Source organism: Lagopus muta, chromosome 2 (genome assembly GCF_023343835.1).
Source record: "Lagopus muta isolate bLagMut1 chromosome 2, bLagMut1 primary, whole genome shotgun sequence".
Lineage (NCBI taxonomy): Eukaryota > Metazoa > Chordata > Aves > Galliformes > Phasianidae > Lagopus > Lagopus muta.
The window spans coordinates 48205455-48349633 of NC_064434.1; the positions used below are offsets into that span (position 1 = coordinate 48205455).

Here is a 144179-nt window from a genome sequence, read left to right on the forward strand (position 1 = left end):
ACAGTAAAATGTTAGGTCTTATATGCAGTTTCCAGTCACTGAATTAATGAGAAGTAGCTGAATTGATCTCTGACAAGTTCCCTCACAGATCTGGTTCAAAAGCTCTGGTTGGATGTGCTAAGCTGATATTCATTACCAGTTTTTTACAGTAATGCTTATAGTTGACCCATCTTCCCCCTAAGAGTATATACCTACTCCTTACTGAGGATGAACCCAATAGTCCTGATCGTCCCTTGCTTTCACCTTTGCAAGGACATTTTCTTCTGTGAAGAGGCAATAGAAAATCCATCGCCTGATCTGGTAGTGCCCATGCACTCTGAAACATGCATACTAGGTACTGGAGGCCTGTACAGTTAAGGCTTTAAAAATTGATGTAGGAAAGAATAGAGTCTGCTCCCCGCTACCTTTGATTTTTCCTTTCCCCTCAAGCCACTGCTTGTTATATTACCCTGACAAAATAATTCCCCTCTTGTAAAAGCCATCTCCATGAAAGCCACATCTGTGCGATGACTCAGTCACTCAGGAGCCCTGTACCTGGGCAAGCTCCCTCCATATGGATCATTGCAAAGAACCAGCTTCCTCATATGCAGTATTGTTGCAGCTTTTCCATTAGTGTGGGGAAAAATATTGATGCATCGAGGCTGATGTTAACAAGTATCTTTTATTTCAAATTACTGGATTTGCAATCAAAGGACTCCCTCTGTTCTTGGGCTTTCTGTCAGGCTACCCTTAAACACACTCTTTTTCTTGTTCTGGAAGCTGTCATTAAGCAGCAGAAACCTTTTATTACTGAATTTAGCTGGTTTTGAATGGGTGACCTACAGATTAAAATTTCAGACTCTGTTACCAATTAACAGAGTCATTTGAATCCCTGATGGATTTATTATTTAGTACCTGGACTTAGATATTTTCTTCTTTCATTGTACAAAAGTGAATTTCATATATTTTGTGATTTGAAAGCTAACTTTTATAGCAGAGTACATTTAGTATGCTTATTCATCACTTCACAGTGATGAGCACTTATCTGCTTGGCCCTGATTTGTGAACACTTTAAGTCATGATCTTCTTTGTAAGCACAGTGTCAAGCACGATTCTAAAGACTTTGCTGAGGCAAGAGAAGCCTTTTTCCTTCGAGAATTGCTATACATTCTATTGGCATTGGGTATGAAAATACAGAATATGTATTAGTAAAATTTATTTTTTCTTATTTGCAATTATAACTGTTTTATGTAAACCATGAAGCATAGTTCAGCGGAAGAAAATGTTTTTCAGTACACAGAATATTCAAACCAATCACAGGAAACAGTTAATTGTTAGAATTTGTGACATTTTTTCACTGAAAAACAATGAACAACTAAGAAGTTTTGCATAGAAAATTGGGATTAAAAGCAAGTAACCGCACCTGTAGTATAACCAAGAAGTTCAGTCATCTAAAAACCGGTGGCCTAATGTGTTAGAGTTATTATTTGGAGGTTGAAACTTTATTATTAGAGCTATGCAATTCCTTCTTCTCTATATCAACAGTAACTGAAAGAACCAGACAGCTAGGTCTCTGAGGACTGGATTGTGATCACACATAAACATTTCGTTGACAAAGTTCAGCACAATTGAACTCTACACTACAATACTTTTTATCTTAGCCAAGAGGCCAAAAAGCTAACTCCTTAAAACTATCTTTATTTTACCATGTAATATTTTAGGCTTGTTTTTTTCAAAATACATATTACAATGCGTGCAATAGTTATGATGCAATGTATATAGAAATAGATTTTATAATAAAGAAATAGTTTAGAAATAAATACTGGGCCTTGTGTGATATTCCTAGTCATTGTATTAATGAAAAACAGCTTCATTTCATCCTGACAGGAACTTTATAGCTTTGTAGAGCCAATTCTGAATGTACTGATTCTGCAGCAATGTAATGTATTTGGAACAAAACCTACCAGCAGTATCAGCAGTTAATCCATTCTTCTCTTGCATTACAGGTTTGTGGGAAGAAAATATACATTTTTGAGAAGGTTTTTTTGTGCTTTTGTTTAAGAGTCCAACCGTTTGGTCTTCAATTTGTTTTAATTTGCAGTTCACTAAATTATCATTGTGAATGAGTTCTAGGGAACCTTCTTGTTATCAAAGTATTCTACTAAGGCTTAGGTCACAGCTTTCAGTTAAAGGAAGCAGTTTAATTTAGATCTTCTACAGTTATTACATCTGCAATTACAGGGAGTGGATTTTTCACTGTCAGGCTTAATGTAGCCTGAAAAACATCACCATCTCACACAGGTTAAACACCTTCTTTGCGTAAGAAATTGTTGTTTATTTTTCCTTGGTATCCTAAATAACTGTGAAACAAGCAAAAAGAGCGAGCCGGTGTACTGCTCGGGAGCCCTTCCCAGTTCACTGGCCCGGGTGCATGCTGCAGGGACAGGAGATGTGTATTCATGCAGCACCCCTCTTCAGTGTACTTCAATTTCCAAGGAAATCACAGCACTACACATATGCATTGTTAGGGAAAAGGGACACATAGCAAAGACCTCCATCATGGTCTAGCCAGGACAAACCGTGGTATCGTTCTTAATGTATGTGACTTAAGTATCCGAATAAAGATCAGGGAGAAAATAAACTGACACAAACAGAGGCTGAAAATCTGAATGCCTTTTGTAGCACTGGGGTTTATAGGGCTCGAACGAATAGGATATGGGTCTGAAGTGGTTGGGAAGGACAAGGCTTATGTTGCAAGAGGAATCAACAGTATTGTGTTCTGATGTTTCTGCTTTTCAGGAAGGAGTACACAGATGCAAATGCATCTTTGATGCAACGCCTGACAAGAAGTAGCACCATTGGCAGAGCTGTTACTGTGTCTTTAGCAACAAATTAAGAGATTTTAAATACAACCTTGCAGAAAACAGAACTCCTTTCTGAGACAAGTCATTAAAAAATTTTTTTTGAGGTGGGCTCTGGAGCTCAGTTGTTCTGCGACAATGTTATTAAAAGTGGACCGTTGATACCATTGTTTAGGGCAAATGAAACTATCTTCATGAATAACTTCTGATCTATGAAAGTCGACTTTGTGTCAACATTCATAGAACAGCCAGAAAACAAAGTGATGGATCCCCCATTAGCATGGTTTAAAATCAGTGGGCATTCATCTTTTTCACATGGGTTCTTTAACTGGATAAAAGATGTTTGGCCAAGTGGCTAAAAGAAGCAGAGTACCAGAGAAATGAGATGGCGTCAGGAGAGATGGAAGGAGAAAGCACTTGCTGATCTACAAGCAGGAGCATGGAATTGTCTTCTGCATTTTATACATGTGAAATATAGATCTGCATGAACGTATTTCTTGGAATAAGGAATAAACCAAAGCAGTTTCTCGAATATCTTATGAGTGCTCATCTTTTTATTAGCTAACATTTTTTATCTGAGACCACAATTCAAGTCTCTGTAATAGAATTTTTGCTGTACTTCATAGAGTTTTGTAGTGCTTTGATACTGTATTAAAAAAATTAAAAATCTAAAAAATGAACAGTAGTAGCACAACTTGTCCAATTCAGAAAATAATGATTTATTAAATATATATATATATGGTCCTATTTTCCTAATTTGTTTTGAATGCTTTTTTTGTTTGTTTGTTTTTTGTTTTGTTTTGTTTATTTATTCATTTTCTTTTTAAGAAAGAAGAACCTACTGCCAGATTAATATCTCAGCCTTTCCAATCTGCTGTAAAAGAATCCTAGGGAACAATGGGAGATGGCAGATTTTACAGTTTTTATGAAAAAAGACAAACTGGAACATATAACATTAATTAAACAAATTTCAATAAGATTGCATAATGCCCTCTGGATTTTCTATCTACCTTTTAACTGAAACCTTGGAACAACTTAAGAGAGATTTTCATTCAAAGCAGCTTTACTTCATGTTGCATGGACAGCAGTTCATGATTGGGCACAATTTGGAGGGTGCTGCAGGTGCTACATGCATATCCAATATTGAATGTTCTGTAAAGAGTGCAATCAAGTTCCTTATTCCTGAGTCTCAAGGTATTGATATTAGAAGATCTTAATAATTGAGACTACAATTGATTGTGTATTTGTTGTTGTTTTTTCCAGGTTGAAAAGACATATTTTTTCTGCATTGAAAACTTAACTATTTTTTTTTTCTATCTATATGCCATAACTATTTTCCAATACATGTTTTACTTCCATCAGCAGGGGCAGCACCAGAATACTTTTTAATTTAGAACATTGCTTTCTTCCTGCTACAGACCAGCTAATATGGCAGAGAGCCATAATTTCCACAAGTCAGCAGCAGCCCATAAAGCAAATTCATTTGCGTCTTATAGCATAACTGCCCCATGGTTATCCTTTGTGCTCGCAGTCTATGGGAGGACAAGGGGAGGTGTAATAGGAGCAGGTCCCCTTCACCTGAAGATTCAGAGCACCCAAAATGCTGGCACGGCTTACTGTCTGTTGCTGCTCCTGCACTCCTCACCTCCACTACTTGAAAGGCCAGTGTGAAGTGTGGTAAAAGACCACCCCATGCCCACTGCCAGGATGGCATTCCTGCTCCTCTCACTCTAGCAGTTAAACATGATCCAGGCTATGAGAAAAAGCTCTTTCCCATCTGTGTAAAGGACAACTTTCTGCACCTTTAGCAGATAACTGGGTTAGTGACAAGGTAAAAGTGACAAATTATATGGATAATACAGGGAGACCAGTTTTAACAAGAAATTTCAGAGATTACCTATAATTTTTTTTCTGAGCAAAACACACTATTTTATAACTTTCCAGTAATTGCTCAAACTAATCTCAGTTTCTCTCTGGGAGAGGGAGATTCAGATGAAATAGTATTTGGTTGCCAGTGCATTTAATAATGCTTAATGGCATATTCTTTCTTACAACAAGCACAGAACTTGTTATTTTTACTTCAGTATCATAAGAAAAATGATACACTTTTTGAACACTGGGAGACTACAATTGTTGCACAGCATTTTTACCTCTATTTGCCTGCATCTTCGAATCAGGAGTGAGGTGAGAGAAGCAGCCAATGTGAAGCAAAATGACTGCACAGTTTGACCACAGAGGATGTCACAGCTAAGATTAGAGAGTAAAGCCTCACCCAAATCTTTGACTATGCCCTGCTTATATACTTTGTAGTCCTGTTTTTCTCCAGTTTACATCATCTTCACCTTGCTGAAATTTGAGTCAGTCCCAGGAGAAGTGATGGTAATTTAGGTCTCTCTGAGGTGAGTGTTGTCCCTTTCCCCTACTGGGAACCTGTTTTGTCAGAGGAATTGGACTTAATGATTTCCAGAGATCCATTCCAACCCCTGTGATTCTTTGATTCTGTGACTCTGTGAAAACAAGATGATTTTGTTCTTGGAGTTTGCACACATGTTCTTGACCCCAGTGGTAACCTCGTGCACATGTATCTTGGCATTGCTCAGAATCTGGATATGTTTACTGGTTCTTGTCGTTGACTTCCTGTACCTCAGCATGCATGCTTAATGTTTCCTGATCTGCATGGCCCTGGCTGTGTCTGGTGAGGTTCATTGCTGTGCTCTGAGGAGGCCATCAGGACTTTCTCTGCACTTCCAGTAAAACTAGAGTGAAAACAGGGTATGAACCTCAGTTGAGGTGTCCATAGGAAGGGCTGCTGGGAGCTACGATCCTTAGGAGTGAAGAGGGAACTCTCCAAGTGGGATCAGAGAGGCAGAGAGATGTGTGAAGGCAGTTGATCTGCAGTGCTGTATGAGGGCTGGTGGTAGCGGACAGGAGGGTGGAGGAGACTGGACAGTGGCTGGGAATGCTCTCAACATACTTTTGTTGTAATAGGCTTTGCTTCACTCTAGTCATCTTGACTTGCAGTGCTCAGCATAAGTCAGCTCAAATCAAATGGTGCTGGGTCACTGTTTGGTACAGATCTAGAAATGAAAGCAGAACAGAATGTGGGAAAAACCTGCAGTTGAAGGGAGGTAAGCATGTGGAGAGGATAAAGCCAAAATATCTCTGTGTTCCCATTGATCTTTGGAGTTGTCCCCAGACATTTTTAGGTTAAAGTACTGACAATTACTTGGCAGATAACCCATGGAGACACCTAACTTGACAGAATTAGGAATTGTGCATTCCAAGGGTGACATGTCCTTGAACAAGTTTTAGGAAACAGTTCATACACAAGTGCCATCCCTAAGCATCATTCATGCATGCGTGCTTGTTCGATTGTCAGAGCACTATGACAAATATGTTGTTGTGGTCAATGCAAGAGAACACTGACACTCAATTTACAGCTGAGTTCCTCTATACCATTTTTAAAACTGAGTACACTGTTGATTGAGTTTAGTGGTGTATTGCAAAGTGTATTTTTTTTTTTTTTTCAGATTTCTCCCTTGAGAGTCCAGCAAGAGGAACAACAAGAAGTTTACTGAATTACTCACAAATCTTTCCAGCTTTTAAGCTCTGGAAACTTGTTTCAGACAGTATTGTTTAAATAAAGCTAGGGTTCTATGGTTTAATTGAACCAATTCTTGTGTCTCTGTGATTCCTATTTTATTCTTGTTAGCAAAAAGTTCATAGTAACTCTAAAGAAGCCACTTGCCAGAAATGAAATTTTTAAGTTATTCAGGAAGAATGTATAAACTTTCTTAAATTACAGGCTTAACCATACAAGGAAATACATTTGGAACAATTTAGACTGCACCTATTACATTGTAATAGCTATTTTGCATAGATACTCTGTATAGATTCATAGGACATCTTGTCAATGTGTATAAATACCTTGAGAGAGTGCAAAGAGAATGGAGCCAGGCTTTTTTCAGTGGTGTTCAGTGAAAGGACAAGGGCCTATGGGCACAAACTGGACACAGATGGCTCTGTACAAACACCAGGAAGCACTTACGTGCAGTGCAGGTAACGGAGCACTGGCAAAGGTTGCTCAGCAAAGCTTTGGAGTATTCTCCTTGGAGATCTTCAAAGTCTGCCAGGATGTGGGCATAGGCAATGTGAGCAAGGGTTGGACCAGATGGACCCAGAGGTCCGTGTCAACCTCAGCTGGTCTGTTATTCTATGACAGTCAGCACTATTTGTAAAAAGGGCAAAAGAAGGTTGGAGCAGCCATCAAGTGTCTGTTGCAGGGTATTTTCATTCTCCAAATTTGTGAAAAAATCTTAGCAATATATGGCAAAGTTGTAGGTAGATGTTTTGATGGGTCATGGTAGGATGCATGTGAGAAAGAACGTGTTGGAAATCTCAGAGGGAATTACTATATAAGGTCTACATAATTTCATATTGGTTTATACAAATGTTTTATGAGCAACTTTATTAAAGAAATATTAACAGGAATGTCACAGGATGACAGTTTTTTTGTTGGTGGTGGATAGTTTTGGTTTTGATATATGTTTGATATAATTGTCCTTTCGTTTTATTCATTCTGGAAAATTCTAAGGGCTCAGTTTACAAAATGCCCACACCAGCATCCAGACATGGGAGAATGCTGGTAGCAGTTCACTCATTGTTGGGTGAATCACAGAGAGGCCCAAGTACTCTACATGCCACAGTAAAGCCACAAGGTAGGCCAGCAGAGCCTAAACACTGGGAGGTGCTGAGTCAAAGCTTCCATACAGTGACCTAATGTGTCTCTCATCAGCAGGTTTCAGTCCACATACTGTAAAAAAATCACTGACAAGAGCATTAATGCCAAATTGTTTATGCTTTCTGATCTCCCTTGAACACAACAGCCTTTAGTAGCATTACGATTTTTCAGTTGTTTCTCTCATGTCAGCAGGTGTGAATTACAGCACTGTAACTTAAAATAACAGACACATAGTGTGAAGTCTAAAAAAATGAGAAATCTAGAACAACTATACAAGCAGATGGTTTTATAGGCTAGCATTCAAAAGAAGATATAATGCTATTCAGTCTTGAATTAAAAAAGACAAGGATCCTTTGAACTCATCCAGCTACTGGGCAGCGTTCATTACAAACAATGAGTTTGGGATCTTTGCCAAAGCGTTAATATCCTTCTTCAGAAATGTTCAGAACAAACACGAAGATCTTAAACATCTTGAACAAAGCTATTTCCACACAACCATACAGCAAAAATTGACACTAAGAGAGTGACTATATCTCATTTTGTGACAACTGAAAATGTTTTTGGCTGCATTATCTAGAGATGCTAGGTAGCTTTAGCAAGACCTTTCTTCAACAGAATAATTATAGTACAGTGTATAGCATCTATTCAGTTGGAAGCAACAAGTAGTCAGAGAATTCATTTTCTCTTTACAGTTTCAGAGCATTGATCAGCCAGCAGTGCTTCCCCTGTCAGTAACAGCATTCCAGGATGTGGAGAAAAACAAGCAGTTAGAAATGAGAAATGATCCCTCGAATTCCCAATAAGCCTTGGCCTTTCCAGTGGTGCAGAGGACAATTACTATAATTTTTACTCTCCATGAAGTGCAGGTGAGTCATGGTAGTAAAGAGCTTGTATCTTTTCCTGTATCTTATTCTGCCAAACCTGAGCTCTTGAGTCTCGACCCCACAGCTATCATACATTTAGCTGATGACTGAATGAAACTGGTGGTTAAACATAACTTTCCCAGCAAAGATTGCCTTTCTTGAGTAAGTGATTATTTTGTCAGAATTTAGTTCCTGTAATGCTTTTGTGATAATACTGAGGTAGTGAGAAAATTGTGGTTTCTGTGCTACAGTGCTGAATGCTGGCTGAGGATAAATGGGTTTGTTTCTCAGTCCTGCTCCAGATTTCCCTATGACCATGAACAAGACAGTTAAGCAGTCTGTGCTTTACTTCTTTGTCTGGGAAACCTAAAGGGTAAGCAGCCCTGATTGCTTAACTGTTGGCCAGAAAATATTCTGGCAATTTCTGGAAATTCTGGATCCTCTAAAGGTTGTGGTCAAGAAGAAAATGGTGGAATGAGAGGGATGCACCAAGCTCTTTTAATTCTAGTAAATTGGAAAGCAGGAAAAGTTGAATGACAGAGGAAATATTTATAAAAGACTAGCAGAAATATTTTTACAGCCATTGTACACTTTCTTTCATTGTCTGTATTTACATATAATCCAGCTTTTCTCACATGACTCTGTCTTGCTTTTTAATTGGTCGTTAAAAAACCGTTCAGTTCTTTCAGGCATTGATCTAAGAAAACCTCACAGAAAAATACAGTCTTTTCTGTCTTCATATTTACAGTACTATCTATTCCTTCTAGTGTATTTCTCAGATTATTTTTTTTCTTTTATCTTGAAACTAAATTTAAAAATCCTCATCGATAGGAAATATGTGTATATTTGCTAGTATACACAGCCATCAAGGATTACAGCTTCTCTTCCAGTAATGCTTTGCTCTATTGCCCAAACGTAGTCCATTCCTACCAGCCTTGGCAGTGTCTGGACCCTTGGTGAGGTTGGTCATTACATCCCCATTAGAAGCATTGTGAAAATGAACTGAAGTAATTTCATAGCTTTTAATCATACTAAGAGATGTAGTAACATTTTATCCTGAACATTTTTTCTCTGAAGATTTCCCTCCCTCTGGATATATTCCTACTGCCTTAAAGTATCATCTGTAGTCCACTGACAGTTCAACGCAATGGGAGTTCTCCCATTGATTCCATTATTTACTTTGTTTCACTTGGTGTTATTGATTCATATTCACTTTAGCTCAAGCCCTTAGGCTAAACACTTCTGAAAGGAGAAACTCCTTCTGTCAGGAGCACCTCATTTTCAGCAAGAGATAAGATTTCCAAGACTGGAATTATTAATGTGGACCTGAATAAAGGAAAACAAAAATCTATACCTTCCTGCTTATTCAGCACATTTTATACCTCCCAGAAATACACATGCACCCAGATTTACATTTTTATTTAGACATCTCTTCATTTAATCCTTCAATGGGTGAAACACTGAATCTTTTTTCTTGTGGTTTTGGTTTTTTTTTTTCCTTCTTGAGCCTTCAGTCTCCTGTTTCTCCTCAATCACTGTATCAAGCTAAACACAGGCATCTGCTGCTCAGGAAATATTTTGTGGCTTTTCTACTATCTACAGGTGGCTGCATTTGGCTGCATTTTCCAGCCCTACTTCTCCCATATTTCTCTGATGGAAAGATACAGAAGCAGTAGTACTTAGCATGGTTTTGAGAAATATATACTTGTCAGAAAATTCATACTTCCTCTGAATATAGTTCCCTGGATATTTTCCCTCCACAAAATATTTTGTATTTCCTCTTCTCTTCTCTTCTCTTCTCTTCTCTTCTCTTCTCTTCTCTTCTCTTCTCTTCTCTTCTCTTCTCTTCTCTTCTCTTCTCTTCTCTTCTCTTCTCTTCTCTTCTCTTCTCTTCTCTTCTCTTCTCTTCTCTTCTCTTCTCTTCTTTTTTTTTTCCCATCCCTTGTTTGCATGGAGAGGAAAATGGAAGTTTTTAAATATTTGTTTTATTTATGCATTTATTTGGATTGAAGGGCAGCAGAGTGAGTAGTAGGTATCTGCGACATTCACACTGCATACAGAGATCCCTAGCAATATACTTTAGCCCACAGCCAAGAACCTGTTCTGTTCACACCTGATCCAAATACAGAACTAATTGGTCGCTTTGGAGCAGAGCTCTCTTCTAGCTCTCACAAAAAAAAAAAATCAGTGTTACCCTGCTCCATGCCTATACATTTTCCAGTGTGTTTCTACAACAATTATGTTGTTATAATTAATAAAGATCTGATGCTTTATTCTCCCCCCCCCCCCCCCCCCATTTAGTTTCTGCCTAAATTTGATTTCTGTGTCTAGTACTGGTTTGTCCTGTGCCTGTTATTTGACACACATCTCTGCTGCCTAGTTGCCTACAAAACAGGGATAACACATCCTTTTTTTTTTTTTTTTTTTTTTTCCCTGGGATGCCTTCCTATTATAATAATAACTGAATTTTAATATAAACATGTGAATAGATAGAAGAATGCTAAATATTGCTCAAATGAAAAGCAATATTCATACAGATACACCATGTTCATGTTCTGAGCTGAACGGAATTCTTTCTTAAATAAGCATGTAGTTATTACTATTCATTACTTTGCTTTCTACAGCTCAAAAAAGGTGGTTTTGCACCTCTGATGACAATTAATATAAAGTGAGAAATATATATCTGTATGACATATGTTAAACTACTTAATATAATGTACGAGTAGCATTAGATTAATTTTTTAATGCATTTCTATGTATTTTAAACTTCTGATGGTTCCTTTTGGGTTTTGTTTCAGCCATTACTTTTGCACACAGAAGAAAATACAATGGTTTGTTTTAGACAAAAAAATAATCACCATCATTTGAGTTCCCAGACAGCATACTATGAAGCTGTTACCAGACACAATCTTAATATTTCTGCAGTTTATAACTGTAGGTACTAAATTTCGGTTGGTCTTTCCCATTCTGTTTGCGATGAACCTTACAGATATTCATGTAATACACATAGTTATGAATCTGCATGTGATTCTAGGGTGTGATTTTAATGTAGGTTTGTATAAAAGGCAAAATATAATAAATTTTGTAAATTAAAGTGCATCTGTTGAGAAGTATTTGAACATGAGGTATTTTTCTGCTCACGGGGTGTGTTGTGTTTGGAGGCTTTATGCTCTACATTTCACTACAGGCAGAGAAACATACTGTGAAGCAGATGAACCATTAATACTTTCTTTTTACAATTCTATTTCCTGAGAGATAAAACGTTTTTGTTTTAGGAGTCTGTACATTATCTGCTGTACTATGCCTAATAGGGTTGGCCAGATCTCCAGATGATATCATGAACACCTTCCTTCTGATAGAGCACCATTAGGGTTGGCAGGAGATTTCCTGGTGATGAAACATAGGCTAAGAGGTAGCAGTAAGGACTGAGTGCTGTGCTGATCTGCTGGATGTCCCTTCTGGGGGACATTCAGCAAAGTTTGACCCATGTTCCCTCTCCAAAGAGCTGTGCAATGAGATCTCTCCCTTGCTAAATGAGGCAGATTTGTCCATACACTTGGCCTCGTACATGTTGTTTTGAAGACATGTTTGTCTTTAACAAGTTGCTACTGTGCTATTGGGTCCCATAATTAACAAGAATTAGTGTTTGATTCTGTCTGGCAACATTAACGTGGCCTACAGTTTGTATTACAAAAAGTTCCTGAATCAAATAGGCTAAACTTTTAGTTTCCTTCCAATAATCTGATGATCCACATGCCCTTTTCCTACTGTAATTTTTTGCTGACACACTCCTAACCTTCTTTCAATATCCCCTTTGGCCTCACAAATGAGTGGAGCACAAGAAGGTAATAAATACGAAAGGCTCTTTATAATTGGAAAGATGTGAGACTCTTTTCATATTCTCATGGGATGTCATACCCTACAATTCACAAAGTTTTCCCGTGGCTAGTTCAGGTAGTTAGGAGTTTGCATTGTTCCTATTAAAAGCCAAATGCATGTCTTTGCTCCTCCAACGATTTTAATGAAGGCAGCTTCAAAACTTACTAAATACTGTATCATTTAAAAATTTCAGTATCTGGTTATGATTCTGAAAGGTTAATAACATTTTAAATTGGAACTACAAAATACTAATCGTGCTTCCTTCTTAAGTCAAATGCACTTTATGTCCGTTACTATGGTGATGATAATTAATATACATAGAATTGTAACAAGCTGAAATAGACTGGATAATGCAGTGCGGAGCAGTTCTTGGAAGAGTTGACTGTCCTCAGTTCCCAGTGCTGATGGAGAAATGCATCTCAAAGGAAAACCACTGCATTATGCAGAGTCAGATCATGTATCTTTGGTCAGTTAGGAGTGGAACTTTTCAAACTGTACTGCATAATCCTATTGAAGACAACCAGATGTGACTCCAGAGCAAGAGACAGCACCAAAGTGAAAAATCATTCTTGTGAGGTTCAACAGAATCTCAGTTCCTACTGAAGTTTACACAGGCAGTTCAAGACAGCTTAGATGCTTACCTGTAAGGCACTCAAGTGCTATTCAATTCTTAATGATTCAAGCACTGCTAAACAACTCCTACAAAATAATTCCTGCCTGTGGCAGAGAAGTGAAAATGAACAGGACAGAAAATATAGTTAATGTGCTGTTTAGAAAGCCAGGGAAGAGACTTTGATTTTACTTCTATTTTCAAACAATTTCTATGTGAAGTGAAGACACTTTGTGAATCTCCCCCCTTCCCTTCCTTTTTCTCCCCATGCGTTCAACTATGTCTAGATTTAATTTTAATTGTGAATAAACAATCCAGTTTATAAGATCAAGATATAAGATATTTCCTGTGTTTCCTCTTAAAGGCAAGGAAATACTATGCAGGAGGTATGTGAGGGCATGCATATAAACTCACTCCAAGTGTTTTTATCTGTGTATTACACATATACATCCTAAGAATACATTTCTCCTTCCTCAGAAAACAGGAAAACTAGATGACCTTTAAGTGTCCTTTCCAACTCCAGTGATTCTATGTTTCTATGAAACTACAGGCTAGTTAGGAGGTTTTCTGAGGTCTTCATCCCAGAAATATTTTTGTTTTAGTTTTCTGTTAAATGGAACTGGGAGTTTTTTAAAAATATGTCATCTGTTAATGTGTATATACAATTAAAATTAATTTTATTTTTATCCTATTTTGGAGAAATCACTTTGTTATACATGTCTTTCAGCCACAAATGCATCAAAGGTCCAATTTAATTAAAATGTGTATTAAACTTATTTAAGAAAATGCTGCCATAGAAAATCATTCATCCTAGATTTTAATCCTTCTGTAGTTGGAGGGTTCCTCTGATTCCCTGTGAGATGCGCCTTGCATCTGAGGTCTACCCTCCAAAAAAGTATGAACTGGTTTTTTTTGTTTGTTTTTTTTTTTTTTAGGTAAAAGATAAGGCTTCTTACATGAGTCCATTAATGAGATGGAGTAAAACATGTAGTTGGAGGTGCAGTTTTAGAAAATCACATTTCTCTCCTGTACTTCTGCTACAGAGTGAGTGTAGTGGAAAGCATCTCTGTTATTTAAAAAGATTTGTTAAACTTCAGTCACCAAAAGAACTTGAGAGAATCACCAAGCTAGTATGTTACTATTAAGGAATCTCATCTTTTATGTGCTGCTTTAAAAGTTAGCTTAAAAACATACACGTAAATAAGTGTGAAGATTGGACAGGGCTTATTTTTCTTAAGCAGGCATTTGCTGTTTTAGAAAAAAGCAGGTTTGGCATTTAAAAGCCTTAAAGCAGAGTGTTTATCACAGGTGCTGAAACAAAAGCTTCTTGAATTCTAAATTACAAACCTGATCAGGAATTGACTAACTGACCATGCCTTTTAACTCTCCTTAAAGACATACAGTATGTTTTTGTAACTCTCAGCATCTTAGAAGCAGCTCTGCAAGGTTCTCACAGAGGAATAACAAATACAGAGCTAAACCATTTTAAACGTGGAAACGTCTTTATTAGCTGGGAACCTGTGCTGCTGTGGTACCTAGTTACACAAAACAACTCAGCATTGTTTTTGTAGTAGCTTTAAACCTATTGTTTTCCAATGGAAAGATTCAGAAAGAGAGCCTGTGCTTCCACATTTTGTTTGGAGCCAAGGCTCGTGCACCGGTGGAGCTCACAGTAACTGAGCATTATTCTGCCCAGTGACAGGTAGGGAAGACAACAGCATACCAATTTGCCTGCTTTTCACAAGCCTCTAAACTCTACATGTAATCAGAGGGACTTTTCATATTTAATAGTATTTATTTTGTGTGTCAGATAACACTTGTTAAAAGTCATCAGCTTTTCATTACCAAGATCATTAATACTATTGGTGATACCGTGACTTGAATAACTCTTCACTTGTTTGTCACAGCTGCAAATTGACTTTCTAATGATCCAGCCATAAATTTTCCTTTTCAGGAACAAATTCAGAAATATCAGACCTGTTTCTTACCTCTTTTTTTTTTTTTTTTTTTTTTTCTTCAATCTGACATTTACTTTTAATGTGAAGTGATGTTAAACCAGTGATCTTAGAAGGAGGCTGGAAGGTCATATTTTCAAATAGGTAACATGTTGCTGATGGAGTGTTTTTGTGCATTCAAATTTTGCTTATTTTTCCATCTGTTCCCCCTGCTGTGGTAGGACACCTGGCAAAAAGACCAGATCTTTTTTTTTCCTACATGTGCACACTTTGGCCTGTTAACCTTTAAATTGCTACTGCTGTGCATGATGGAAAGGACAAAATTGTGCTGGGCTGGCAGGCAGGAAACCTGTCTGCTCTGTATCTTCACTTTTACTTGCAAACTGAGCCAGTGAGTTACTGGGAGGAATCAAAGTGCACTTGTGATGATTTTTCAGAGCGTAAAGGCAGCCGAAGGTTCTTGCCCTTAACATGAATTTGCTCTCACACGATACTGCAGATGGACATGTAGCCTTAGATCTCAACAGTAAGTCAGAAGGTCATTTAGTCTTGCCTCTTATGAAAATCAGGGTGTGAGTTTCCTTCTGTTCTTTAGCCAGGCAGAGAACATTGATTAATATGTAACTTCTAGGAGACATCATGGAGTGTAGAATACAGAGCTCCCCTTTTCAGTTTCTTGCAATTATTTATTGCCCTAGTGCTATATATATTTTTGCTGGTGTGTGTATATATATATGTGGCTGTATAATTCCTTGACTAGAGAAGCCATGTGTGCCTCTACTTTCTTATACTGCAAATTTCTTGTGATTGGCCTGTCAAGGCTTTGTTTAACAAATCCAAATAAGCAGGAAATTAAGAAATTAAGAACTCTTGTTACTATACAAGATGTTAAATACGTGTCTACAGTGAATGCCCAGACTAGATAGTGAAGGCAAAAGAGTTGCCACTTGAGTTCTACCATAGAAAATGAAATGTAACGAGGAGTCACTGGATGGTACAGTTAGGCCAACATAGTGTAGCTGCAAAGAGTACATCATCAGATTTGGCTATGCTAGATGGCAGTTTAATGACAGTACCCAGCCAGCTCCGATTGTTTGTTGTGTTATTAGCAGGCACTAGTTTATATACCAACAGAAGACTTCATTTGAGTTTGATTGTCAAAACAGAAAAAACAGAGCACCACCCAAGCAGCACTATAGTCAGATGGCAATTGTTAGAGGCAAAATAATTCAGCTCGGTTGCTCAGTTTATTTCCTTGGTGAGAATGTGAACTGGAGCTGAAACTTCCCAAAGGCGTCCTTGCTGAAGGTGAGAGCCAATCCATAGAGATCAGCCAGGCTTGCAGCTGAATACAGCACAGTACTAACCATGGCAAGTAATGTCCCAATAAAACTGTCACGGCCAGACTTAATTTTACAGACTTTAGTAATCCTCTACCCTTAGCGGTGAATACTGCAAAGTTTGACTATCTCAATGTTTGTTCTGCTTTTTTCTGTGCTCCTGTCACTTTCATCTTGAACAAAGTCTCTGGGAATGGAGGAGACCAAGGGAACCTTGCCCCTAGCACTTGAAGGGCAAGCCAGTCTGTTGGAAAGCCCTTAAGGAATAAAATCTTTAGTTTGCTTGCCAAGAGGGCTGTAGATTTGGATTATGTCGTTTTGATTTTGGTACTGAAGAAGAAATTTCCATCTCCATTTGTTGCCAAGATATAGTTTACCTTATTCACCAAGACCTAATTCAAAAGACTTCGCAAAGTCAGACAAACATCATTAGAATGTCAGTTGAAGTGGATGATCTGATAAATTACAACCTCACACTGTTGCTGAATTTATTTTTTGTTGTTGTTCAAATCAATCTCTATAGAGTACTCTGGTAGACATCATACATCTCTGCATGCACTACTTGATGATAAGGTAAGATATTAAGAGAATTCCACGAAGATCTATATGTAGGAAAGGCTTTATCTGTAGAGGGAGGTGGAACTGCAGGAACCCCTTAAGGATATAAAACCTTGAGAATAACCTGTCAGTAGGGAAGAAGACTGTGCAATCCAGACTGATTTGATAAACATCTGCTTTGGGAGGACTGAGTGTTTAGTGTAGGGAAACATACTAAGACATGTTTTCGGTCAAGGTGCATCTGGAGAGGAAGGGTTACCTGCTTTGTTGGGTCACATTAAAACAATCATAGGAGTTACTAGTTACTAATGCCCCACAGAAAATAATAAATCAATATGAAAACCACAGCCTATGCAGTGGAAGCAGCAGTGTTCCCTTTTACATGCAGAAATTACTCTATTTTGGGAAAGAGTTTGCAATGTTTCCCCTTAACAATACAAAATAAATGTGAAAAAGCAACATGACCATGCTAATCTTTTCTCACAAAATCACATGTGACGTCTTTAGTATCAAATAGTGAATAAGTAATTAGTTCTGTAATCAGAAGAGCTTGAATACTTCATTTTGGATGGAATGAAATAAAATACCTCTGACAGTAATCAATCAACCTGTTACAACCTTGTTTCTGGTGGTCCCTATCGTTTTTTTGCAAGAGAGATGTCAGCAGTCACCCATGACAAGGATAAAGCAGCACAGACAATGTGGCAACTGAAGAGAAAAAGCACTAATGACATAGCAAATGTATCTACTGCTATTATTTGCTCTCATGAATGGAAATTAAAATAAAAAAAGCACTAGTACAAGCTGTTATCATTACAAGTAACAGAACTGACACTCTTTAGGGTAAATAAGTGCTTTTTCACAACCAAAGTTTCCCCTATATGAACCTGTGTACAATTTCCTTCTCCTAGAAAAAAAAAAAATTGCTGAAATTTACCATACATAGAGTTGAAATATTGACTTGTCATACGTAGTGCCACTAATGAAAATTCAGAGCAGTGTTTAGCCCTAACCAAAGAAGTTACATGCAAGTTTGGTCAGTAAATACCTACATTTTAGCTCCTTAAGTCAGAGGCATGCCCTATCCCTACTGCTCTGAAACTCCAAAGCTAAATTCTCAATGTTACAGAGACACTCAAAGAAAGTAGCTAAACTTGCATGGTTCTTTGCTGCTAAAGTGAAGGAAATAGAGAAGGATGATGATGGTGTAGCTTAAAACATGGCAGCTAGTAAAAAAAAATAACAATAATGAAATGGAGCTTTTGTTACTAAGTCATTTCAATAGCGTGAAAAAAGTGTTATGTTGATGATGAGGAGAATTTGCTACATATGATAGTCTTAACTAATAAAATGCTACTATAATGCTGGGAAATTGAAGATTTTAGCTCCTGTTTTATGAGTCATCTGAGCTTTCAAAGTAAAAAGTGTGTATTAACATTTACATTGCTTAAGGCTGGATGTAGGTTTAGACACCATCTGTAAGAAGATGTAGAGACATTTTTGTCCATATCCCTGCCTTTGGTTGGTGTTGAAGAAACTCATTTTCCCCTTTAACTTGTTATCTTTGTGCTCTTCATGGACAAGGTAGGTCTTCTGGCTTCTTTCTGTGCTTCATATTCTTGTTTTCATTAAGTTATCCTCGATGCCAGTGTCTTCCCTTATAAATCACATACAACTGCCTCATTCCCCTCTATCTAACACCTTGCATACTAATTCACCCTTGCGTGACCAGAGTAAGCAAATCAGCAGGAAAAAGAAAAGGATAAGATGGAAGAGCATTTCCATTGGGATTGCTCACTGGGATGAAAACAAGACATCCTACCTCTTGCTGGAGTTAAAAAAAAAAAAAAAAAAAAAAAAAAAATCAGTAAATCCTTTGATTTTCATAGGATGGCATTATTTCCACTTTTGGAAGGAAGGAAATTCTCCCTTACCTGCCTTTAGAAGCTCTCTGGGGTCAATATATCCTCTCTGCTCCATTATCTTAGAGAGATGGAGACTTGACTTGGGGAAGAAACCCACAAGGGTTCCACTGCTTGTGCCTGTGTGTGTGTGCATGGTCCCTAGCCTCAGCTACACTTGGATCTTGGGGGCTGCCCACTCACTTCTCCTGGAAGCAAGGCATTATCCCTGTGAATCACAATGTCTTGCTGCACCTGATGGGTTTCTGAGACAAGGTTTTTTATTTTTAATTGTAAAAATGTAATCAAGATGTTGCTGAGCTGGTGCTATGCTCCATTCCCTTACCGCTTTCCTCTGTTTCAGGGGATAGCTTCACCCAGGGTGCAGTAAGCATGCTAGTATTAGTGATGGTGCTAAGAGCAATGCATTAACTCATTAATTCTACACATCTCTGCCAAGTTTTCTGAACGCCATTTGATCATGCTGTGCTATCTGGAGGAGCAGTCTACAGTTCCCCCTCTTCCCTAATTTTCCATATTGCAGCATACATAAAATGGCATATCCCATTGCATACGTGCACAGACGGTCCTGACTTCTCCTACATGATCAGACAGGTGATTTTGCTCACTTTTTAAGTGTCAAATTTACTCTTCTTCCTTCAGAAAGTCTCAGTTTCACATATTCATGTCTCTCCTCCCATTGTGCTCTTTTCTTCTTTCCCCCCACTCTTTTTCCTATTGGCAGGGAACCGTCAACATGCACAAACTGACCAGCATGCATGACTAGTAAAAAAAATATATTCTGGAATAATTCCTGCATGAAAAACCTTCCAGAATACTACAGAGTAATTGTCCATTTTTTCCAAAGCTACACAATGTGTCCTCAAATCTTGAAAATTCTGAGGCTGGTTTCTTCTCTACATGCCTCCAGTGTAATGACAGAGAAACCCAGACTGTCTGTGCTGGATAACAAACACGGCTTATCCTGATGTAAAGCTTGTGTCACATTATAGAGAATTCATTTCCTGTTTCTCTCTGTAAAAAGAATCACCCTAGTTATTCCAGATTTTATCTACTTTAGGTCTGAATGTATTGATTTCTCTCTCTTCTTGCTATCATTTAATTTTGCCATTAAAAACATAACAGCCTTCATAAATTTGGAAGTGTTTAATCTCTCATAAAAATAGCTATATCGTAAATGCTACAATTCAGTGAAAACAATAACACTTTTTATACTATCATAACTGCATCCTTAAATGATCATAAATTGACTTGAAATTAGCATAATAATTCTATAAAACAAATAAGTATTTATGAATTGAATGTGAAAAAGGATTAAGTTTGGCATAAAGAAGGAAATAGATACTAGGGCAGAACTGGAAAGTATATGGTGGCATGTTAAACAGTAGAAGATTGAGTAATTACCAGAAAATTTAGGATGTTAATATAGTGAATGACTGCTGACTGAAATGTTAATACTATGTGAAAGACTGATGGAAGCTGTCCTAGCACATCAAGAACATATTAAACACACAAATTATCCATTAGGATGATTTCAGTCCTTAGATACAAGCATTCAGTTAAGGAATACTTCTCTGTAAGCAGAAGGCACACGGAGTTCCTATTACAAACCAGAACTATTTCCATTCTTGGTGTTAAATGTAGCTTTATTTTTAAAATTTAAAATCTATGATTTTCCTTATTATCTCTGGTATTATCAGCTTCTTTTGATTTAGCTGGCATTTAATGGCCACATGCATATTGAGGTCTTGTGTGGGAAAAGATGTCCTCCGATACCAGGCAGAAAGGCAGATGGGGTAAGGGGAAGTAGTGAGAGCAATAAGAGGAGAGTGAGTGGAGGAGAGAGAGGACTGGCATAGTATGAAGCAATTAAAACACCAGGTGTCTTTTTTTGTCAGCTAACTCAAGTCTCCAAGTCTCTTATCCTTTGAGAGCTCTCTGTGAATGCCATGCATACCAGGAAAAGTGGCCAGGTAGGTCTTCACAAACAACACCCATGCAGAGACAAGTTGTGGATGCTTCTTCAAACAACCCCCCCAGTTTGTTTAGGCACCAGACCTATTGGAAAAAAAGGCCCCTCCTGGGGAAGCGGGGAAAGTTCTCCTTCCAGAGCTGTTTATTTTCTGATTTGGCTACAGAGCTTGCTGGCAAAGACATTGATTGTGAAGAAAAGAATTGGGTTTTCTTTTCATAAAGAAATAAAAATAAGAGAATAAACTAAGAGTATCAGTTTTCAGAACAGTTTCTAATGCTCATCTCCATTACACTGCACTGAAGCAAACAGCAGGTGCACTGCTTGCTATAAGCACATCTAGAAACTAAAAAGAGGACTTGTATGCTTTTCCCCAGAAATTCCCTAAAGAAAACTGAAAGATTAAATTTCTTTTCTTAACTTTTATTTTACTTTTGTATTACTTTGTTTATAACAGCTGTTGTTTTAAGACAAATAGTTTTATAGCTCAGATTTGGGAGCACACTATGCTAAAGTTTGTTGCCACTTGTTTATTCTAAACATCAGCTGGAATTTTCTGATGGTACTAATTTTACGATATAGTTAATATCCTTTGTTTCAGGAATTGTGAATATATTCAAATACAGGAATGTTTTATAAATAATTATAGTGTAGGGGAACTTTTAGGCCATGGCCTGAACTGATGATTGAGTAGCTGATAAAGGGGTGTGGCTGGCCTAGGCTAGGAAACACAGATGCAAGCAATTCACCTGTGTTTCACAGATGATGTAAAGGCATAGTCTTTGAGTCCACCCTCCCTGGGCTCATTTAAGGGCTAGCCTCTGAAGGGGGAATGTCTCCTGGATGAAGGATGTTCTCTGGGAAGGAATGCTGTGCAAGTAGAAGGTCTCATCATCAGCTGGGTGAGTCAAGTTTTTTCCTGTGTGACTTTTGGTATTTCTAATAGTACTTTGACTGGTATTGCATATAATTTGTCAGAAGCAGTTGTGTTGCTTTACATGCAGATATGCATGCAGGTGGAAAAGTATGTGGTTACTACACTTTTTGTTTTGTAATTAAAATTGAAACAGAAATTAGAGTATTTCTAGAATGGTTTCAAGGGTCTATTCTTCATCTGATAAGCAAACTTCAGTGTATGTGTGTGTATATAAATATACTCTAATTATGTATATATATATATAAAATATATATATTTTCCTCTATGGAAGTACCTACGTTTGTAGGTGACTCTGAAAGTGGCCACCTTTGATTTCTATAGAAATGACAATAGATTCAAAAAGTGCAATAATACTATGTGATGGAGTAGGTTCTGAGCTATAAAACACTCTTTCTCAACATAGTTGCTACTATTAGCTGTATATTTTTGTTAGTGATGAACAAGAGTCTATATGGTGTGATCATAAAAATTGATGGCCAGGCCATCCAGAATACGGCTTGTCACTCATGTTGCTGTCATTGCTTTAAAATAAATCACTCTATTCCTCATTGAGTTCACATGTGCTATAATGATTATGTATGTGTATAACCAAGATGTTATAATCACAATATAATTGTGTATAATCAATAGATATCAAGATGTTATAATCACAATATAATCAAGAAAGTAAGGCAAAGCAGACAACGATAACAAAAAGAGAATAAGTGGAAGAGCTTACCCTTCGGTTGAGCTCACCAGAAGACATCAAAAGAGGGGATCTCCAGAAGAGATCCTTCCCTTGTGGTAGCCAGCTCTTAAATAGGTCTAGGAGGGGTGCAGCCAGGCTCCACCCCTTCTGGCAGCACAGGTGAATTGCCTTCACCTGTGCTCCTCCGGCTGACTCATGGCTCACCTCAGGTGATTAATCAGAGGTTCAGGCCATGACTCAGCAGTTCCCATACAGTATGTCAATCTGTGTCACTTTTTTTGCATGGAGGAATTTAGTTCCACACCTTTTGCTCCATATTCACATTCATGTTAGATGCTATTCTGTTAGACTGCCCCTCCATCATATAGCAAAAAAAATGTAGTAGGGGGTTACACTTCACAGTTGGTGGGAAGGTTTGATCTTTACTGTCATACCACCAATACCCACAGCTATTGTGGGCCAATGTAATGAAATAGGAGGCATTACTTTTGGAGAAGTCCTTGTATGTCAGTCACAGCCCATTGAAATGAAGACAAAGTCTGTATTTGGGATCAGCAACATAAATTTGTTAGTTGGCCATATTTTTTTTAACACTGGGCAATGCTAACTTTGCTTTCCATAATTAGGAAGTACTTGTTTTTCAAAATTGTCTCAGTTTTAGCAAATCCAATCTTAAACTTTGTAGCAAAAATAGTCAGATACAGCAGACTTGATTTTTTTTTTTTTTTTTTTAATTATTTTTTTCCTGACACTGGCTTGCTGCCTATAGAATTGATGCAGGTTTAGCAGAGGGGAAACCCACAGTAACTCCTGGCTTCACTTGCTCAGCCCAATTTTGGAGCTTCTGACCTCTCCTGTTGGATGGCTCAGTTGCATGCTTAGTTCCTATCACTAGCAGCCTGTAGCATAAATGTCTCTTCTCACCATGCAGGAGAGAATGGCAGTGGTGCAGATTGCTGAAGGTAGGACAGCTCTCTTTGGGTGATAACTGAACCACAGATAGCTGGCACAGCAATGGATCTGCCTCAAGCAGCTCAGATCCAGATGAAAAATGATATCTGGGGACTTTTTCGTAGAAATTTAATCAGTGCTAGATTATAAAGATATATTGATTGTTATCATGATGAGGACAGATCAGCTAGATGTATGTGAAATGAAAGTGTGATGGTGCTTGAGGAGGAAGAATCACGGTGACAGAAAGTCAGGTGTGCTTCCCTCACCTAGAGTCCATATGGCATCCAGAAGCCACTTGAGAAAAGAACAAGTTGGAAAGAGGTGTTTGGTCCTTGGGGCTGTGTGCTCTTCTCATCAACCCCGGGGTTATTTCTCCCGAGTATTTCCTTATGTTCTCAGTATGGGTTTGCACGGTTTACTGTGGGTACGGAATTGAATCAGATTTAATTTGAGAGTTTACTGCCAGACTGGAGCCAATTTTTAAGCCAGCTGTACAGCATTGATTTAACAAGAGATGGAGACAATTCAAAGCTCTGTGAATTTGGCATAAATTAACAATCTTGGCTGAGTATTATTGAGTCCAAACTGTGGAGTTTGGACTAATTCAAACCTAAAGCTCACAGTGAAATTCGGGAGATGTGAATCCATGCCAAAGAAAAGGTTTGCATGTATCTCTGTAAATTGGAAGTGTCAAGTTTTCAACAGCTCAGCTTGATAAGCTAGTAAGGAGAGATTTCCCTTGAAGTTTGCAGCCCTTCTGGAATCCGGAATGAGCGTGTCAAGGCCACATATCACACCTGATAACGTGTCTTTGTTAAACAGCTCCATGTGAATGAGTTGTTAATGACATAAACAGTAGCAATTATCAGTATTGATATTATATTGACAAGCTGTGAAATTGTTTGGTGATTCATTCTCCTAAATTAGCTATTCTATGCAGTGTGAATACTGCAATTACTGATAGCAAAACAAAAATAGCTTAAGGGAAAAAAACAAGGGAAAACCCAACTATATTGGGAAAATATATTTGGGGCAAAAAATATATGGTTTGGAGATACATATTGTACTCCTTGTGAATATGCTACAGTTAAAACTGGCCTTCTCTGTGCATGATTTGTGCATAATTTCCATGAAAGTATTCATTGCTTATAATTAGTTACTAAATTGGTTGAGTAGTTTTTTAGGTGGAAGTTCTGTATGCAACTTCTCATAATGAATATTTATGATGTGCAAAATTTTCTATCATATGGTATTGTATCTTGCCTTTAATTGGGTAACTGAAATAATGTAAATGGAGAGGGAAATAATCAGCAAAGAACAGATCACAAATGAAACAAATATTATTCACTGATAATCATGCATGCAGACAGCTGTGAGTATTTGTATGTGTAGCAGCTGCTTCTCAAATTCTACCAAAAATTATTTTCAGTATTATTAATATGTTTTAAAGAGTACCATAGGTAGTATATGCGACTTATAAAACCTCTTAAAAATAAAATATTTAAAATAAGAGAAGATTAAGGCAAATATAAAGTCTGAGTTAACCAGGCTTTGCTTAGATTAAAGAATTGGAGTTTGGGTCTTTCACAGTATAACAAAAGTGTCAACATTTTAAAAACAAAACACAATTTTTCAGAGCTGAACAATAGACTCCCTTTTTAATAAATAAAAAAAATTAAGATTTACACTTCAGCTGCAGAGAACTCTATTCAGTAGCTATAAATGCCTACCACTGAAACAATAGTACATGGAGAATAAAATATGGGAAGAAGAATTTGTTGTCAATGTGATTAATGGTATGTAACTCAATTCCTTTTTAGTATTCTGTAATCCCATGTTTTAACACCTGCTCTGGTGTTCAAACAGTCACAAATGGCTGATTGTCTTATATCAGGATAACTTCTGATATTGTCTTAAATATTTAACTCAGTCACATAACCTGCATTACTAGTGTCCCATCTCTCAGTTACTATTACCTGTGGAACTTAAGAGTAGCTGGTAAGCACCCTGTGAGTTTGTGGACACTGTTTCAGTGGACCAGGCAGTGCTGCGTTCTCTCGTTCTGACCTAGACCTCTCATGAGCAGATTAGTCTTCGTTACACCCCATAGACATTAATAATCACAACTGAAATAGCTTAAAACAGAATAATGAACTCACCTGAGCATCTCAGTAAGAATATTTATCAATCATTAGAAAAACAGTCAAAAACATGAAAAATTAGCATGCCAGAAGCTATGTAATAAACCCTATAAAACAAGATATTAGAAAGATTAAGCTTCTCTTTCTCTTCGGCAATATATATCTATAATGAGATGCAGTTGCTTTTTACAAATGTGCCGCAGATTAATTAGCTTCAGAATATTGCAGCTTGGTCACAGAACCTTAAAGGCTCTTGAAACAAATCATCTGTGGTAAAGGAAGCGAAGTGAGTGCAGGAGGGACGCTGTGGAAGGCAAATAATCATGGCTTTTTGTGTTGCCATATTCTGGGACACAATTTCTCTTTAACACCTTTTCACTCAAAAATCTGGATAGGGTGTTACAGGTGTGACCTTAACCTGCAAACTTTAAATTTGAAGGAGTAAGTGAAAAGGAGAAACTAGTTGGCAGAATTGATTGCTGTTTCTCAAAAAAAAAAAAACCCAAACCAAAAAATATCGTTTAAAGACCCTATAGTAAATAATTCTTTCATTTCTTCCACTTCCTACTTTATGTATAACTTTTAAAATGGTTCCTGTGTTTTAAAGCAGATGTGCTCAGCCAGAATTATTCAACTGTAGCATAACTTAAGTTAAAGAGAATATGTGCCAGTGTGTTTGCATAATTAAAGTCTTTGCTGTGTCAACACTTACTCTTTTCTGCTCATGTATTTTCTTCAGTCCATCAGGGAAAGAGAAGTGCCTAGGAATGTGTTTAAGGCACATGACTTTTAAAAAAAAAAAAAAAAAAGTCATCACAATGCATTATGTATAAGGAAATATGACGGTGTACTATAAAGAATTCATCAGTGTGAGTATGAGATGCCTACATTACTTAAGGGAAGCAGTAGACAAAACTAAATCTTCCCAATAAATACCACAAAAGCCTTATGCAGAGACTGTCACTTGTTATGTGCTGTGTAGAAATAGTTTATATTCATTATTAAACTTTTTGTTTCTACTTCTATCTGAAGGCTGATATTTTATTTATAGTAAGGTATATCTCTAGATCAAACCTGACGTATTTTGTAGATGCACCGAAGCAATAATTTAGATCCAGACAAACCATATGCCATGAAATGGGAGAACCAGTGCTTTGTAATTCAAAGACAAAGCAGTCAGAAGAATTCACCAGGAGTTGGGTGGAAAGATGATGCCTAGCAAAACTTCTAGAGTTTTGGAATATTAGATACCTGTGTATCTCAGAATTTTGCAACTGATCTAGAACTGAGCAATTTTATCCTGGGAGACAAATGTTCCTCAGAAAAAGAGGACAGGTTTATTTTCTTTGTCAGATCTTTTATTTTATTCTGATTATTTTTATTTTCAATATAGCAATTTTAGCATTCTTACTACTTTTGTTTTGAAATGACTAATAGAGAAGTTGTAGATGATATCACAGATGTAAAGTGAAATTGTAACCCTGGCTACCACTTCTATGCAAACTTATATTATTGTTCAAATTCTTGTCTCTTATAGACAATCCTGAATAACTACAAGATCATTTTCCTTTCCTTTCATCCATGAAATTTATTGACCTATAAATTACTCCAATAGCTTTCTTTCCCTGTTTGTGCTGTTGTGACTTGGCAGCTTGTTTTGGTTGCAATATCACTAACACCTGAATGAAACATGCACCATAGAAGTGGTGACTTACTGAATCCTGGTAAAAATCAGTGGGGGTAATTCCATATGCCTTTCCTCATAAGGCTTTGTAAATAAATCTTCAGGGTGGATTAAGATGAGGATTACTTGCTCTATCCTTGCCAAGGAGCTGCAGTAAGAGACATGCCAATGGCTGTGGGGGTCCAGTGGCTGCTGCAGATTTTATATAGGAAGATATCCCTTTACCTCTGTGAAGGTACTCAAGATTCTTCTGCTTGTTTCCCAGGCTTTGTGAACCATGTGCTCTCACAGAACTGCAATGCTGGAATACCACTGCTTTGGTAGAACAATTGCCTTAACTAGAAGGTAGTTGTTAATGGACTATCTGAAAACTCAAGTTCACTCTTGGGTGTTCTTCTATTGATATTTCTGAATTATAGTAAATGCTCTTCTCACAAACTGAGAGCTCAGTAAAATATAATACTCCATCAGAATGCAGGTTATAAGAAGGACAACTTCATTCTGTGATCCCAAAGGGATAATTTCCTTTTCATCTTTTCTCTCTATGTCAGAATACAGAGCCACCAATAAATTGTACATAAAAGAGAACAGAGCAAAAATAAGAGTAAAAGTTTGCAATCTTATTAACTCAAGAATAAAAGCACAGAAAAGAGGCAGGGGCTCAAGTTGGGGAAGTCTGAACCTATTGCGCTGAAGCATGGTTTGCACTAGTCTAATGAGTTTTCTATGAAATGAGGCATGAAACATACTGCCAGAATATAAAGTCAGTGAAATATCCAAATTACTGTATAATGCCATTATATGTTTTATCGTATTAGGGAGCTGATGCGGAATACATTACCTTTAAATTTATGCAATCTGCAAGTCGGAAGAAAAATGCTTTTTTTAATGAATGAGCCATTCAGATAAGTTGCAATAAAAAGAGATCAGATAAGTTGCATTAAATGGAGATTAAAAATGACTGAAATCATAAGAAAAATATACATCTGTAAGACTTGCAGAAATGTATATAAAAAAAAAATTGTTTAGTAAAGATGTTAATTCAGTGTCCTACTTACAATTCTTGCTTGTCCAGACCTCTAGAAACACACACAATTGGGAAGAATAGCATTGCACAGAAAATGTTCGGAATGATTTTAGAATAACAATTAATAGCTGCATAGTTAGCACATATATTCAAGATTTGAAGTAAATTTAACTCTATTTTAGGGCACTAAGTTTTGTAAATATTTAATCAGCAAGGACTGCTTTACTTAGGAAGGAATTCTGCAAGTTGTAAGTGGTATTTTTGCTTAACTAAAGGAGTTGGTGATTAAAGTTTAAAAAATAGAAAGGAAAAGCAAAAGTGATCTCAAGTTGCTTGTTCAGAGTCATGTTACTATTTCTATCCCAAAGGTACATTTTTGCAACTGTAAGACAATTGGATGCTTTCGAAGTTAACAGAATTTCTATTGCATCTCATGAGGCTGCAAACTGTCTACTCCAATCTCCTCAAATATAAGACTAGATTGTCTTCCCAAATGTTCTCCTTCTGACTACTCATGAATTCCATTTCTAGTGGTTTTATTTCTATCTACATCTGGAATCATCCTGGAATTGATGACAAGTCAGTGTATTGCAACAATAACTGCAATCTGATAAGTAAATCATCTTTCATCCTAAATGCCACTGTGCAGTTCTGAATCTTCTCCAAGGTGAAACCTTGTTCTAATCACAGCAGTGCTTTGCCTGCATAGCCTATGCTGGTTCACCCTTCTTTTTGCATCATTTTTTTAATCTGCTACTGAAAGTTGTTTCCTCACAGCTTGCTGTTTAACAGACAACTGCCCATCAACCTCCTTAACATCCCTTTATCTGCTCAATGTTATACTGACACTGATAGACTATGCTTCCATTTTTAACGTGTCCCAGGTGTTTTCTTTCTAGATAGATACCCTTAGCAATAGAGTGCTGTTGAACTCTGTGGCCAGATGTAACTTTCATTAAAAATTTATTTCCTGCTTGCCTGGTATTATCCTGGTTTACATGTTTCTGAAGTCATTTTGATGCTTTCTTGTACATGAGTATATTTCCAGGCTTCACATCAGTGTATTAAATTAGAACTAGGACTAGCAATTCAGTCTTACTGGTTAGTAGGTTTTTTTTTTTCCTTCTGGGCTAGAAAATTCCTGTACTTTTTAAAGCATGTAACCTGATTTTTTTTTTTTTTTTTTTTTTTTCCTAATGTTGCATGTGTTTGTCTTAATGCAGCACTGTATTCTGGGAGATGTCAGAGTGGAAGAGCTGGGCAATGATGAGGCCTCTCATTGATGTTGCAGGCATATGTATTTATATATTAATGAAATTTGGTAGGCTTTGATTTCTTTTTATTAGCAACTTGTCAGGAGGAGGCCTTTCTCTTCCATGTGAGTGGACCTCAGAAATCGTGGAAGCTGTTCTCTGCTGGGCTAGGAGGGAGGAGGAGGCTTAAATTAAATCAGGGCTTCAACCATGTCCATTCAAAAAGAGAAGGGGGAAATGTTCAAAATTTATTGTAGCTTTAACCCTATCTTTTATGGCTGTAGTTTACAAATCAGTTTTTCTGTTGCTGGGAAGAGCTATGTCTCTATTTAAAAGCAGGTAGTTATAATGAGCACTTCAGAGGTAGCACTGGCATGGCCTATGTGCCCACAGCAAATCTAGACAGGTAGTGTCACCAGCCAACAGGAACACACCTCATTTTATGCTATTTCTAAAAACTATTGCCTGCATTTCATTTGACTACACAAATTGAGTCTCGATGCAAAAACCTGGTGGTGGTAAATGTTTTTATTGGCATGCTCTTTAATAGCAAGATGGTACAGAATCAATTGCTGCGTAAGTTGACAAATTTTTCTTAAAATTTTTAATGCTTTTGGCATGTGGATTTTGCTTTTGGATACTCTCCCATATTTTTAGAGCAAAAATGTAGTTGACACAGTCTTTTGGGTCTAAATGCAATCTGCTCTTCCCTTAGGTCTGCCTCAGTTACTTCCCTGTACTGTTAATGAACTAATTGTAGGCCTTTTTCTTTCTCACAGTGAAAAGAGAGTAAGCGTCCTGACTGGACTTGTGTATCTCTAAACTCATATTTCTTTAGTATTCTTTGGTATCTTAGTGCAGGAGAAGCATCTGCAGAATTAAGCCGGTGCTCTCAGAGCACAATGGTTACTATGCCCCATTGGTTTTGATCTCAGATTTTCTGTAAGACCCTCATTATTGAGCATATGCTGAAGAATATTGTCAGTACTATGATTTACTGCAGTCTTCCTTTTTTTTTTTTTTCTGTTGTCATAACTGACTAATGATACTAACATTGTAGATTCATAATTTTCTTTTTGTGTGTGTTTGAAATGTAGCTAAGAGCAACCAATTGTTTCCCAGTGTAACATCTCTCTGTTTTGGAAGTCCTAAAGAAGCGCTATGTCACAGTGTCTCAGTCCCTTGAATGTGGGCTATTTTTGTCTGCTAACTGCTGCTGCTCACAGAATCTGAAGAATACTGGAATTTGAGCAATCTTGTTCTTCCATCACTGGCACTGCAGCCATTGCTTCAATAAAGTGAAAAGCTTTTCTTATACATATTTCTTTTTTTTTTTTTTTTTTTTTTTTTTTTTTTTTTTTTTTTTTTTTTTTTTTTTTTTTTTTGGTGGAACATCTTGAGATCCTTCATTTCCTGAGAGCCACCTTCAGCTTTTATTATTCTTATTGGATCAAATTTTTTTTTTTTTTTTTTTTTTTTTTCCATGCAATATGCAAGAGTGGTGACTTTGCTCTGTTGATTTAGTAGAAGTCTTATGATGCTTAGCTCTCAACTCACAACTCTGCCTATGCAAGTGCAGACTCTTTCGAACAAGAATGTGCTGAAGGAGAGGCCTGACAACAAATGCTGGGCTCAGCAGGCCGTGTGTGTTGGGGAAATAGCTCAGAAGTCTGCTCATTTTGGGTAATCAGAATTAAATCTCCTGTTTTATATCTCCTCCCACTTGTGCTGTCCCCAGATAGCTACAAAAGGAGATGGGCTGCTGTTTACCACAAGTAAATTTCCTCAAGCACGTGAAATTGGACTGGTGAAAGAAGTGGAAGGTAATCTATCTCAGTGGTTTAAAGAATGTTATCCTGCTTGAAGCTTCCTTACTTCTACCTACTAGAGCAAAACTTCCTTGTCTGCTAGACAAAAGGTGAGGGGCTAATCCCAAAAGCCCTTCTATGGTTTTTTTTATTCCTTCAGAAGGATCTCAAGAACAACTTAAGGGAGACTTAATTCATTTGTCTTTTGAATCCTGACAGCTATTGAAATGTGGCTATCAAAATGGAAGCTCTGTTAGTGTCCTTTTTCCATACATACACACACACACACACAAAAAAAAAAATCAGGTAAAGGAAGATTATTTTTGGAAGTTAGCCCCTCTAGTTGAGAAATTCCTTTTATTTTTTTTGTCTTAAATGATAGATAAAGCTGGTGAACTTATCCTTCAAAAATGTTTAAAATTAGTTAAGCTGGATCTTGTGAAAAAAGTTTCAAATACAAAGTTACAAACCTAAAAACCCTCCAGGCTTTTTCTGTACTTTATTTCAGAATCAAATTTAATTCCCACAATCTTTTTTTTTTTTTTTTTTTTTTTTTTTTTTTTTTTTAAAGAAAACATTACCTAGTGCAATTTTGCTGAATAGAAAAACAATATTTGTCTGTGGGGAGGAAAAAATGCTGCTTCATTTGGCATTAAACTATTCTAATGAATTATGGTAATAATGGCATCTTTCTCTAGGTAATATTATAGGAAACTAATGCCTTGAAGAAGCAATTCAGAATTACAGAGCTGGTTGCAAGTAGCATCTTCCATAAACATTTTTAAGGTAATCATGTGGAAGACTGTAACAAATACCAATCAGAAGAGCAAATATCTGACATGACTTGGACATGTTTACTTTTTAAATAACCATAAGTATTTCAAAAGAAATATTTTTTTACTGGTAGCAAATTAAAGCTGAGCGACTGATGGTATCCTCTAGAGAATTAAAATTAATCATAAGTCAAGTTTTGTAGTTAATGATTAATGGGAAAGCAGGACAGAAAACAAATACATTGATTGTTTTATATATAGTTATATATATTTACACATATATATTTTTCTGCTCCTCTTGATACATATTGAAGTGGGAAATAGTAATTGGAAGGGAGCAGCACACGTGACCTGGAAATCAATGTTTTTCTCTGCGGAGTAGAAAAGCTGGAGAAACATAATTTGAGAGAAGAAAATGGATGGGGGGGCAGGATCTCTCTCTATACTATTATTTTACTGGTAGACAGTATTCCATAGGGTACTGTAATGTATCTAGAGACAAAATCGTGGGAGTATGCAAGTTATTTGTTTATAAACTTCTTTGTATTGTGCAATTTAACAAGTTACGACAAGTATTCTGAGTATTTTGAAGATATTTACAGTGATTTTTTAACAGTGTAAAGCCGCCTCAGTTTACAACTTCAGAGCATGCTCAATGGATATGTGTTCCTATGACACTGTCGATAGGATATTGCTCAGTGAACAAAATAGAATGTCATATTCTTCTAAATGAAATAAAAAGAAACATATGGGAATTGTTTTAGGGGATCAGATCATCAGTCCAGTGTTTTGTCTAAGAATTGTCAGTGCTTGCTGACAAAATTCCTAATCTAATACCTAAATCTAATTCCACGTCAACAGATAATGAAACAATCTCAAACCAAAACTTCACTATGCATGTATTTATATGTAACAACCACTACACTGGAATTGCCTTAAAGTTCATGTAAAAATGTGAAATAGGTATTATACTCATGGTCGCGTCACGAAAACCCATAGAGATGTTAAGAGGTTCTTCTAGAAGCTGATTAAAATTCGGCAATGAAACAGAAGCAAGGAGATGAACAGCTGTGAATTATGTAGCTGCCAGCATCTGTGGGATGGGATATGTGGCTTGCCTTCAGAAGAAGAAGTAGGAGTAAGGAGCATGAGGCAAGCAGTCAGTGTCAGTCCTAAGTTACTCCCGTATTATGCTTTTGATTTGTTTTGAAGACATGTATCAGGAGGCTATTCAGAGGAATAATGACTACTGCAGGTTCCTTATACTTTGCTTCAAACCAATGAAGACCTTCCAAAATGCAAGGTGTTTGGAACTGGTGTGAAATCTGCACTCTGTAACTCTATGAAATCTGTACAGGGACATTACTCATCTTTACGGAAGTTCTTGGCAACACTGAAGTTAGTCATATGAAGTAATAAACTAGCAAAGTAGTAGAATTAAATGAACATTACATGTTCCTGAGTTTGAACATCTAATATTTTTATTTTCTCAAGATCATTTCCGTTGTTGACATTTGAGTTCAATGCATAATTGACTGCTTACCAGAAAAATTCTATATCTTATAATTAAATAACCAGCAGGCACTGTGGTGGTTGGGTATATTTGGCAAGTAATACTGATGAGAATTTCTTACTGTGACAACATGCATGTGTATAAAGTTCAGCAACATGAGTTCTTTGTCTCTGAACATTATACAATCAATATTCTATTACTGCAGTGTGAACTCTGCTGCATCGTAGCTAGATTAAATGTGAAAGATTCAAGAATGCAACAGTGGAATTCTATATTCTATTCTGATTCTATTCTATTTCGATTTCTATATCTAAGGTACGTGTAAGCTGTTTCTTTCAGTAATAAGTCTATTCTGATACCTGTTGCTTCAATTACTACTGATGTAATTTCATTAAACAGCAGTGCTGTTTTATTTTAATTGGGATTTTCTTCAGTAATAATTTCAAAGCATTTTCATTTTCTCCTTGATGGCTTTGTACTCTTTCTGCTTGTTTCATTTTGTATAACGAAGATCTCCGTACTATCAGGAGATCCACTAAACAGATAGCTTGTTTTTTTTTTTGTTTTTTTTTTTTTTTTAAACCAGAAATTTATATTTGACTCAAACCAGACTAGCCATTTTGTGAAACGAGGTCTTTCTGAAAGTGGTATGAAATGCTTCTTCAGAGCAAAAGGAAGGGTGTAAAGCTATTATGGTACAAGTTGATGTAACATTTTGGATATCAGTAAAGTTTATTATAAGGTTTCTCACAGTACCTTTCTGGATAAAATGTCCAGTACACAGCTAGAGAAAACCATAATGTGTTGGGAAACAGTTGGCTGACAGGTTGCCTTCAAAGAGTTGTAGTAATTGGAACTGCATCAGGTTTGTGGCTTGTCAGTAGTGGGATTCCACAGAGCCCTGTTTTAGTGCCAGTTCTCTTCAATATTTTTATCAGTGATTGGGGTCTAGGACTTAAATGCATACTAAGCAAGATTGCAGAGCTGTTGCCTCCCTCAGAGGTACAGAGGCCCCATGGAGAAATCTTAGCAAATTAGAGGATGGGGCAATCACAAATAAAGAAAAGCCTTCATGTGCTGTTCCCTGAAATAACTACTGTGACGTATTTTGTCCAGGGTTCAAAAAAAAATCTCTTATTTACTCTGCCACTTTTGCTGAATTGAATTTTGAGTTTATTTGGTCATTTTCTTTGGGGGATGGAAGTAAAGTTTGTCCACTTGACTTTACAAGTCTGATTTGACTCTTGCTTTAACTACTTTGTACATCAATTTCATTGATGTTACTGAGTGGATGTCATACTGATCTTTGTTCCCTCTTCTTTCCTAAATCCTGTGAGGAAAGTATGGGAAAACAATGTTTTCAGAGAAATCAGGATATATAGTTCTCTCTCATTTTTAAAGTGTCAAAGCACCATACCACATATTCAGTATTTGAATGGATTTTCTTTTTAGAACCAGTGTCCGAAGAGAGAGGTCAGAAAAAATCACTCCTCTATGAGCGCTGATTGGAAGATACCGCTCAGCCCTCACTGCTATCTTCAGAACAGCAGGAAACCACTGGTGAGGGAAGAGCTGTGCTGCAATGTTATGCTATACTAGAGGTTTCATTTGTCATAGAAGTGTCATAGGTGGGGAGACTGAGGTGACCTTAAAAGGTCCCGACTGTTGTGCTGTTTTTTTTTTTTTTTTTTTGACCATTTGTCATATTTTGTAAGAGGCTTTAGAATCCTAATCCTGTCCTCTGGTACGTGTTCTCTGCTGCACATCTGGTTTGAGCTCTTTCATCCAAACCACCAGTGCAAGCATTAAGTTGTTGAAGGCAGGCCTCTAGGGAATCCATTGGCTGTACCATCTAATTCATGCTTTCTTAAAAGAATCAGGTAAGGCAATGTCATAAACCACACTGAAATCTAGTTATTTCAAAACTATTGCTTCTCCTCTATGAAAACCATAATTTGCGTCATAGGAAGAGAGCAGATCACCTTATCTTGTTCTTGACTGCTATTTATCGTGTTGTTATTTTCTAGGGTTTACACACTGATTATTCCCTTCATCTTTTTTTTTTTTTTTTTTTCCTGAAGAAAAGCTTTTTCTCTTCTTCCTTCTTGCCCTTTCAATTTGATTTTTTTTTTAGCACCACATTTGCCTTACTTTATGGACTATCTCTCCATTTTTCTGTGATATCACAATGACAACAGCTAATGCTTCTGAGATTGCTCAGATACTATTTCACACAACAGAGATTCATTAGGCACAACTGATGTGAAAAAGTTAATTTATCAAAGTATCTTCTGCATCTGATGTCTTACTCCTTTTTCACTTGTGCTAATTATATTAATTGCTTGACATAAGGTGGCATTTTTTCTTTCTAGGTAACACTGAATCACAGGTTGCTATTTTCAGCAGGACAGGAAATATTCACCTATCCATCTCAATCTGCTTGTTTTCTTTTGCTAGTGATATCTCATTTTGGACCTTGATCTTTGCATGTTTTTTTTTTAATCTGTAAAGGCTCTTGTTTCAAACACACTTATATCAATTCCACCTGACTCACAGTTTCTATGTAATTTGATGCAAAGATCACAGGAGGATCAATCATTTTAGCCACCTACCTTCACTGAGTTTATTCTGTCCCTCATGATGAATTGTTTCCTCTTTAAAGAACATTTGACTTACTACATCTTAGCTATTAGTTCTCTGAATTTCTTAAACTTTGCTTCATTTAAGTCTGTTGTCCTTAATTGGCTGGACAGTTCTGCTTATCTATCATTTTGTATATGCTTCCACCCAACCTCAATTTCAGAAGCAAGGTAATATCCAAAGCTATTTTTTCCTTATGCATCTCTCTTCTAGAAGCTGTACTTATCCATGGTCAAGTGAATTAGTTCACCATGTCTTTTGCAGTGATTAACCAGGAGAAGAACATCTTAAAATGATATATTCACTGTATTTATTCTGTTAGCTTTTGGACATAAAAACTCACTTCTCATAGCTTCATCATGAATATATATATTAGGAAGGGATCTATTTAGGGAGTATTAACCTTACGAGGTATTTGTTCTTTGTTGCAGATATGAAGCCTTTTTGCCTACTTTTGAGAGGAGCATGCATTGGTATTTCTATGCTCTTTACAGACATTAATATTAAAACATTTTTAAAAGAATCATTTGAGTTGGAAGGAACCTTTAAAGGTCATCTAGTCCAACTCCTCTGCAATGAAAAGGGACACCTACAGCTAGATCAGGTTGCTCAGAGCCTGGTCCAGCCTGACCTTGAGTGTCTCCAAGGACAGATATCCACCACATCTCTGGGCAACCTTTTCCAGTGCTTCCCTTTTTTTTTTTTCTACAATGAAAATTTTTTTCTTACACCCAATTCAAATTGCCCCTTTTTTTTTTTAAATTTGAAACCACGTTCCCTTGTCCTGTTACAACAGATTCTGATAGAAAATGTGTCCCTTAAATGCAAGGTGAAGTTTTCATGAAGAAACTCAACCAAGTCTATGAGAAACCTAATTACCCTTGTGAGAACTGCCTTGAATTTGTGAAACACAGGGATTCAGTGGCCTTCTAAAATACCTAGGTTTACAAGTATAGAAAACTGAAACACAGATTTTTTTAAAAAAATAATCAGAATCATGACTGTGTTTCTATAATGTTAGTCTTATTTTGTATAACAGGTATGAGACTGTATAGCTAGTCTTATTTTGTTACTGTAGGAATGGAATGTTGTTTCTGCACTAGGTATTGAAAAAGGGGGAATTGATCTGAAGAAATAGAGCACAGTGTATTGGTATTTTTGTAACTTGTCCTTAGAAATAGCTGATATGAAAAAAGCAGAAATACCATGATGTTAGTAACACACTTTAAAAATTTAGTTGGTGAATTGTGATTAATTCTTTCTTGCAAAACTGCAATAGTTTTTAAATATTGCAAGTAGTCTAGGTATAGTATTATGGACTGAAAAGCATATTGTATAGCTATTCTGTTTGGATAACAGACCCTCAGCAAAAGGAAAACAGACTTTGCAAACATCGGAACAGGCAGGGCCTCCACACAGGGCTGGAATGCCTTGCTCTTTGGTTAGGTTGGTATGTAACAGGCAGGCATGAAGATACTCCCCTCTACCCTCCTTCCAAGCTTATCTCTATGCAAGGATGAGCAAATGTCCAGAAACAATGATTGAGTGTTGAATGAGCAAATGTGAGAAGTTAACTAATTAGCAAAATAAGCTTAGCTTGCAAAAATTCATGTTTATCCAGTACCCGTATGTTTAGTTGAGTATCAGGAAGATTGTGAACCTGAAGTACTCAGCCAATAAGGAACTGGGCAGAAAGAGATAAGAGTTGAGTAACAGAGCATGAAAGATGTAATGCTGTTTTTGTTCGCCTTTGCAATTGCAAATAAAATCTGCTTTATCAGAGATACTGTCCTGATAAATTATTTGGGTATTGCCAGCATTACTCCTTGAGCGTTCATGATGCAGATAATGCTTTTTGAACGTACCATCATTTATTTTTTCTGTTTACTTAATAAAAGGCCAAGGAATACTTTTGTGTTCCTCATAGTGTGGCTCTTCATATCTAACCTTGTTTCCTCCTGAAACTAAGTTAGTTGTGTTTAGTGTACATACGTGGTCTACTTTCACGCATGTACCATCCTCTATACTATGCCTGTCTGCTACCTGTAAGAGTATTAACTAGCACTGGGCAAAATGATGCTGGGGCATTGAAGTAGTTAAATAAAACAAATACTTGTGGGCTGGGAAACTACTTCCTTCCTCAGGACTCTTTTTGCGAATGCAGTTCCAAGAAAACCTCCCATTAAGTTGCTGTTAGATCTGCAGTGACATTCTCAGGAAATCTGCTTTACTTGTTACTACTGAAATTTTTTAAGTTCAGATTTTCCAAACATTTTACCCAATGCGTAATTGGAACATGATGATTATTCCACCAGACTGAAAAATTTAATAAGTTATTTTAAAAAATATATATATTCAACAGTATCACCGTGCATTTCATCACAACACAAATAAAAATATTTGAAGAACAATGTGTGTTTAGAGCAACAGTTGAATACCAATAGAAAACTGAATTCTAACAACTTTTTCCTTAGCCTTGTTTTAAACTAAAATGGATAGTGCTCTAAAAGTTATTTATGCAGGGCAATTAAACAAAAATGACCTTTTAGATTTTGCATTTCTATCTCTCACATAAGTGATTCAGCTCTGAGAATTTGGCTTTTAGAAGTTTGTGTAGAATTAAATGAACAGGTGCTACTTTTAACAGTCTTATTTAGTATTTCATGTTATATATTACTTAGTATTTTATTTTTTTAGCTTCAACAAGTTTGTTTTTGATGTGTTATGACTGAGAATATTTTTAACTGCAATGGAGCCTGGGATGTACAGAACAGTACTATGAACTGCCTGGCGCAGCATGCTGTTCTCAGCAGTTGTGTTGATTCTGTGGAACTATGTCCAAAGGTTAACAAGGAGTGTAAGTCCTGAGTGAAGAACATATCTCTGAGCATCTGTATATATTGTGCTGTGCTATCCCTGTGCTTGAAGAAGAGAGCTCTCACTGACACATTCTCTCTTGTCCATGACACAATCTCAATTTCTCACCTGTTTATGCCTGAGAGTTTTATGAATTATGATTGCTTATTGATAAGTGTTAAAGCTATGTGACAGATGTGAGCCACTCTATAGGTTTGGTTATACCTCCAAGGCAGTTCCACTTTCCCATTCTGCCTCATTTTCCTCTCTTTCACTCTTCGTTTTGCAGTCTTGACCTCTCTGTTGAGCTGGCTTTGAGCTTCCTCTGATCTTGCTCCAAGCCAATGCAAACTTGCTCAAATAGTAGAAAATCAATCTAGTTGAACAGGGGAAAAAAAAAAGTTCCTTCTGTGTTTAGACATTAGTTACTGCTTGTGCTGTAGAGGTAGAATTGTGGATGTAAGAAAGATGACATTCAGAATGTATGTTTGCATACATACATGAATTTCTTTTTTGATCACAGCAAATATTAAATGGGCTCATTTGCATCGTGTAACCTCCGCAACTTGAACTGATTCAGATGTATAGAAAATTTACTTAAGGGTAAGTGCATCTGCTGAGTGGCAGTAAGATGCAACAAACATGGACATGGATAAGACTTTTGTCTAGCTCCATTTATTTGAATAATAACTCTCTGGTAAGTGCAACGCTTGAACTTTGGTCAGATTACCTCCATTGAAAAGTGTATTCGGATTTGTAGACTTTGGTCAGCAGAAAAGTCAATGGATACATTCCAGTCTAATTCAGCTAACAGCCTTGTGCTTCAACTTAGATGCCCCTACTGCTTAGACAGATAAAAATTTGTCACTGAAGACATTAGCCTCTTTCTATTGATTAGAGAGGGAACTTTGACCTTTAAATCTGGAGAACGAAAGGAAGTGCAAATAAGGTGCCTAAGGCTGGGTGATTGGATCCTGCTCATTGAGCATTCGAATAAAGATAGAAGGAAAAAAAAAAGTTCTTTTTTTTTTTTTAAAAAAAAGGCCAAGTTTGGAAGGCTCCTCTGGAGATCACTTAGTTCAAATTACTGCTCAAGGCAGGGTCTCCTAAAGCAGGTTAGATTTTGAATTTTTCTAAGAATGGTAACTCTAAAACTTTTCTGCTTAACCTGCTCCACTGTGTTTAGCATTGATTTTCACTTTTCTTGTGTTCAAATGTACTTTCTTGTACTTTGGTGTGTGCTCATTGTCTCTTGTCCTTGGCAACACAGAGTCTGGCTGTGTTTTCTTTACTCTCTGCCATCAGGTATTTATACACCTATGTTGTGGTTTTATCTCTAGATCTGTGTCTGTGGCAGGAAGACAGCCAGCCCACAAGTTCATCAGCCCAAAAAGGGGGGAAAGGGAGCAAAAGGGGAAGGAAAAGAAAACCCACAAAAAAATCGTAGCAATGCTCTAAGGAGGAAAACAAATGCAGTTCACTAATTATAATAGTGAAAATGCAAGTTAATTGGGTGTCATGGTTTTGTGATTTTCCCCACGGAACTGGGCCGGACCAGCCCATAAACCGTTGACATTGGGATTGATGCTAATATGTCAAATAAATTTGAGAGTTTCTGAAAACTGAAGTTCTTACTCTGATCTGCCAGGGAGCAAAGAGATAGTCCAGTGACTTCCAGTTAGTTTTATCTTTCTCTCCAGAAGACGGAAATGAGAAAGCAGTCTTCTCTTTTGAGTCTGTAGCTGCAGCATTAACTCTTTATTTCCTGGTTCACTGCATATTGTTATGATGTGGAATACCAATAACAAACAGCAAAACCTAATTCATAAGTTCCTCAGTGCCTTCTCTTCTCCAGGCTGGACAACACCAGCTCCGCTCTTCTGTGTTGGAAAGTTGTCACCGAAGCACTCCAGAAAACTTCTGTATTGCTTGTGCTGTAAAGTCCCTCCAGCTGATACTGGGGTTGTTCTAGTATCCCATGAGGACAAAGGCTTATGACTTTGTCCGGTTTTCTGAAGAAGTCTTAACTTCCTACTTTCTCCAGGTAATCTGTACCACAACATCAATAACTTTGTTTAGATAACAATATTAATGCAGATAATTCTATTGTAGTATGGAAACATTTTACGCATTTCTAGAAAAACAATCATTCTAATCATCTAGATATTAATAAAGAAAAATTGAATTATGGTATAAGGGGTAGTACAAGCAGGTAAGAGGCCCTGAATAACCTGTCTAATTTGAGTGTAATTTTTTTTTTTACTGTATGTTATTATAATATAATCTTAGCATATCCTAGCTACATTGTTGATATTAATATTTTAAAAGAAAACTTTCCAGGACAAGGAACATGCCTTCCTTTGTGTTTTGTATGATAAGTAGATTGTTGCTGTGAAGTATGAATAACTGCTTAGTGGCCTCGGCAAAAATGACTGAATTTGTAGAATAACTTTGTGTAAACTCTACGTGTCCTTCAATTTTTTTTCTCACTTAAATATTCTATGTATGCAAGATACTCTACAGAGGTCAATGCAAATGCATATGCAGTGCTTAAATAGTGACACAATGGAAGATAAAGGCAAGGAACTAGGGTAAGAACAGTAAATTTAATGGAAAAAGGTAAGCTATATGACACAGGACACTAGAACTAGGACGATCAAATACTATACTAGGAACATAAGATGATTTGATAGGTGGGATGTGGTTAATGAGGCTAGACTTTATAATTGCAAAACTAAAATACTAGGACAGCACAATGGGTAAGGAAGTAGGGCAACACTGATTGAGATGTCTTAGTGGAAAGGCTTGTAATTCTTCACTGTGGCACTAATAATCCTTGATAGATATTGCATCAGGATTCATTGCAATTCAAAAACTTTCTCTTTAGTTACTTGGTTTGTGTGGCTTTTATTTCACTCTCCGAAACAGTGGTACTCTGTCAAACCAGGAGCACAAGCGAAGATGAGTTGGTGCAGGCAGGGCAGCTCAGCTGCAGCCAGCAAGGCAGGCTTGGGGCTCCCTGGCAGTGTAGTGGAGTGCCCCAAAGCTTTTCAGTGCTGTTGGCTTCCTCAGAGCATGTGATTCAGAGCCACCCAGCAGAAATGAGCTGGGTTAGCACAATGACGGTATGTGCTGGTGAATTTTTTTCTTTTTCAATACTCAAAACAAGCCTCTCCGAGGACAGATCATGAAGGTGGATACTATTGCAAATGAAATTGTATGAGTGACATCCTATTGCTGCAAAAGACAATGCTAAATAACCATCTTCTTATCTCTAACAACAATGAAGAGCATTTGTTACTGTGCGATTAACAACTTGGTTCTGAAAAACCACAGGTGAGTTTCTAAGGGAGATTCCTGAGGTTTTTCATACAACTCAAGGAAACCAATTTTCTTAGATTTATAAAATTTTGTGGGATTAAGCCCAACAGTTTATTGTGTGTTAAATTGGTAGAACAGAACATTCAGTTTTATACTTATGCATTAATCTCCATTGCAGAAGTATAGGAGAACTGTGTGCCTGGAAAAGCAAAAGCTTTGTAAATACTGCGGTACCATGCAGTGATGTGAAAAGCCTCATGTGAGTTGATTAGGGATCTAGTTAAACACAGAGGGATCTATTTTGGTATACGTGAATATCAAAAATATTGAAAGTATAGCTTGGAAAAAAAACCCTGAAGTTAAGACAGCATTTTCCAACCACCTAAGCCGGCTGCAAAAATGAATTCTTAAGACTTTGTTTCCAAAAACACTGAGCATACTATTACGATGGACTCTTGCTTTATCTTGGCTCTCTGATCTTTTGTGTTTTTCCAACATCAGAACATGACAGAAATAAAATGGAAATTTAAAGCTGAAGTTAGAAGAATAGAATAGAACTTCAAACCAAATCTCTTAGTTTTGGGTAATGACATAAATCTGGTGTTTTTCATGCTGTCGGTCTTCAATTCCCTTTCCTATGCTGTATCATTCTAATTATAAAATTACAGAAGATTTTTAAAGAAATTGTGAGTTCTGGGGCTGGGACACATTTTGTTACACAGTGATGAAAATGGAGAACTGAAGAAGTGGATCACGAAAGGAAGCGCTGCTTCTGGTAGAAATTAAAAAGAGATATTATTAGACATGAGGAATTTCAGTAGGAAATGACAAAAACCAACATAATGATTCATGTTATTCTATGCTTATTTGGAAATAAATGGTAGTGATTATGCAAGTCCTTTATTTCTGTTTTGATAATATTTTTTGGTGAAAATATAGGGAATTATGTAATTTAGAAAAAGCGCTCGGTTGTGATTTAGATATGGTGTCACATCCCTCCATGCTGCCTGGTCTGGGAATTGTCAGTCAATTTAGGTCTTGGTGAGCATGAAGCACAAGAACATTCCAGTATGTAATTTTGTAATACAGACAGTGTTTCACAGCAGTCTCTCAAACTTAGTCTCATGCCCAGAGCAGATGGACATGAATGTGGCCAGCTTGTTTGTCTTGGCACTGCTGACCAGTTAACAAGTTTTAGCCACACGTTTGTCCATCACCAATTAGGGATACTCATAAAGTCATCAGATTCTAGTTCACTAGGAGCATGTATTGTAGAAGGTTAAAGTCTGAGCAGCACAGTTTGCCTCTGGTTGTTTGAGCACTGTACCATTCTTGAATTTTTGAGAGACTGTGGCTGTGTGTAGAAAGGCAGAGGGTGCATGTTAATATAGTTATAAATAATATAGATATCTCTCAGATACCTCATGTACATGGAGTAAGGGCTGAACGTTTCTTAAATGCAGGAAATGGATGTGTTTTTTCTGTGCTTTCTCTGGCAAATAATAATTTCTCTGTCTGATTTCTAATCTAGGCTTCACACAATGATGGGAAAGGTTTGTTGTGGTAACTCTACAGGCCAAAATGTTCTAATGTAGGTTCAGCTTTATCAGCGAAGAGAGGTTGCTTGTACCAATTCCCCAAAGAAAACAACAGTTGGAACTTACCTCCTATCTGTGCTTTTGTTTCTAGAATTAAACTTGAATTTTTATGAATCTATTTATTTATTTTGCATAGAAATGAGCACAGAATAACACAGCTTTAATTAATAATCTATACTGACATTTTAGTTTTGCCTTAGAGGGAAGTACCTCTTTACCCTCTCACCTTCATTTCAGCTGAATTTTGTACAATGGTAAAGACAGCTTCCACTGTGTTCTTGATTTATTTATTTATTCATTCATTTATTTTGTGATATGTGTTGACTTTTCTCATTTTAGCTTTCAGCACATGGGAAGAGAAAAGACGTTAGGTCTATATAGGAACAAGAACAGGAAGAAGTCACCATACTGCCTTATTCTATTCTACCAGTTCTAACATTTTCTTTTTTTTTTTTTTTCTGGTACTTTTGTTAGCTACGGTCAGGAGGAGGAACAAGATTATTTCAGAGCCTGTGGAGCAGACAGAGAGCTGAGAGCTGACATACTTAGGGACAGAAATATTTCAGAACAACAACAAAAAATCTTAAAGGTACTTACTTTAGCCTCGCTAACTTTTCAATAAGTAACTGTTCGGCCTTTTGTTATGAAATATCTATTACCCTAGCATATAGCTATTGCCTTCAAATGAATTGTTTGTTTATCTTTCAAATAATGTTTACTATATCACTTCTAGGATCTTACAGTAAGGGCATAGTTAGAGAAAGTAGGACTCCATCTAGAAAAATCAGGACAGTGTGTTTGCATGTCCTTTAAGATCAAGCAGATTAATCTCTTGAATTTGCTCTTACCCTCTATGTAAATATGTAAAAACAGGCTGGATTATTAGGTTTACCTTGTGCAGTCATTCTGGTGACACTGACCTACGCATCAGCCTCCTAGAGTACTATAAAAGATAAGATTAGTAAGGAAATAAAGTTTGAAGGTCAGAGCTTTGGTAAACAGCTGAAGTTGAAGAAAGTTAATACAGACACATCAAATAGCTATTTAAGTTTCAGACCTTGGATTTGTAACACAAGTAGACGCAGAGGAAGAAACAAGTAAGGCAACGTGCCCCTAATTCGGAAATCGCAGTGAATGAGAGGTTTCATGAGACTTCTCCCAAACTTTCTAACTACTGCTATATTGAGAACATGGCACGTCCTTAAGACAGAATTCTGCCTGTGGGCTTTTTGTCACATTGATGCTACTTTTACCTCATGTTTTACTTTTACCTGGCTTGGGCAGGGTGCTTGCTCACATTTACAGCCTTTTCTGAGAGATTACACTAAACTCACTGCACGCTTCCTCACTCCCTAGGGGAGAAAGCAGGTGGGCTTGCAGGCCTTTGCCCATGCAGAACCTTTTGCAGTAACAGGTGACGCAGGGCTAATGCGTGTGATTGCCCATTCTGCAACAGCAAGAAGAGATGTAGTTGCAGCTCTTGAAGTGAGAGGAGATATAGGATTTAGGAGAGATGAAATGCAGTTTGGTATCCTCTCCGGGCTCTGCTTAGCAGTTGCTACGCTTCATTGTTCACTCTAGGATTCCTACCTTCTGTGAATTGGTTTTCTCTTGAGCATCTGAAGATTGCACTTTACCTGTTTTGTAGGTTTAACTTTAAGACTATAGTGAATATACAGATTTCTAAGGACTGCATGGATTTTGAACTTTGAGCTTCTTTTTGAAGCTCAGAAGCACATGTAGAATGAAGTCTTACTGCTGGCAACTGTCTTCAGCAATTCCTACAGATATAAAAGGACTTGAGGATCACAGGGGGAAAAGAGGAGAGAAATTCAGTCTTTCTTTCAGAGCTGTGCATCTTTAATTCCCTTTGATCTTTTTGCTCAGTATTTGATTAAATGTTTGGATGTAGGCTGAACTACCTAATCAGAGCCAGTTCATAATAACTCTGTATTGCTGCTATGTGGTTCAATTTTCCTCTGTAATCTTGCAGACCAGGATCTAAGGACTTGGAGTTGGTTTCATTCATAAATGAGAGGACATATAAGGTCAGTTTCATGCTGCTTTTAAGATTTTCAGAGGCAATTCTCTAAGCACAACATATTCTGTATCTGTTTGCTGAAGCAAATTGACAGTGTAAAAATAATGTCTTGTTAATATTCACAGTGGTGGCTACAGAGGGAGAGTACTTCATACTTGTTAGCCAAGACTAATGTCAACGGAGCATTTCAGATACGTAAGTACTTTAACCACAGCCTCAGACCCAGGTAACCTTGATCTGAACAGCTCTCTAATGTCAGGATTTTTTTAATCCTGCTGTGACTTTCACAATGATTTTCTTTCTCATAATGAGTCAGACACTCATTCTAAAGATAGTTCCAGATGTAACTTCCTACCTTGCAGCTACTTCTCTAGATTTAAAATCTATTTCTGATAACTGAGACTTAGGCTACACTTGTGCTGCTGAATTAAACAATGGTAAAACATTCACAGACAGAAAGTTCCCTGGCACTGTTTTTTGCCCATGATAGCATTTTCTGAATCATTGTCCAGGTACAGTGAGGGGCTTAGAACAAGCCAGGGACTATGCTTGTTGTGGCAGTTTGGATGACCTTTGTTTTGGAGGCTAAGCGAACTTAATTGCAGAGACATGGCTGTGTTGTGCCAGCTGTTCTTAAGGATAGAAAATGTGTCCTGGTGTGTTTCCTTTACTAGTATGGATATAGCCTTCAGGTTTTTGTCTTTGGTCTTGTTAGGAAATGTTTTCCTTCAGATGAGGCAAAAAGATAAATCAGTTATCTATTCATTTATGACTTGGAACTAAGTAGAAGCCAGTGATCTCATGGAATTTTCAACATAAAAACAGGAAGAGCTGATGTATCTAACATTATCCTTTGTCTGGGTAGTATTTGAAAGGTGAACTACTTTTCTCAAATCACAGTAATGTTGCTGTTTGGCTTTCTGCATTTAAGGGTGATTTGTCATATTAGAAGCATGACATGCCAACGAAAAAATTTACTTCATTCTCTTTTGGTCAGTTTTGTGCTAATTATTTGTTGTCTTCTTTGAAAATTTAATTCCAAAATGAAGATAATTTTTCTGATTGCTCTCCTGAGAAAACTTTCTTAATGCCCAATACCTACTGATGTTAAGCTAGAGTTGAAGGTCATTTATTCTTCTCATAAAAAAGAAAATACTGATGAGATATTTGTATTTGCACCTCTAAGGTATCACAGGGACAAGCAGAAAATCATACCATATGAAGTGCTAAATTGAAATGATCAAATTTAAATTCACCTTTCCTTTTTAACTAAAAATTGTGGTTATTTTTATACTTTGTAGAGCTATATTGGTCTCACTGGTGTGAGGGAAGCACAGGCCCATGTCCTGAGAGGCACTGGAGGAGTTTGTCCTTACTTGAAAATGGTGAAGGACACTCCAGGGATGGTGCTTTGGCCTCATGGTGCTCATTCCATGGTGGAAGGAGAGCTGTGGCAAGCTGATGTGTATCCAAGGTGCAGTTCCTATCTAGAGGAATCTCTTATGATCAGATTACAGGGTGTCTTTATCTTCATCTGCAACACTCAGTCTGAAACCTCAGGGCATATATACTAGTGAGTGGAAGGGAAAAATGGCATGTAATTACCAGAAAAGCTTTGGGTCACATAGCCCATTGCTTTATCAGTGTGATTATAGCTCTTGAACATCAGTGTTGATCAGACTGACTGGCTCAAATAATAAGGCTTCTACCCTTTCTATCTGGGGTGTTTTCCATTGTCAGAAGAATTTTCTTGGTAACTTCCATTTGATGTGTATTTATACTTTTTTTTAATATTAGCCTAATTTTTTAAAACTCTTTTTATCCCACACCCTTCAAAGGAGAGGCATCAGTCTCATCTTATAACCAGTCACATCTTAAATGTGGACTCAGTAGAAGATCTGAATTTCACATCCTGTTTCATCACATAGCTTGATATATCATACATAGTTATTCATCATCTTGTAATCTTTTCCAGTTCCCTATTATGTACCGTTAAAAGGTAGATCACATGGGCTGTTGGACCAGTTGAAACAAGCCTAGTGATATTTTAATTCAGCTTTATTTATGGGGGAACTAAACACATCGGTTTAAATCATGAAGTTAATGGGAGTAGTTACAGTTTTCAAATTGGGATTGCACACACTGACATTTTCTTTCTTTTTCAAAGCACCCATTTCTGAATGGCAAAGATAGTAATAGGTTAATCCCTTTTCAACTGGCAAGATAAGCAGGATATTATCAGAGAAATGATCAATTTAATCAAATATGTGAGTTTGTAGTGGAAATACAGAGATATACACTACAGTTTAACCGACAGCCCGCATTGGTATCAAGGCATCATTGTATTGAACAGCACCAATCCCATTGCAGAGCTTAGAGCTTCAGTTTGATCAGTGATCTTGTGACTGAGAATGGGGCAGGAACAATTAAAGCTCTTGACACTTATTATAATATTATATAACACTCTTCATTGTATTTGAGAAGTTGTGGTTGTCAGGTGAGGTCCTGGGTAACTGGAAAAAGGGTCACGTCACTCCCATTTATAAGAAAGGGAGAAAGGGGGACCTGGGGAACTACAGGCCACTGAGTCTCACCTATGTGCCTGGGAAGATCCTGGAGCAGATCCTCCTAGATGACATGCTTGATCACATGAGGAATGAGCGTGTGATCTGAGACAGCCAGCTTCACCAGGGGAAGATCATGCTTAACTAATCTGATGGCCTTCTATGATGGAGTGATAGCATTGGTGGACAAAGGGAAGGTGACTGATGCCATTTATCTGGACTTGTGCAAGGCCTTTTACATTATACCCCGCCACATCCCTATCTCCAAATTGGAGAGATGTGGATTTGATGGGTGGATCACCTGATAAATAAGGAATTGATTGAAAGGCTGCAGAAAAAGGGTGGTTCCATGGTTCTGTGCCCAGGTGGAGGCAGTTAATGAGCAGTGTCCCCAGGGGACTGTCTTGGAACTGGTGATCTTGAGCATCTTTATCAATGACATCAGTAATGGAATTGAGTGCACCCTCAGCAAGTTTGGTGATGACACCAAGCTGAAAGGTGCATTTGACACAATGGAAGGAAGCGATGCTATTCAGAGGGATCTCAACAGACTTAAAAGGTGGGTCTGGGTGAATCTAAAGAGGTTCAACACAGCTAAGTACAAAGTTTTGCACTTGCGCCAGAGAAATCCCAGGTGTATATACAGACTGGAAGGAGAAATCCTTGAGAGTTGCCCTGCAGAGAAGGACCTGGGGGGTCCTGGTGGATGAAAAACTTAACATGAGTCGGCAATGTGCTTTTGCAGCTCAGAAAGCAAATGGTATCCTGGGCTCTGTCAGAAGAGGGGTGGCTAGCAGGGACAGGGAGGTGATTGTACCTCTCTACTCTGCCCTTGTGACGCCCCATCTGGAGCACTGCATCCAGGTCTGGGGCCCCCAGTACAAGAAAGAGAGCTGTTGGAGTGGGTCTAGAGGAAAGCCATGAAGATGATCGGGGGCTGGAGCACCTCTTCTATGGAGACAGGCTGAGGGAGCTGGGCTTATTTAGCCTGGAGCAAAGAAGGTTGTGGGGTGACTTCATTGCAGCCTTTCAGTACCTAAAGGGAGCCTAGTAACAGGAGGGAGCTTTTTACAAGGATGGATAATGGCAGGACAAGGGGAAATGATTTTAAGTTGAAGGAGGGAAGGTTTAGGTTGAATGTTATGGGGAAGTTCTTTACAGAGAGAGTGGTGAGGTGCTGGAACAGGCTGCCCAGAGAGCTTGTGGATGTCCTGTCCCTGCAGGTGTTCAAGGCCAGGTTGGATGGGACCCTGGGCAGCCTGGTCTAGTATTAGATATGGAGATTGGTGGCTCTGCATGTGGCAGCGGGGTTGAAGCTTCATGATCCTTGAAGTTCCTTCCAATCCAAGCCATTCTATTATAATGAGAAATAGTAAGGATATCTAAGGGTTATACTGAGTTTGCTCAATCTATCTGATAGTACTTGCAGCCTCCCTGTGCAAGTTTATGGGGTTGCTCCATGTTGAACCATGTGTTGATTAAAAAAAATATGACACTGAGCTAAGGATATGTGTGTGTGTATGTGTGCATATATTAAAATCTAATGGATGTTATAAAGCATTCTTGTATGAAATATTAAATTCACAATAAGAAAAAGTGCTAGTGGATGCCAAGTCTCTGAGTTTTGGCATATGTGGTGTGCTCATCTCTTTCTTTTTTTTGTATATTCACATATGTAGTTCACATGCTTAGAAATGATTGAGTTGCCACTTAGATGTGGTTGTGATTTCAGCGTTAGTTATCTTTCTGTTTTTCTTGTGTCTTGAAAATGTTTACTAGATTTTATTTATTTATTTAAATCTGAGAGTGGCTTTTGCACTCAAGTTGTGCCAAGGTAAAAAGCTAACCCAAACCAGACCCATTGCTTCCATCTCCAGAACGAGTGAGTGATGTTACTGTTGTACCTCAGTTCCTCACTCCCTATACTTTCAACTAGTTTTCAAGAAAACTTTCCTCAGTTCCAAAACCCTGTGATTTTTGTCCAACGTCCTACTTAATGCAGATCCTTTACCATTTAGCAGTAGAGAAAAATCAGTATGGAAAGGGTCTTGGAAACAGCTATGTGAATGTTTTCCTTAATGTAATCTCATGCTTCTTGTGAGTGAAGCTGTGTTAACTTTCCTAAAAGAAGTGGAGCAGAACCTACTGAAAACTCCTGAGAAAGGATGCCTGCCAGGGGTGCCATTGCCTGACCAACCTTTTCAGGACTCTGAAAGGCTCTTTGTCCTTTCTGTATTTGCCCTCCCACTGTTTTTAAATATTGCCTCACTCAGTTCCTCCATGTGCTGACCCCTGTGCTAAACTGGCTTAGGTAATTCCTGCACTATAAAAAGCTGTATGAAAGAGGCTTCTCCTTTTTGCACTAGGTTCTGCTACCTGTATAAGATCCCTGCACAACCCAGGTGTCTAACAGTGTGAGGCTGACAGCTCCAAATTGTATGGGTAGTGATTAATACATCTCTTTCCCCAGCGTTGCTTCTGATTGAGCTGTCTCCCAGTGCAGAAGCTCTTAGTAGGTTATAGATCAAGGTTAGATGTTTGGGAAAGTGTCCAAGCTGAGGCATGCAACACTGACTTCAGTGCAAGATGCACATACTGTTTTCAAGAAAGCTTCCCAAAGCATTTTGTGAGCCATACTTTGCCTGTGAAGGGTGTCTCTGGACTCCCTTCACCTTATTTTATGAAGTCACGTGCTGATGGTTTGTCCTAGATCATGCCACTGTGTGAAAAGAGAGAGCAATTGGCTCATCCTTTCATCTTTTCTTTTGTTTGTTTTCTTTTCCTACTCTTCTCTTCAGTGACATAAATTGATAGTCTCTTGCAAAAAGGTAATAGCATCAGGTAGCTGTAGTATCATTTGATGTTCCAAAAGCCTTTGATTATCTGGCAGCAGTTTAAAGTGCAGCTCTACACTGAAAAAATGATCTTAAAAATGGCACTGTGGGGTTCTGTGCCTGTCATCCCTAAATCATTTTCATATCAAATGCCTTCAGTGTGCAGTGAAAAAGGTGCTTATTTTTTTTTCTTGCCTGTCAGCCCCTGTGAACTCAGCCTGGACTTGAAGTTCACACTGGGTTCTTTTCTTCTCCCATGTAACTGTCAGCATCTGAGCGCACCATAGGCCAAATTAAGCCTTCAGCTACACCACAGTAAGTCTATGGTGTTTGAACTTGTCCTGTACTGCTGCTTGTGAAGCCCTGTCTTTTCTGCAGTTTTGCTCTGGTGGCTGGAACATATTAATTTGTTCTGCTGATGCATGAAAATAAGAAATATAAATTATTTCCATACATTTATCCTGATTTTGCTAGGTGAACATGGTTGGAAAGCACACAATTTTTTTTTTTTGTCTCTAAAGGAGACCGCACTGCTTACAGGTCTGTGGGGAGAAAATATTTTTTAAAGAAGTATTTTTCAGATAAATTGTACTCTAAAGAGGAATAAGCCTACTTTTCATACAACATTCTTAATTAATTTGCTTTACTTTCTTTGCATATGTCATTCTTGCTCAGCATGAGCTACTCAGTCTTGTTTTTCCTTTTATTCTTGTTCTTTTTGTATTTTTTTTGTAGGTCTCTCTAAACTTGTCACAAAATACACATCTTATTTGATAACTATATTCTCCCATCGCTCTGCCAGTTGAAGATTGTTTGCTTTTCAAACTATGCTATGGTTTATTTCAAATAATCATAAAATCACAGAACAGATCAAAATCATGCTTTGTACATCTACATACATCAGCATATTTTACATGTTGCGTGTGTTGTAACAGCTTTCTGAAGATGTTGTTTTCATAGACCAAAGTCCCTATATTCAGCAATAGTAAAAAACAAAACAAACAACAACAAAAAAAAAAACACAAAAAAACCAGCAGATCCCAGTAATTGTATTTTATCAGTCAAAGAGATATAGGGAAGGAAGCGCATGCAATTCAAAGCAGGTTTCAATGTATTGGTCAACGGTTTGACTGGTTTGCATGAAAGAGAAAAGTAGGAGTTCTTAAAAAATCAATTAATTCCAGTTTTTTGAATAAAAGGTTCCAGTAATCCTTATCTTGCTGCTTTTTTTCCAGGACAGCCAGCTAAGATGAGCTGACTAGTTCTCTATCAAATTGCCTGTACTCAAGGCGTTGCTCTTTCATAGAAGAGCGAAACGAACCCTGAAGAAACCCACCACTGTGCTTGTATACAAAACTAATACAACATACAAGCATGAAAAGAAAAAAAATGAACAATTTCAGCAAACCGTTCTTGCTTCGAATTCTAGAGGTTTCGTTTTGCTTAATTCAATACAGACCCTCTTTGGTGGCCTCCAGATTGTCTGGCTTCCCAAATAGTTCTTTGAAGATGGGTCCAGGTTCCCTTTGAGCATGTGAGATTAATTTCTGAATGTATTTAGTAGCACTCCATTCAAGTAGTTATCTGAGGAAATGCCTGTTGGTTAATATTGTCCAGTGTAAGGTGGGGAAGGTGATAGAAATTAATTGGCTTATATTAAAGACAGTGAAAACCGATGGGGTCGAAATTTGTAAAGGAGCAATTTCCCTAGACTGTGTTCTGTATTGGCTGGTCAAAAACAAACAAACAAAAAAAAAACAACACAACAACAACAACAACAACAACAACAAAAAATACCTACAAATCACAGAGTTTGTTAAAAGGAGTGTGGAGGGGATAGTTTAGACTTTGCTCTGCAAATTTGTCTGCCACAGTTTTCTTCCTTACTTCTTCCGAATAGGTCTTTCATATCTGTGTTGATAGCAACAGCCCAGGCACCTGTAAGTCCAATTTCAACAGTACAAATAGAAGTGATAGGACTTCATCATGTAAATGGCTGCTGAAGGGCACTGTTAATGGAAGTGAGTTCTGTCATTCTTTGCACATTCATTGAAATTTGGCTCCCAATCACTATTCTTCCAGTGGGAAAACAACAAAAACATAATTGGAAACTGAAAAAGTCCATCCCCAGGATATTTCATTAGATGGTATGGAGCACTAGAAAAAGGTTTATGTTCTATGCCACTTCTCTGGTAAAGACTTGCATAACTCACTTGTGGCTCCACTACTCCTGAGCAAAGCACTCATCCCAAATGCACAGCTATAAAACGTTTATAGTGCCTTGCAAAGCGTGATGTGCTATAAAGTTTTTATATCCATGCATTTGGGATGACCATATTACATCATCACACATTTTCCCCATAAAGATTTAGGCTTACTGCTGCTCTAAGCCAACTAACATTTACAGATGGTCCTTGGAATAGCTAAAGTTCCCAGCTACATTTTATTTTTTTGTTGTTGTTGTTGTCAGCATAAATTTAATATACTCATTTGTTTCAGTAAGTCCCAGAGTTAGGCTGCAGGGGAAGTAGAACAGTGGTCAATACACAACTGGCTTTGCTTTCTAGTTATATCAACCACATTGTCTCACTCTATTATTAAACATTTATGCTGTGGTAATGTTTACACAGTACAGCTGATATACAAGCCCAGATGCAACAGCAGTGTGTGTGTGGCGTGTATCACGGGATCTAGTTTGTATGCTCTCAGTCCTTGGGGAATCTATAATAGATTTCATTGTGTTAAGCAGCAGCATAGAGTAAAAGGATGCTTCCTGTCTCAATCTTTGTTTAATCTCAATTCTTTCCTTGAGTAGTTTTCAGCCAATTAATTCACTGTTCTGCCTTGTTATGACCCTGTGAGCTCTCACAGAGGAGGAAGACTCAGGAATACACAAACTGAAGTAAAAAATAAAGGACCCATCCAATCTTGGGTAGCACAAATTTACTTTGGCTCAGCCACTTGTGGCACTGTACCCTCCAACCATTTTTTGGGAAAGGGAATAGCGCTGCTGAATCATTGGATAAATTGGGTTGAGGTAATTTGCAAAAGGGCTTTTTTACTATGTTGAATGCATGAGTGCATATACAATTTTAAATTCAAGAACGGCTTTTGGACAGCTAGATGGTGTAAAATATATGAAAAGGTTAAGGATTATGTAAATAAATGTGCTTGTTTGAGCAAGGATTATACACCTAAAGTTTATCAGGTTGTCTGAAGTGCCTTGGAAAATATGAACTAGCTGTTGTGATGAACACAACAATTTTAAAATCAATAGCTTGTATTAAAACAGGAGGCCTTTAAATATCACCACTTTAAATATATGTTTTTAAAATTAAAGTTATTTTATTTTTTACAAGGAAATTATTTTCATTATTATAATTATTTTTTTGTGAATGTACATTTACAGAGCAAGAGTTGCTACAATCATGGATAAAGAGGAAAGTACTGCAGATTTAAGGAAAAAGGAGATGAATGAGAAAGTTTCCAAATTTGAGATTCAAGGGAAAAAAAAAAATCTATCTGTCTGGAAAGTATTTGGACTGTCTCCTGAGGTAATTAGCATTCCTCAGTTTTTACATATAGTTTCGTGAGTTTTATTAGCTTAAATAATGGTGCTGACTGAGGAGACTGGAGCTTTTTTGTGCCAAAATGCATTAATCAGACAAGGTAGAATATGGGTTTACCAGGGTTTTACTACATTATTAGATTTTAAAAATTATTATTACTTGTTTAAAGCACTCTTTTTATTTATTTCCAATTTTGATCTCATTATTAGAAAACTGGGTCCACAAGTTAGTTAATTCTTACCTCTTGAGTTCTTATTTAAAGCAGATTTCAGTAGATTTTTAGAAGTGTAAGATCAGCAGAAAGTTGTAATTTTATTTTTGATGATCATCAATATGCAGGGAAAGGAAAATAACGTCACTCATTGTAACCGTTCATTCACTGACATCTGTTTCTGACAGCAGGCAGAATCTGAGTTTCTGCCATACATTTTCAGCAGCTAAACAAATGAGAAAACTTTGACAATCTGCAGTGCTATGTTAGATATGGAAATTGCATCAGTTCACCAGTACTTCACCAGGTAGAATGCAGAGCGTGTTGTATTTGTGCATGAAGTAGGAAATGATCATCACTTTCTTATGAAGAATACAGACAGTCATCAAGTAGGTAACATTTGGCGTAATTGAATGAGTTATAGAAGGGAAAATGTGAAACTTAGATGATTTCAGGCTGGAGACTTGTAAATTTTCACAGCATTAACAAAATGGATGAAGTCATCCTTTGCTGTATGTCTAGAGCTGTATGGTGCTGAAGATTTTCTCTAATTGACGTTAGGTCTTAATGAGTAGTCCCTCTGTATGTTTATTTATGCTTTCAAGCTACTGTTTATATGTGCCTAGTAATGGTGAAAAACATCTTCCAGGTGCAGCATAATGTAAATGTGAAAGACAAAGCTCTGAGGGACAGAACAGAGCGCAGCAGCTGACAGCTGCACATATGATGTCCCCTGCTGGAATAGTTTAATACAGCCCACAATCAATTAATTATGTTTATAGTTTGCGGAGATATGTGCAAAGGCTGTCAGGTGCAGTAACGAAAGTCATTTTGGAAAGACATAGATGGAAATGTATGCATTCCTTCTCTAAATAGCTGCTACCTGTATCTAAGATACTGCAGAGTATCTTTATATTATGAGAATGAAAATAAGTTTGCATGACCTCATGTGCTCTTTTGCATTGTCCTTCATTTGACATTTGTGTTGGTCCAAACTGAAAGTAATTTGAGTGTAGTTCTTTTCTGAATAATATCTAGATGAAAAGAGCATTTTAGAGTTCACTGCTTGTGTCAGTGAATTTCAGATCAAATCTGATCCAATTTACACAGAAAATTTAAAGACCGCATAATCTGATGTAGACTTATTTATTTTGAGATGGGCATGGCACTACACATCATTGTACGTGAAAGGATCTGAATTCTGAGCCTGGAAAGAGAACATTCATATGTGAAGTAGTATTTTTCCTTTCTCCACTGTATTATTTATTGCTTATCCATCAACACTCTTTAAGAATGGATTTTGCGGACAAAATGCTCTGATCGTTCTGCTTAGACTTAGCTAATTGTTCTGGCCCTGCTGAAAGGAAGAGGATGATCATTCACTCACAGAGCACTGGTTCTAACCTGATAAAAGAGGTTTAAATGTGTGCAAACACACAATTTGCAGGTTTTGCATACATCTGGCTGAGCATCTAAATCTATAAACATTTATTCCTTCTTTTCAAACAATTTCAGTCTATGCAGCTTGGTCTAATCAGATATTCTCACTCAGGTCATGCAAATGTCAGCCTATATGTAAGAATTATGGGTCTGAGATTCAGTATAGGACTTACCTATACACCAGAACCAAACTCAGTGTGTTACATTTCCAGAACTGGCTAGTTTGTACGCTGGGAATGAAGGGGATGCAGCAGTTCTCCATTGTGGAGAGAGCTAGGATTTCTCCATTTGAGCCCAAGCACAACAGAAATTAAGGTATGTGAAAGCTGAATCAAGCAGCTGATTTGGATACTGGCTGCTTTGTCAACAGTTGTTTTGGCTGAACTGTCTCAAGCTCTGGCCTTGAATAGATACTGTGGAATTGCATCTTTCAATTAAACTCTCTAATTCAACAACAAAACTTATTTTACTCCGACTTAATCAGACAAATGACTGGGAAAGATAAATTCCTGTTCAAGTGTTTATACAGTTCTTAATGATTCAGAAGGCTCTGAATGAAATACTGTTTGGATCAGTAACATTACAATAAATAAATATATATATGGATCTTAAAATCTGCAGACCCATCTGAATTTCCAGCTTGTACTTCCCTGTGGTCAGTTTCCAGACTTGTGAACAACATGGTCTAAGTTCTCTAGGTTTAAACCAATCTAGTACTTCCCTCATTTCTATTTTTTTTGTTTTCTCTGTTCATGCTCCTTCCTGTGCCATAGCTTCTGCTTTTTTGAGGTGATAGCCTTTACTGCTCCATTGTAGTCAGGAGAACACTAACACTTTTCATCCACTCAGAGCTATGACAAACAGGAATGAAAAAATCCCCACTAGCAGTTTGCTGCAATATCCCATTTGTGCACTGTGGTGCTGCATTTCTTCTACTGTGCAGCATTATGTGAATCACTACATAGAACTAATTAATGTGATTTAGGTGGATGTCTGCTTAGCAAGCTATCACAGTTTGCTTCTCTCATCAGAGTGTCCAGGAGTCTTTCTGCACTAGGGTAGAGAACCAAGGGCTCTTCACTTTGCTTTTTGTATCTGTGATTTGTCAAGAGAAAGGTAATTTACTGTTTTTAGTATATTTGATGTAAAAATGTAAAAAATGATGTAAAAAGGATGTCTTTAAGTGTACGGGAGACCTTGGGTGCAAAAGCAGTATGTAAGCAATGCTATTAGTAGTTTTTGGTTGCTAGGGCTGCGTTAGTAGGGGTTAATAGGCTAACAAATTAGATGGGCCAACTCAGTTTCTTGAGAGTTACTGAACTGAGAGGCCTCCAGGTAAACTTTCCTAGGTTGCTTGGGAGGCACTTTTTGTTTAAGCTTTCACACCCTGTCTGTTGTAATTATCATTTGGTTATCTTCCACAAGAGCTCATTTGTAGCTTGGGAGTAGTAGCTCATTTGTAGTTTGGGATATACAACAAAAGTTTTTTGGACAGTCAAAAGGCAGTGCCAAACACTAGTTTTTTCTGCTTTGTTTAGTCTGTATTCTTTGTCTACATCCTGTTTTGAATATCTGCAGGACAAAGAGTTAGTCTGTCTGCAAAATACTGTGCTCACTAATTCTTCCTATGTGACTATTTTCCTTTTTTTGTTTTCTACTCTGAGGACTTCCTCTTTCATAGGGAGGATTTCTGTCATGCTTACTTTTGACCTGCCACTGGCTAGTTTCAGCTGGTGACCTCTCAGTGTTTGTTCCTTGTTCATTGTTTCACAGTTTCAAATATCTCTGTTGCAATCCTCCCTCAGCTGGACACTGGAAATGAGACTAGTAATTTTATTTGTTCTTTATAATGGGAGCCATTCTGAAATTGCCTTCAGGCAACTTCTGTAATTGGCTTCATTACTGTTTTCCTTCTCTGCTGTCTTTTTTTTTTTTTTTTTTTCCCTAGCTTTTTGATAAGGAGACAAAAGCAAGAACAGCAGACAGTTTTCATGAAGAGATATGTGGTGATGTAGAGGTGTTTTGCTTTAGTTGTCTATTACTTTTCTCATGCTTCTGATACTTGATTTGTTCATTTGGCTCCTGCTCAATGTCATGCTGAGGTGTTTTTTTTTTTTTTTTTCCCAATGATTTATTGAAAGCTGAAGATCTCAGTCTTGTTGGTAATCTCTGAGACCACTCCTGCAGATGTGGAACTGTTTTTTTTTCCCTGCTTGCAACCTTCTGTATTTATGTATATTGAATTTTACTGTCAGTGTTTACCAGCAGTTGTATTAAAACAGCACAAACAGTTGTGATCTGTTAACAATAATAGTGGCTTACATAGAGTGACAGAATGCAAAAGACCACTAAGGTGACAGAGTCCAACTATCAACACTACCAAATCTACTACTGGACAATGTCCCAAAGTGATCCCACTTCCCTGGACATCCTGTTCCAGTCCTCCACCACTTCTGTAAATAAATTATTTCTAATATCTTAATAATATGAGGGATCAAGGCAGGAGAAGCTGTGGAGGAACAGAATATACATACAGGAGACAGTTTAGGAGAAGTGTGATGCTATTACTACAGATGTACCATAGTAATATGGAGAATATGGCAGTGCATTATCATGGAGATCTAGGTGCTTTCTACATTGCTAGAAAGAAATGTAGCACTGGTTTTGTGTTGATTTTTCTCTCTTGTTTATACTCCTTCACTGAGTGACTCAGTAAGACATAAGGGGGTGGGTTGGTGCCAGTAGATGGGGTCTGCTGCCTTGTAATGCTGAGGTTCTGTGACTAGAACATGTTAATGCATTTGAACACATTTTCAGGCTCAGCTAGCAAAGCCTGACAAAGAACTATGCACACCTGGGAGATTAGTGGCCTCCCACTCTGTTTGACAATAGCTCCTATTAAGCTAAAGTAAACTAAGTTTAAATTAAGTTTAAGATGTTAAAAGCTGCGTGGTTCAGTTTCTCAGTATGCCTGAGAACATCTCTTATTGTAGCAGAGTGGCATTTGGCCCTGGAAACGTGTACAATAAATCAAAGTTTGTGTTACTGACATGATAACAGCTTGACACTGCACAGACTGACATGATTTGTTGGTAAGTTCTCAGAAGGAGATGCTACAGACATTGTGCTCAGACCTTCTTATTAACCTGTATCTCCCAATGACATGATCCACAGCAAGCAGTTACAGTGTCTCAAGTTGGCGCCTCTGATGCTGTGTGGTCTTTCTATCTCAGTCCCCAGTGTGTGATTTGGGAGTGTGTACATATGAAATGAAATCTATTGTGCTATGGTAGATCTGCAAAAAATGTTTGCTGTAACAATGAATATAAACAAAAGGGGGAAATATAGTGATGTGGCATGTGTCTAGTTTACATATAGCACTGAAGACAAGCCTCCTTTTACATGCCTATGCAGATAAAAATGTTAAATAATATGGTTTTAAAATGCCTTAGGTTGTCTTAAACTGACAAAAGAACAACGGTCACAGCTGCCAAGAGAGTCTAATGCTCTCATGTTAGTCGCTGGTGCACCAGAAAAAAATACTAAAAGTGTGATTATCTATTATAATAAAACTGGCCACCTGTGGGTGCCATCTGGTGGTGAATACTCTGATGCTGATCCAACAATGCATTTGCATGTGTGCTTATCTATAAAGCATGAACATCCCTCTGAAGTGTGTAAGCACATTACTAAATCACACATGAGCTGGTAGGCATGTTGAAAAAATGAATGCTAATGCAGATTCTTCCATGGAGATCCTCTGAATATTTGCCCTTCAAATGAGCTAAAGCTTATAACAATCTTGAGAGCGCTTCTTGCTCATGATCAAGAAGGCAAGGAGACCTGCTGTAAACTCCTAGGACACACAGGAAGGCATGGAGATGCTGGGAACAGAGTTCAGCAATTTGCATTCTCATACCTTTGCCCCAGATGTGTCCCTTCATTCTTGTGAAAAATGAAATAAGACTTGAAAGCGTTTGGGTTGTAATCACACAGATGTGTGCTGAGAGGGCATTAGCACTGCTCAGTACCTGGGCTCTGGCATCTTTCTGCAGCCCATGAGTTCAGACACGTGCTAGCAGAGACTCCTAGTTTCACACAGCTGGTGGAGCTTAGGGTTCCCCACACCTGTTAGTGGAGATGTGCAAGTTCAAAGAAATACTTAACCACTGACAGTTGGCCCTCTCCTATCTGTGCTCAGTTCCTAAAAGATAGAGTTGGTGGGAAGTACTGCTTCTCATTCCTGATCAGCACCGAGCCCAAGAGGGGACAAGGTGATTTCTGCTTCTGCTGAGAAGTGCTGGGGACAGCAGCCTCTGATGGAGGGACAGATGCTTAGAGATTGGGGAGGAGGGTAGGGTGAGGGGCCCTGTCCCACGTTTTACCAAAGAGGCTTTATAGCCTCTTTCTTCAGTCGTGAGGTTTCTTACCTTGTATAAAGCAGGCATAATGTGGTGCAATCACATTAAAACTAAGGAAAAGGCTCAGAATTTCCTTTTTTTCTTCACCTATGCAGCAAAGTTTTATCTTAATTTCTGCTCTATACACATGAGTTCAGTATTCAGATGAACAGTTCTCGTTGTGGTTCAAAATACTGTAACTGGAAAGTAGTAGATATCATTCTCCCAGAAAGCACAGTGGGGAATAAGCAAATAAAGTTGAAACAGATAAAGATCCAAGTATTGATCTCTGCTTGTGTTGCCTAATAGAGCGTAACTCCAAAGGAATATTGTAGTCACTGTTGGAGAAGAAATCGAAATAATCTGGCTATCACTTTACATGTCTCAGTATCAGAAAGGTTATGTAAGCTAAAGAGTGCTGGGGATTTACTCTAAGTAACAACAGATTTTCATGAGAGGTATAGATTTGGAGAAGCTACCAGGAACACGTTACCGGGAGCACTGACTTCAGTCAAGTAGGGCTGTGGTTCTGTGGTGAGGATCTACGTGCAACTGAAGTGTGAGTTATCTCTCAGCTATACGTACCTCCAATAAATGACTGCATTAAAGGTAACGCTGGGATTTTTATGTTTAGTGGTAGTGTGAAACCAGTGCTACAGATCACACATAAAAGGTGGTATTTTTTCTAACTTGTCAGTTTCCCTATATTTTCAAATTTTTTTTTTGAAAATGTCTAGAAAGTCCACCTTCATTATGCAATTAATACCTGGTAGTTCCTGAAGTTGTAACCATTAAGATACAAGAGTGGGAATGACATTTTCTGATTCAGCAACGATGGTTATCACTCTTGCAGATAAAAGGGTTTTATTATAGCTTTACTTCTGCTTGAATCACAGAACCCACAGTTATAGAAAGGCAAAATGGATTCCATCTGGCTCATACATTAGCCACAATTGTTTATGGATCTTCAGCTACAGGGACAAATTGCCAAGGCAGAAATGAAGACCTTGAGGACAAATGCAGTTTCACACCTGTAATTTAGAGTGCAGTTTAGCTCACAAAATCTTTGCAATGTGTAATAAAAGGGAGCTTTGCCCAAATTTGAGACCAACTTTCCATTGAAGTTTTCAGAGTTAGCAGCTAGGAGAAAAATTTTGTGCTTGTAAACTGTGAAAATTCTATTTGAAAGCCCTTGGGACACTGACTGCACAGTAGCATGACGCTGTTACTTTTCAGTGTGCACAAACATCACCCTCATGGTTTGCATTATTCATGCAAACAAGATGCTGTAAACGCTGTCTCCACCAGAGAAAGGAGGCTTCAGTTGTGCCTTGAGACCCTGCAGGCTCTCCTCTTGGGTTTGATTTGCAAGGAAATACTAAGCAAATGCCTCAGTGTTTCAATGAGTAAAGATGTATTCCTACTGCCACTTGTAGGAGTCTTGTTGAAAGCTCAGGAAATCTGCGTGGGCATGGAGTACTACTAACATGTACAGGAACAGCATTTCAGGACTGAGAAATTATGCTAAGCCTTACAGCCACAGAAGCTGCCTGTGAAGCAGTGATGAATACCTTCTTAGCTGGGGAGTCTTGCAAGAAAAATGTGCAGGTTTTATAAACTGAAGCCTTTAACAATTGCAGCAGGTTGAAGGTGGATGTGGTTGGTAGGTTACAAGCTGATCGTACTGAATTTCTGTAGCTTTATTAATTTTCATTTACTTAGAGCACTGGAGTGATGTGCTTGTTCTGAAATCCATGCTTTCTGAGTTGACTGTGGTAGGGGAGCAGATGGGGAAGGAGTTAGATCAAACTGGCAGAGGTTGAGGGTCACACTGGAAGACGGGAACGAGTTCCCCAACCAAATCTCAGGCAAGAGCCTTTATCAGGAAAATTCTTTCCTGTCTTTTCTTTCTTTATTCATTCCTTTTCTGTGCTGATACAACAGCACTGTAACTCTACCACTTCCTGCAGAACCTTAGCAGTCCTATAATCCCTGAATCATTTTCACTGCACTTGTATTTGTGGTACTTCTCTCTTAATAGCTTTCTGGATGGAAGAGAGTACTGGACCTTAAAGCTGGAGAGATGACTGAAAAACTACTAGCGCTACTGGCTTACTAGGCCCCTCAGGAAACACTTTGCTGAAAACCTAACCGTAAACTTCTGCTTAAACCTCACTGGTTTAACATATTTTAACTACTGATATATTCCTGCTGCTGGCCCAATAGGACAGCTTGTTTTTTCAATGGCCTTCTTCTCACTTCTCCCAGATGAAATGCACTGTAAAAAAGTGAAGACTATTTATTTCTTACAATAGTACTGAAGCTTGTGAAATAACCAACTTTTAAATTGTATTTCATACGCCATTGACTAGAAATTCTCATGACTTCATTGCAATCCAGATCTCTTTTATTAAAAGGCTTTCAATCCCAGTATGAGCTTTTTCTGTATTGTGAGTTATTATACACTAAATATGCGTGCTAATCCAAATGAAACTAACTTCCCTTGGGTATTTTTATAGCTTATAGTCAGTTGAGTAGAAGCTACAGAACCATGGAGCGGTGTGCCAGTCTGTTTTGACTGACATAAAATAATTTACTGATTTTTCCTTAAGACAGAAATACTCGTCTTTAAGGAAGGGCTGGAAGGGATTGCTTTTAATGAAGCTGCAAGTTTTTTTCTAGTTTCCAATTAGGAAAATAACTGAGTTTTGTGCACGTTTAGTTACATCCTGTGAAGTGAATGACACACTTTTATCCCTTACACGGGTAGTGATACTTCCATACCTAATCGAAGCCTCTAAAATGTTATGGGCATTAAATTTGTGTTAATGAGGTGTTCAGGAATGCAAGGAAGAACAATAGCTTGTCGCTTCCTCATGAACTGATCTGACAATTTTGCTGTGCTTAGGTAAGAAACAAAAAAAGCTGTGGAGATGTTGTCATTAGTAAGATTTATAGCAGCAAAGGCTGTGGTGACATAGACAAGTAAGGATTACATTTAGATATAAAAGATCACCTGAAAGAGTACAATTGCAGGCAATTTATCTAATTAAATATTTGGAGGTGACATTTTCTGCGATACACTGGGGAAAATCCTGTTGTCCTGTGGTATTGTTTACATACAGTATTAATGGTCTTGATGTTGCTTTCCTAAATATACATGTCCTCTGTTTCTCAGTAACATATCTCCCCTCCCCTGTGTTTTTTCTCCTTTAGCCTGCAAATAAAATGACAGTGTTAAAAGTGTGAGATTTAGTTTATGCTGTTAGTTACGTTTCAAGATGTTTTAGTCTCATTCTTACCTAGAGTCCTTGACAAAATAAAAAGGTTCTTATTCAAGAAAAGCATTTCTAAGAGTAGTTCTACAAAGTGCTTCTTATCTTGCTTTTGTTCATAAATGATCCTCTGTGACCAAAATTATGGATTCTAGCATGCTGAGTGACAGTTCACTTCCCTGAGAGCTTTTCAGAAAGAAAATACATTTTACATCCAAGATGTGGCCCAGTCTGGGGGATCTAATTGTTACTGAATATTGAATATTGAAACAGTTTTTGTAATTCTAGAACATAAATTGCTTCTGTGGTTAAACAGAATCAACAAAGCTTGTGTTGGAAAAAAAATTGCAGGAATTTTTTTATTTTCGTTTTTTGTGCTGTGGAGTATGGACTAATCTATTGTGGGGAAAAATATTGTTCAGCGATGTATTGATTCAGAATTAGTCCTCCTTTGGGCAGTTTGTTTTCTCCTTGTAAGCAGCAATGTCCAGTGCTGGAAACAACAGCCTAGTTAAATTATCAATTTATTCTGGTGTGTTTTAGAAGAACATCTTTTCATCACAATGCTGATGCACAAGGACTATCTTTGTGGCCTTGTGTAGGGAGTATGTATTCTTCACCACATTTGAAAGCCCTCATTTGGCTTTGCAAATGTTGTTTTTGAAACAGGTTTTCTAATAAATAGTTCTATGGATTTATGTTTCTTTTAGATTAACATAGGAAAAAAAAAAAAAAAAGAGGGGGTATTCTCTACAATAACCCAAAGACTCTGTAGTAAGTGACTAGAAAATGTAACACTGAACCATGATCTAATTCTGTTTTTAACATAGTGGGTAATATTTTTTTTCTGTTGCATTGCAGTTATCTTCAGTAATAAAGAAGAGATAAGCAAGTAATGAGGATACTTCTAAGTAAAGCCCTGTAGACTAAGTTAAACAGGACATCAATCTCATTTTCCATTTATAAAATATGAGTGTCAAAATTTAATTCACGTACCTCTCACAACTGAGAAGATGAAGATGTGGTCTGCTTTTTCACCCAGCAATAAAATTCTGGGGGTGTCAGTTATATCCTTTAGACAAAGTGCTACAAAAGACCACACCCTTTGAGGAGACAGATTATCTAAAATAAAGAAGCTTCTTGAAGAATCTGCTAGGGATTTTAGCCTTTAAGAAATTAAAGTTACCTTAGAAAAAGAATGCAAATACAATAAACTGTCATTTATCTCCTTTGAGCTGCTCAGTAATTTCTCCCATCTTTTCTTCAGACTTCTTTTATTACTATTTTTTTCTCTAATGCTTATGCAAGTATCTTTTAAGTCTTTGTGTGGACGTTCATGCTTTTTTATAAGATTTTCTTTTTTCTTTTTTTTTTTTTTTTCCTGTGGTTGTTGTTTCATTTAAATCACTTTTTGAGTTGTATAAATTATGAATTAAATCAGCTGGGTTTATTTTGAATTTTTTTTTTCTAAATAGTCACAGTGCTGTAACCATTTGGCTCAAATTCAGCTTTTAGTTCTTCTGATTTATGAACAAGCTTGCCAGAATAGGAAGAATACCGGAAACTGTCTGCTGGGAAATCTTTAAATCATGTAGCATTGTATTACAGAATTAAAATTGTACCTGTAATTGTATGGACCCCATAGATGATGAGACTAATGTTTTTCCTTGTCTGCCTTTATTCATTTAAATGACAGAATTATTCTTACTGTATTTGCTATACAGATGTTGGATGTGTCTTCCCTAAGGTTGCCCTGAGGTTTTCTTTGTAGGCAGTAGCGAAAACTAAGCACTTACAGAGGGATGTTTATCCCAATTTTTTAATTTTTTTTACATGAATTGAATCACCCCTGCAATTAGACTGTCCTGCCTTTTTCTAAATTGTAAAGAGACCAGTAGTGTCCACTACTGCATTTTAAGCCTACATTTTAGATTGCAAAAGCTAGATGGAAAAAAAATCATCTACCTAGTCTATGTACTTTCTATGGCACTCAATGAGTATGCTAACCAGAAGATTTTTTTCAGCCCAGGGTTGCTTTGGGGCTGCAATTTTAAACCATGGTTTTGGATTGACTAAAAGAAGGTCAAAGTCATTAAAATGTTTATGTTGAGATACAACCTGCCTTCAGTGGAAATGCATGGGAAGCACAGGCAGCAAAATCTAACACAGATATTAGCATTTCATCTCAAAATCTAGGTTGGACATCTTGCTTTTACAGCATGTGTAGTAGCATCCTTTAGAAAAATAAACTTTATATGTTGTGCAAATACCTCTTTTGATAGTATAGAGTAACCACTAATCTAAAAATCTTTCTTTTGTTTATATGCTTCATGTTTTGTTTTATGCTTCATACTGTTACACATAGTATTTCAGAGTTCTGCTGTGATGTGACGAGGGGAATTGTTCCCTGTTTCAAGGCACCACTTCCCTTTGTTTCATTCTTTAGTTCACGTTTCATTCTTCTGCATCATGCCGGTTATCATGGTCATTTATATCCCAAATCTCTGGTGAGCTCCTTGCAGGCCTGAGGGTTTGTCTGTGCAAAGATCCATTTGCAGCAGAGAAAGTTTAGCGCTCAGATTGCTGAGTTCTGTTTGATTTAGAGGGCAATGCCTGAACTCACCGTTATTAAATGTGGCAAGGCCTGACAGAGCCTTAATCAGTTTTCTCTCTCGTCTTTTTCTACACTTATCAGTGAAAGAGAAAAAAATAAATTGAAAACTGTGTTCATGGAAAGTGGCAAGATGAAAAATAAGATGACTATGAACAGTATGTTGCATTTGTTTTAATTCCTGTACCTATGCTTAGGAATGATCACATTTGAGGTAAAAAATGGTCCATTCTTTGTAACGTTGTTCTTCATTTATTCAAGTTATTTATTCAAGTTATTTACCTTCTGAAATAACATGTTTGGCTGTGGCAATAGATATATTCGATAGGACAGTTATCAGCATTTTCCAGTCTGACTATGGATATGTAAGAGTTATGACTAGTAGGTAAGGTTTTTAGTTTTCTGTTTTTTGTTTGTTTTTTTAACACAAGCTTATGTTTAAGGGACAAAGGCCATGTATTTATGAAGTGCCTGGCTGTGGGACACAGTGGTGAAGTAACATTCCATGTAGAGTTTGTATGAGAGTGAGCAGAGGCCAGTTTCCTTACCACTGTCCACCACTCAGGTCAGGGTTGCTTCCTGACAGATAGTCTCACTTCTCTGGCAAAGCACTCAGCAATCCTTAGCAGTCTGTAGGAGGAGGAGGATGAAACCTACATCTCTCAGAAAGACTTTCTGTCTTTCCCTGATTGCCTTTTGTGCATAAATCTGTTTCAGATGTAGGTACAGGCTGTTCTTTTCCTCTCTGTAGTATTCTAATTTATGTTCTTGCTTTCATTGTTGATTATAGTTCCTTCTGGGACTGCTCAAATTGTAGGCAGAGAATGGTCTGAGGGGAGGACCTTATTGTCTCAATGGCATTGGGTTTTATCTGCAGTATATAAATGGGATAGTAATATTGATGTGCTAAACCTTAATTCTCATACTGCATCTGACTTGTGCCTCCCTGACCACAAATGCTTTTCTTCTAGATTTATTGGCACATTCCTTGAGCAGCTTTCAGCACCTGTGGTAGGGCAAGAACATTAACAATGCTTGGGTTGGGATATTTGTCTGTGAGCTGGCAATCCTGCACTCAAAAAATGAATTGAACTGCAGGAAAGCTGCTTAAAAAGGACAGTAATGCATGTCACAGGAAGGGAAGATAAGAGTGATATAAACTCACTTTTGCCTAGTTCTCCAAACTTATGTGGGCCAGAACATCATTAGGTAGTTGAAATTCCCAAAGGGGTTTCTTCCAGAATGTAATGGTGTTTCATTTGTGTTAGACTTTATTTTAGAAGCTTCTGAGTCTCTGTTAGACCAATAGCACTGAGGAAATGCAGCAATACAGAAATGCAGTACAGGAGGAGAGATGGAAAAGTGCTGGTGTCTCTGGGCATGGTAGTCTAATTGACACTTAAAATGACTTGCAAAATTCTCTTGAGATTTTGTCACTCATGAGTAATGTAAGCCATTTTGAAACCAGGCCTTTTGTAATTCCTTTATATGCATCATGGGTCTTTATTTTTCGTGCCTAGCTTCCATCATCCCAGTGAGCAATTAACCTCTTCCTCTCCTGGAAAGGTTCTGATGCTTCTCGTCAAGTAACCATTTATAAAAGAAATGAAAATAAGCATTTATAATAAAAATTGGTCTTAATTGTTACTACTCATTCCAAGCTGGCAAAATTCATTTTAAAAATATATCAAAATCTATTTTTTTCTGAAGAATATAAGCATAATCTATTTCTGTAGTCAGCCCCCAGGTGTAACTCATATATTTCATAGAATCACAGAATAACTTGGGTGTGAAAGGACCTTAAAGTCCACCCCGTTTGAAACCCCTGTTGTGGGCAGGGTTGCCACGCACCAGATCAGGCTGGCTGTGGCCCCATTCAACCTGGCCTTTGAGAATTTCTGTCACCTTGTTTAGCAGCATCATCTCATCTCATCTCAAATTAGAAAGGCTCTGGGGAAGGTGAAAAGGCTGATACTTAATGTAAAGAACACAAAACAATCTTTCTATAATGACTGCAGTGACCATCAATGCCATCTGAATGAGAGCAGCATTACAGTAACAGTGAAGTATGGCTTTAGGGACCCAGTTCATGGCAGGTGGGTGACTAACTCTGCAGATGGATAATAGGTTTAGCACACCCACTTTTTTTTCCTCATCATATGGATATTGCTTTTCACAGTTTTCCTGAGAATAATTGAATTAAACTTGTGGAATGCCTGAGGCAGAAGGGAGCTTCAGTAAAGTATGTATGCTGAAACAGTGAAATCAAGTAATTTCTTTTTTGTACAACAATAATAGTTAGGTAATTGGCCAGGAGAAGAAATCTTACTCTTGATTACGGGTCTTTTTCTAACTTTAATTTTGGAGAAGTGGTTAGCTGATGTTTACAACTTAGCAGTGGGAACGTTCTTGTCTGAACTGATAATAGCTGCTAAATATAACAAATGCCTCTAACAAATGGCTGCAGTGCTTCAGTAAACTTGCTTATCTATAGCTGGGTTATATTATAAAACATTAATGTCAGCTCTCATTGAGGAGGTGTCTCTGAGCTTTTGTTTTCATTGTTTGAGGATGCTGCTCACAGAGTCGTATGTCAGCAGTTTGGCTTTTGTGTAAAGCTTAGCTGTGCAAAACAAAGCTTATGTCAGGTACAGCCTCTGTGATACGATGATGATGTTCTTAATTAAGGTTTATAAATATTAGCTTTTAAAGACTTGGTAATAGCTAATCCCCAGCTAACCTCAAAGGCAAAACCCATGGTCTTGTACTTCCAAATGACACACAGTAAAATGATTGAGCTATTTCAACAGTTACTTAAATGAAAACAAAGACTGATAGTCTTTTTTTTTTTAAAGTAACTTACATTTTCTTAATTTACACAGTTGTTTTTCATTATTTATCCTCTATACAGATACACTAGTCAGTAGTATAAGAATGAGAGTTACCTAGAAATTGGAGAGTGGTGAAGGATGTGCATGTGATTAAAACAAACTCATGGGCCCATATCGGATCAAAGCAATGGCTAAATGTTTGCATACATAATTTGGAAAATTTTTTGCAAAAGTGTATGTCACCATTATAAACATGCTATAAGACAAAGATAGTGGTTGTTTTGTCAGTCTGACTTTATTTTCAGAGCTAATGCAGACTGCAATTTAATTTCACTGTTTTTCTCCACAGTCAGAAAGTACTTAATTTTTTATTTTGTCCCATCTTTCCTTTTGGCTACATATGCATCTCAGAGGGGCTGCCAAAGTTTAAATGATCGTGGTGCTGATTAGTGATTTCTTATTTATGGATGTTTTTCTTTTGCATCAGTCTATTCATTTCATTTAACAAATTTGTTTTTGTGACTCATTTATTCGTCTTGGAGAAGGGAGCATAAATTAGGAGAGAAAGCAAAACTCAGCTCTTTGAAATAGAAATCACTGAATTGCCTTCTGGAAATGTGGGGGAGAGGCTGAGATACAAGGACACAGAATCTCTATCTGTTCCAGCTAAAGAAGTACAGCTATCACGTAGAACTTATAAGACATTCCTCTATGCATTTTAGCATTTAATAATGTTGCAACAGAGTGAGGTAGGAATAAGAACTTTGCTGTTAAATGTGTAATACTGCTGAAAACTGAGACTGGAAGTAGAGATGCAGACAGTCACTGGTGATACAAGAGTTCTGCTAAGACAAAACTACTAATTCTTCCTCCCTCTGATCTGTGGCTCCTGGCAGAGTGGATAATTGATGTTCTGTACAGAAATAATAGCTTATCTGGAAAATCTTAGGTATGTCATTTGCTGTTATTTTAGATGAAGAAGCAAAGAACATTTTTCTGAGAGTGATGTACAACAGTATGCTTGAAATATCAATAGTGAGAAATGTACAAGTGTAGTACTTCACCTGAAGCAGTTCTGATACAAGCCATTTTTAGGCATTTAGTGTATGGGAATGGTCTTGAAAATAAAATGTTTTTGGTATTTTTAAGATATTATTTGAAGTGCTATCTGAAATTTTCTCGTGAGAATTAGACTACAAAGAAGTGCCTTCACTTTTTAAACTTCTGGGGAGTTTTAACTCCTGCTGAGCCCCAGAGGTTAATATAAAAGATTTATCTGGAATTTCAAAGGCCTTTGACGCAGTCTGTCAGAAACTTATTAAAAAGCTACTCTCCTGAAGTGTCATCATAGATTGCAAGTTAAAGACAAAAGAGAATTAAAAGATTGATTTTCAGCATGACAAAATGTCATCAATTGTCGCACTGTGTGCCTTAGAGTACAAAACAGATGTGGCCAAAAAATAAAAATAAGGCATAATATTGTGAAGAAAACAGTATGGATAATGCAAATGATGGTGATACATTGTCCTTCATTGCAGGCAGTACATTATTTTATGCTATGGTAGTCTTGTTTTTATAAAGAAATAGGATGTGAGTAGATAAGGAAATCTAGAATCAAGTGCTAAACTGTATAAGATTGTATTTTCTTCTTAGAACTAAGACACACATAAAATGAGAGATATTCTTCTCTTTCTTTAGTTTAGAAAACAAACAGTGTGGTAGAAATAGCATGGTAGAAACATATCCAGTAATTAACACTACGGGAAGGATAAACTCTTAGCTTAAAATGAAAATCTGGATAGGATTCACTGTTGTAAATCAGCAGTGAAAAAAATGAACAAAATTCTTCTCTTCCAGGTTATGTCTGGAAGGTTTTTCTTTTATTCCTTCCATAAGGAAGAAGTTCTTTCTTCCAAATCTGTTCATCTTCCAAATCTGATGTTGTTGAAATATATTTCAGGCTAGGGTCAGATTCTGGGTCTTGTTTGCATGAGAGACATTTCATCTTTCTTTAGTTGTAGGCTTTGTCCATCTGATCATAGCAAATTCTGGCATATTTTTCCGTACAGGATGTCTTGTTTCTCTGAAGCATCTGGTATTGGCCACAGTTGGAGGTGAGATCAATGTTTCTCAAACTTGCCTGAAATGCTTTTGAGCTCAAAGGGGTGCTGGAGGGGGGAGCTTGAAGTACCTTAGATGTTGATAGTAAGAAGTCAGTTGTCCCTGGCTTGGCAACAGCTCAGCTCCTTCAGGATACAAGAGCAGCTGTGGTGACTGCATGTGTGCACAGTAGCCAGAAAGAGTAAAATATAAGCCAAACACTGGTGGGCATAGACAGCAAGGCTGACCTACTTTCATCAGGGAAAAAAAAAAAAAGGAATTCAAACAGAATGCTGAAGAAATGGATTTGTGGTGTGGATTGAAGGTCAGAGAAAAAGCAGTGGATGGTTTAAAATGTAAGGGGACAAGTTCTAGAGAAAATAATGATAAACGTAAACTGAGGGAGTAATCAGCACAGAAAAGGAAGAGAGCAAGCAAACAGAACATCAGCCAATCTCACAGTGAAATTCACATTAAATGAACCCCTTGTTCCCCCAAATTCCTGGGACTTGCTGTCTGAGTGCTTTGAACATACGTTTGTGTAAACATGACCTTAGAATTCTGTTCAGTTATACTCTAAAAATGTTTAAAGCACTCAGGCATTTGGATCTTGATTGACTGATTGATTGATTGATTAATAGCTTGTGGTTCATTAGCTATCATTAGTTAAAAATCTACACTTCAAATGGACTTTCCTGAGATGAGTTTGTGAACTGTCATACCGTATTTTGTCTCTTGCTCAAGAAAAACCAAATCCTAGATTTTCCGGAGACCGAAGTGTTACACTTCTGCTCATGAAATGATGCAGTTGGAATGGAGTGAAAACACAACCTTATATCACCATGTGAAGACTAACAGAGAGGGGCATATACTGGCTGCTTCATTAAGTGCAGCAAGTCCCTTGTGACATCTATAGCTTGCAAGAAGTTAGTTAGTTGCCCTCTCAATACTCACTCAGTTTTACACAGCTAGTGTGGATTATATACTGTAATCATAGCCCTGATTGTAGGGAAAAACATCTAGTTTATCAAGAAGACATCTAAGTCACATAATTGCTCTTGAAAATTGCTCTCTTCACACTGATGATGTCCTGATCAACCTCATTTCAGAGAATAGCTTTTTTTTTGTTGCTAATGAACTCTATCTATTTGATTCAAATGTTTTCCTCCTCATAAATTCTACACTGGGTATTGATTTTTATCTTTTGATGTATTAAAATGTGTCCTTTCCATGGTTTTCCTCATGGTCATAAAGAATAGCTTTGTATTATTTTCCAATACGCTAAAGGATGTGAAATGTTTAGACATCTTCAGTATTTCTGCAAAGTTAGCCAAAAGAAGTCCTGAAAATGTTTTTGCGAACAGTCTCTGACAAAGTGTGGTCTGTTTGTGTGTACCCACTTATTCTGAGTGTTTAGGTCACCACCAGTTTACTCAGTTACCAGTTTTATGTGTTTTTACCTAAATGAGTTTTCATTTCAAACTTGTACCTGAGGAATATTTTCTGTTGACTGTTGAATAGTACCCATAAGCTTTTGTTTCTCTTGACTGAAGAAATGACGTGCAATGTGGGCCACCAATCACAACTTTAAATGAAGTATAGGAAATAGTGAACAGTTTACTTCAACCATTAGGTTGAAATCCATATTGGAATCTGTGAAAGGATTCAGCAACAAATCTACAGAAATCATGACCAGTTTGCAGATGCTTTGTGAACCAGAACAGGACTTTTTTCATCAGGTACCTTATTCATTCTGAATAAGTCAATCAACTCTAGTACAGTGAAGCATCTTACACTGATTATAGATGTGTAAGAAGTTGTCACTGGTTTGAATGATTTTTTTGCCTGCTTAAAACTGTGAAAGAATACTGTCTGTGTAGCCGTATTTACATTCATGATTTACAAGAGCAACTTAAAAGAGTAAAGGGAGGAGCTTAAATAGGAATAATAGACTAAAACTGAGCAAAAGAAAACCAAGGATGAGAAACTGTGAGTAATTTCTAAACATAATTTGTGAAGATCCTAAATAGCATCAAGAAAAGTAGCAGCAACAGCACTGCCTATATGAATTCAGTTAAACTGTGCAAAGTCATTCCTGAGAAACAAAACTGTATTAAGAGAAGAACAGGTAAGATAGACCATTCTCATCTTTATTTAGCGTTGTCTTAAGCATATATTGCTGGACCAAGCATCATATGCTTTTCTTCTGTTCTTTTGAACAACCTTTTCTGTATTCGCATTGGTTTCTTCTTTGCATAAATTAATAAAAGGTAAATGTTAGAAATTATTTATAAAGTAAGAAGGCAAAACCAAGCATTTGCATATTAGAACTGTTCAAATAAGTTATCTGTTATTATGCAAACACACAGGAATAATTCCTAAAATTTTGATTTCTTAAAAGTAGATACTAATTTGTGTATTTTACTACTAATTGTTTGCTGTAATAGCATGCAGGTGAAATACCTTTCTTTGAACTAGCAAGTTACAATAAGAAGGGGCAAAATCATTTTAGAGAATATTGGATACTGTGGCAATGTACTGCAATACTTTTATGGGTCACTACAAGAAATATCCTTGCAAAAGGCAATGTGATTCCTTTTGAAAAGAAAGTATTTTGAACCTTATGACTGTATTGACAGCTTTTGTGATCCAATGCAATTTTTTTTCCAGATAACTCTTGTGTAATTTCAGATATTGCATTATTTCATCTGGATAAATGGATGTTAAAAAATGGAAAAGGCTCATTTTCTAAACCTGGGTGGCAATTTTCTTATTTTGTTGTCATATGGATAAAGCACATGCCATTCTGAGTTGTGCTAGTTCCTAGGAAGAAAAATTTGGTCCTAGATTAATAAAATCTACCAAAATAATATTTGTTTTCTTGGACATTCTATCGACATTCCTAAATGGTCTGTCAGATCTCCTTCCTAAGACGTTAGATTGCTAATATAGTTAGTCCCTCATTCAAAGAGTCCAATGTTCAGTGCTGCTCTCCTGACATCTGTCAGCATTTTCTGAAGAAACACAGCCTTTCTGCACAGCACTCCTTTCTAATGATGAACAGTCTCAGAAACATTAAAATATTTGGGAAGAAGTCAGGAAACTGTATTCATAACTTCAGGAAGAAGTCAGGAAACTGTATTCATAACTTTAGGATCTGTTGTAGATCTGAAGACTTGGCCGCTCAGGCTGGGACTGTTAACAAGGTGAAAGTTAAATTGTCCTGGTTTCATCTGGCACAAAATTGGTTTTCCTCATAGTAGTTGGTATGATGCTATGTTTTGGCTTTAGGAGAAAAACAATTTTGATAACACACTGATGTTTTAGTTGTTGCTGAGCAGTGCTGTACAGAGCCAAGGGCATTTCAGCTTCTGCTATTGTCCTGTCAGCAAGGAGGGGCTGGAGATGCACAAGGGCTGTGGGGGAACAGATCTAGGACAGCTGGCCTAGAATGGCCAAAGGGATATTCCATATCATACGACATTATGAAGAACTATAATAATGGGGAAGTTGGATGGGGAAGTCAAGCACTGCTTGGGAAATGGCTGGTCATCAGTTGGTGAGCAATTATTGTGCATCACTTGTTTTGTAAATACATATATATAGATAGATAGATATACACACACACATACATGTATGTAAATCATCATCTCTACTACTATTTGTTTCTTCCATCTCTGTCTTGGTAAATGACCTTTATCTCAAACTATGAGTTCTATCCATTTTTTTTTTTATTCTCTCCTCCATGCCGAACAGAAAGCTGGGTTAAACCACAACAGGAGTATAAGAGGTGAGCCCATCTTGTCAACAGGATGTTGAATGCAGACATGACCCAAGAAAGGGGACCAGCCCCTCTGCACTGTCCAGATGTTCAGAATAGATCAGTGCTACAGGATGACTGAAAAAAAATAAAGTCATGATAAAGTGATGTTTTAAAATAAAAAAAATGAATTGCCCTAATATCTGTTGGCTCTTCAGGAACCTGAGAAAGGCTGTAGTCTGCAAAGCTTTAGTAACATGAAATAGCTGAGACGAAATCAGCCTAGACTACCCAGATTTGAGTTTTCATTTCTTTTGAGACCAAATCAGGTAGGTAGAAATAACACCATGTTTTATTTACCAAGAAGTACAACCACATATACCCAATATATATGGGTTGCAATTTGACTGTGTATGGTGGGTGCAAGAAGTAGTTAGAACTGCACTGTGCCCTGTTCCTGTTCTGGTTTCAGATGAGACAGTGTTAATAGCACAGCAATGATTTGGCTGAACGATGGGTGCATTCCTGGAGCCAGATTAAGCCTCTCAGCTGAGCTGGAACAGCTGTCATAAGTTAGACAAGGGATTATTCTATTTGACTGAGTGTGTGTTGTTGGTGTGAGAGACAGCATGGTACTACACCCTCCTTTTCCCTCTGTTTCCTATGCAGTCTAAACTCGTGCTACACACAAAAGACTAATTAAAAACATTGCTAAAAGTCACATAATAATGTTAAAAATCTACAGCCTTCTGGAGATGTGTTATTAGCTGTCCCAGGCTGCATGTTGAACATGCCTGTTTTATCTTATAAGGTGATCCACATTATTCTCTATGCCATGAGTCTAGTGTGAATACACGAGGACTAAAGTTTTGAAAGTAATATCCAACAGAGTTAGATGACAGGATGATATGGAAGTAGGTCAGAAGAGAGGTGCACGGGTCCCATGTCAGAGAGACTTTTGCTGGTATGTTAAAAATATCAGGGTAGTCACACAGAAATATCAAAACATCAACTTGTTTTTACAGGTATAATTGTATTTGAATATCTGTAAAATAAGCCTACAAAATTAATGTTGTGCGTGCTTCCACATGCATGGCTTGTGATAGAGGCTCTGCATACATGCATATTATTTTTTCAGGGGTGTCAGAGAGAAACGTTTATATACAGGGGCCTGCATGATAGATCCAGGGCAAGCCAATGAGACATATGGACTGAAAAGCCACCATTGCTTATGGGAGTTTTTCTTGTTTTGTCAGGACATGGCTATGGGTGGAAAGTGAAGCATGCACTGAAAAGGAAAGCAACAAGTTATTATAATTTGAAATAAGAGCTCTTCTAATAAAATTAACCCTTCCACTTAAGTTAATTAACTCATTTACTGCATGTATTTTAAAAAATATTTCAGACTTGTCTTACTGTAGCACTATGGTATAATGCCCCCTTGTAGCACTATGGTATAATGTGATATGGATCTTTTAGTGTGCTGTACCAAAGCAGACCATGATCCAGTATACCTGGTCATTTTCAGATGAAAGATGTGTAACAATGTGACTGATGGAAATGGAGGCATGGTGTAAAAGGTTAATCCAATCATTTCTTGTTTTCCTCTAAACTGTAATATAATGACAAGGTTTCTCCTTAGTATTGCAAGGAAAACTAAGTTTGGACATGCTTTTTGCTCACGTTTTTGTTGAAAGATACAAGAAACTATGTACCATCTCATGTTGGTGCTGTCCTGTGGGCTTCTTTGATGGTCCAATAAAGGCAAAGGGTAAGTTCTATCACTGTACAGTGTGTTAGAAAACCTCTTGCTTCTGTTTTATAAAAAAAATCATCAGATTTCTTTCTTTCTTTCTTTTTAAAAAAAAATTTCCTAATGAAAAATTACAAGCATCTTTCTCCAGTGCTTTTATTCTTTGCACTTCCTCTGAACTTTTTTTTTATATTTACTGCAATTATTGCAGAGTTTGGCTCGCCTTCTAGCAGCAGATGTGAGTCCAAGATGTGAGTTGCTTCATTATCAAAACTGAGGACATACTTTTGCAAAAAAATACAAAAATTCAGCATGATTAACTGTTGAAAAGTTGTGGAATTTTTTAGTTTAGCTTTGTTGTTATTACAGTTTTTTGTTCCTCCCACTAACTCAGAGGGCCAAAAACTGTTACCTGCTGTAGGGAACCTGCTTTAGCATGGGCTTGGACTCATGATCTCTAGAGGTCGCTTTCAACACCTACAAGTCTGTGATTCTGTGAAAACATTAAACCTCTTTGAAGTGTTTCTAAGGAGACATCAAGAAGAATAAGAACAATAGGAGGTAAGTTTTTCTTTCTGTATTTATTTTCTCCTACTAAGTTGCATTTGCAGGTGAAACGGAGGTTTTTGCGTTAAAAGGTTACTACCATAGCAGGAGGCGAAAGCTCATTATTTTCTGACTTTACATCATGTGACTAAGTCTCTGTCAGCCAGAAGTGTGTAGCCCTCCAAGACTTCATTTCCATAGGGGGGGGTAAGTGCAGGCATGGCAGGTACGAATGGCTGTTTCATGAAAATTGGAAGCTGAAGTCAGGCAGGTTGCGAAGCATTTATTTACAGAAGGTGGCAGAATAGTAGACAAATTAAGCTCTCAGTTTGTTGGAAACCACAAGGCTGTGTGTCCATGTGGCTCCCCTGTCGTGTGGTGGCCATCAGTAAAATAATGCATGGTCTATGTTGTTACTTTTGAATTTAGTAAATAGAGGTTTGCAGCCCATATTTTGTGGTAGCTTCTGGGTGTGTGCAAAGGAGCCGTGTGACTGGTCTCACCACTGCTGTGGTAGGCATCCCCTCCTGCTTTACAATGTTTTATGTAGCTTTTTTTTGTTGTATCAATAACTGGAATGTATTTGGGCAACATGGCTGTTGTGTAACTAATACAACAATCGAAACCAAACATTGCTGATAAGAACTTATGTTCTTCTGATTTTATTGAGCCAGGGTTATATCTTTATTCTTTACAGCCTGTAGATGATTTTCCATGACTTTTCTAACTACTTTGAACATGGCTTCTGAATAAAGTGTCCCATTATTTCTGAATCTTTGAATTATATTTTATTTACCTCTAATAAAAGCCTTAAAGTTTGGAGCATTAAAAAAGAAAAAAGAAAGACTCCTTTCTAGGTTTTAAGTTTTGTGCAGAGCCTAAAACTCTTTAATCTAAATATGATATGTAAAGAATTTAGATAGACTGCCTTTTGTTTTATTTTGTTTTAATTGAGACCAGAAATAACATTCTAGAAAGTTATTTATTATGTGGCCTAAGTACTAGATAGAACATCAGTGCTCTGACTTAGCTGAGTTCCCATATAACTTCTGCAGTGGTCTTCAGAATTGCCCATCGCTGTTGCTTTATGTTGACTAAAGACAGTAGTTTTCTTTGGGTAAAGGAAAATGATGGAGTTCCTCTTGGTGATAACAATTTGTCCAGGTTTTGCACAGACACCTTTTGGCCTTCATTCTTTTCTCCTGCTTTCCCTTTCTCCCTACACAGGTAGCTATCTCCATTTTGGGCAGTGATCTTCTGCCCTCTCCGTAGGCTTGGGCATATCAACCCTGATCCAGGACTCCAAAAATGTCTCTGAAAGTGGCAGAAATGTTTTTTTCCCAAAGCACAGGGCAAGATGTTAGGAGGGGAACTTCTGGTTCCATCTCCATCACAGCATTTGGGTCATGATCTTCTTCCTGAACCCATCCCTCCTCAGTCATCCCTTTTGTCATCGCATGCTGTCTTCACTGACTTAAATTGGCATTTTATTTAACCTAGTCTTTCACCAGTGAAGAGGCATGGAAGAAAATTGAAATGCATTTCATTTTTTTGAAGTGTTTAGATGTTAATAAAGTGAATGTTGCTGAAGAGCTTCAGATGAGGATCTGCTGTTCAGTTAAACAAAAAAGGTTTATATTACTAACCACAAGAGCATTTCTCAAGTTCCTTACTGTCTGCAATCCCAGACATGTTTTAACTCCATATTAAGATGAGGTCAGTGTATCTAACAAGCGTCCTCTTTTTTTTCTCTCCTTTCTTGCTTTCTCTCACATTGTTTCACATAGAGAAAACCAAGTGCATACTCTGAGTGGGAGTTCCTGCTGTTTAAAGGTGGTTGTCAGTCATAGTGACTGGGGAAACAGCTTCTGGATGCACTGAACACCAAAAGAAGTGTCTGGATGTGAAAAAACATCTTAATATGAAGACCACCAAGATTAATGCATTTTCCTCTAGCAGTTGCAAATTTGTCTTGCTTTGCTCTTCCCCCACCTCTCAAACCGTGTCATTTTAATCAAGTTTCTGTAAAATACTGTTCTAAATTGTTATATGCCACAAGACTGATTACTGGTTATACGTAGAATGTGAGAAAGGAGAAGGGAAGATAATTTTTATTATTGCCACAGGAGACTGCATCCACTTTGTCTTAAATCTCAGCATGTAAAGTCACCAAAGAGAGCGTTACTTTTTGATAAGCAAAATAGGTACAATATTACTTCTGAAATAGCTAAGTGATTTGGAAGCTAAAGCACAGTCATCTCATAATCAGGCTGGCTCCAAACTGTGGTGTTTAAGGGGAGGGGGCAAGCCCTATTTTGGAGTGGTCAGGACTTAAATTTTGCTATTACTTAAAATGTATCATTTTGAATGCCAGAATGTCTTACTGAGTACATTCACTAAAGCTATGTTTCTACCTCAGCCAGCCTTTAAATATCCTCATACATCCTAGTAATTATACCGCTGCCTCTTTGTACTAATATACGAGTTTAGCTGTCATTTTGATATTTTAATGTTAGTCACTATGCAGCTCACAAATATTTAGATAAATAAAATCCTGAATGTCAAACCTCCCACCCACATAACAAAGATAATTTAATATTTCTGATCCTGTATCTGTTGTTCACTGCTTTAGCTCTGTATAAATTTTTATCCTAATTGCAAAATCACCTGATCATGCATTTGCAGCACATTTCTATTGATCTCACTTTTGAATAACTTCTTTCACAATGGCAGGGTAATAATCATATTTATTTTGGCATATGCATTCAGTATATTTCCTCCCTGCTATGTAAACATGCAGAGAGCTGGTATTAGGAAGATCCTGCTTTGCTTGTGCGTATGTCTGAAGAATAACAGGTCATAACTGGTTGAAAGAACATGAAGCATGTTTACTGAAGTTACTGGCAGGGACAAAAATTGTCCCCTGCAGGGTGTGAATGTGTGAGCATGCAAGTCTGGTACAACACACACACAAAGTGAGAGGAAAACACCAGCGTCTTGCCTTGCAAGTTTTCTTGCCCCAGTGTGGAGAATGATTATGAAAATCTATGACTTGGTACCTATAAGGCACTTTCAAACTCCCTAGAGAGATTGCCTAACCAAGGGTTTCTCCCCAGTGTACAAGGATTTGGAATGGGGTTGCCCAGTGACCTCAACCATTAGTTGCTTTTGTTTCCTCAAATATTAATTAAGAGGTTTCAAGCCACAAGTGAGAGATTGAGGAGACTGGACTTGCTAAGGCAGCAAAGCTGGGAGAGTTTACTTTGCACAGTTTAATAGAGAAATGCATGTATTGATGTCAAGGGAGTCCAAATTTTTAAGGACTGGGCAAGGAACAAAAAAAATCCTGTCTGAGAATTCACTCTCTAGCACACTCTGCAGATACAGACAGCCCATTTTACCTTTTCTGTGTTAGTCACCCTACTTGCAACACAGGATTAATACGTGGCTGATGTTATTATGAGGTGACTTGGTCAGCATGGGTTAACATTCTGAACATAAAGAAAAGCCAAGTAACAGGAGTTTAGTTTTATTAAGCTGTCCTGCTTCCTTCTGTATCTGACTGAGATTTGTTTCATCTGTACCTACCTAGCTGCCTTTTCATGCACACCAACAATTTGTACAACAGAAATTTACAGTCTATTAAAGAAAATTTACACCCTCTTAGAGAACAAAGGGAAACATGTAGGTGTGAATTTTCGATGCTGTTGTAGCGATATATTTGTTTGCACAGATATAACTCAGAAAGAGATGGAATTTTGTACAGTGTTTTATGGTGTTCTAAGAAACAATTAATGTACAAACACCTGTGCATTAATTAAAGTCTTTTGCTGCTATTTCACAGTATCATTTTTATTTTTTCTATCATTTGAGTGGAGTAATCTATTCATAAATTTTCCTCATGATATGTAAACTTGTATCTTATGTTACTATTATTTACCAGCATGTGTGCTTAACTCCTACCTTGACAAGGCAGACTTCCATTGGCCCTTCTTTTTCTGCCTCCCTATAATCACTTCCCCTATGCTTCTTGATATATGGCTTTTGCTAGGGTTTCCAAAACACTTATTAACTGTTGTTTTGCCTCTTTGTTTTTTTTTTTTTTTTTTCCCCTACCAATGATCTAGTTATGAAGAAACCTTATTTTTTTAACTCATTTCACACAGCTCAAATCTTTCTTTACTAGGAGAGGGGTTAGGCCCTGGAACGGGCTGCCCAGGGAGGTTGTGGATGCCCCGTCCTTGGACGTGTTTAAGGCCAGGTTGGACGGGGTCCTGGGCAACCTGATCTGAATGTGTATGTTTGGTGGCCCTGCTAGGCAGGGGGGTTGGAACTACATGATCCTTGGGGTCCCTTCCAACCCGGGTGATTCTGTGATTCTGTGATTCTGTGATTTCTGAGTCCTACAATAGTGAAGATGCTCCAGCAGTAAGCCCTAGGGCAAGAAGGTGGTTTTAAACTATTGTAAAATATTGATCTTCAAGCATCTGTGGAATGACAACTTGATAAAAATTTGCTTGATAATACTTTAGTTTACTTCTTTCTTAAGATCTGAGCTATGAGCTCTTTGAGTAAATCTTTCCTTTTAAGTAAGCACACTGTGTAACTGGCTCTGATTGAGGAACAGAGTTGAACTGGCCATGTATTAAGGAGAAATAATGGCATTTCTGAGACTTAGAGTAAAGAGAGCAACCTCCATAGTGAAACTGTCTACTTAGCATTAGTAACACATGGCTAAAGTAAAAAGGTTTCACATGCGCTGCATATCATCTGATTTCATCCTCTTGAGAGTCTAATACACAGGTCAGTAAGACTTAAGTTATGATTTAGCTGAGCTGAGCGGATGTGGACTGAAAAAAGTTTTAGAAGAGAAAGTGCAAAGCCAAATATTTTTGCACCTGTTATTTTAATGAAGAATTTTGCTTGGGCTTTCACAATTCCACAACATTGTGACTTTGTTGCATGTGTTTGTTTGGCTTTCTATGACTATTTGCTACACAGATGAGGGCATGATAGTAGTAGTAAAATCTTTTTAAGTCTATTTTTGTTCGTAATCATCTTGAGCTTTACTAAAGGTTTTCTTGTTTGTACGCTAGATTCTGAAAAATACATGAAAGATAACTTACTGAAAGAGTTTCTGTTTTCTAGTCAAGACTTCTGCAGCTGCCTATAGTAATTGGAAGAACTTGCAATAAAAGTCAGAGATGAGTAAGTGATTTACAGATGTAAGCTGATATGAATGACATTCTATGCAAAATACAAATAGCTCTGAAAAATGCTAGTTTGTTTGTTTTAAATAACTGATCTCTGTAAGATGAGACCTGATATTTAATTTCTTATTTTCCTTGCCATGCAGTGTGTGTATATGCACAGTGGTGGCAAGGTAGAATGTGGATGTGCTATACTGACCATGGCACCTGCTCCTCCGAGGAGCTGAATTTCTAGAAAGAGACACTCACTCTACTCCCATCTACATCCCACTACTTCAGTTAGTAACTTAAGGCTCAAGATCTTCATTTCTCTGAAGGAAATGATGTTGAAGTTTGTGAAGCAGTCTACTTGCATAATGTAGGACTATTTGCTTCAGAGGAGGCTTGAGGTTAATAGCTGTTCTGCCTACCTTGACATAGGATCACCTGCATGCTAAGAAATTTTGCAAGTTTTTCGGATGTCTAATTTTACCTTTTTTTGCTGCAATTTATATATCATTATGCTTACTCCATCTATTATAAACATGGAGAACAAATTGCTCACTTCCTCACTGTAGCAACTGTTTGCATATCTTGAGCTATGTTATCTTTAACTTAGGCAATTGTTCATGCTTTCCAGCCTTTTGGATACTCTTGTGACTATTCTTTCTATTCTTCAGTTACTCTACATCATTCCTTTGATATTAACCCTGAAACAGGATACTGTGTTCAAGTGGGGGCTTTATCAGAATTAAACAGAAGAACACAACTACTTCACAGATTTTCCAACCTACATTTTTATGGTTTCATCCTAATATGGTATTTAGTCCTTTCATAGCAGTATAATGTTCTTGGCTCCATGATCCAAAATTATTTTTAAAACTTTAGAGAAGATAGGAATGATGTAGTAATAGAGAGAGCAGAAACTACCAGAAGCACAGCTTTCTGTGATCCAGAGTTAGATATATGGACAGTAAGAGTCCAAATGGTGAAGAAAGAAGATTTACATTCCTGCATGGAAAGTCACAAGTGCTAAAAGGAAATGGCTTTCTTCTTCCTACAGCTGAAATAGAGATCTATGTGCAAATGATACCTGAAGCCAAAGTACAAGCAATAATACAATTTTACTGAAACAGAGCTGGTTGAGTATCAAAATATTTCTGCTGTTTTCTAGCAGGCTGCAAATTTATCTGTTAGATGGTTTCCTGTGATGACAATCTGTACTTTGTGCAAATGTTCAGGGTGTAATGAGTCCAGGCCAAGCAAGAAATCAGGGCACTGCTCTTCAGGTCTGTCTCTCCCAAGACCTCATCCTATTCATGAGCATTGCTCTGAGCTGTAAGAAATTAATAACACATTCAGATGTGGTAGTAGCATTCTTACTGAGTGAAACGCAGTGCTCTATCTCTGTTGCTCATAGTCTGAAGAAGTGATGTAGGATGTACTAGTTACATTGCATGGTACCAGCACTATAGGCCTAATTGACTTGGATAGTAATCCTGGTTTGAACATGTCCAGTAAATAACCCTCTTCCTCTATGAAGGAGTGAATGGTAAGGAGTGTTTTGTGTTTGTTTTCTTAAGCTCCTCCAAATTCACTGCTGGTGGTTGCTGGTGCATGGAGATAACATCTCAGCATCTCAACAGAGTGAGTTTACCCAGGCAGGCCTAATGTATGACAGTGTGCTTGGTCCTGCAAATGCACAGCTTCTTAATTTTCTATAAAAAAGCTGATTAATGATCTAAGAAAGGATCAGGTTTTCCCCGAGGAACTTCCCTATAACTGATGTCATCTTTGCTAGTCATGTTAGCAGAGTTGCAAATCACAACACACATGATAGAAAAGCTCCACCTCTCTTGCACAATGGTTTGTAATCAGTTTCTGAGCATGCCAGGTGGGGTGGCAGGCTCCCTGTATCTCCTCAACAACAAAAAGTTATTCAGCAAATTAGTGCAATACATTGATTTTTTTTTCTAGTGAGGTGTTGAGAATGAAATAAATGTCTTTCATTTCACCTGTGTATGTGGTCATTACAGCTCTAGATAAAAACAATGTTAATAAAAAGGGACAGTTATTGCCAGTCCAAATGCCAAAAGCAAGAAGTGGTAAATGTGGTCTTTTTTATATCATCATAGGCTACTTTCTCAAGGGTGTTGTACAAAGAATAATGTAATTCTAGATAAAATTTTAAACTGTTTTTCTCTTTGCTATTGTATACGATGTCATACATTATTGACGGAAGTTCGCTGTTTATGACGACTGTCTCCCTGATGCAGTCTTTTAACCATGATTCTCTAGGCTATTTTATAGAGTATATATAAAGTCCTGTATTCTGTTAGTCTTCTCTGTTGTTTATGTTGGTTGGTGTGTGCCAGCTGTTCAATTAATACATATGTTTTTTTTCTCTTGCAGGCATGCTGTTAAGGATGCTAAAAAGCACCATGAGGGAGATTTTACAGACTTGGACAAACAAGTATCAGTGTGATCTGAACACAGGAGTAATTTTGCTAAGATTATCACTGTCAGCTTTCATGAAGAAAGAACTAAGGAGAACTGAAGTACAACTACGCTGCTGAAGCAGTCAGTCATGTAGTGTGGAAAAAAAGAAAAAAGCACCTGCCAGTGGTGGCTACCTCATTTTTATATCTAGCTTCTCCAGTTTTCTCAAGTCTTCAGTACTACAAGAAATTCTCTTAGAGGAACAGATGTGCTGGAGAGTTAGTAATGAAAAACAGAGGGTTTCACTTTAGGCTATTCAGCTGAGTATGTTTCATCTGGATAGGCATGATAAGTTGTCATCTGATGAATATTTGCCTGCCTTTTTCAAAACAGATGGGAAATATAGCGGTGTTCCTAGGAGAAAAAATATTATTACTTTGGAAATTTCTGCTGGCCCTTAGCATGGAAATAAAGGAATTACTCTAGATGATTTGAGAAAAATATGCTACAACATTGGCTTGCTGAAGCTGGAGGGTCTGAGCCATAGGAAAACAGAGGAAAACCTGGCTGGATAAAAGTCAGATTTCCTTGTTTCTATTTGTAAACATTAATCAGAAGCTTTGCTTGATGTGTTACACTTGTGAGAGGAGTGGAAATATCCCCATTACTCAACACTTCATCTCCTCAGTTGGTGCCAGCAGAACTCACAGTGTGGTGAGATCTATCCATGATCACCAGGATGGGGCTCTTCTAGTGGGGAAGAAGTGGCAAGTTGATGATGTGAGTCAAAACTTTCTGGTGTCTGAGGTGAGTTTATGAGTGATTTTTACATCTGTATTAGCAGGGGATAAGTCTCAATGGCCCTGGTGAATTACCCTCTGCAACCTTAAGTAAAAGGTTCATTTTGGCATAGCTGAGACAGCACTATATTTCTTCTTTTCACTTAAAAAATAACAAAAAGTTTTTGCTTTGAGAAAATTTGCCATGTGTTCTGGGATCACTGCCACAGTGTACATTCTCATGCAAATGGTTTTTTATCAGTAGTGTGGCTAAGAGCCTTGAAAATCTTATTAGTAAAGGTTAAGGTCTTCAAAAACCTCTAACCCAAATTTTAATCATATTGTTCTTATTCTTCTGCAGATCTACTTGAATTCTTAGCCACATTAGAGACTTTTACACAATAACTAGCAATTCTTGTTCTCTCACAAAGCCCCGTCATGACAGAGTTCAAGCCATTTATGATATAATCGATAAGGAATGCTTCTGTAAACCAGCACAACTGCCTTACTATCTTTTCCTGTAGGGAATTTTAATAGCACTATGAGGATTATTATTCTATAGAGAACAACTCTGCTCAAACACAGCACCTAATTTTACCTTCAGTTTTTTTTCTGTGTGCATGCACATAGATCTAGTTATAAACTGTACATAGACCACTTTATGAATCTTTTTTTTTACTTCATAGCTCCTGAAATTATTTTTATAAATGGTAATTGTTATGGGAGATATAGAAAGAATGGGGATTCCTGTGTTACACAAAAGTTTATCACTCTGAAATATCAGATCTTCTATGTGTGGCAAAATCTATGTTAAAGTTGTTAGATTTTCTCCTTTGTTCCTGTGGGAAAAGTGTTCTTGAGCCTGAACTTCAGCTCCTTAATAAATGAGAAACTTTTCTCTGTCTTCTGGTGTAAACCCATTCCTGGCTAACTCGTGTTTTTTATTAGCAATTGGCTCACATCTTATGTAACATGTTTGCCCTTATCCCTCTGTGATAGCTCTGAGATTTAGTAGATGACAGAAGTGACTTGTTTTACTTGGGATTAAAGATGGATATAAGCACAGTTTTTCAAACACTGTATCAAATTTATGGAAAAACAATTCTATTACTTTTTACATGACTCTGCCTCTGCATCCTCAACCATTAAGGTTTAATTTGGCCCAAAGTGAAATGCTTCTTTTGTAACTGTTTCAGTCAAAAGTATTTTAACTACAAGTCTTTGTAACCATAAAATCCTTTTTTGTGTAATGCCAGTGAGTCTGAAAAATCATTGAGTGATGTTTCACAAAATGTTTGTAGGTACTCTACTATCTGCAAATGCTACATTAGCAGCTGAAAAATTCCATCTGCCCAGGTAGCTTTGTAGGTTAATTCAGACAAGTTTGGGTAGATTTGCCTAGACTGAGAACTACAGAGAACATAAAATTTTCTTGAGCTTGTATGAGTAGCTCTTAGTAAATTTCTGGCGCAGACATAGACTTTCCAGCTGAAGGGTTGAAAGGTGGTGAAACAGCCAAGTGTACATAGCCTGCTCCCGTCAGCAGGTCCCAATGCAAGGCAGGAATGTCTTGTGCAATGGGAGACAGAGCTGTGCCATCTTCTGGCAGTGTATATATATACTTCAGGGAATTTAATGTGTGTGTAAGAAAAAAGAATGTCTTTGGGGCCTTGTTTCACTAAATGGTTTTGTAGTGCTTGTTGATGTTTGATAATGTAATTTTTTTTTTCTTCCAAATGTCTGCACAGTCTGGTTTATTTTGTCAAATTCCTAGTGTGAAGAGTTTCACGTTTGCAAATTGGGCATGGAAGAGATTTGCTCTGGGCTGCTGATTTTAATGGTGTTATCTGTCATTGCAGCTCTTATGCCAGCTCATATTTAGCTATGTGTTATTACAGATGACAGTGAATAATATGAGAAATTCCTTTGTGTAGTGTTTTCAAAAATTAAAAAAGAAAATGCAGCTCAATGCCATGAAAATAACACAGTCTATTTTGAAAATAAGTACTTAGGGAACTTCACGTTTTCCTTTGGAAATGCTTGTTACTGTGAGACCTATGTGTATAGAGACTAGCATGACAATTAACTTTGTGTGGGTCAAGTGCAGTCTGTTTGAGTGATGTGATCACTCCAGAGTACTTGCTGACAATTAGTTTCATTGGTCTGTGCTGCATTGTAGGGGCACCTGGGAAACCTTGCTGTGATTACAAGACTCTCCAGCCTAGTGCAGGCAAGACCTTGGCCCTTGGTGTACTGCCAGGTGACTTGCTCCTGTTCCCTAAGATGAGAAGAAAGGACTGAATATGAGAAATGAATATGCATCTGGCACGTGACTGGATCCACTTCTCAGCTGTTAGAAGCCTCGCTTTTTATACTGTATAATACTTATGACAGCAGAAAGATCAAACTTACAGAAGAGATATTTGTTAGAGCTGGTGAGAAGCAGCCACTTAGCATTGAGTGAAAGGCTGTACAGATAAAGATGCTGCATTGAAAAATTCTGATAAAAACCACACTGAACAGTAGGAAGCATTTAACAATCACTGTGCTTAACTGCCCTGTCATAATTTACATAAAGAGCTGTTCAAAAAGGGGATGGAATTACAATGGAGGAACCTGGCAAAATCCTGAAAGCTGCTCTTCTTTTAGCCTTCAAGCAGGAATGCATCTGGAATGTATATTTCCACATTGTTCTCTATAAAGCTTTAATTTTGAATTCACATATGGTACTTAATTTGCATTTTTCATACAGTCATTAATGCTTTGGTGAACTAAAAAGGTCTAGAAAAGTATTCAAAGCCTTGGATACTTCCCAGAAATGTGCTTATGCTGTACTGGCCTGAAATTCAGCTTGAAATCTACAGATCAGATGCTGACCAGGGATTTTGATTCTTTCTTTGTGAGGTATTTTAATAATAGAAGGCTTTTTCTTGGGCTTATTTTATATTTTGGACTAGATTTCATGCCTCTGAACCATTTTGCTATTGATATCTTTTCAGTCACGTTACTAGTAAGGACCAAATACAAAGTTGATGGCAAAAGAACAGGATGCTACAGGGAACTGAAGGTCAATGTATCTTGAAGGAAAAGCAGTAGATTTAGGGATTGAAACTACCCTGGAAAAAGGCTTCTGCCTTAATCTAAGTCAGGAAAAGTGAGTTCTGGCCATGATAAAGTCAACAATAGGCTGCTATCCACATCAAGGAAATACAGCAGCAATCACAAGACTTGTAAGTAAGAAGGTACGATAGGTGAAATACCCAAATAACAGATTCTGGCTCATTTTCAGGGAAGTGCACAAGATCAACAGGATTTACTTGCTAAGTTTGGGATTTACTATTGACCAGACAGACATCCAGTAGTGGGGACAGGACAACAACCTTAACTAGCAGCAGAAAAGCACTGGATAGCATGGCATGCTGTCTTTACCATGTGGTGGATAGTCATTTGGTAGGAAGATGTGGCTAGCTGAAGGCAAATCTTAGAGAAACAGCGTAATCTTTCTTAGTTCCCCAGCCCAAAATAAATCACAAGCTATCATGAGAAAACTCATTCTCCTTTTTTGTCTCCTATTACATGAAGCAATGAATGCTTTCAAATATGAGAGAGGAACAGTGAGATAGCCGATGAGAGACCAGTAGGACTTCCTCGCCTCATACTCCTCACCCAGGGATAGTGCAGTGTCTGTTCTGTGTTACTCTTACCTTTTATCTGTGCAGCTGTGATTTTCAGATCTTCATCTACTGGAGCTACTCTGCTGAGTGGGAGTAGGTGATTTGTTAACTGCTTGTCTTGGAGTAAACTACTTGGTCATGCGAGTTAGTGTGACAAAAGAACAAAGAATAAAGTAATTGGTAATTACTCCCCCTTCCCTTCTTTTTTTTTTTTTTTTTTAAGGGATACTTTTACAGCAGTGTTATGTACCTATTTAATTACTTAGACCAGTTGATGAAATAAAAGCTTTCGTCCCTTGGCCCCTTGCATATTATTCTTGTTAATTATTTCTTAATTATGCTTCCATCATTTTTTCTGATGCCACTTCCATGACTTCTACATCGGTGAGTACAGACGTGACAAATCTAAAAGCTTATCCCAGAGAAGAATTGCTGCTGTGCTGGTTCCAGTGGAGGCATAAAACATAATGGGTGACTCAAAGGTAGTCAGTCAGGAGTTCCCTGGTGGCTCATCTGTTTTGCTATGGGTAACGATCCCTCAGTGGCACGCATGTGCACATGCCTATGGTCTGATGTGTGTGGGGACACATTTGCACAAGTGTGTGCATGTCCTCATTAACTAGCTCGAATTTCACATTAGCCAGCTAATTTTTTAATTTAATAAAATTTAATAATTTGCTAGAGGATACAGATGAAGTAGAAGTAAAACTTTAAATATGGATGTACAATTGAGAGAAAGGAAAGGAAATGGAAAATATTGTATCTTTCCCTAGGGGCTGGAGATATTATAAACAAAGCATTTTCAGCCTATGTGACAAAAGTAAGTCACGATGCAAAGAAATAACTAGAAATAGTATTTACATCACAGTGCTTATTTATTCCTTAAACTGCATCCACTGCCTACCTGTCTCCCCCAGCAAATTACTTCCAAAGAGATGTTTTGCTATACTGGTGTTCATCAAAATTTTTTGTCAGGCATCTTATGCAAGGAAGTTCAACCTTTAGTCTGCTTGCAGTGATTCACCACTACTATTTACATAAGGACTGGGCTTGCTATTTGAGCGGCACAGTTATATGAAGTTTGATGATTTTGCTCTTTGATAAGTACTTGCACAGGCCCAGCTACCACTAACCACATGGTGCAGTCCCTACAAGGCAAATTTTACACCAGTATATTTCCTGGGTTTTCTTTTAGCAAATAATAGTCAGTATGCTCTGTCTTCTGCATTTTTCTAACTCCAGACTCTAGAGGAAACGCTTTGAACTACATTTTTCATAACCACAATAATTACTTTCCATGACACCTTATGAACACAAAATGGCATAAACCAGAACACTCATGGCTGAGATTTTTAAGTTGGGTTTTCAGTAAGTCACAGCTTATTTAGATTGTTCCTACAATGCCTTTGGAAGCCATTAAAACTTCACATCAGTTGTGACCTTACTTCTCTATATCTAAACAAGAGGAGTTGTTTGAAGTGAGCAGAGCTCCCTTCTGCTTACTCACAGTTGCGTGGTGCACACCTGTGAAAGTCTGACTATCTTCTGGTTGCAGAAAAGTGCTTTTTTGTAGCATACTATGAAATGGATTGGGTGCTGCAGGGCAATAATCCAATATGGCATTGATTTTTGTTATGTAATATTTGGTAATCTCAAGTTAATAAATAGCTTACTCCCCTACAAAATGTATGTCCTAACACTTAGCTATTCTACTTCCAAGTGCCCTTCTGTTCCTATATCTGCCTATCAAATGAGTAAATTATTTTTGAAATATTAGCAACTGGGCAGTGCATACAACTGCCTGGGTTTTCTTGCTCCTCTGAAGGATGAAATTTCCCTTTGCCCTTAAAATTTGCTCTCTCACTTTTATCAAAAAACTTAGTCACAACTCTTTTCATTTCTCTCATGAAAATCCCAGGAGAATTGGCCATACTGAACTTTCGGGTGGAAATGAGTTTGAAGGCTCAAATCTGGGCAGATTCATGGCTATTTTCCAGGAAGAAAATGAGAATAGTAATTATGAAGAGCAGACCACAAAGGATAAAAAGATGAAGAACACAATGCACTAGTTAAAGGAAATGGTATTACTTAATTCTGAAATGGTACAATAATCTAACCTCTGATGAATTTGAGGTGAGTGGTAGTGCTGAGAGTTCACATAGTACAAAAGAAACAGAAGAGTGAGATGTGAGATAAGACAAGCAGAAAAAGAAAGACTGTAATTTTAAGTGAGCTTGGATTCTACCTTCTGGTTTTTGTTGCCATTGTAACAATAGATAACAAATGAAATGCAGATGGGGCACTTAACTAACAACTATTTCTTGCACAGCTACTATGTCAGTAATTCAACCTATGTGTGATTTGAAATTAGATCTGATCCAGATTCATGATCAGAATATTTTAAATCCAATTAACTAAATCACAGATCCTAATGTAATTACTGTTAATATCTCCTGATACTAAAGGATATGTACAAGATCAAGATGCATGGCTCAGTATAGACCTTAACTCTCCAGAGGAAAAGAAAAAGATATGTAAACAACTGAGTAATTTTGCAATTTATTATTTATTTTGAATGTGCAGAGTTATTTTTTTTCTGGGATTTTTTCCCCCCGCTATTGTCAGTTTAATGGCTTTGTGAATAAATGTGACTCCCCTCCCCCCACCCCAAACCTTCTCTAAGTGAACGGTTTTTAATAAAGTTGTAACAGATCAATCATCAAAAGGTCTTGGCAGAAAAATCGGTAGGTAATAAAAAAAGATAAAGGACACTGAAATGATGGGAGTGACATGTGGTGGGATATTAGCTTTATGAAGACAACTTTGTCCAATAAGAAAAGTTAGGTAGTAGTAGCACATGGGAGCAAGTGGAGGCTTCCTACCACTGCCAGAAATGCTTGATGCCGTTTCTGAGTACAAAATGTTATGGTGGAAATGGCAAGTGCTTTCAGTGTTAGATGTGCTTAAACCAAATTAAATAGACATGTCAATTACGAAAAATTTAAGGATTCTCTGTCTATCAAAAAGGTGATGGCTGGACTTGCATCTAAAGTGCTGACCTGGGCCCAGACAATGTGTTTCCACTCCAGAGCTACACCACAGGCTATCTAGTGTTCTGTGTTCCCCACAGCAGACTCTACTCTCCTCATGCCTGGTGTTACACTGTGAATGGTATTGCATTGTGATTTGAATACACTGAGCGTGATGGAAATGCTAAACAAAATCAAGACCAGCCTAACTGTATGAATTGATGGATCTGTTTGAACAGGTTGCCCAAAGAGGTTGTGGATGCCCCATCCCTGGAGGTATTCAAGGCCAGGCTGGATGTGGCTCTGGGCAGCCTGGTCTGGTTGTTGGCGACCCTGCACATAGCAGGGGTGTTGAAACTAGATGATCACTGTGGTCCTTTTCCACCCACGCCATTCTATGATTCTGCAAGAATTTGTGTGCAAATATGTGGAAGAGCATATTGCCCTGTAGAAACACACAGTCCATATTATTTCAGATGGTGCATATATGTTGAATGGGGGATATGCCTGCCATTTTCTTGCAAGACAGCTACACAAGTGTTTTTTTTTTTTTTTTTTTTTTATACAATTGACTCACTTGATTTGTTTCCAGCTTTGTTTATCTGCATCTCACTACATACTCAGTCTCTGATACTTGCACCTCCATGCTCCTTTTCCCTCTAGCTCCTTTTCTTGCCTGCAGCTTTTCCTGTCACAGCTACTACCATGGGTGCTCTCTTGCTCTGCATTCCTTTGTCTTGCATTCCTCTCCTTTCCTTCTCTTGCCTTCTCCAAAAAGTTCCTCACTCTTTTAAAGACAAATAGATAAAACTCTCCTGTCTGTTACCTCATGGGATGACACCTGAACTGTCTCATTTGAAAGGTTGCCTCACTGTACACTTTTCTCCTGATTTTTACTGCTATATTAGGTGATAATGGGAGGTGGAAATTGTTGTCCCTGTTCCTCCCCAGTCTTCCATTTAAGATACTTTTCCCTCCTTTTTCTACTCCTTCTCTTTCTCTGAGTAGCACTGCTTATGTTGCTTATGATTTTTCCTCTTTCCTTATTCTTGGTGCTACCAATATTTCAGTCAGTTCCTAATCAGTTTTGCACCCCAGCTTCAATCTTTGGGCTCTCTTTCTACACACGAGACTGTCTATTGTCATAACTAACCTTCACATACGAGTAAGACAGGTTTTCTTAGGAAACTTCTGTCTCACTGCATTGGCCTTCTAAGGTTGGCACAGAGCTGTTTGAAGTCTTCAGAAGTGACATGATACATACAAAGACTTGTTTCATTACTTGTCCACAGAATAACTGTACGATAAAGCTCTACAAAAATCCATGAAGAATATGATCCTAAAAAACTACTTACATGTTAAGTAGCTAATCAGTGGTAGTTACATTTCTAATGTTTTGGGCATAGTCCTAAAAGTTGTGGATTTTTAATATTATTACTGTTTATTTTTCTTATTTCACGGTGTTGGATCTACCCTGCTAGCAGTTACTGTAAGTATGGCTGTTGGAGTAAGTATGGAGTATGGCTGTTTTCTGTGATGCAGGTGGATTTTTTCTTCAAGCATTCTGTAGCAGTACACTTTATCTATTGTGCTGCAGGGGTTTTGGAGTTTGAAAAAGCTCTTTCTGAAAGTATGAAGAGGGAACATGGGAAATGTCGAGAGAAGCATAGCTTTGCTCCCAACATTTTGCTTTTGAGGCAGATAAGTGTACTACCTATTAGTAAAAGGCATCTTTAGGAAATACAGAAGGAAACAAATTGTAGTTTTGAACACAGAAGATTAAACTTCTAAGAAACTAGTCTCCTCTACAAAACTCTTCTTTCTCCCCACATTCCTAATTCATTAGAATGAGATACCTAAATATGTACAACAGGAATAATTTCTAATGAATGGAAACACATAAACTGAGCATAGCCCTACTGATTCAAACAAATTGATTCTACAATGGATTGGAACAACAGAATTATATTCGAATCCTTATTTGCTGAAGAGAAGAGGCAGATAAGCAGGACTTCCAGTTGTCAAACTATGGTATTTATATTAGTGATAGTAGTATTTTTAAAGAGAATTTTTCTTTTCTCCATAGCTCATTTTTACTCTTGTTGCTTTTTCAGTGTGTGGTCTTAATCATGAATTTGTAACATTTATGTTTATTTCTATGGCAGGGGCCTGAACTGCCATAGGAAAGCATAATATTTTTAAAGGAGAATTAGCAAGAGAAGAAGCTGGATCATAGAAAAGGAAATAAATTATTCACAGTCTCAAACATCAGAAAATTATATTTCAAAAATCCTGCAAGCACATTACTCTTTTTACAAATGGTCTCTTTCTGCAGCTTGGCATTTTTTTTTTTCTGTCATCGGTCTCTCTTTTATTTCAGAATAATACAACAAAGACTTCACAGTTTTATATTCTGACTTAACCCTTCCGAAGCAAATTGCCAACACAAAAACAGAATGTGATTGTCAAGAGAAAAGACAGTGTAAGTACTGATTTTGCAGTGAATTTAAATATGGGCACTGCATTGTCTGAGACTTTCAAAACCAGATTGCTGAGAGATAGATAGAACTTCATGTGGCTAAGGTTTGTTTCTAAGTCAATTTTCACTCATTACAGAGGTGACTCAGTAAAAAACGTAGTTCTAGTTTTAAATGCATGTTCACAAAATGTAAGTACTGGTCTAGTTTTAAATGTATGTTCACAATCAATTTGACTAATCATGACTTTAATAACCTGGATGAATTGGAGCTAAAATACAGAGTTGCCATTTTCCTTAAAATGATATGTTTAACTTTAAAGACACACAGAAATCTTGAACAATTAATTAATTAATTGCATTAAAATAGGGGTGGCCAGCAGGGAGAGGGAGGCGATTGTTCCCCTCTACTTGGCTCTTGTGGGGCCCCATTTGGATCCAGTATCCAGTCCTGGGACCCCCAGCACAAGAAAGACATAGAGTTCTTGGAACAAGTCCAGAGGAGGGCCACTAAGATGATCAGAGGGCTGGAGCACCTCTCCTGTGAAGAAGAATTGAGAGAACTGGGCTTGTTTAGTGTGGTGAAGAGAACGCTCTGGGGAGATCTCATTGTGGCCTTCTAGTACTTAAAGAGAGCATATAAACAGGAAGGGAAACAGCTGTTTACGAGGGTGGATAGTGATAGGACAAGGGGGGAATGGTTTTAAACTGGGGCAGGGGATGCTTAGATTAGTTATTAGGAGGAAATTTTTCACTCAGAGGGTGGTGACACACTGGAACAGGTTGCCGAAGGAGGTCGTGAATGCCTCATCCCTGGAGGTATTCAAGGCCAGGCTGGATGTGGCTCTGGGCAGCCTGGTCTGGTGGTTGGCGATCCTGCACATAGCAGGGGGTTGAAACTAGATGATCATTGTGGTCCTTTTCAACCCAGGCCATTCTATGATTCTGTAACCAAAGTCAGCTCTACAGCCAGGTGCCCACTTTCTTGTTTATTGCTGAACTTACATTGATTAAACTTATTCTGCTGTATTTGACTTGTTGAATATTGTTTTTATTTTTAAGAGCAAGAAAGAGCCAGACAGTCCTTGATAGAATTTACATCCCCTTTTTCCTCCTAATGCAGTGGAACTGGATAACAGGAAAGTTTCCTTGCTTAATCCAAGTCTTCCTTTTTCTTTTTGTCTGTCTTTCCCTCTTGCAGCTTTCAATTCAAAAATCCTCATAGCTTTCTCATTGTGCTCCTCTGCCTGTCAGACCTCTTGCTACCCTCTGTGTTTACGCATCTGGCATTTTAGGCTTTGGATGTATGAGAGCTTCTGCAAGCAGCAGTCAGATCTCTGAAATTGCAGAACGTCCACAGTGAATATGCTTATTTCTTTCTCCGTGTAACTCAGTTTCTGACTGGTATTATGTGTAGCTTGCATTAGCAACTTTTCCTCTCATTCTCAGAGAAGCTTAATTGCCTCTCATATTTCTCTCAAATAATGGGTAATCCTTCCAAAAACTGATTATGGTATAAAATCCATCCCTACGTATAATAATTGCATGTATTCAAAGCGTATTACAAATATCTAAACTTTGTATCCAAGCTGTAAAATGATATAATTGTGATAAATATGGCTAGAATAATCTTTGTGAGATCCTCCTTCTCTTAAGACAGATTCAGTTATACCGAGAGCCTTCTTTGTAGGTGTTTGTACACGCTGCTCTTAATAGCATCCCACCCAAGAGGGTCCATCAACTTCTAACATGGTCCTCTATTCCCCAATTATCCTTTCAATTAAACAGATCCCTCCTTCAGCCATTTATCTTACATATTCTTTTCTTAATTTAAACCCATTTTTTACATTTTTTTCACAGTGAACACAAAACAGTTTTTCCTTTCCCTTTTATGTATCTCAAAATCATTACACTGTATTTTTAGATCTTCTTTTCGGTAAACTGAACTTCAGCTCTTCTTTCTCCTTTTTTTTTTTTTTTTTTTTTTTTTTTTTAGATGGAGGGAGGGGAAGGTGTTCTAATACATATACATTATATTTTTATATATATATAAAAAGGTTTATATATATATATAAAGTTTTATAAAAATTTTATATATATATAAAAAGGTGTATATATATATATATATATATATATATATATAAACCTTTTTTTCTGTTTGGACTTTCTGATTCACTACTTCATTGAAGATTGACAGCCTAAAAGAAATAATGTGTTGACTAATCTTTAGTAGCTTTTTTGAGGTGTGTGGAAAGCTTGGACAGAAGAAGCTCCACTTTATAGGTAAGTGAGCTGCAAGCTGTTTTCTTTTAAACAGCGTTTCTGATTAGTTGCTTTTTCTCTGTTTCATAACTATACACTTGATTGTTTCTATGTGAAAGTAACAGTTACTACTTGCTTTTATTGCATGCTTTATGTGCTTATATATGCTCCTGTTAATGACTTTAAATTTGAAATAATTTACAGTTCTCTGCTCCTCTGAGACAATTATTTTTCTGTCCAATCATGAGGACTCAAAAGCATGGGATGAGCAAGAAACTTGAAAGATTCTCAGTTAAATAGGAGATGAGCCTATTAAATTACCAATTCAGAGTCATAATTTCCTCGGGATGACTTGTTACTGAAGAAAAAAATGTCTTGGGCAAGTGTTCTACTAGATTCAGAGTAAAATCTTATTCAGCACATTGAAGCACCTGGCCATTAATCAGAAGTGGAATGAATCATGATTTTCTGTGTGCTATGAGTTTCTTAATACCACTGAAAGTCATCTCTGAATTCTATTCCTTGCCTAAACTCATCAGCCTTTGCCTCTAAGGAAGCAAAGCTTCTTCTCTTTATCCCTGACCTCTTTTGCTCCTAAATGGCAGTGAGGTAACTTCTTCAAGCAAAATGAAGCTGTAGAATCATATAATCACAGAATGGAATACTCTGAGTGGGAAGTATTCCTGCAACTTACCTGGGACCTTGGGTGCCAGCAGTCATTTTGTTACAACACACCCTATACAGCTGATGTTAATATGATTTTCAGAAAACTACTACTGTGTGTGCCAGTCTCCTTGTCTAAGATTAGAATCTGTCCTTTCTCTCTGTTTACTGGAAAGCTGCAGTATCCTTTTATTTTCTATGACTATCGGCTCTTGTTCAACCTACTGTTATAAAATGGAAAATTCCATCTTGGGACTGACAGTGATATAGAAGAATTAATAGAAGGTTGAGTTTCCGTGTGATCTGTGGGAAAGTTTTATTATTTGGCTGTAGATTACATGTGCAGCTAGAAAATAAGTTTTATCCCTTTTTCTTTGTACTGGAGGATTTTCCATGTGTATTTCAACTCCTGTTCTGGACACAAAGCTTTTAGTACTTTCTATAGGACTAACTAAAAATTTTTGAGTGATTTTTTTCCACCTGTGAAATTCTGAAATTTCTGCTTTCACTTTGCTTTCACAAATTGTCTTTTTAACTAGTGATAACGTCAGACATAGAATCACAGAATGGTATGGGTTGGAAAACTTTTCTCCTTTTGAGGGCTTTGGGGGTGACACCTCAGTCCTCCGGTCAGGGTCATAATGAATTGAACTTATCTATTACAAATCAGATACTGCTGATAAGATTTTCTTTGCAGTGTCTATACAGCACTACTGTGTATGCATGTAAATTATTCTCCTGGATCAGTACTTGTTTGATTGACTTGACTTTGTTTTTAAGCTGTGCTATATTTTAAGATCAACAGTGCCGAATTGGAAGATATTTTCCCTGGACTAACTCACTATTTCCACTGCTCAAAGCAGGTAACGTCAAGCACCTGGAGACAACTTTATATATCTTTCAATAAATAAAAAGTTCGTCTTTAAAGTCAGATTTTGCCTTGAAACCTTTTCATAAATGGATTTCTTTTCCTGCATAAAAGACAAGTCAGTAAAGATCTATTATAACTTCTCTCAAGAGATGTCTTGCTTCTGTAACTCACCTCCTTAAAGAGATAGTCATAGAAACGATAGGTGTATTCTACACAGGAGGTTTGGACAATTATTGCCATTTTCTGAGTTAGTATTATGCTTTGAATTTGAATGTATCTTTAGATACTAACCCCTTTACTGCTACGTTACATTTTATGCTAGAGGTCACCTCTAACATTTTCAGTACTCTAATGTTAAGTCTTTGAGGGGATGGGGGGCTGTAGTCATTTATTTAATTTGATTTCTCATAGCAGTGCACTTATGTAAAGCAGGCCTTTAGCAGGAGATGATACAGGGCGTACCGAAGAAGAAAGCTATGAGAATTTTATGGAGACTGAATAAGGACTTTCTGATGTGAACAGTATAGTTCCTGGCATGTGTAGTCCAGAATGCTCTGTCAGGGAGAGCTTGGTAAAAAAAAGCCGGAAAAAAGTCTTGGCTGTTTTCTTCCATGGGGACAATGAGCGGTTTTTATGTTGTTCAAACTTCTTACATGAGCAAGATACTGTCAAGTTTCATCTTTTCCTTGCTCAGTTTTCTGCAAAGAACACAGAAGCAGTCACCTGTAAGGAGCAGAGCTGCATCCCCATTCTGTCTGGTCTGTGGCAAGAGGAAGAAGGTTGTGTTTCTTTGTGCCTGTGTTTCATGCATGGGTTGTATGAAAGTTCATAATACATTTGTATCTTGGGACCACATCAAGTGTATGTGTACAGCTGAGTGCAGTGCATTATAGGAATAAACACACTCTGCTCTGATATGTCTTTAGCTTGCAACTCAACAGTAGGAATACTGTGTTTGAAAGTGGCTTTTTAATTGTCTTCTGAGGTTCTTTCCACTGGTGCCAGTAGACGTTTCCAATGGTCACAACTCTGTGCCAGAGACAGGGTGTCCAAGTCTCTTGTGTCCTTTGAACAACCAATGTTTAAATTAGCATTGATCCATGTTTCCTGTTTTTACATTCTTAAAATGAGTTCTCTCTAACTAAAATGACTTCTGTTCAGTGATGTCATTCCTGCATCAGCCTGCACTGCCAGAGCAGCAGAAAAGGTTAGCCTTTAAGACCTTTTACTACATTTATCTATTTCATTTAGTTAAAATAAAATGTTTATTGTTGGAGCTGTTGTTGTTGTCTGTAGCACACCCAATGCTGCTGGAAATGCTATCCCATAGAGTTAATCATGTTCTTTCCAACTGACTGGAGGTTCTCAGAGTCCTTGCGTCTCCTGTGAAAACTATTTAGTAGTCAGATGGGCTTGAACTTTGCTTCTGACACTTCTTAAGTGAGGAGGAATGAAATGGGCAAGCAATAGTAATTTCTATATGACTCTTAGTATGCTTATACTGAAATAGTAGGAGAGAAGGAGGCTGTTTGTCAGGGATGTTCACTGGAAAATATCTTGAGTGATTGGCTGAGTGATTAACGTATTGCATGTGGGCAAATGTTATGGCAGTGGTATAAATCATGGAAAATATGGCACGGCGTAGCACAACCTAAGTAAGTCATTGACTGCTGTGTTATGGATTGGCTCCAAAAAAGCTGACTCATTCTTTGAGTCTCTGGCAGATTCATGCTGCTTGACTGTGTGTATCTATTGCTTACAAAGCAGGATTTGGTCTGTGGGCTAGTGAGTAAAATCTACAATTCCAGAAACATGAAATAGAGGAATGAGTCTTTAAGCAGTCATATGTTGCACATCTTACCAAAGACAACTGTTTGCTACAAAACCAGTGCATTGTAAATGTTAACCTGTCTCACTTGTTAAACCTGGCAAACAGCAGAAAACTTTGTGCCTGTGTTTCAAAAAAAAAACAAACAAAAAAACAAAAAAACCCAACAAATGAATCAGGCCTTGCAAGCTTATATGCTATTTTGGAGTTTATCATAAAGTTGTATCACTGTGCAGTAATATCATTTTAATTATAAAACTCATGTACTCTTATACCCTATAATATTATTGTAACATCTCTACTTTCACCTAACCCCAGACATCTGAAATAAGTGAGGGTTACAATAAAGGCTAAAGCTATTGAATTTCCTTCATCACTTCAACTTTAAAATAATACTCAGCTAAATTGGTACAGTGTTCTCCTGGGACATAAATAACATAGGATTCAACTGCAGGCCAGATAGCTTAGGAAAGAAAAACACCCAGTGATCACTGAAGGGTTCATTCTTAAATCAGTAGAGGCATACACAAAACCTATTTGAGCTAATAGATTTGCAGGCACAAATCTGGACACTTACACAGAATTGTGTTTATCACATTCATATTTCTTCATAATGAGTATCTGCAACTTTTCTTTAAGTGAATAGAAGGTGTATTTTACATGCCTGGGACATACTACACATTTATATAGATATGTACAGAATGAATTAGGCCCCATGCCCCCATCCTGGAGGTGGTCAATACCCATGCCCTTTCTCTTCAGTGGAAACTGAGGATGCTCAGTTTTTAGCTAAATGGAACTAATAAGCAATGAGGAGAGATATTTTTAGCTGCATGAACTTGGATCATTAAATGTGGAGAAGGCTACTATGAACTGATGTATAAGATGTTACCTTCATAAGAAGGGATTTGCCTTGGATTTTACACAGAGAATTTAATAAAGGTGATACTGCAAAGGAGGTACCTATACATATACCTATATAAAGATACAGAGAAAAAATTATATGACTATATATACAATGAGAAATAATTCTCATTTAAATTCAGTTGTGTTTCATGAGCAACTTATGTAGCTATCATTTCTTTTCCCCTGTTTATTGCCTTTTATTTGTACAGGAGACTACATTAACAGGTAGGTTTCTTGCACTGGCAAATCCTCAGACATGCAGTAAGAGACCATTTCTGTCTTTCAGAAGCTTAATGTGTGTGTATCCTGCTGAATTCTCCAGGATTTTTTTTTGTGGGGAAGTGAGGTGTGTTTTGTTTATGAGAAACTCATTTGATAAAAATCTAAGTCTCTCTTGAGGCAACAATAGTTTTATGATACAATCAAGCAACAAATTCAGAAACTAGTGCTTTCTTGTAACATTTGCTAATTTTTGCTGACTGTGATTAAAATCCTTTTGTCTTGTGAAAAGTAGCCCAAATACACAGAACTGAGCTATACAGTTTGTGCAAGATGAGCAAATTATTACTATATAGACTGGAATATGTAACATTACCTTCCTAGCCTGCAACCAATGATGTGTAAAAGTAAATTTACATTCCAGAATAGCTCTATTAACTTTACACAGGAATGTGTATTTTCAGCAAATTCTATGGCACTACTCTTGCACACAAAATTATTCATATCTGCAATTTCCTGCCAGGCTCCTCATGTTTGTACCACCAGGGATATGGATCACAGCTCTTCTAAAGAGCAAGGAAATCAATTCTTAGTAGACTTTTTTTTTGATGCTGCATTAGGTCTAAATATTAAATAACAATTCTTAATTCTTTTCATGATTTGTCTTTTTGTGTTTAGACCTATAAACTTGTTGCTACATGATGTGCAGGCTTTTTTTTTTTTTTTTAATAAAGAAATTGATTTGAGGTCTGAAGGAATCTAAGAAAAAATTAATAGAGCTTAGAAAACCAGTAGCCAAATATGTACTACAAATCAATAAAAAAATAGCTGACACAAAACACCAATTAGAACTGTTTTTTCCTGTCCAGCACTGATGGTACAAAGTGAGTATCAACGGATGTTTAAAAAAAAAAAAAAAAAAAAAAAAAGAAAAAGGATTTAAGAAGCAATTTTTCAAGCTGAGAATAACAAGTTTTGGCATATTCTACCTCCTGACCCTGGAGGTCTGGGATGGGTATCAGTTTCTCTTCTCATTAGAATAAGTGGGCCTCAGACAGTAGCAGAATAACACCCCTAGTGGTTGAGGGAAAGGATGTTGATGTAGCCTAGCAGACTTCAGCAAAGTGGGAGATACTGTCTCCCACAGTATTCATCTGGGGAAACTGGCAGCTTGTGGTTTGGATGGTGTATGGGAACTGCTGAATCACAGCCTGAACCTCTGATTGATAACCTGAGTGGAGCAATGAGTTTTTAATTTTTTATTATAATTTTTTATTATAATCTGCTTTTCCAAACTCTCTTGTTTATTTCATAATTATAACATATTTATATTCATTGACTATACACTTGGCGAGCCAGCCCGGACAAATATATTAAAATTTATGTTATGTCCTTTCTATGGAATTTCTATAAATGGGTCAGGGGGGAGAATGCTACCCCCCTAAATAAAATGATCCCAGAGCAGATCCCAGGATTTGTGGGATCTCCCTATTATGAACTAGCAGTTATCATTGAAAAATGGGGTCCCCTACATGTTATGGGAAATGTCACATGGCAGATTACTTTCAGGGACTTAGCAAAGACATACTAATCACGAAAGAAAGACAATTAGCTGCCTCCACAGTGGCATGGCCACTGTTAAATGTTTTAAATCATGCTGAAATGAGGAATAATACTTTAGAGAATGAAAACCAACTTTTGAAAGACCGTATCGAAAAGTTAGAGCAAGAACGTGGCGTATGAGCAGGGAAGAAACCAATTCTGCATCTTCCAATAGGCCAAGTTTGTAACATTTCAATAGACAATGACCAGACTCCTGAATCAACAGACTTTGTTGACCAGGAAAATAAAAAATCTAAATTAGATCTCGAATCTCTGATTTTGACAAATCCACTAGAAGTTCATCCTGTTATAACTCAGAAAACAAAAAAAGTACAGGACAGACCGGTGGGGGTGCCGTCTGATCAGTGGCCCCCTGCCCAGACTCACTTGCATGTAACAGCCCAGCCATACACAGCAATGGAATTGATGGATTTAGTACAGCACAAACAGTGGCACAAGGAGCCACACAGCCAAAGGAGTAGTCTGTCTTCATCACCATTGAAAGAAGAACTTCAGAAGATCCTAGGCCCAGTGACATATCACAGTGATGCACCAAAAGAAACATTTGTCACTCCACCAGAGAAGAGTCCTGTTCAGGAGGGAAAATATCCTATCCCTGAAGATGCCTGGTACACAGATGGGTCCATCAAGGGCAACCTGAGCAAGTGGAGAGCAATAGCGTACCATACTTCCACCGAGACAATCTGGTTTGACAAGAGGGAAGATCAGATGGATTGAGAATTCACCATCTGAGAACATCGCCCATTGGTTATATCAGAAGCTACGGCATGCGAGACAGAAGACAATATGAGCAGCTGCTAAAGCATGGGGACTGCCCATACAGCTACCTGACACTGTCCAGGCATGCCAGGATTGCAATGCTTGCTCTATGATAAGACTGAGATTGTTGCCCAAAACAACAGCCATCTTGCTAGAGGACACAATCCTCTCCAGAGATGGCAGGTCGATTACATCAGGCCTCTTCCTCAGACTGAGGGGGCGAGATATGCCCTGACCTGTGTCGACACTGCAAGTGGGCTACTGCAGGCCTATCCAGTACTGAAAGCAAACCAGGCATATACCATCGAGGCACTCACTAAACTGATGTCTGCCTACGGGACACCTCAAGTCGAGAGAGACCAAGGGACTCATTTTACTGGTGCAACGATACAGCGCTGGGCAGAAGAAAATAACATTGAATGGCGATTCCACCTGCCATATAATCCAGTATGGGCAGGCCTCATTAAATATTATAATGGTATTCTTAAGGCTGCCCTGAAGACAGTTTCCCAGTCCCTGCAGGGGTGGACAAAAAGACTGTATGAAACCTTGTGGGACCTGAATGAAAGACTCCGAGATGGCAGACCCAGTGCCCTGAGAATGTTGCAGACAACATGGGCCACCCCGCTTAGGATCCAAATTATGGGCACTGATCATCAGGTAAGACCCCAGATTGGTAACGAACATAATCTTCTGCTCCCTGCCCCTGAGAATTTAGATTCAGGTTTTATTCAATAGAATAAAATGGCCTTGGAAGGTGCAGATAGGACTGAAGTGGTGTGGCCTACTTGCACCTTCAGGGAGATTGTTGGAGGTGGGAGGCTCAGTACTTCCTCCAGTAATAGGTAAATGGCCTAGTGATATTGTGGTCAACACTCCAATCTTCATTGCTTAAAGGACCCCCATCACATCCCTATGGCAGATCAGGACACCTCCTTTGGTGCCTGATATCGTTATGCAGCCGCAGACATCTGGCCAGAAGGTGTGGTACAGGCATCAGTTTTGTGGAAAGCCTGGGATGTGGGTAAGCTTTCTGTCTAATTCTCTTTTTGTTATTATAATTTGCTTTGCTACGCTCTACTGTTTATTTCATAATTATAACATCTTTATATTTATTGAATATACAGATGGGTATGCTCTTTGCTGTGTAAGAACTGGTTGGACAACAAAGCTGATGAGGGATCTGGAGCACAAGTCTTATGAAGAGTGGCTGAGAGAACTGGGATTGTTTAGTCTGGAGAAGAGGAGGCTCAGGGGAGACCTTATCATTCTTTACAACTACTTGAAGGGAGGTTGTGGAGAGGTGGGGGTTGGATTTCTCTCCCGCTTAACTAGAGATAGGACAAGAGGGAATGGCCTTTAATTGTGACTGTGAAGTTTTGGTTTCAATATTAAGAACAACTTATTCTCCAAAGGAGCAGTTGGGTGCTGAAATATGTGTCTCAGGGCGGTGGTTGAGTCATCATCCCTGGAAGTGTTGCAGAAATATTTAGATGTCATATGAAGGGATGTGGTTTAGTAGGAAAATATTGGTAGTGGATGGACAGTTAGACTGTTAGATGATCTTGAAAGTCTTTTCCAAACTTAATGATTCTGTGAAATGCTTGAGTATTTCTCCAGACAACAGATTCATCCAAAAAAACAAAAACAAACCAACAGTGGGATCACCCAAAGAAAAATATCCACTTGTGTTACAAAGCAATTAAAGGAAGGATGTAAGTAGATTGTGGAAACCTTTTGTGTTACTTTAAAATTCTGTTTTCTGGAATTATATCAGGATGTGATTGTTTACTTAAGCAATTACATTTTAGCTGCAAGATGTAAGGATCTTTTCTCCTTTTCATAGAACAGGTAGGAAGACTTGTAGTGGTCCAGTCTCCATAAAAATGACAGTTTTCACAAACAGTTAAATCAAAACCACAGTCTGTAATAACTACGTCTAATACAGGATCACTGAGCGTGTGTTTTTTTATGAGCAATTAAGCATTAGGTTGGAATGAAAAGTTTTCTTAAAACACCTTCACTTCATCAAAGCAGTGCAATCCTTGCAATTATCTTGTCTCAACTTTAGAAAGCATCAACTTCAAAGTATGCTGTTTCTCCATAACTCTTGTAGCTGTAACCTTTTCAGTTACTTTAATTTGTCTTATATATTTAACTGACCAGCAGAGTAACTAACGGATAGTTAGCACCAAAATGGTGTTTAAAAAGTAAGAGACCCTTTGGTTTAAGAGTTAAATAGGCTTTGCTAATGGAGTGGACTCTAAGAGAGTGTCAGAAGTTTTATTATCAAGGGATTTCTTTCCGTATGCGCACTTTGGGTAAGTGGTCAGAATGGCTCAGAACTGCATCCTGCTCCTGGAAGCACCCAAGACATAGGTGACTTCAGCATTTGGTGGGAAGAGCTTTAGCTCAAGTACAAAGGGAACTTGCTCTCCTAGTATGGGTTCAGTGCTCTGGCCTTTTTCACCTCTCCACTTTTCCTACTTATCACGGAATAGGTAAGAGGCAGCTAGAAAGAAGAAGGTTGGAAACTGCCTAATAGAAAAACTATGTACTTTTTCCTAATTATTTATTATTCTTGATCCTTCCTGTAGTAAAATTAAACCAGAATTCATGTATTTCTGAATGTGTGCCATTTGAATCTAGATCTGGAATTTGTACATCAGTTTCACTCCAGGAAAACTTATGAGGACCTGTGTTCTCAGAAATGTTTTTTGTGAGGTTACACATAATTTTCAAGTTATTCAGCTAATTGAAACACTGTCTCTAACGCTGTAACAGTCTGTATTCAGCTATGTTTCTTCCCCAGTTATTAGACTCTGCGGTCTTACATTTTTTGTGTTCACCCACATTCATTCATTCCTTCTGCATTATAGGCCTGTTCCTGAAGAAGTCTGGTAGCCTGTGGTTTGATTTAAAGTTACTGCACCTCTTAGGAGTAGATTTAATTTGAGTGATATTCACTATAATCCAGTGTTATATGATGCATTAAAAAATAAAGCTAAGGCAGAGTAACTACAAGCAATTTTTGCCTCTTACTTGAGGAAGAGAAATCTTAGCAGAAGAAAGCATAGCATTAAACTGCTTTTTTTGTACTTTAATACCAAAGTCAAAAGAGAGAAGAAAAGAGAAGAAAGGGTGTTGGTCATAAACAGCTTTCTGTCAGCTGTTAACAACTGGGGTTGTTGCTTTGGTAATAACATTATTTCAGGTAAATGAGAAGGCAGAACTGTAAACAAATTGAACTGTTCAGTTCCCCAGCTGAAGTGTGGGTTGGTGCCTGGTATTTATAGCTTAGTACATTCTCATTCATCTATTCTTTTAATTTTTTATTCTTTTCACATTCCCCGTGAAAGAACAGTAATGCAACATATTTGCTGCTTCTAATTATTCTGGTTTTTGAACACTTTTGAACACATTGAACACTTACAACATACATTTTTCTTTCCAAATATCTCATGTAGTTTTCACTTGTCGTACCATGGAAAAGAACCACTGCATTTCTTAAACTATTAACAAATACTCTAAATGATGAAAACCTACTGAAGCCAGCAGGAAACACAATCCAGCAATTACACAGCAGCTGTAACTTATTTTTTTTTTTAATTTGGATTCAGTGAATGAGTAGTAGTTTTTGTAATTAGATCTTTAAATAAATTTTTGATAACGTTTTGCTGTTCCTGACATATCTGAAGACTTGCCTGTAAAGTTAAACACCTGTCACTAAAAGACTCTATGTACTCTAACCAAATTTATTTTCAACCGCAGATTCATATAAAAACATTAAAAATGATCTATTAGTGTTATTTTGACCACAGAATCTGTAGGAAAAAAGTCATTTTATCTTTTTATATCTTAGTAAAAAAAATACAGTAGAAAGACTTACAATTGTATCCATAATCTCAGAAATGCATGACTCGGCCTAGTCAAGTTGAAGCAGTGACAACTATTCCTTTGTTCTCAGTGTGATCTAGCTCATGTGTCTGTCTTCAGAACATGTCTGGACTGGTAGATAATTATTTTTAAGAAAATTTAATTGTAAAGGCGTTTCCTGCAAAATCTAAGTCTTATAAGCGTGTATGGTTTTAAAAGTTCAAAATTAGATGTTCTGGAAAGCCCACATTGCGGAAGCTGTGTCAAATATGGCCAGTAAGATATTTTATAGCCCGGTCTAACTGGAATAAAGACCCAACAGTAATAAAATCTGCTCTTGGAGGGGTTGCATCACTAGCAGTAATAGGTTCTGTAAGCTAGTGAAAGACTTGAATGTAATACTTCATTTATGGTTAGCACAGACGTAATGACTAATGACAGTATAAAATTTATTACAAGATGTTGAAAACAACTTTTATTTTGTAACCATTTCTGTTTTGACAAACTGTATTTAATTATTTCAACTATATAACAGATTATATTTGGACAGTTCATTCATCAGATCTGTCTCAGAGCTTATCAGTTAAGACAAGATCATCATTGACCTATGTTAACTTCGATGCTATGAAAGTTGTATTTCAATAGCTTCAAGCTTTTCTCTGCTTCTCTGTGGCATGTTTACTCAAGTGACTATGTCTATACTGTCTGTTTGCCTTTACTGCTTTCACCATACACTGGAGGGCTTGCATAGTTGCTGGAACTAATTGATGGATGAGTATCTGCTAGGAGGTGGATCTATCTGCAGGTATGTGCAGCCCCAGAGTTGTTCACTGGGGTCTTTTTAATGTTGAACTGAGCATCAAGGAAACACTGAGGAAAGCTACATTTTCATTTCTGAATGTGAGGTTTACTTAACAATTTTGAGGAACAGGGACACCCTTAACAAATTAACATTTAGATGTAACTTAATTTACAGTTGAAAAACAGTTTCCTGGAATACTTCCAATTAGCCTTGATAGAGACCTCAGTCAATACTTCTGGAGTCAATCATAAAATCATAAAGTGGCTTGGGTTAGAAGAGACTTTAAAGATCCTTGAGTTCCAACACCCCTGCAGCAGGCAGAGACATCTTTTAACAAGATCAAGTTGCCCTATCCAACCTGGCCTTGAACACCTATAAGGGTTGGGGCATCCATTGTATTTCTGAGTAAATATTCCAATGTCTCTCCACCCTAAGGAATACCTTTGATTGTTCCTGTAGGATGTATAGCTCTTGGAGTGGGCCAGAGGAGGGCCACTAAGATGATCAGAGGGCTGGAGCACCTCTCCTATGAGGAAAGGTTAAGGGAACTGGGCTTGTTTAGTGTGGAGAAGAGAAGGCTCCGGGGAGACCTCATTGTGGCCTTCCAATATTTGAAAGAAGCATATAAACAGGAGGAGAAATGACTACTTACAAAGATGGAAAATGCTAGGACAAGGGGGGATGGTTTTAAACTGAGATGGGAAGTTTAGGTTAGATATTAGGAGGAAGTTTTTCACTCGGTGGTGACACACTGGAAGGGTTGCCGAAGGAGTTTGTGGATGCCCCATCCCTGGAGGCATTCAAGGCCAGGCTGGATGTGGCTCTGGGCAGCCTGGTCTGGTGGTTGGTGACCCTGCACATAGCAGGGGGGTTGAAACTAAATGATTATTGTGGTCCTTTTCAACCTAGGCCATTCTGTGATTCTGATTCTAAATTCACTAGAATAAACAAAACCAAAATGTTAATATGTTTTTCAATATTTATTGAAAATACCTATTTGTCTTCTGTTCTTTGAAGACTTTTGGACTTATCAGTGATTAGCTTCATAAAACAAAAGACAGAGAAAGTAGTTTTGCTGGATACTTAGATGGTGTTAATATCTCCTAAGCTACAAAATGGCTATAAATCTATGATTCTCAACACAGAGTGATGCTGCATCTAGAGGTGTGTTAATTATAAATATGATATCCAGTATTTGCTGATGCTTAATAGAAGTAGTTATCTTCCACTTTACACAATAATTATAATGAATGTTGTGAATTTTGGAAAGTCTGAGCCAGTAAATGAAAAAGCATAGCATTTCTTAAACTCAGGAAAAAAAAATCACAAAATATAGGAGGCTGTTTTTTTGCCATTGGCATGGCTATGTTATGTTTTAGTGCTTGCAGACCAACAGAAGAGCAAAGCCTCCCTAAATGTAATCTGCTATTTCGTATCATCTTCATACATCATCTTTGTCTTTCATCATTCAAAACTCATATTCTTAGGTGTCTCACAATGTTGCAAGGTTCATGCTACTTACATGTGGAGAAATGCAAACAGAAAGTGAGAGATGGTTCCTGAAAACATGAACACAATCTGAGAAGTAGGTATGAACAGGTCAGTTCTTGCTAATCTTCAGAAAACTTTGCTTCAGTGTTGAAGAATTGTGAGTTATTTGAAATGACTAAGGAAAATGGCTCTCAATTGTGTCTGTTAGCTAGAAGCTGTAATACCGCTCATTAGCTACCTTCTGTCATGATGAAAAGGCTTAAATAAAAGTACTGAGAAACAACAAGACAAACTGTGATTTCATAGAAATGTTCAGCATGATCATGCTATCTGTCCTGTCAGAAAAACTTATAAGAAGATAATATAGAGTATCAACAAAAAAAAAGAGTGGTGAGTGTTAAAAATTCATGCTTTCTGTGCACATTCTGCTTTTGATGTCATCTGGACAGATGCTACCAGACATGGCAAAACTGTGAATGAAGCTTTTCCTCCTAGAAATCTTAGGCTCTGCAGGTTGTGCCCAAATCCTCCTTAGATGTGTTACAGAAACCCAAGACAACCTAATGCATGGAAATGTGGCTTCAAGGAAAGGAAAATAAAGCAGGGGAGAAGTAATTAGATTTTATTCTAAGAAATTTAACTTTCTTTAATAGTATTTTTTTCTGTTGTGTCATTATCTGGGTTAGATGTTCAATACCAGGTTGTACTTGTCTATTTTTATTTCTGTAAGCATTGTTTCTTCATAGTAGTTGCAGAACTTTTATTTTCACTGTTATATGCTCAAGATGTCATGTAGAACTGGTAGCAGACAGTCTGCCTGAAAAAAATACAAAGCAGTAGCCATCCCAAAATATATATGTTGGAGGAGGTTGGACACTAATGTGGTCATGGTGCAGGATCAGCTTTGTGCTCTGGGGTGGGTAGCAGTTCTGTTGTTGCACTGCAAGGGGCTCAGGAGGAGGCAAATGTCCAGGGCTGCATGATTCTTTTAGTTAAGTTCCAGCTGCTCAGGCTCTGCACAGCTAGCTTTTTACTGAGGTGTTGTCTCAGGTTGGCCTGTCTTCACTTGATGGTGTGAAGCTTCAGCAAATGCAACAGCACAAGCCGTGAGCCAGAATTACCTACCAGGTGTAGCTGTGGATGATGTGCCTTGAGCATGTGGCAGGGCACTGGGGCTTAGCAAGAGTCAGGCAGCTCAAGTTTTCAGTACTTTTCCGAAGTCTTTTGCATGTTGCGGCTTCCAAACTGGGGGTCAGCATACAAAAAGTCACAGAGGTGTCCATAGCTGGCAGATCTAGTGGTATTTTATGATTCCTGTTCAGACTATGAGTGAAAGAGGAGACTGTATTTCAGTTCTGATTGAGACATAATGTATGAACTGTGGTGGCAGAGAACAAGGCTTTGGAAAATAAAGTGATTGGATGATGATACTCAGTGTACCTGAAAAGCAGGAAGAATCAACTCCCCCAAATTAGATACATTATGCATAAAATGATGACAGTTAGACATAGCTGGAATCTGAAGAGAGACATTCAAACTTTGTCAGAGGTGAAGACCTATCATGATACTACACTGGAAAGGTGTCTTGAGATGAAAGCTTTTATAGTAGACATAGTACACTATACTGTGCATAGAAGAGATGAGACAGTAGGGATGGCTTGGGGAAAGGTTGTTTTATCAATTCTGAGCTTGAATCATGCTGTTAATTTAGGCTGAATGTCTGTGTTCCATTCAGATGGTCTAAAGCTGAGCATTGTTACTGCTAATTTCTTCCAGAATCTATGCTTTGTTGCCAAAATACATACCCAGATGTGCTGACACAGCTAATTGGACTGGAACCATCTGACAGAATACTTTTGGTGCATGCAATGAGAGCTGATTTGTAACTGGCTGGTAGCAAGGATTTCACAGGAGACCATCTAGCCAAAATTACTTGGAAATGTTTTTGTCTTGGTTTCCCTTGCTCCAGGGCTTTTGTATACCAGCCTGACACCTCCATGAAGCAAATGGATTGAAGCTGGCTTGTAAACTGCCCTCCTGTTTCAGCAGACTTTGTATTGCTAGAACTAGTTGTCTGGTTTGAGCCAAGGATGACTCTGCCACATATCATAGACCAGCTTTTACAGCTGAGCCCTTCCTGTCACCAGGACATTTCTCATATTAAACTCTGCACAGGCCCACTGTGTAGGAACATGTGTAAACTCTCCCATTGCCCTTTTCTGCTGTGTTGTATGATTTGCTTCCTTATTTTCCTACCTGTTGAACAACAGAGATAGGTGGAAAATTAAATATTTTGTCAGTAACATGGGAGGTGAACCTCGCTACCTCAGGCAATGCTAAAAGCACTTCCAGACCTTCAAAACTATATTAAAAATATATGGAACCACACAGTTAAGTGCCAGATTTCAGAACACATTTTCCTTCTGCCTGCCTGAGGGAATGGCAGACACAAGCACTAGCCTTCACGTCCAGGGGTTTGCTATGGCTGCTGTGCTTTTGGCAGGGCCATGGTCTGTTCTATTGCAGCAGAGTTCGGCTCTGCCAGAATGAGCCATGAGGTTCATGAGGATTAAGCTGAAGCCTGGCCTTCATTAAGTATTGATAGAGGAGGGCAGGATGTGGCTGTGACTTTCTCTGCTGAGGGACATTTCCCAGAACCTATCCGCCTGCCTTATGCTCAATAATTTTCCCCTCATTTCTTGCTGTAAATTGCTTTTTAGTTTGGCAGGTGTTGCCACCTCTGACAAGCACTTATCCCCATGGGGAAATGCCTGGAGGCAGAGCAAATGCTTGCTTCTTCACAGCTATTGCCAGTGGGAGTGCATGGCTTTAGCAGCAGCAGTGCAGAAAGGGGCACAGGGGATGCAGAGCACTAACATCATACACTTCGTATTGTGCTGTATGGAAACGAAACCAAACTAGCGCTGACAACAAAGCCCTCCAACAATCACTTTCCATGCTGAGCTATTCCTCACTTGGCTTTTGAAGATTATTTCATGTTGGTTGAGTTAGTGACTAGAGGCCACTGACAATTGTGAAAGACAAGAGCAGCCTTGCTTTAGGGATGTAAGCAGCATAAAGAAACACCTTACACCAAGTTTACTTTTTTCTTTTTTTCCCATTTCATTTGCACAGAGTGTGCAATAATAGAGTTTTAAGTATGCAAAGAGCTGTATGACTGCTTCCATTGTTCATTCTCTTTATATGTTTTGATTCATAGTTACCTCCTGCTGCTCCGTTAACTGCTCTGTTCTGCAGAATAATTCTGGATGTTTAGATTGTGGTGAGAAGCTGGAGTTGACAGGGCATCACAAGGCTCTGACATCACTCTGCACACTCAGGACTTCTGTTTTCTGAGATACCTGTGGCACTATTATCACAATATCACCATATAGCAGCCACCCTACACCCTCTGCCAAGGGGTAATGAAGATGTTTTCACCTATGAGGGGATGAAGTGGTGCTTGTAGGCCTTATCTGCTCAATAGCTGCAGTGTGCAACACTCCCCTGACACCGGAGGCACTCTACTTAATAGATTTAATGAAAGAATGACTTCATTATGTGTGTTGGAAGTGACAGTGCATTGTCCTGTTAACTGAGTACTAAATTCAACAATTTGAAGGCATCAGTTCCAGTGCAGCTCAGGCAAAGCTCTGGCTGCTCAGCCTCTGAGTACTCTCAGAGATTCGAGCTGAATGCTGAACTGCTTTCAGTCTGGAAATGCATGCTGAAATGACCGGCACTGGGCTTGTACCTCTGTACTTGTCAGTGGTCTTATTCTTCTCTTCCTTCCGGTACTTGAATGTCAATTAATGTCACCCTTTCATTTAAGAGTGACAGCAACAGAAAGAAAGGAGAAAAAAAAAAAAAAAAAAAAAAAAAAAACCAAAAAACAATCCTTTAATTTTCATGTGCTCTCTCCCATGTTTTATTTCCCCCGAAAACCTAATTTCCAAGTCAATATTTAATGTGCAGGGAAGCATTCTTTTTCTAAATTGGTGCAATCATGGGTGAATAATGCACAGGTAAACTTCTCAAAACATATCAGTGCAGATGTATGGTGGCTGCATGAATGTTGACAGGCCTAATAAACAGGAAAGGCTATGGACCAAGCTTTATATATAAAAGTGAAGCTGGTATTCATCCTGCTCTGCTTTTAAGATATGCATGTATATTCCCATTCTGCCTTTTACAGTACTGATAGTTCATCTTTAATAAATCAAAGGCAGCTTTTTCTTGCTTGCATGCTCTCTAAAGGAGAGGATGTCAGATCACACCCTAAACAGTTCTGACACAGAGATAAGGTCTGGTGAAAAGCACTAATGGTAGCCTTTTATTTACAGACATGTTGAGAAGTATGTGGAGGTAATGATGGTATTTTTCTTCTTTCTCACAGGAAGAGAATAAGCTTAGAGGCATATTCTTTTTTTTCTACACCAGCTCCAAAGGAGTTTGGTTTCCTGTCGTGTCTTGAAGAAACTCCTTTACACTTGCCTAGCCAGGACAGTTTCCAACATGCATCCTCTGTTATGCTCAGGCACCCTGATGACTTGGCTGACACCGATGTCAGTGTTTCTCTTGCCGCACGCCCACCGTGTGGGCTGATGTCTGTCAGCTGCCCGGAGCGCTGCTGCTGGAGCTCCTTCAACAGTGAGCTCCGTGCCACGCAGAAAGGGCTCAGCAGGGGCTCCAGGCTTCTGGCACATTCCTGGTCTTGATCTGAACTTAACTGATACAACTTGAATCTTTGGAGAAAATGCTACAGGGAAGAACAGAAGACCAGTGAGGTAGCAAAGTGCAAATATGATGTAATATTTTCCTCTGGCATTCTTCAACTAGAGAGGTTCGTTTTTTTTGTTTTTTTTTTTCTCCTTTGCAGCTTGGTTGCTTCAGCTTGCAGCCATACAAGCTCCCATTTACACCTTTTGAGACTGACTGTTGTCTCAACAACTCTGTGGGTTTCTTTTAGCTATGAGAGGTTCAGCACTGATGTGATACTGAAAGGCTCTTTGTGCTGCAGCCGTAAGGTCTGGCAAAACAGCGTTGTCAAAATTGTGATAAATACCTGCACTGCTACAGGGTTTTAGAGAAGGAGCAAAAGGAAAGCAGTTTTTTCTGTCTTAGGTTCCTGAGTGCAATTTCTTTGAAGGAGACTTTGTAATTGGAGTATTATATAAATACTATTCCTTTTGTAAGGAACATACTTGTGTAAAGTGCCCTCATCTACAACAGTGTAACTTGTTTCAGAGATAAAAATGTTTTATATTTCCATTTTTCCTTCTCTTTTCACACATGAAATCAACTCAGTAAAGCTCTTTTTTTCCCTCTCACTTAGTGCATTCTTCTATTGCAGGTCATGCTAGCTGTATTACTCTAAACTGTTCCAAAGATCTCCAGGTTTTTCCTGTTCTTTATCTAACTGAAAGCATTACCAAGGAAGATAGTTAAAGACATATGTAGTGGCTATAAAGAAAATTTCTTTTCTTTAGTTTATTGCAAATTCACCACAAATAAATATGAGTGATATGTGGATTTAGAACAGCGTTCCATACCAGAGAGTGCTAGAAACCTGATGGGAAGCATTAGTATCCTTACCTTTAACTTACACCGCTTCTTTTTACAAACTGTGCTTTAGAATAATTTTAATCATACAAAAGAACATCCATTGCTAAGAAGCCAGATAACACTAAAAATTCATAATTTAGATGAGACTAAATAGACTTTTTTTTTTTTCTCTACAATGAAGATCTGGAAAAGATGAAATGCATATGAAAGTTCAATACATGTCCTCTACCTGTGGAAGATCTTGGTCTCTAACAAGTCATTTTGGTAATGACCGCATACATACAGAGCAATGGAAAAATGTATCACTTTCTTAGGCAACTCTTGATAATGAAAGACGGCTAATTTTGTTCAAAAAGTAGTATGTGAAGTAATGAGAGTTAAAGATTTCTGGACCACTTTCAAATGATGCCTGCAAATAAAGCTGAGAAAATTATGATTGAAGTGTTTAATGATTTCTCTGCTATCTTCAAGAAAATCAGGCTATTTTTATGCCTATGTCTAAAGATTTTAGGTCTTACAATTGCGAATATTTTTAATATCTGTTCTTCTGATTGTAGCTTCAGATTTTGGCTGCTATTCGTGCATGTATTTCAAATATTTTATAACAGTTTCAAGAGAGGCAATAACTTTCCATTATTAATAATAAAGAGCTAATGATAAATTGGCTTTAGTAGCTATAGGCCTCGCCAAGGCTTTTGATTTAGTAAGGCCTGATCCCATTATGTATGCTGATAAAAATATTGAATTAGGGTCCCTTCTTGCAGAAAAATTTCAAGATCTATATTAGAATTATTCTCATTCAGAAACCAAAGTGGAATTGATAGTGACAATTATTCTCTTTTACAGTACTTTTATACAGAGTTTTCCATAAGTTCAGGTTTTATTTTATATCACCTTTGATTTTCTCCTGTATTAACTGAGGAATGAAATGATCAACTTAATAATAATTTGTGGGCAAATAATAATTTTTGTTTCTACAAATATACCTGCTGTTGGCAGGAACTTGTATTCTCATTGATTGAAATTCAGAGTTGTAGAAATGGTTTTGTTCTTGTGCTATGTTTAAAATAAGCTCAGATACACATAGTATAACTAATATAAAAGGTATTGTTATCCTAAATGAGCACTGAAAAATGTGAAATGAAATTGATAATATAGGAGAAGATTCATTTGAAATATATTTGGGTGTCCAAATTTATCATTGAAGAGTATATGTAATTGTCACCTTCAATTAAAGCTAATTAAATGGTTCAATAAATGAAACGAAGCATCTGTTAAAGTACCAGAAATATAACTTTTTTAATGCTTATCCTCTGCTTATCCCCTTCCTAGGTTATTTTACTAAAAGAAAAAAAGACAGTTAAATTGTATCTATGCTATTATACAGATTTACATGCAAAAAAGCCACCGGAAATATCATTCCTCTGCCACAATGGATATCTGACAAACTAATGTATTTTGGATTTTGAATAGAGATTCTTTGTCCCTATCATTTACCACATAGCCTCTCATAAATTGGTTAGAGACAGAGAAGATACACTATTTCAAGAGATTACATGGGTTAAAACCTCTGCCTCTCCACGAGATTTATGCTGGTGAGAATTCACTACAACAAATCATCTGAAGTGTTTTTCCTATCCTTCAAATTTCAACTGTAGACAAGCATAGAAGATAGTCTATCAGTGTCACAGAGTAGAAATAAATTAAAGAAAACTAGTGATTGAAAATCATGACTAAATAGAACTTAAAAGTCTTTCTTTAGACAACCATCAATTTGTTCAATTTTTTAGCTGAATATTCTTTTGTACAATGTCTGTGGTCAAAGCTACAAAAGAAAAAATGTCAAAATACTGGGACAGTATAGGGTATGAGAAAGTTTCAAGCTAAATGGATAAAGGCTGTAATGAAACTGCCCAAGTGATTCCAGATTCTACAAAACAACTGGAGTTCTTAGTGGAGATGAGAGGACAGTTGGTTTTTCACAGAAAGATGTGATAACAGGATCCAAAATATAGAGAAGTGCCATTATTTGAAGACTGAGTGCTTCAGTCAGGGCTGGAACAGAACAGAAGCAGGATCTTGTAATTCCCTCTCTTCACATCTTTGTTATCACATTGCATAGAAAATGGACAGAAGGCACTTGTGCAGTTTTTTGTTTTCATGGTGGATCTTTTGCTTCAGAAGATTTGAAAGAAGGCTCCACTTTGATAAGTAGTAAACAGCAGGTCTTTCATTTACAGAGAAGTCAGAAAGAATTAAAGAGAAAATGTAACAAGGTATAGCTTATAAAAAAAATTGTGAAAGGCTTTGCTTTTTGCAGGTTAATCTGTATATAGGAGTCTTTCTGTTTATATATGAACATGTTTCCATCTTTTATATAACATCATATGTAGGCAAAGGAAGAACTCCAGTAGATTTGCCAAGCATGATTTCTTAAAACAAACAAATAAACAAAACACACACACAAAACACAAAAACCAACAACAAAAAATCTTTTTTTTTTTTTTTTTGGCTTTTCATCATAACCTACCATTGTGTTTCATCTCAACAAGCAGCTAAACACCACATAGACTTTTCTTCACTTTCCTTCTTCCCAGTGTGATGGGGAAGAGAACTGGGGGGGGGGGGAAAAAAGAAAAAAAAGGTAGAACTCATAGAGATAAAAACTATTTATTAAGAAAAGGAAGAGAGAAATAACAGTCTGTGTGTATATATATATATAAAAAAAACATAATTATATGTATACATATACACACACAAAACAAGTTATATACCAGTCCCCAAGCAGCAGCTGCCTGTCATGCCAAGTCCCATTAGTGTCATAATTTATTATATGGTATGCAATATAACTTTGGCCAGCTTGGGTAAACTATTCTGGTTCTGTTCCTTCCCAGCTACTAGTGCTCCCCAGTTCCCTCACTGGCAGGACAGTATGAGAAGCTGAGAAACGGAAATGTCCTTGGCATACAGCACTGCTCAGCAACAACTAAAACACGGGTGTGTTATCAACATTGTTTTTCTTCTAAAGCCAAAACATAGCATCATAACAGACACTATGAAGAAAATCAACTCTCTGGCCCAGCTGAAACTAGGACATCTACTTTTCACTGCTGAAACAGGCGAGCACAAATGATGATCTGGAGCACTGTCCAAATGTGATAACACTTGGATCTTTGGCCAAGGTGATGACTGAACTTTGAAAAGTGTGGGCTAAGTCAGTAGGTCAGGCAGGGATTTTGGGTTATCTGTCAAGAACAGATTCCCAAGAGCAAGCCAGACCTAGCTTGCAATCACAGTCTTCTTCTGGAAGAGGAAGCCAAATAAGTAGCATTTTTTACCCTATTCATCATGAATCACTGTTATTAGTTATGGACTACTGAAGCTCTAACAGAAAGGAGCACCAGAAAGATTCTGGAGAGATTTACAGTCCTTACAGATGTTTCATCCTTATTTTCATTGATCAGAGCCTACCTTGTGTGTCTAAGAAGCAAAGTAATTCAGACCTGGGATAGGTAAGCACCAGTATCATGAGAATAAAGTTCTTTAAGAGATTGATACGTCAGAAGTGCCTTGGTGTGGGGGAAGGTCTTTTAAGCAAAGGTTTCTAAATAAGCAATATGGGACATTGAGGAAAATAATACTTTTTTTTTTTTGAAGGCAGATGCTGTTATTTTGATGTCTACATATAGAGTGTTGATCTATGCTTATTTTTGTAAAGAATGCTATGTTGATTCATTTAAAATTGGATTTTCTAGCTATACCTGGGAGAATTTGTTGTGTATTGGGTTTTATAGATAATTATCTTCTCTTTTTCCATACTTCTGATCTGCATTCTGTGCATTTTCAGCAAAGTTGGCTTAGATCTTCTTTACTGGGGGATAGTTTGGCTTTTGTCTGTGATATTCTATGGGTACTTCTTAAATATTGACCTTTTAAAAGTATGTTTGAAAGTGTAACAACAGGGAATAGCAGATACAGCTGCTTTAAACTAGTTTCAGATCACCCAAGAAAGGTAGATGTCACAATCCAGTAATAAAGAAGGAACAGCCTACCCCTTTCTGAGGAGTAGAGCTTGTTCAGAGAAGATAACCTCCAAGTAGAGACACTTCCTTTGTGGCTGCCAGTCCTCAAATGAAGTTAGGAAGGGCTAGAGCCAAAGTCCACCCCTTCTAGTCACAAAGGTGAATTGCTTTCACCTGCGCTCCCAGGGCTGGCTACATTGCTTCAACAGGTGCTCAATCACTGGTTCAGGACATGACCTAACAGTTCTCATATGGTAAGAAACTTCTTTTCTATTGGAATGTATCTTCTATTTACTTAGCATCTCTTCTGAGGAAACTTATGTTTTATACAGGTAATAGGCCTCAGGATGTTTCTCTCACACAAAGGATGTGTCTCAGCTGGCTCTTGAGAAATTCTTCCCTTTCTCATGTAGGGTTATTAGTTCCAGATACAGTATGGGGGTAGTTGAATAGGCATTAAAATCCTAGCAAGTATTTTAGATGTGTGTTATTGATCTGTATTAGAATTGGGCATGCAAAGAATCTTTGAATTGTGTGTTCAAAGATTCATCAGTATCTTAACCAAAATGATCCACTACAGCCAATTACCAGAAAAGGCAGAGCTCCCACTGCTCAGTGTCTCCAGGTTTATGACTCCTACACCTCCTCAGGCCCTCTAAAGTATTCCCAGATGTTCAGTTTAAGAAATCACGAAAAACTCTTCTTTCAGAACAACTTTTTTTTTGCTAAGTTCCTTGAAAACCTTGTACATACTTAATATGAGGTGGAAACTGCAGAAGACTGCTGAGCTGTGTCCCTTCCCAGTCTTCTTTAGCCATACCAGCTACCTCACTGGAGAAATGAGACTAAATAAGCCTATACAGAGCAATTTCCCTTATAACACTTGGTAATAACTGAGTTTTTATGTCAATCAGAGTGATTATTTATTGTGTTTTAGTTCTCATTATTATTCATGTATTTCTCTGACTAAAGGCAACATTTTCTCTAAGTTGTCTGTGAATTTCTTGATAAAATCAGCTACAGTTAGTTCTTTATTATTCCTGTGTGTTTTTGTGGCTGGTCCTCTCTCTTTTGGCTCAGTGAGGATGATTAAGTATTCTACTTGATCTTCACTTATCATGGGACTACTATGTAAATTATTTCCAAAAATGTCCTGTTTTATATTTTATTTATCTACAATATAGCATGAATATTATGAGAAATGTATACCTTTCTAGTACAATTCTTAAATTTGAAAATTTAACTTCTATTTTTGCTTCAGGTCTTATGATTTGTTGTTTACTTGGTCAGTTAGCAATACGCTTCTAAGTCTTCAAATTAATTATCCTGGCTTCTAATTAGCAGTTCACAATAATTAGTATCTAGAAGTATATTCCTTAGCAGTTCAAAACACACATTTAGAGTTCAATAAGAAGAAATAACAAGGACTATTTCTATCTTTTAAGTAGTACATATATACTTTTTTGTTTCTCAAAATATGCAGCAAAACTTTTCTTTAATGAGATCTGTATGCCACATGTATTTATTTTAGTCTTACTTGTGAGAGACTTCAGTGATGTGACTGGAACTTTGGCTCCCAGTAAAGAGCATATAGCAAGGCAGAGAGTTCTAGTATACCTTGGAAGGCATGGTTTTGATGTTGAAATTTCCCGTCTCTGATGTTTTCCTACTTTTCATCTGTGAATGTGTGCTAGCCTATTCTGCTCCCCAGAGAGCTGTTTCAAGTTGGTCACTTTGCACCCCTTTGAGATAATGCCTTCTGTCACTGCTGTGCTAGTAATGTGTCTTACATTTGCAGGCAGTTATATTTTCTTTTTGCCCAATAAAGCATAACTTATGCATAAAATGTTTATTAACTTATTTATCATGTTAAAGATACAGGAATAAATTCAGAGAGTTTGAGAGAGATTTGCATTCCTTTTTTCTTCAGCTTTCAACTTGAAATGATGTATTCCAGTGAGTATTTGTAGTAGCTGAATAGAATTTGTGAATAGAATTTCTCAAAAATTTTTAGCAAATTTTTATTACTGCCATTTTCAAATATTTTTGGTTAAAGTTTCTGAGAAATAATACTTATCTTAACATTACCCATCTTTTTTTTTTTTTAATTTTGTTTTACTTCATCAAGAAATCTTTCTCAGCAAAATATTGTTTGCACACTATTGTTTGCTTCTTCTTAGAAGAAATATTTTGAATTCACAGTGGATGCATATTTAGGACAGTTACCTTTATTTCTTTGTTCATTATCTAATAGTATGAGAGTATTTCTATGGTTAGCTCTTTTTTGGGTGCATTTTCTTAGGAAAATGTATGTCTTTTAAATTACTTACAAAATGGATAAAACCAATAAATATTTTTGAAGAGAACTAGGAGACCTGGTTTGTCCTTTTTATCAAGGGTAGGCTTATACTCATTCCATTTGTTAGTTATCTAGATCTGTGAACCTTGTAGTCTCCTGTTTCAAAACTTCCTTCATCCATAGGCTTCTAGTCTAGAAGTATTGCTGTGGGAGTAGATCTCCCATTTGTTTGGTGTTTTGACCATTAAGCCATCATGCAAAAGAAACAAAAGCCTTCTCTTTTGACATTATCTCTGAATGAAGTCAACAAGTCTTACGAATGCTCTAAATACTCTTTCCAAAGCAGGATCTTTGTCCAAATCCTGGACAGTAATAACAGATCTAATCTTATCTCAGGTTGAGGCCTAAATTTAACTAGCATACAGACCTAGGTTTATTAGGGATGCTCCGCAAAACAGGAGATACAAGAGAGTTGGCTATCTGGCCTTCTGTCTTCAGGCAAATGTAGTTTAGGAAAGATCAGAAATTTCTCCTGGATGACTATAAATGTTCATAATCAAAGACCAAGAATGTTTTCCAGTTCTGTTGAGCTAGCTGAATCTAAATAGTATTGGATAAATGATCTTTTGTCTGCTCTCCAAAATGTTTTTGCACAAGGCAACATCTCAGATTTTACCCTTAGTAGGATTTTACTTGTCTGTAACACTTTATTTGATTTGATAACAAAGGAATCAGGTTTTCTGCTATGAGATAATTACACTGTCACTGTACCCATTAGTTAGAAATCTACAATCACAGAATCATAAAATATCCTGAGTTGGACGGGACACTTAAGGATCATCAATTCTCTTCTGATGTGGCAGTTGTCTGAGAATTTGAAGAGACAGTCAAGAGGGATTCTAGTGGGAAGAGCTGGAAGAAAGGAGAAGCCTGCATGCTTGTAAGATGGAAGAATTCAGCCTGACATGCCAGAACAGCCGGTATTCCATTTTGGGTAAGGAAAAATGATGGCACAATTTTTTTTTGGTACCACTTCAAAAGCAGAACGTGAATTAATTTGAAATTTGAACAAGTGAAAAAAAACAGGCTATGTTTAAAATGTCACAAAGGTTTTAATTACTTTGCATGTGTGGTGAACAGTGCATAGGCAAACTTAGCTTGTATTCAGAGTCACCTGTCTGTTCTGTAGTCTGCCTGTTCTGTAACAAAGAGTATGTATGAACTACTGTCTAAGGAACTTTCTATCTTCTTGTTGCCTTTCCTTTAGAATTTTTTTTTTTATGTACCACAGTTAAAAAAAAAAAGAAAAAAAAAAAGAAAAAAAAAAAAAAAGAAATAAGCTGGTTTTCCTGCACTGCTTTAGACCAACAATATATTTTGAATGGCCTCTTTATCTGATAAGCTTAGGAAACCAGATATTCAGCTGCTTCTGGAACACTTTTCCAAGTATCTTTTTTTCTTTAAGCCTAACCTTGCAAGCCTTCTGCATGCATGATGAGCTTAGATTGAGAAAATCTCTACATCCAAAATGAGTATGGATTGGGAAAGATCTTTAAAATGAGTGATTTTAGCTCCATGAAAGATTAAGTATAAAGCAAGATTTCTTGACTTGCTTCAGGGGAGAGAAGTTGAACTAATAAAGAGAAAAATGAAGGAAATTAATGGCAGATTTAGAAGGACACTGCAACCTGCTTCTGACTAAAGAAATTTGGCCCAGTAATTTCCTAGATCTGAAGGGGATGGAAAGAGAAAACAGTAGCAAGCAATCACAAGGATAATTGAAAAATAAAGCTGATAAGTGCTTGTGTGATTTTGAAAAATAAAAGCTGGCAACTTTTTTTCTTTCTCGTTAAACAGTTTGGCTAAGAAAACTTGTGAATCTCACTTTTGTTTCTCTTTACATTCTCATCTATTCTATATGCTTGTTTCTGGAAAACTTTTAAAGACTCTTTGTCCACCATGATCATAACTTGGGTAGACAATAGACACAAATGTCTGCTAATCCAACTTTTCAGGCACTTTCCTGCTTGGTTGAATGAGCCTGCTGATAATTTTTTTTATGATCTTCTGCCTTCCTCTCTCAGAAGACATGATCAGAAATGAGAAGCTGTTAGGCATACAAGCATTCCAGCTGCCATGACAGTGATACCCTGAAGTCTCCAGATTCCTGCTGGTCTGGAGGACAGAGAATGAGATTTGTGACTTAGATTTGTATTTTAATATGTGATATGTCCTACACATTCTCCAAGCCACAATATCGTGCTGTTGTAGTATTACACTAAACTGTAGTCCCTTTGTACAGTAGGAGCTGAACAAAGGCCATGTTATTATTTGGAATTAAAATGTCTTTGGATGTTCACACCCCAGAAAATGTGACCTTCAATTGCTGTGATATAAACTTGCTGTGATATAAAGGGAGAATCCTTTTTCTGTCTGCAGACAGCCCCAGATTTATATGACTTGATATAGCATCAAAATCACCTGGCAAAACTTCTAGGGCCAAAGGCATAGAAGTGTCTAACCTGTGTTCAGAAATCTGCCCCTACTTTTCTATTTAAAGATAGCAGTTATCAAGGAAATGTTGAAACATTTACATGAAAAGAACATGACTACTGAATAAACTGTTACTGTTTAATTCAAAGAAATAGAAGAATGAACAGCTTAAAAAGAGACAGTTATTCACACCAGCACCACCACCACCTGCACCACCACCTCAGCAGCTAATTAAGGAGAAAAATTAAGAAAGGAAAATGAGAGACAGCTTAATCATTACTAGGCTTGTGAATTCTATCTCAGAAAATAAAATGATGCTTAATAAAAGCAGATGACGGGGCTGAGTATCTGGAGCAGGGAATGGGAGAAAGTGAATTGACCGACTTTTATTCTTCTTTATTGAAGTAATAAAGACAATTGTGGATAAAATGTTCTAACTTATGAAACTGATTAATAGGGAATAATATAAAGATTTTTTGAGTAATCAGGAGAAGAGAATTAAATGATATTAAATGATAGAATTCATACCTTCATTTTAAAATAAAGTGTTAGAATTAGATGAGAATTTTGATTGCATTCTAGCAAAAATCCAGAGGGCACTGATCTCAAGGAGACACAGTCTTTTTCATGCATTGTGTGGATGGCAAAGCTTGTGAGTTGAAATGTTGAATTTCCCTGATGATTCCTTTGATTGTTATATTGCATTTTAGGCTTTCGAAATTTTTTAATCATCCATAACTGAAAAAATGAACACATTTCTTTATCATTCTGCAAGTCTAGCTACAGGCCCCAGCAAATGTAGAAGAGAGGGAAAGAGGCTTGGACAGGCTGCAATGTGTGCTATAACTGAGCAAATGTTTTCTGGGATTGTATGTAGGTTGCTCTGAAAGTAAAGTCTCCTATTTATTTCTATGGAAACGTCAGCCGTTACAATGAGTACAATAACACTATTTGATGGAGCAAAATCTGAGCTGCAAAACACTATTTTTCAACACGGTCACCACCATAAGTTGATTTGCACAGATTAACTGACTGAGACGCTCTTCTTTTTGTGGTGTGACAGCTGTGCATGGCTATCTGGAACACAACTGGTCTTTCATATCACTGTTGCTGCTGCTGAAATTCACCACCTACCACATCACTGTGCTCACATCCACCATTTGTTTTCCATAAACATTCAACGAGAACTGATAAATCTCAGTGGGTACAGTTTTTTCCTCATGGAGGAAATCAACAATACCCATATGCTTCATATGCACTGCCATGTCAGATGCCATTTGGTTGGGCTGCTGCTGCCACCTGTCACATGGCAACAAGATGTAACAAAATATTGGTGGGAAGATTCAACCTCTATTCTACCACCACCATCTGCCAATGACATCGTGGGCCAACATAATAAACAGGACGCATTACTTCCAGAGCAGCCCTTTTACATTGTAAATATTTCTACAAGAAGTATTCCAGTGCATTCTAAGATAGATGCAATAAAACTGAACGTTATGCTTGTGATGTAATTAGACATGTGCAGCATAATTTCAGAATCTTTTTAGAAACATATATCAACATAAATAATGCATTAATTCTTATGCATATCCCGGGGTCCTGCTGATATCAATTTAGAGCTCAGTGGAGGTGGTGTACTGTTCTTAATATTCATTTTCCTAATACTTATGAGGTTGATAGTTGTAAGTGTAATTTGCAGCACTAACCAGAAATATTACATGTGTTAAGAGCAGACATGAAATAATATATTGCTGTTTCCTAATTCATTTTACAAAAAATACTGTGAATTTATGGTTCAACTAGCTATTCTTGCCTTGCTGTTTTATCTAAATGTTTTTTTGTTTCTTCCAGCAGAGTGTTTTTTTTTTGTTGTGGTTGTTTCTATTTATGTATTTATTTATTTATTTATTTATTTATTTATTTATTTATTGAGTTCTACACTTTTGAGGTGCTTCAAAATATTTTAAAACCGCTTAAGCTTATTTTCATTGTAAACTTTTTCTGTTTTCTTTTTGTTTTTAGCGGGGCAGTGTAGTCGTACAAACACAATAGCAAAAGAATCCCAGAAAAAAAAGTTGGAGAGCCTTGTTTGTCTTTGCACATGTAGGGAAACACTAGGAAATTAGGGAGAAAAGAAACCACAATGCGTATTCCTTCTCATACAATGTCTTGGGAAACTCCTGGAGGATTGTTCAGGAATTAATGCCTACTTCTTATACAGTGCATCCAAGAAATTGCTTCATTTATTATATCTTTTGAATTGTTGTCATGGGATTTTGTCCGCTCTTATCATTTTTGTTTTTCTCTCCTCTTTTAAAATGCTCTTAAAGGACTCAGTCACATTTTAAATATGCAGACTAATTGTGATAAATGTCATACCTAATGAAGATGAGGTGTTTAGCTTCATTTTCCTTAGAGACCCACGGGCAGGAAAACATCATAAAACAGCTATGGAAGCAACTCTGTTACAACTACAAAAGAGAACCACAAATCTTAATTGGAGGAACAAGTAGGTTTTTTACTTGATTCTTGCTGCAGGCAGCAGGGATTTGGATCTGGCATTATTCTCCAACACTGCAAGTCTTTTAAACTAAGGATGTTTGTTTCTGTTTCCAACACTATCTCTTACAAACATTTCCTTCCCCATGTGAAGGAAGCTGTGAAAAGGAGGTAGATTCCCCCATCTATTTTTTTTCCTGTGTCTGTTAGGTTTCTACTCAGTGATAAATGTTCGTCATTCAAGCCCATCATGTGAAAGGATTGTAATTTGTTCTGACTGAAGTTCTCAAATGTATATGCTTTTTTTTTTTTTTACTGATCTTGAGGTGAGAATGCTTAGTGTTAGTAATAGAAAGATGTTTTTTTGCTGCTGTAATTAACTCTCTCTCTGTCAAGAAAAAACAACCTGAACAGATAATTCTGAATAGAAGCTACTGCTCTCTGAATTTAATAGGGTTAATGGATTGTGGGTTTTTTCCACCCAAACTTGTTCAATAAGTTCAGCATATGACAGGAGGTTGAAATTACTTCATTATTTTGCTTGTCATTCAGGGAATTATTTATTATGGGCAATCAAGTATTGAATTGCCATATAAAAAAAACCTTATGATATGGTTAGAAGACTTGGGGGAAAAAAGATAAAATAATAATCAAAGAGTGAGTACTGTTCAGAGTAGTAATTACTGGAAAATATGCCTTGTTGGGAAGGTGCTACAAAATTGTTTAAGTGTATTCTCCATGTCATAGGGGTGGGGATTATCTTTTCCACTTTTTTCCAACTGTGTGCATCTTTGTTTTTTTATAAATTTCTGCTTTAATTTTCCATTGTTGAACTGGCACAGGAAAACCTTACTACTTCAGTTTCCTGCTGTTGTCTTAATATAGCAGCCTGTGATCTTTGCTACAGCCTCCATATGAGAACATAACTGATATTTTCAATATTGTAGGAAGGCTAAAGTTGAAGTGTCTGCCTTTATCTTTTACTTCTAACTTAAGGTAGGGTGTAAACCACGCTCTGATAGTATGCAAACATAATGAATCAATCTACCATGTTTCTTCATTGAGCTTTGTTTTCCACTTATTTAGCCTGTGGCCAACTGTTGAAATGTGTTGTATGCCACTTATTTTAATGTTATTTACTGCTAAGAGGAGTCTAAATTTCCCAGTTGCTTTCTTCCTGTGAGTTAAAGATCATGTTTTCTCCTGAGTTAACAGTAATAATTCAGTTTTAGTAGAACATATTTTGACAAAAAACTCCATACACAATTTTAAAATTAAGAATTTCAGAACCTGTGACTCACTATAGAGGGGCAGTTCTAGGCCTTGTCAGTCCAAAAGGCTGGATAATGAGAGCATGAGATTTCCTTTAATTACCTTTATTTACTGTTCTCTATAGTGTGACATCCAAAGTACCTTTAGTCTGCAATTTCTTGTAGGCCAAGGAAAGGTACTGCTGTTGCAGGATGATGTGGTATCGTACGACTGCCACCCCTGGGAATTACAATGCCAGTTAAACTCGCCTTTTTGGTCAAAGTGCTGCCATTACTTCCTGCGTTTTGATTTGTCCTTCTTCAAATTAGGCTATCACAGCAATTGTCAAAGTACGGAAGTGGTGAGCAGCACTTGAAAACTTCATCTAGTTTTTTCATAGTAACAAAAGATTGTATTCACTACTTACTTTTCTCTTTACATAATCCAGTAATCATGCATGTTTTTCAGCAGTAAGCTTCTCTAGATACTAATGACAAAAGCTGCAGAAATTAAGCCAAAGTAAAGGAAGTGAATGAATAGAATAAATGGTAATTATATTAAAATGATGGCCAGGAAAAGGCTCAAAGAATAAAGTATTGAAAAGCAGTCTACCATTTGACATCAGAAATTGTCTAAGCATATACTTGAAAAGAAAGACTTCCCCAGGGCAAAACTGGCAAAAAAACATCAGTTCAGAATTTGGAACTGATATAATGCTAAATAACACTTTTAACAGGTTCCCAAGAGTACTGGTATATGAGATCTGGGAATAAAATTAATCTTACTTGTGAACTTTCAGGAGATTTTACTCAAGTACTCCAGTATTTCAGGTGCTAAGTCTTGATCTTCAGATTGCTCAGTCAGAACCCAAGACTGTCACCTGCTATGCATTTTCTTATAAGAAGTGATTATGGCCTTTTGGGCCTGTAAAGTAAATGGACCAGGCTACAATTTACGAATTAAATTCCTCAAAGGATTGAAGGAATGTAGAATGGTCCTTTTTACTGAATCAAGTATAACCAGAGAGAGATTTAGGAAGAAAGTAATGTAAGCCCAAGGGAAAAGAGTAAGGGAACAGTTAAGTACAATAATGGCCTTATTTCAGAGGCCAAATTTACCAAAGATGGATGTAAATGCAGAAGAAAAAAAAAATCTAGACCTACTATGAAAATGAGAATTACTCTTGAGGTCAAGTTCCACTGTGTTTGAATAAATTATTTGTTATCTTTGTACTGTAGATGCTGCTATGTGCAGGTATTGTTGTCTTTGCTTCTCTGATGTATGGATTTCTGCAACTTTCTATGTCGCATTACAAGGAAAATAAAACAGATAACTAAATGCAGTTCTAATTTCTCCAACAGAGAGAAGAGCGCTCTCCCAAGACCAGTGTATCCTTGTTTCCTCTACCACCCTCTTCTTATTCCCTTAGTGCTCCTGTGCACTTATTGTCCTGGTGTGGGGTCTTGAGATTAAGTTTCTCAGATGTCATCAACGAGTCATACTGTTTTGCTTATTTGTTTGGCTTCTTTCTCTCCTCTTTTGTGTTTTAATTAAATATTTATTAAACTTGATTCTGTCTTGTCCTACTCTTTTGCTGACAACAAGATTTTAAAATTCTTCCATGGTTATAAAAATCCCAAAGGTTTTACGCTCATTCCAAAGCACAGCAATTACCTGTAAGGAAAAATAGATCTGTCTCTCCCTCTCTTACTTAAAAACAAACAAACAAGCAAACAAAAACACACACACACAAAACACACAAAAAAACCACAACATAGCAAAACCTACTGCTATCGTCAATGCTTATCTTCAAGAGAGTCCCATGTGATGGTGATGTCTGAGCAGACACATGAGTCAGGAAATGTCTAGCAGTTCTGGGTTTTCATATCTGACATTCCAAAAAGTATCAATTAGCTAAATAAAAGTTCCTTTTTTTTCATAGTAACATAGGGCTGGATGCACTGGCTTCACAGAGCCTTGCTAAAAAACCTGTCTTCTTCTTTCTTACAGCTCCCTTTTAGGTAAAGAAAGGTCACTGTCAGGTCTCCCTGAAGCCTTGCCTTCCCCAGGCTGAACAGCCCCAGGAATCTCAGCCTGCCCTCATAGGAGAGGTGTTCCAACCCTTGGATTACTTTTGTGGCTTTCCTCTGGATGTGCTCCAACATGTCTATGTCTCTCCTGTACTGAGGATTCCACATCAGGATGTAGTACTCCAGGTGAGATCTTGCCAAAGTATACACTACTCTTATATCTGTTTTGCCAACCATTGCTGTTTTTATTTCTTTTTCTTTTTAAAGTTAATTGTGCTAATTTATATTTAAATTAAAAATTATATTTTGATCTTTTTTTGTTGTTGTTGTTAAACTAACTGAAGAAGAAAGTGTCTTGCCTTTACCTTTGGATGTGTTGGTATCCTGCCACTTTTTTTTAACGTTAAAAGATCATGTTCCATTTTCATGAGAGGGTCTTCCAACAGCAGGGTTACCTGGAATGTACACATTGATGGCTGAAAACTGTGATGACTGTATCTGTTAGTAGCTCTAGCCCCTTCTCTTTGTCTTGTAATGATTGCAGTCCAGCACAGGACTGTTCTGACATTGCCCTGTGTATGAGACAGTTTTGCTGTTCTCATGATATTCCTGGAAGCAGTTCAAGCTTTAGTAGCAATGAAAATTTCTGATTAATACACTGTGAATGTAGGTTACCTGGTCACATCTCTGTCCAAGTCCACATTTCCTAAGCTGGTTTGGGCTTTCCCTTTGACAAAGAAGAGCTTGCTTCTTCTATAAAGGCATTTTTTTCGCCATGCAATTAACAGATAATCATCTTCTATCTAACACTTCAGTTGATGACCTGCTGGCTTCCTTCCCTCTTTCTCCTGTGAGAGACTCTGACAGAGTGGCGAACATCTATATACTGAGTGTGTGACATTGAGGAACAGAGCTAAGTATAATTCATTTTAGTTATGTTGTCTTTTTTGGCACACCCCTGCAATTTAAAAGCAGGCTTGACATACCACAAAAATTATTCTTCTGTCTCCTGTGTGTAGGTGGATTGTGGGTAAATATGTGTACAGGGGACACTGCTTGCATTATGCTGATGGATTTTGAGGTGATGAATAAAGAGAAGTTTACACTGGGTTTGGTTTCAAATTGTGACACGTCATATTCTTCCTGAAAGAATTAATGGTAATTCAATCTCACATTATAAAAATCACCTCTAGTTGCTTGAGAGGTGTTGTGAACTATTAAAAGCAGAATTATTGTTTTGTTGTAGATGTAGAAGTATACAGTGCAGTGTGTTTTCTGTGAAGTTGGACTTAAAATTTGTAAGATCTTTCTGGTTTTTTTTTGGATGGAGAATTTGTGATATTACTTACATGCATTTTGGCTTCTGCTACTTAATAGTAGAACTGTGACTTAGCAGGTTCAATTAGCTGAAGGCTGAATAGTGATTTTCATATAACCTTGCGGCAGAAGCTTTATGATACACAATAAAGCTCTGAAATGAGATATATTTTAATTAGCCGATAGTTGTGATATGAAGATTTGTTAATTAAGTAGTCAGAATGTTCTAATGAGCTGTGCATTTTGAGGAAGTCTCTGACAGAAGATGAAAGGCGTGTTAGCAAAGTTCAAAATTCCTTTTAGTCTGAATGTAATCTTGTGAGGGCTATGCTTTTGCAAAATAAAATAAGACCTGGAAATTATGTAGATACCTACCTATGACATTTCTATTTTTGGAAATGTCTTCTTAAAAACCAACCAACCAACAAAAAGAAAAGACCAAAAAACAATAAGAAACCTTGCGTTTTTTAAAACAGACATTCAATTCTGTAAAGGATGTAAAAACATCCTTTTGGAGAGGGATATTAGGTTTATAAGAAATAGATGGGAACAAATGCATTCCTTGTTTTCTAATCACTACAAATGCATTGTGTCTGAGCTCTCTAGATAATTTCTTCAGTTTGTTTGGTCCCCAGACCTTGAATACATAGGTGATTCAAAGAAGACTTTGTATTACTGTCCCACTATTGCTATGTGTTTCCTTCTCTCTAACACAGAGTTGTTTATATCTGTTTCTCTATAGAGAAACAATTATAACTAAATAGGCCTAAATACTTATGAGGTATCTTTTTAATTACCAGAACGACCTCTCTTCATTCTAAAATATCTTCACCGATGAAACAAATGACTAGAATCCTGCAGGCCTCACGCTGAGCAGCAATGAAATTTTGTACTAAGAGCTAATAATATGAGGGAGACCTGTGAATCTGTTCTGCAGTCATCTTCCTGTATATTTGTGGCCTTTGTTCTACTTTCCCTGTCTTAGTTCAATTCCTCTCCCCTCACTCCTAAATCAGGATTTTTACCAGTTTTGATTCCCCCACTCTTCTCAGGTTTCATGCAGTCTGCATTAGCATGACATTGCTTTTCAAACAACTCCTCTTCTGCATAAATGCCAGCGATTTGAAACACAGATTACATGCAAGAAGATTTAGTAAGTGCATATTTTTTCAGCCAATTAGCAGCAACTTTTTAACCTTTTCTATGGAATGGCAGACCTTCATTGGATTTGTAATATTTCTTTGCTTGGGATACTGTTCATATGCAGATCACTGTTAGTAAGCTTGGGAGAGGAACAGCCTCAATTAGAAAAAGTAATACTGTTTCAAAATTAGCTATTGCTCCTCAGGAAATAGTTCCTGGGATCACCGTATGTGGGTCCATTAGCCATTGACTTGGTGCACAGCTGTGCAATAGCAGGGAGTTTGTATGAAAGGAATGGAGATCACATTAAAATTACTGATATGTTAGTAAATAAATCCAGGACAAATTTATAATTGAGAGGTAATTCAGTCTTTTTTTTTCACTGTAGAAGAACCAGAGGGGATCAAGTGGCAACTGTCTACAGCAAACAAACAAACAAAAAACCACCCTTACTGAAACAGGTTAAAATTACTGATTAAATTCATAGAATAAGAATAAGAACATCCATCGCAAGTTGTTAAACTCAATGATGTAAGCAGACACTTACTAAGACCTCAAGGCATAGATTTCTGGTAGCTGAGTGTATCATGTTTACTGCCCTCTTGTTTCTGACACATCAGTTGCTATCTGCTGTTAGGCAGGCTGCTGGACAAAGCTGACTTTCTCCTGAGCAATGCTGTCATTCTTACTCTTTTTTGAATGTAGAAAAAGAAGAATACAGAAAATACAGAATCTTCCTGACCTCTCCTTTCCTAACCTCTAGGCATTGGTGACCTGACAGTTGTCTCTTTACTCTTCTCTATATCTCAAACAATGCTAAGGCACCTTAAAGCCTATGAGAAGAGGGTATGAATAAGGAGGTCCTTTCAGTTGATGTACCTTGGGGACAATTTTTTTTTTAACACAGCAGATAAATTTTGCAACTTCTTTTGTATACGGAAACCTCGATTTTTTTTTTTCTTCGGTTTTGTCTTGATTGCATTAGTACGCAGGTGTTCCTAAGGTAAATCTTTAATGCAAATGTGCTTTTTCTACATCCAAGTTAACATTTTTGCAGCTGCATTTTGCAGCTCTGAAATAATTTTTTCTTTTTTTGCAAATGTTCTGGGAGGAAAAATAATAGGATTATTTGCAACCTCTACAGGCAGCAAATAACTCAGAAGCCTCCTAGAAAAAAAAGCCTGCTCTGAGCCCATGCCTACTAAACAGCAACACAGCCTTTTCTCTGTGAATGAGAACATTTATAGTGACCCTGTAACATTTCTTTCTTTCTTTTTTTTTTTTTTAACAGCAATATACGTTTTTGAATATTTTGCTATGAAATTATTCAGTTCCATGAGAAATTTAGTATCAGCCACTTTCCTCTCTTCCCAGATGACTTTAACACATCTCAAAATGTGTTTTCTGCATCCCTAGATTAAAGTATTCACTAAATACCAGTAAAACTGCCGAAAGATTGAGATTGAATAAACATAAACGCTCCTTTGAAGCTAGTCCCATCTGGCAAATAAAAGAACAGACGTGTCAGCAAGGCAAGTTTAACTTACTTCAAAAAGAAAAAGTGTGTTGCAATCAAAAACTTACAGTACTAGAAACTTCAAGCTCAATTTAGATGAGGTATAATGACATGAAAAATAAAATTGCCCACAGAAATTGGAGGCCAGATTTTCCATTATAGTTTTTATGTTATAGCTATATAGTGTTCTCTAACGTATGCTAGGCAAGCTTTCTTCCTTCTTCTACACAGTTACAGGTCAAAAGGTTGTCAAACTTAAAGTCAGGAAACAGGACTAGCATGGCATATGTGTGTTTTGAACATTATTTGTAGGAAAGACTGAATATATGTAGGTTGCTCCAAAAGCAATGCTTCCTATTTATTTCTGTGGAAACTCTAAGAGATACAAAGAACAAAATAACACTACTCAATAAAGCAGATTCTCAGCTATGAAACACTATTTTTCAATACTCACCACCATTAGCCTATTCACTCAGATGAGCTGATAGAGATGCTCTTCATTTAGTGGTGTAACATCTGTGCATGACCACATAGAACCTGTCATATTTTTCACATCCCTGTTGCCGCTCACTGTGTTCCCATCCTCTGGTCTCCAAAAATGTTCAGCAAATGTCAATGAATGTCAGTGCATGACATTTTTTATTTTTTTTCTGAATGAAAGAATAGAATTCCACATCTTTGCTTCACATGCAATTCCATGTCAATTGCCATTTTGTCAGACTGCCTCTCTGCTGCCATGGGTCACATGGCAACAACATGTAATGGAATATAGATGGGAAGGTTCAACATCTGCTGCCATACCACCTACATTGGCCTGTGATGTTGTGGGCCAACATAACAAAATCGGAGGTGTTACTTTTGGAGAAGCCCTCCTATTTCTTTCTTTGTGCACACTTCCAGTGATCCTAATCCTGCTGATTATGAAACAGACACTTTTGGAGTGTAGCGCTCTGCATTGCTTTTTCCTGACATCCCTGGCTTTTTTGATGGCATCTTTATAATGGCCTGTTACTTCCAGAGAGTGAAAAACAAGTTCTGTTTTCATTCCAGATCCCCATTACTTTCTCTCTCTCTCTTTTTTTCCTCTGTATTTCAAACCTGTGGCAAGTTTTAGAAAGCTGATAACTTCAAAGCTTGATTTGTTTCAATTGTTCCACAAAGTGACTTTGGTGTACTTTCCAGGCTTTGCAGAGGAAGAGAAAGAAGAAATCGTAACACCATATAAAGGTATCATGTTTATTAAATAATGCAGCTCATGTAACCAACTTTTTGACTGCAGTGTGATAAATCATGCTTTCCTAATAAGAAATGAGTAGCGCTGTTTCAGGTATAGTCCTACTGTTCTTGTAAGGATTAAGGTAATTTTGTCATTAACAGAAAGCTCCAAACTGAATATTACTATGGTGGAGTTTCTTCGGTGATTGTGGTTTTCTTTTCTTTATTATTTTTTTTTAAATGACAATCCAAATTCTAATTCAGGTTTAATTTGAATATTTATGTGAAGTAGATAGCAAAAAATAATATTTTAAAAGAAAGTAAGTCTGAAAAGGATAGGCTGTATGTTTCTGTGGAACACACTGAAAGTATATACTTACACCACTTTCACAAAGATAAATTTTATTACATTTCCTGTGAATGAGAGACTTCTCAGGTGTTACTTAAAAACAATCATCCATAAATGTGTATTTGCTTGCCACTTCTCTTTCAGCAGCAGGACTTTTGTACTGCTCTTCCTCACCTTACTGTTTAAATACTAATAATTGTGCAGAGAGATAGTGGTTGCTGGGTATATTATAAATGTACTCTTCCTTTTCTCTGTCCTTAAATATAACTTTTCTTATTTCTATCAGTTTATCACCATAGTTGAAATTCAGCTATAGCAATGTGTGTGCTGCCAAATTTAGTCTGTTAACCCACAGGGGACTTCATTAGTAGATAGCTTTTTTTCAGTTCAAAGATTGCACTTGAGAGTTTTAAAATTCTCTAGTTTACTAATTAGCTTACCTCCAAGGACTGTGCTTAATGGTGTACAAACCTTTTTTATTGATGTGGGCATTTGCACACATCTCATTCAACTTAGAGCATCACCATCCCCTGTTGCATTCAAGGACAAATGCTTTTAAACTTTGCAATAGAAGGACTTTTCCTTGTCTATTAGGTCTGATTTTGCAGAAATTTTTCTTTTTATGGAGTACATGAAATAAATAGTTTAATTTTAAATAAATTAATGTCATGTATCAGATGTGTTAAGACAGTGTTACTGTTGCACTGCAAGAGATTTCCCACACGGTTTCGTTTTTTGAAAGTTCACGTGTAAGTTAATTCTTATAATTGGAATAATCAAATCAATCCCTAACAGAATACTAATCAGAAATCTTGCCACAAGACCTTTTTCAGAAGACATTTTTCTGTGGACTGTGCAGTTTCCGGGCTGAGTAACTTTGGTGAACAGGTCTGCATAATCAATTCCAGTCTGCAGGAATCTTAATTGTATGGAAATTGAATGATTTTTTTGTTCCATGAATACTCAGAATATGGCAGTTCCAGGTTGCCCCTTCATTACAGTGCTTTAGCTTTTCTGTGTCCTGCACAAACACCATTTAGATGGACATCCCTAGCCATGCTGCTTTGCTCCATTTTCCTATTAGGGGTGGGACAGCCTTAATCAGCCAGATAGTGCTGGTGGACAGTTTTTGCATTGTTTTGAGGAGTATCTCATTAGTTACTCATCTTCTTTTAAGTTGAGAGTATGCAGTTTATATTTTTTTTCTGGAAATTCTGGCTTCTTTTCTTCAGATTTCAAGACAGAAGAATAATTCACCTAATGGAATCTTGCTAGAATCTGAAAGTACCTTCTTATGGCTACTTTTTTTTTTTCTCCAAAACATAGCAATGCAGAAAAGTTCCCTAAGAATTTACTAAAAGTGGTCATAGTTCTCTTATTTCCTTTGCTCTTGGAGAAGAGTTCTTCGAGTAGTAGAAACAAGGTGCAAGTGAACAGTTTTTCACTTCAGGAGCAAACCTACATAAATCTGTAGGATTTATTTCCAACTTGCTAGTTAGAAAACCTTGTGTTGGCCCCTATTTTTGATCACAAGTATTAGAGCAATAATTTTTTGCATTATCTTCTAGGAAAAACATTGACCACAAAATATTAGCTCAGAATAGCATAGGCAGATTGGTTAAGGGTACTTTTCTGCCACATTTTTATAATTTCCTGAATATATTCTTTATTTATACTAATTTATGAACAGATTTTTAAATTGGCTTATATTTATGATCATAGAACAAATTTTGCAATTTGCTTCCTATTAAACTTGTAGATAAATTCCTACTCAGGAATATGTAGCAGGGATGCACAGGTGTTGTTTCAACAATAGATGAAATTGTGGTGATGTGTTACATGCAGAATGCTCACCATTAGTAAATTCTTAGTGAACTTTTCTGCATTACCATGTTTTGGAGAAAAAAAAAATAGCCATAAGGAGGTACTTTCAGATTCTAAAAAGATTCCATTAGGTGAATTACTCTTTTGGACATTCAAAAATACCTGAAGTATTTAAAACAAATATGTAATTGAAATGCTTTATGCTATTCAAGTAGCGCTAACTGTTATTAGGCTTGGATATATCATCGCTGCTCATTGAAGCAATATTTTATTTGTATTTGCTCTTATTTGTGATTTTATTTTCATTAAGTGGTTCAGGTGTCTCCTAATTTAATCTTTACAGAAAAATAACTGAAAGCAGCATTTTAGAGGATTTCTGATTAGACATTTCTAACAATTTCACTACCAGTTCAATCAATTCTTGGTGACTGAATTGTGCAAGCTCAACATGTTGTAGTTTTTTAATTTTTTTTTTTTTTTTTTTTTTTTGGTGAGTAAATTAATTACTACAAAACATCTCTAAGGTAGTTAAGATAAACACTCTTCAGAATGAGAATGAGTTTGGAAACCTTTGTCATCTGCAGTTCAGTCTGCATGCTGGCCCTTTCTATAACATGCCAGTCAGTGGGATTAGCAAACGTTTGTCATGATACTGAAGAAGAATTTTAATGTGATTCAGAAAAGAAAAACCTGAAAAAGCATTTTTAATTTGTGAAAATATTAGTTGAAAATTTTAGCTAATATTGTTATTGTTTTTAATCTGGTAAGAAAAAAAGAGTTCATAGAAAGCTATCTATTTGAATTAAAGAGCAATAGAGCAATGGCTACAGCAAATGCTGGCAGATTTCTCGCACTCCTGTCAGGAGTCTCTGTTAAGATGAAAATATATGGTTCATTTTCCAACATTGAAGTCCTGATATATGTATATAGTAGTCCATTTTATACATCCTTTCTGGTACAGTCTGATGGGATGCTGGGCATACATGAAGGTAGTCTCTTCATCTCTATTTCAAGATCTTCTAATTGAAGGTAATAAGATTTTCTTCAGTGGGTTGCAACTGCACAGGTTTTGAAATCTAACTTTGTGCTCAATAGCCCAGAAGATGTAAAACTCTTCCTTTGATGCCATTCACCGCCCAAGTAGAACTCAGTGCATGACCCTGTCAATTATTAAAGTCCCTGAAGTGTATTTCTAGGGAGGAACTACTGCAAAATTTGAAAACAAATCACAACATGTAGCAAGAAATACAGGTTCCTACATCATAAGTGTTACCATGCTGTGAGGCTGACATACTTTTGTTGAGGGACTGATTGTTCCTCTAAAATAATTTTTTTTTTTTTTTTTTTTTTTTTTTTTTTTGCTGACAGTTAAGCCTGTTCTCCACATATTCCCAGCAAGGGTGAAAGACAAAAGTGAATATTAAATGATGTTTCTAGCTATATGTTAGGTCTGCCATTATCTTCGCTGAATTACTCAGTTGAGGTCCTATCTATACCTCTCAGATACATTGTGTACTGAGTTTGCATGATTAGCCGAGACTGCTGTGCTTATTCAGTGAATATGCTTTTTCTGTTTCTATTACTCATACAGCCCTGTTTCCTACAATCAGTGAGAGTGGTCAGCCGATAGCTCTTTCTTTTTCTTTTCTACAAATGCATTCAAATAGCTTTGATCAAGTGTAAAGAGACATGAGATGCCAGCGCTTGACTGCTGGTGCAGAGAGAGGCATCCTGCAGCAGGAAAGGCATTTTCAGTATCTAAGCCTGTTATTTTATGCCACGTGTACCCTACAGCAGCCATCTGACTGACTTGTAGGCAGACTCCTTGCCATCTGAACAGATGGGCTTGAGTATAAGCTGACAAGGAAGCCCATATGTTCCTAAATTGTGAATGTTGAGGAGGGGATTCTTGGCCAAGAATGTGCAGACGACTGTCTAAGTCTTACGTGGGTGTCATTAAAAAGAGGCAGAATTGCCAGGAGGAGATCGCCCTTTGGAATTAAAAATTTGTAATGGTGCATGTGTGGTATCATGGAGTGAGTTTCTGGTTGGAACTGGGCTACCTTTTTCCCGGGATTGCCATTAGCCATCCTCAGACTTGAATCTTGCTTTGAGATCATTGTGAATTTTGCACAGTACTTTCAAGTCTAGCCTGTACTTGAGAAGCCAGGAATGTGAAAACATATATTTAAAAAAATATATATATATATATGTGTTTGTTTTTTTTTTTTTTCCAAAGAATAAAATACATGCCTGCAGAATTTAGGTCAGGAAAAATCTCAAATCTTATTTTCTGTTGTGTGATCCTTAGATGCTCATGACAAAACACAGATTATAATAACCAGTCTAAGGACCTTGTATGGTTCATCCACTCAAAATAGATGTTTGAGTACTTGGAGACATTTAATATTCTTAATTACTGTAGTCTGTTTATGGAGGACAAGTTTTACCATGCTTGGCTGTATTATCAGTAATCAAAGGTACAAGAAGTAGAAGAAAATCTTTACAAATTACATGATCTCTGAGGTTTTTTATAAAATTTATTTAAAATGGTTCTGCTGGATGATAGGTAACTGTTCTATGTAAAACATTATAGAGATGACAACTGAGTAAGAGCTAACAAGTAAGGTTTTTGAGGAAAACTTTCTCAAATTTTCAGAGGAGTTCTATGGTTTAGATTAAGAACAGATATTATTCTTTTAAAGTTGTATGAACTTAAATGATTTATTGTAATCTAAACCAAAACGATGAAGACTAAGAACATACGAAAGTAAATTTCTATTTTGCTGATGTCAGTGCTTTCAGTCAAATATTCAGTGTTAAAGTTATTATTGTTACTCAGCATTTCTATTGCCAAAACGAAAAAAAGGAAAAAAAATGTAAAATCAAGACAATATAACAAGATTTGTTACAGATGAAAGAATCGGTGAGTGAGAAAAGTAAAAATATTATACATAAGAGCAAATCTTTTGCAAGTTTGTGATTAATAAAAGATCAGCTTCAGCTAGTATGTCATTATCAGTAAGTTTGAAACAAACTAAATTTCCTCACAGAAATAACATCCCACATGTGAGGAATGCCACTATCACCTTGGGAGAAAATATGAGTTTTGAGTTACAGCTGGCACATAGTCATTGGTGGCAGAAACTTCTGATACATTTGCATACAGATATCACATATGAGCACTGGTACAGTGCCACATTTCTTCTCTGAAAATCACGTTTTGACTTATTGATTGGCCACCTACCACCTGGTGCCTCGGCAGTGCCAGTAAAGTCCCATGTAAATCAGCACATCCTCAAGTTCCTTGATTGGAGCTATAGTAAGGTGAATGGTAATCTCCTGGGCTGAATGCATGCATTTGAAAAAGCCTTTTTCATGATTTGTAGTTTGTCACTAATGGCGTAAACCAGGAGCTGCAACAGTTCTGAAGTCTTTGCAGAGTTGCCTGTGCTTGCTCAGATCTCATGCTGTTGTGTGACTAATTGCTAGTTAGCAGCACAGGCATTTCCAGGCTGCTAACACTGCCACGTTGACAACTGACAAGTTTCACTCCCATGCCATAATAACCTACAATGAAATGCAAAGCAGACAGCAAAGATTGCAGCTTAAAAATAGGAGAAACTTTTTACTCTCTGTAGCTGGAACATTATTATTTTAGTTTAAGGAAGATCGTGGAGTCACCAAGGTTGGAAAAGGCCTCCAAGATTACCAAATCCAACTGTTCACCTACTGTCAGTATTTCCCACTAAACCACGTTCCTTAGTACAACATCTAAAAATTTCTTGAATAGCTCCAGGGATGGTGGCTCAACCACCTCCCTTGGCAAAGATGATTATGGACAAGAGGGAGATGACTGCTACAAGAAGCACAGGCATGCCTGTGCGCAATAAAATATTGCTTTGTTGATACTTAATTTGATGATGAATGTTTTTGTACTGAAAGGTGGATTGTGGATTTCACTTGGTCTCTCTTCACAGCGTTAGTAGAAATGCAACATATTTATGAAAAGTTTGTTTTAATAACTTGATAAAAGTTAATGTAGTGGATAATGAACTTTAGACAGATTTAAATTTGACATTCTTAATTCACTTCAGTAGGGTTTTGTGGTTGAAAGGAAGGAAGAATTAAGTGTTTTCTGAAGGAGGTTAGCATCTCTTTTGCCAAGCACAAGACTAAACGTGTTCTCATTTTATTGAACCAGGTGATTTTAGATCTTCTGTCCCAGTAAGGCACCTTGTCAGTAGCTGCACTGTCACAGCATAGTAAAAACATTTCATCTTGCTTTGTTTTAGTATTAAAACAGTAGACTCATAACAATTGTCTCTTTGGAGGATTTATCACATCTGCCTTTTAGAACTCCGCAGTGAGAGCTCATGTTCTCTTCCTGCTTCTTATTCTTATCAATATCTGCTGTAGAGGCTGACCTGAATTTCTTTAGGAGGCCATTAACATGCTTCTTGGATTACTGTAGTTTCATGCTTCCCTAAGAAGACTATGATTTCTCCCATGATTGCTGGCCCAGGTAGAAAGAAAGAAATGTATAATTTTGTATCATTCTGTTCTTTTTGTATTCTGGACTTAGAGAGATTTCCATTTTTCTTAAGCTTGAAATTGGTGTTTTCCTTCTTTTTTTTTTTTTTTTTTTTTTTTTTTTTTTTTTTTTTTAAATAGCAAAAATTAAGCCCTAATTTAATCACTTGCACTATGAAACCATGATCTTTCCATCTTGCAAGCAATACAAAAAAATTAGTAAAAATTCTGTTATTTGTAAAAGAAATCCTTGTCTACTTCTTAAACTCTTTTCAGAATTTGAATATTTTGCAGGAAAGATGTTGGGGAATACTTTGGACTGTTGTTTTGTTAGAGAGGCCTATGAACAGAAATGTCTTTTCCCTACAGATGCAGAATGGGCAAAGTGATTATTAGAGTCTAATTGGGTGGTGCGTTATTGCAATTACTGTGTGTGTATATGAGTTTTTGTAGGATAGCAATCTTGTTTGCATTTATAGTTCCATATTGAATACTCTATCTTTAGAACTTGCTATTCCTTTTCAATTGTGTATATTTTTTTTATCATTGCCTCATCACAGGAAAGAGCTTGTATTGCCTGAACTACATGCACATCAATACTCTTGCTTAGGCTTAGTAGTGCTGTGAACTTTGGGAGGAAGGGCTCCTTCTAACTCCTTAGATTAAGTCCAGCATTGTCAAAGTGCTCTAACATTACTTCATGGCATGGTTCTACAGGCTTTTTCTTCACCAGTAAGGAGGGTTTGTGGAATTTTTGCTGACACTTGTTTCTCATTTTGTTTTTGCTAATGCTAATTTTCTGAGGACTATGGGCTAAACTCCATTAGTGAGCAAAGATCATTAAAGCTCTTTCACTGAAGACAAAGCTAAAGCTATCTTGTGTCAGCGAAGCCAAGAGTTATTTGGAGTTGTATGGAAGGGAACAGGACAGATCCAGGTAAGCACCCAGTTAATCTTACAAGGAAGAAGTAGGGAGATGTGCCAGCTCTGTTCTTTAAGTGCAGGGCATCTAGATGCAAGATCTGGGCTCAGACTCAGAGCTTCTTTCAGAGCTATGTGTTAAGGTTTTACACTGATATTTCTGCAGTGTGGTTAAGCCATAAGTTGCCCAGTGCAAATGCTTAGATTATTTGTTAGAGTGAACATCTCCCAGAAGACCAGCAGTTTTGAAACACAGCTTCCTCCAGTCCCATACGATCTGATTTAAAAGCTAAAAACTTGTGTAATTTTTTTTAACACAGAAAATGTAAAATGGTTAGCAAAAGCAGGACAGAGAGAAACAAAATGTACATACAGCTCTCCCCCTGCCCACTTTCTCTTGGCAGGTGAGTATTTGCTTCTATGCTTGGCCTTATCTATCTCAGCAACCTCACACTGCAGCACCACTACTTGTGCCCTGTCCCTTCCAGCCTGCCTGGCTGCTTCC

At 37.3% G+C, this 144179-nt stretch overlaps 1 long non-coding RNA gene across 2 annotated transcripts; it reads left to right on the top strand.

The window, feature by feature from the left end:
• Window positions 1–21499: 21499 nt before the first annotated feature.
• Window positions 21500–90050, top strand: LOC125689843 (uncharacterized). Of its 2 annotated transcripts, XR_007375428.1 has the most exons (7): window positions 21538–21582; window positions 40810–40998; window positions 44348–44462; window positions 45867–45921; window positions 46040–46109; window positions 85410–86243; window positions 88395–90050. It is a non-coding gene; the product is annotated as an uncharacterized LOC125689843 (long non-coding RNA). The 2 variants fall into 2 exon arrangements; XR_007375427.1 differs by lacking the exon at window positions 40810–40998 and having other exon boundaries at window positions 21500–21582.
• The last annotated feature ends 54129 nt before the right edge of the window (window positions 90051–144179 follow it).